General features: G+C 46.1%; 7 protein-coding genes across 17 annotated transcripts; 3 read left to right on the top strand and 4 right to left on the bottom strand.

The window, feature by feature from the left end:
- The first annotated feature begins 4,200 nt into the window (after nt 1–4,200).
- TLX2 (T cell leukemia homeobox 2) lies at nt 4,201–6,761 on the top strand. The gene is made up of 3 exons (XM_047779203.1): nt 4,201–4,967; nt 5,405–5,642; nt 5,742–6,761. Exons 1-3 carry the CDS (start codon nt 4,568–4,570, stop codon nt 5,956–5,958), a joined length of 855 nt encoding a protein of 284 aa, XP_047635159.1. The 5' UTR covers nt 4,201–4,567; the 3' UTR covers nt 5,959–6,761.
- Nucleotides 6,762–8,197: 1,436 nt separating this feature from the next.
- DQX1 (DEAQ-box RNA dependent ATPase 1) lies at nt 8,198–14,939 on the bottom strand. The gene is made up of 11 exons (XM_047781694.1): nt 14,227–14,939; nt 13,773–13,966; nt 13,004–13,388; nt 12,437–12,670; nt 12,245–12,344; nt 11,981–12,139; nt 11,704–11,895; nt 9,873–9,992; nt 9,505–9,695; nt 8,720–8,910; nt 8,198–8,501 (listed from the first exon to the last, which is right to left on the bottom strand). Exons 1-11 carry the CDS (start codon nt 14,458–14,460, stop codon nt 8,345–8,347), a joined length of 2,157 nt encoding a protein of 718 aa, XP_047637650.1. The 5' UTR covers nt 14,461–14,939; the 3' UTR covers nt 8,198–8,344.
- An 867-nt stretch (nt 14,940–15,806) lies between these two features.
- Nucleotides 15,807–18,866, bottom strand: AUP1 (AUP1 lipid droplet regulating VLDL assembly factor). Of its 5 annotated transcripts, XM_047781688.1 has the most exons (12): nt 18,707–18,804; nt 18,489–18,626; nt 18,259–18,409; nt 17,860–18,044; nt 17,523–17,595; nt 17,356–17,429; nt 17,067–17,133; nt 16,871–16,973; nt 16,619–16,735; nt 16,387–16,502; nt 16,082–16,200; nt 15,807–15,984 (listed from the first exon to the last, which is right to left on the bottom strand). In XM_047781688.1, exons 1-12 carry the CDS (start codon nt 18,754–18,756, stop codon nt 15,948–15,950), a joined length of 1,230 nt encoding a protein of 409 aa, XP_047637644.1. In that variant the 5' UTR covers nt 18,757–18,804; the 3' UTR covers nt 15,807–15,947. The 5 variants fall into 5 exon arrangements, with proteins under 5 accessions (XP_047637644.1, XP_047637643.1, XP_047637646.1 ...); XM_047781687.1 differs by having other exon boundaries at nt 18,259–18,626; nt 18,707–18,866; XM_047781690.1 differs by lacking the exon at nt 16,619–16,735.
- Nucleotides 18,816–22,258, top strand: HTRA2 (HtrA serine peptidase 2). The gene is made up of 8 exons (XM_047781692.1): nt 18,816–19,625; nt 19,750–19,954; nt 20,044–20,238; nt 20,481–20,513; nt 20,733–20,838; nt 20,980–21,049; nt 21,699–21,794; nt 21,902–22,258. The coding sequence occupies exons 1-8, from the start codon at nt 19,138–19,140 to the stop codon at nt 22,065–22,067; spliced, it is 1,359 nt and encodes a 452-aa protein (XP_047637648.1). The 5' UTR covers nt 18,816–19,137; the 3' UTR covers nt 22,068–22,258.
- LOXL3 (lysyl oxidase like 3) lies at nt 22,213–40,877 on the bottom strand. Of its 5 annotated transcripts, XM_047781680.1 has the most exons (16): nt 40,682–40,877; nt 38,713–39,037; nt 36,381–36,544; nt 35,534–35,751; nt 28,608–28,664; nt 27,921–27,980; nt 25,431–25,647; nt 25,004–25,184; nt 24,700–24,854; nt 24,295–24,462; nt 24,015–24,177; nt 23,587–23,830; nt 23,380–23,495; nt 23,166–23,302; nt 22,952–23,063; nt 22,213–22,768 (listed from the first exon to the last, which is right to left on the bottom strand). In XM_047781680.1, exons 2-16 carry the CDS (start codon nt 39,023–39,025, stop codon nt 22,695–22,697), a joined length of 2,379 nt encoding a protein of 792 aa, XP_047637636.1. In that variant the 5' UTR covers nt 39,026–39,037; nt 40,682–40,877; the 3' UTR covers nt 22,213–22,694. The 5 variants fall into 5 exon arrangements, with proteins under 5 accessions (XP_047637636.1, XP_047637635.1, XP_047637638.1 ...); XM_047781679.1 differs by lacking the exon at nt 40,682–40,877 and having other exon boundaries at nt 38,713–39,506; XM_047781682.1 differs by lacking the exons at nt 27,921–27,980; nt 28,608–28,664 and having other exon boundaries at nt 40,682–40,875.
- A 648-nt stretch (nt 40,878–41,525) lies between these two features.
- DOK1 (docking protein 1) lies at nt 41,526–44,420 on the top strand. 2 transcript variants are annotated; one of them, XM_047781686.1, is made up of 5 exons: nt 41,526–41,655; nt 42,039–42,338; nt 42,496–42,589; nt 42,774–42,958; nt 43,200–44,420. In XM_047781686.1, exons 1-5 carry the CDS (start codon nt 41,596–41,598, stop codon nt 44,010–44,012), a joined length of 1,452 nt encoding a protein of 483 aa, XP_047637642.1. In that variant the 5' UTR covers nt 41,526–41,595; the 3' UTR covers nt 44,013–44,420. The 2 variants fall into 2 exon arrangements, with proteins under 2 accessions (XP_047637642.1, XP_047637641.1); XM_047781685.1 differs by having other exon boundaries at nt 41,527–42,338.
- A 261-nt stretch (nt 44,421–44,681) lies between these two features.
- Nucleotides 44,682–118,457, bottom strand: M1AP (meiosis 1 associated protein). 2 transcript variants are annotated; one of them, XM_047781693.1, is made up of 9 exons: nt 118,174–118,457; nt 104,583–104,768; nt 103,390–103,558; nt 72,780–72,953; nt 67,338–67,509; nt 66,516–66,657; nt 47,736–47,942; nt 46,531–46,671; nt 44,682–45,549 (listed from the first exon to the last, which is right to left on the bottom strand). In XM_047781693.1, exons 1-9 carry the CDS (start codon nt 118,411–118,413, stop codon nt 45,379–45,381), a joined length of 1,602 nt encoding a protein of 533 aa, XP_047637649.1. In that variant the 5' UTR covers nt 118,414–118,457; the 3' UTR covers nt 44,682–45,378. The 2 variants fall into 2 exon arrangements, 1 of the variants encoding a protein (XP_047637649.1); XR_007135087.1 differs by lacking the exons at nt 47,736–47,942; nt 66,516–66,657; nt 67,338–67,509; ... (2 more) ...; nt 104,583–104,768; nt 118,174–118,457 and having other exon boundaries at nt 45,406–46,069; nt 46,531–46,593.
- Nucleotides 118,458–125,285: the final 6,828 nt, after the last annotated feature.

Raw genomic sequence — 125,285 nt, 5'->3', positions numbered from 1 at the left:
GCCTCCCTCACCAGAACATAAATGCTCAGTGGCAGGGATTTTTGTTCTTGTTATATCTGCATCTATTTCTCCGGTAGTAGGTGCCTAATCAAAATTTTCAGAATAGAGTTCCTCGTGGCTCAGTAGGGTAAGGATCTGAGATTGTCACTGCTGTGACTCTGGTTACTGCTGTGGCATAGGTTTGATCCCTGGCCTGGGAACTTCCACATGCCTTAGGCAAGGCAAAAACACATGAATGTAAGCGGCGGTGATAATGGCCTAGACAGGCATTTATCTGTAGACATAGGACTGGATATGAAACATTTCAAAGAATAGTAGGAAGAAGTGAATAAGGAGCTTGGGGATGGGGGCAGAGAAGTTTGTCCTCCAGTCTGTTGGATTTTTGCTACAGCAAAAGCAGGTAGAACTGGCCAGAAGACGAGAATGATGGAGTGGAGCACAGCAAGTGTCAGAACCAGGGGTAGAGGTTTCAGAATTTTCTGGGTAGCTGGAATAGATGAAATTATTGGGATGGATGAAACCTGAGCAGATGTAGAGATGGGTAAAGCCCAAGTCTGAGCTCATAGTCTTCAGTGGAAGAAGAAAATTCAGTGGAGGAAAAACATAAGCAGTGACCGTGGATGTCCAAATATGTAGGATTAGACAACATTATGGAAGTCAAAAGAAGGGAAATTTCAAATGATAGTTGAGGGTCAGCCAAAAAAACTTGTCAGAGTTCTGGATGATAGACACTGGACACTGGAGCTCTCTGAGGAAGGGTCCATGTAGTGAATGCGAGTTTGCAGTGGGTTAGAAAAATAAGTAATGAGGACATAGAGGCAGAGGGTATGGGCAGTAAAAGGGGAAAAGAAACACAGAATTTCTGGGAGTTCCCGTTGTAGTGCAGTGGTTAGCAAATCCAACTAGGAACCATGAGGTTGCGGGTTCGGTCCCAGGCCTTGCTCAGTGGGTTAAGGACCCGGCGTTGCCATGAGCTGTGGTGTAGGTTGCAGACTCGGCTCGGATCCCTCGTTGTTGTGGCTCTGGTGTAGGCTGGTGGCTACAGCTCCGATTCAACCCCTAGCCTGGGAACCTCCATATGCCGCGGAAGCGGCCCTAGAAAAGGCGAAAGGACAAAAAAAAAAAGAAAGAAAGAAAAAGAAAGAAACACAGAATTTCCCCTGAAGAGTCAGGCAGAGACTCTGTTCAGATAGTGGAGACTTAAGACAGTTGTGGGTAGGAGGGACTAAGCCAATGAGAAAAATGATGATACAGGAGTGGGGACCATCTCAAGTAAAGAACACTGCACCAGAGTTCTGTTGTGGCTCGGCAGGTTATGAACCTGACTAGTATCTATGAGGATGCAGGTTCAATCCCTGACCTTGCTCAATGGTTAAGGATCTGGTGTCAGGCATTGTCATGAGCTGTGGTGTAGGTCACAGACATGGCTTGTTTCCCACATTGCTGTGGCTGTGGTGTAGGCTGGCAGCTGAAGTTCCAATTTGCCTGGGAACTTCCATATACTGCAGGTGTGGCCTTAAAAAGAAAAAAAAAAAAAAAAAGGAACACTGTACCAACAGCAGGAAGGAAGAGAGGTGCAGGAGCACAGGCTGGGAATGTGGCCTCTCCCTGTGAAGCCACAGGTTTGAAGGCTTGAAAACTTGAAGAGTTGGGCAGCCACATGCTTGCAAGATATGGTGAGATGGATCCAAGGCAGTGTTTATGGGAGGTGGGAGTGCTGTCTCCTGAGCCTCCAACTTCAACATAAAGTAGCAGGAACCATCCTTGCCAGAGAATCAGGGAATCTGCAAGGTGGAGGCAAAGCAGAGAAATTCCTAGGACTGTGGCTGACAGAGCTGGATGTCTTTTGTTCTTGAAGTGGAGTACCGAAATCTATTATTTTAAATCCCCAGATGTGTATGAACTACCGGGTTTGTGACCCATCTCCTCTAAAGATCAGTTGGGCAATCTCTGGGTGGCAGTGCCATCTCTGCTGATCTCAAAAGGCAGGATGTAAGCAGGTATACAGGTCTGCAGCATGCTGCCTTTTTCACCTGCATTAATTCACTCATTAATTCATTCAAGAAAGATTTATTCGGCTTGATTGGAGGCACACTAATACCTTTTGTCTCCTCAGAGGCCCACCCCTGGAGTGGGAAAAGGGACTGACCAACTCCTAATCTCCAGGCCAGTCCCCTTCAGAAACTTTATTTACTTGGCTGTCTCCCTAGGCTCTCTGTTCTTATTCAGGGAACCCATCCCATGCTGTCTCTGAAAGGTTTGCCTGAGCAGCAGGGGATTCGTGCTCCCTAGAAGCCCCAACTCCTCTACTGCTGAGATAAGATGCCTGGAGCTCTGTGAAGGCTTAGGGGAGGTGGCAATATCTGTCTTCTTCCCCAAGACAAAGACAACTGCCAAAGTGGCAGGACACCCTCCTACCCCCTAATTCAGAAGTGGCTGTTGGGAGGGTCAGGGAAGGGCTGGAGAAATTGGAGGATGGAGGTGGACAAGATTGGGGGAGGATGTGATATTATTAATGCCGGTCACCTCCCCCCCTCATCGTTTACTCCCTTCAGAATGGAGCTTCTGAGAATACTGAGAGGCTGGTAGTTTTGTGTGGGGAGAAGGCCCACTCCCGTCTTTCTTTTATCTTCCTGCCCAAATGCCCAAATACCATTTCTAGTTCCCTGGAGAGAAAAGACCCCTTACACTGCCCTAGGCGCCAGCCTGCCAGCCCATCTGCTAGGGAGAAAGGAGGGGCAGAGTTTTTCCCAGGAGATCTTGGAGAATCAACTGGAAGATCCATGCTCCCAGGGAAACTCATCTACTAGACTTAGAAGGCATTTCGGCTCACAAAGTGAACCAACCGGCAGCCTGGAGCGGAGCACAGGAGCGGGCTGCTGTGGAAGGGCCAGAGCTGGCACAGCGGGGCGGAGTCCCTTGGCCACCAAATGTCGGAGTCAGGCCAAGCTGTTCATGGTGCCCACCCTCGGAGCGGTGGTAAGAACATCCCCCTCCAGGCGCCCAGTCTCACCGGCTCGGAGGCGCCAGGGCCCCCGCCCGGGGGCCGGGGTGGGCCAGGGAAGGTAATGTAATTCCGATCCAGCTAACCCGATTATGGCGGCCTGCACCGGGCCGGGTGGCGGCGGGGGCGGGTCTAAAGCGTAGGGGCCCGGCCGGCCCGGGGTCCCATCCCGGGGAAGGATGCAGAGTTCACACACTCCCAGCTCCTGGGTCCGCGGCCAGAGGTCACAAGGCCACAAAGCGACTTCAGTCTTTCCCCACCTCCATTCTCTGACACGCTCCAGGCGCGGTTTCCCGGGCTTGGGTGGGGTGAGGCGTCTATGCCAATGAGGCAGTTGGGGTCCTCAGAGACTTCAGCGAGGTCCCAAGCGTCGCTTGTGGAGATTTCGACCTCCCGCCTTGGGCGGGGGGGTGGGGGGGGGCGGGAGTGCGTGAGAATAGACTCCCTAGACGCAGGGTGGAGGGGTAGAGTCCCGCGTTGGCCGTCCCCTGATGCAGGCAGAACGCCAGCCCCAAGTCCCCATCGACCTGAATTGGCTCGGGTTGAGCCACGGATCCGCTTTACACCTATTTCAGAAAATCGAAATTCTAAGAAACACTGGACGCCCATTACAAGCGCTCCCGAAGGGAGCTAGGGGCCCTACGGGAGAGGCCGGGAGGAGCATGAGGATCACTGGCCTAGAGTAGTTGTTCCCCGCCTTAGCTCACCGGATGCCCTGCCACCGCCTTCCCACACCTGTCCTCTTCCCAGGCCTCCAACCCGCCGGTGCAGTTCCCCATCCGCTTCCCATCGCAGCCAGAAAGCCGCAACGAGATTTGGTCTTCGGGAGCACTTAGGCGGGGGCCACAACGAATCCAGGAGTCGTCAGGCAAGACTCATCGGGAGGCGAAGAGTGGGGGCTGTGGGAGGAGGCACCTGTAAGGAAGACGGTGAGGTCGGGGAAGCCCAAAGGTGAAGGCCGGCAAGGATGGCGTTGCCCTGCGCATCTCGGCTGACTCAGCGCGCCTCGGTCCAAGCTCTGGCCCCTCCCGCACATAGCCTGGTTCCTAACACCCTCGCCACCTTCCCCGCCCCAACACCCCCACCATTCCCGCGGGCCAGTCTTCCCCGAGCTTGGCGCAAACAGGCGTCTCTTCCCCTTTAACGGGCCCGGCCCCGCCCCTGCCCTACCCCCAGCCCCCACTGCCCACCCGAGGCTGATCTGTCAGTCACTGCCCCAGCTCGAGCCGGCCAACCCTCTCCACCCTGGACTCGAGCAGAGGGCCTGGCGGTCCAGCGTCCCTCTGCGCTTCAGAGCCAGCGAGGGCGCTCCTGGGGCCCGGGTCGGTCGCGTTCCCCCGGGATGCGAATCCCTGCGCCGACGCCCGGCAAAGGCCGGCACGGGGGCGGTTACTCCCAGGGCGCCGGAGTGAAGATGTCCTGGGGGTCCCGGCGCCTCTCAGCGGCCAGCTTGGCGGGCCCCTGAGGCCACCGCCCCAAACGCTCCGCTGTTGGGCTCCCAGAGCTGTTTGGGGCGCCCTCCCCAACCACCAAACCTCTTGCTGTCCTCCTTGACCCGGACCCATGGAGCCGGCGGTCCTGGCCTCGCACAACCTCCCGCACCACGAGCCAATCAGCTTCGGCATCGATCAGATCCTGAGCTGCCCGGAACCCCCCGGGAGCAGCCTAGGCCCGGGTCGCGCGGGCCAGGGCCATGGGGAGAGTGCGGCGTTCTCGGGTGGATTTCACGGAGCCTCAAGCTACGGCCCGGCGGGCTCGCTGGCCCCATTACCAGGCAGCTCTGGCGTGGGCCCGGGCGGTGTGATCCGCGTCCCCGCGCACCGCCCGCTGCCAGTGCAGCCGCCCGCGGGGGGCGCGCCTGCAGTTCCAGGACCCTCGGGCTTGGGCGGCGCCGGGGGCCTAACAGGACTGACCTTCCCTTGGATGGACAGCGGCCGCCGCTATGCCAAGGACCGGCTCACGGGTGAGGTTGCCCGATCCCTCCAGCGTCATGCCCCATACTGACCCGGTTTTCTCATTTGTGATCCTTCTTTCTGCTCCAACTCAAGGTCCCCTTTCATACCCTTCGCCCCTCTTCCCAGGGGATCCTCCCTCAACTTGTCTATCTCGGTCCCGCTGCTGAAAGGCGCTGCCGTCGATGCCCGCGCCCTCCTCTGCAGTCCACTGTTCACACCACGGGGAGGGCAGGGTGAAGTTGCGGGGACGTCTCTCCCACACCCAAGGGGGAGGGCCGTTTCTGAGGCCCTTTCTTGTCTAGAAGCTTCTATCGGTGCGGGGTTGAGCTTGGGGCACCGGTAGGGACCGGGCGCGGGAGCTCTGCTGCCTGGGTAGTCGCGCTCTTTTCTCAGCGACACCTCGGGCCGCCCCAAACCCTCTCTTGCTCTTTCTTCCTCCCTGTAGCCGCGCTCTCGCCCTTTTCCGGGACGCGCCGTATAGGTCACCCCTACCAAAACCGGACCCCCCCGAAACGGAAGAAGCCGCGCACGTCCTTCTCCCGCTCGCAGGTGCTGGAGTTGGAGCGGCGCTTCCTGCGCCAGAAGTACCTGGCCTCGGCCGAGAGGGCGGCGCTGGCCAAGGCCCTGCGCATGACCGACGCGCAGGTCAAGACGTGGTTCCAGAACCGGCGCACCAAGTGGCGGTGAGGCGCGGGGCGGGCGAGGGACCAGACCCGGCCAAGTTGGGGCGGGCGGGGCGGGCGAGGGCCGGCCTCGCTGATCCCTCGTCTCTACCCGTCCAGGCGCCAGACTGCAGAGGAGCGCGAGGCGGAGCGGCACCGCGCGGGCAGGCTGCTTCTGCACCTGCAGCAGGACGCGCTACCGCGGCCCCTGCGGCCGCCGCTGCCCCCGGACCCGCTTTGCCTGCACAACTCGTCACTCTTCGCGCTGCAGAACCTGCAGCCCTGGGCCGAGGACAACAAAGTGGCTTCCGTGTCCGGGCTGGCCTCGGTGGTGTGAGCGACGCCTGCACTCTCTTCCGAACCAAGGCGCCGCGTGGAGCGCACGGCCGCCCTCGCCGTGATCGCGTGACAGTGGAGCATGTGAGGAGAAGCTGGCCTTGAGGCTATCGTCGAGGTCTCCTCGGCCGCCACCGGCTCCCAGGCCAGCGTCGCGCTGTTGTCCTGCGCGCTAAGGCGCGGCCTTTCCCGCCGTTTTTCGCTCGGATATTGCACCTGGGCCGTAACCAGAGGCGTTGAGGGGGCGGGACTTGAAGTACCGAAGCCAATAAGGTGTGGGGAGGAGGGGCGGGCTGGCCAATGGCTGCTCTCTTGAGGAACTCCGGATTCTTCATTGGGTGTGTCTGGAGCTGGGGTTCTGGGGTTTCCGCGCAGGTTACAGGCGGGGCTGGGATCGGGTGGCAGCCTGCACTGGCTGGGTCTATACCAAAGGTGTCGCCAGGGACAGGTGTAAAGGAGGAGGTGCTGGTGAGCGAGAGTCTGACAGGAGCCCGAGAGTTATCCACGCTGGGCATCTCATCCTTCAACGGTAAAATAATCGCTAAGGATTCCTTCCAGACTTTGAGCCTCATGTTGTCCGTGTGTGTTTAACCTGCTGATTACATCCTCCCTCTTGAGACTTACAACGCGCCTGGGTGGCAGGCTGGATGGAAGGGAAAAATCCAGGAACACTAACCTGGCTCTGGTGTCCCTAGAGGACTGAGAGGGAAGAGGAGGGAAGCAACGGACAAAGTTAACGGGCCGGTGAAGTTACGAGTGAGAAGAATTAGGAGTTCCCGTCATGGCTCAGTGGTTAACGAATCTGACTAGGAACCATGAGGTTGTAGGTTCAATCCCTGGCCTCGCTCAGAGGGTTGAGGATCTGGCGTTGCTGTCAGCTGTGGGGTAGGTCGCAGACGCGGCTCAGATCCTGCGTTGCTGTGGCTGTGGTGTAGGCTGGTGGCTACAGCTCTGATTCAACCCCTAGCCTGGGAACCTCCACATGCTGTGGGTGCAGCCCTAGAAAAGACAGAAAGACAAAAAAAAAAAAAGTGTGAGCAGAATTAGGCAAGTAATTAGGAAGTCATAGGTCTAAAAATAATCAAAGATAATTGGAAATGTAAAGAATCAAGAAGTCAGTGGTGCTTGGATGATGGTTGGAAATGTAAAGAATCAAGAAATTAATGGTGCTTGGATGATGAAGGGGAAATTGGGAATATAGGACCAAGATTAACTCTGCAGGCAAAACTAAATGCTAGATCTAGAGAGAATAAATTCTGGAAAAATGCCTTTCAAGGGAGGTCAGTTGACGTCCACATAGAGGTGAAGATGTACAGAAGGAGAACAGAGAGAATCTCCAAGGGAGGAAACTGAGGAGAAAAGCAGAGTTCTAAGGATTAAGTTTCTATAAACACATTTACAATGTGCAATATGATTGAGGATATCAAAGTTAATAGTCCAAAGGAAAAAAAGGGAAAGGAGTACCAGCTGGAAAGAGACAAGCATGATGTCCCTGAAGTTGTTAGGAAAACTTTAGCTTGTGTGTGGACCAGGGGCTGCTGGGCAGTTTGTTGATGGAAAGTTGAGAGTTTGGGTACGGCTGTGATAGCCTTGAAGTTCAGGAAGGAGCAGTCGTATAACACCCTCACCCCTCCATTCTTCCTGCCCTGGAGGCAAGAGCAGTGTGATAGAGGGAAGTGAGCTTGGGGCAGGACCAGAGGCCAACTGTCATCAAATTACTCGTGTTCCATGTTAGTGACAAAGACTTGACCAGAGGTGAGAACCAGGCAGGAGGGTATCACTGTTGGAGTTGACCCTGATTCCTTCATATTATGTCATCTCTAACTCATGGGTATTGTAAATGCTGCTGCAGAACCAAACTCAAATTTGGCACAGTAGAAAAATAAATTTTATAGATCAAAAGGGAGCACAAGAATGAGGCTGGGGTATGTGGGATATGTCAGTTCCTCTCCCAAAATAGAAAAAAGCAAAGGAAAAAGTCCTATCCTATATGGACTGTGGTTTATCAGATTCCCTCCACTCCTGGCCCACCATTTCTTTTCTTTTTTATTCTTTTTTTAGCCACCCTATGGCATATGGAGATCCCGGGCCAGGGATCAGATCCGAGCCATAGTTGCAACCTGAGCTACAGCCGTGGCAATGCTGGATCCTTAATCCACTGTGCTGGGCCAGGGATCGAACCTGCTGCATCCCAGTGCTCCAGAGGTGCTGCTGATCCCACTGCGCCACAGTGGGATCTCCCCAGCCCACCATTTCTTGGGACACAGGTTCCAGTATTTACATTTGACCCTCAACTTTGGGCTTTTAAATCTGGCTGGCTGCCTAGGTGCTAGCCTGAGGGAGGACCTAATGCGATGAGATGAGCTCAGCTTCACTCCATAGGCAGGTCACTGCAGGACACAGGCATGTCCAAGCTCTTGGGTGGAGGAAGAGTCACTCCCCGTTGAAGAATCTGCCATTTCTTTCCTTAGCTGGTTCAAGAGGTCTCTGCTCTCACTCGGGGGCAAGTTGCTCAGGAAGTATGGAGGGGCCAATTCCACCAGCCTGACAGAGAGAGTCATAATTAGATGATTTTTGTGTCCTCTTTTATAATGCACACTGATAAACTTCTTACTACCCCTTCCACAAACCCTGTCTCCTCAAATCATGTGACCACCAACAACCAAGACCCCTCCTCTTCTTAAGGCTCTCTGACTCCACAGCAGTAATTCTGATCCCAGGAAGAGGAACAGGCAATAGAGAAGGGGTGGTAGGGAACTCACATCTCTGGTTGGATCTCAGAAACAATGGAAAGGCAGTTGTCTTTGGAAATGGAGAAATTGTGGTAAAGCACCCATGGTGGGGGTCTGGCAGGAGCCCTGCGGTTTCTGTAGCAGCAGTATGGAGACAGCTGGGCCACGTGCTTATGGGTTAGAAGCAGGTAATTTCCAGTCCCGTCTGTGTCTCGGGCCACCTCATTGAAAGACAAAGATATTGAAGGAGTAAGTGAGAGTGAAGTGTCCATCAGTAGAAGAAAGAAAAGGGGATTGAGGAAGAATTAGCAAGGGTGGTGAGAGTATTAAACAAAGCATAACTCTAGGTGTTATACCTCTACTCTCCTACCGTACTCTAGGGCATTTCCAGAGCCTCTTGGGCCCTGAAACCTTAAAGAAATGTTTCTCCTACTTCTACAGAGTCCTTTTTTTAAAAATTTTTAAAAACTTTTTTAAAAGGGCCACACCCGTGGCATATGGAGGTTCCCAGGCTAGGGGTCAGATCAGAACTGCAGCTGCTGGCCTACACCACAGCCACAGCAACACCAGATCTGAGCTTCGTCTGCAATCTACACCACAGCTCATGGCAACACCAGATCCTTAACCCACTGAGCGAGGCCAGGGATGGAACCTGTGTCCTCGTGGATATTAGATTTGTTTCCTCTGAGCCAAGATGAGAACTCCTCTATAGAATCCTTTGAATGGCCACCTGGACCCCAATTTCAGAGGTGGCATATACCAATCTTTGTTACCTCTACCTTCTGCTCCTTTTATAACCCACATTTTCCCCTAACCTTAAGGAAATATCCCGACACCAGTGCTTTCTGAAGGTCTCTACGATTCTGCTCAGAGCCAAAGGCAGGTGGGGACAAGGGAAGCTCAATCCGTTGCATGAGTTCTAGGAGTTCTCCCCGAAGTTTACAGGCTTGGCACAATGCTGCCCAGTTTAGACCCCGAGCCTGGCACCAAGCCTCGTCTGCTCCACCTAGGAGAAAAAAGGAACCAGCTACAACTGAAGTCCCTGAGACCCCCAAGGCAACACCAACCCTTGGCCACAGGGCCTCATCTTCCTGGGAGTAGAGATCCGTCAGCTGGTGGCACACCATGTCCCCTCTTTGGAAAATCTGAGATTCTGTAAGAAGATGCAGAGCAGGCCACTCACTCTGTATAAAGGCTTCATACACCTGGATCAGAGAGCTGTGATCACCATCCACGTGTTCCAGAGCCCGACGCAGGGCAGCTTCTTCTGCACAGAGTGGAGGATGAGTAAACCCAGGGGCAGCTGGAGGCAGAGGAGAGGCCATTCGTTTTGGGGCATGAGAAAGGATAGCAGTACACCGAAAAGGCAGCAGTGTCACTTTGGCAACTTTATTCAAAAGACTTCTAGATGCTATGCATTTCATTAGACATTGAAGATAAATAAATGTAAAATAGTCTCTGCCCTCAAGAAGCTTACAGTCTGGCGGGAGAGACCAACAAGTAAGCAAACTCGGTAGGGATGATAGGTGTGTCGGCTGATACTTGAAGTTTGGGTAGGAATTAATTAGGTGGAGAAGGGGCAGAGCGAGTTTTCTAGACTGTGGGACTAGCCTGCTTGGAGAACTGCAGGCACCTAGTATTAGCGGGGGAGAGAAGGGCATGTGTGGCAGGAGATAAAGCCGGAGAGGTAGGTATGGGCCAGGATAAGAGAGGCTGAATGTGCTGTGTAAGTGAGTTTACATTCTGCTTGGAAGGAAAGAATAGCATTGAAGAAGAGTTTTTAAGTAAGAGAGTCCATGTGTTTGGAAGAAGTTCACATGACTCATTAGGAGGCTACTGAAGGAATCCAGCTGAGCAGTGATGTGGTGCTAAAATTGGCACCAATGGTTGAATATGGAGAAGAACAGATGCATTTTTTAAAAATTTAGGAGAAAAAATGAAAACCTAGAGAAAGATTAGTCTAGAATGAGGATAGTAGAGTTAGAGATGATGGTATGATTTTGTGGTGGTGGCATGAGGGGGAAGTTTGAATTCAGTTCTAGGTTGAAATACCACGGACAATTCTGATAGAAACGCCTAGGAGGGGTCAGATGTGTAATTCTAAGATTCAGAAGAATGACACTGTGGCATTTCAGACCATGGGTGCGAATGAACTTGCTCAGAGAGTTCAGGGAATGAGAAGACAAAAGGGGCAAAGATAGACCCCTGAGGTCCAACTTACAGTGGACAAGCAGAGGGGGAAGAGCTCAAGGAAGAGACTAAGGGGATGGCCAGTGAAGAAGGATGAAAAACACAGAGGGTTTGGAGTTCCGGTCATGGCTCAGTGGTTAACGAATCCAACTGGGAACCATGAGGTTGCGGGTTCAATCCCTGCCCTTGCTCAGTGGGTTAGGGATCCGGCGTTGCCGTGAGCTGTGGTATAGGTTGCAGGTGCAGCTCAGATCCCCAAGTTGCTGTGGCGTAGGCCGGTGGCTACAGCTCTGATTGGACCCCTAGCCTGGGGACCTCCATATGCCACGGGAGCAGCCCAAGAAATGGCAAAAAGACAAAAATTTTTAAAATAAATAAAAGAAAAGAAAAACACAGAGGCTTAGTGAGGGTGCAGTGTCAAGGAGGGAGTGGTTGGCATTCTCAAATGTCAAGGTCATGAATAAAGGCTTGAAAGTGCTCCCTGGATTAGGTCTCTGGGGGGTCCCTCAGAAGGCTGTGTCAGTGTTGGAGTGGGCCTGAAGCCGGAAAGCAGTGGCCGAGGCACACCTAGATTGAACAAGACAGAGGCTGTTCTGATAGCTGAAGGGGAATATAGGATTGAGGAAGAGGGGTGTAGAGTTTAGTAATAACAGGTAAGAGAGACTTAAGCATGTTAAGGAGCAAGAACCAACAGAGAGAAAGGAGAGGGGTAAGTGATGGAGCCTAGTTCTTAGGCAATGAGGGCTGGGAACTGGAGCAAAGGGGAACGGCCCAGCTTTAGGAGCACCAAACACCAAAGGGAAGAAGAGGGAAGTGATTTATACCAGTGAGCATGGCGGCCAAGGTCAGCATTTCATCCACACAGTCAAACTCGCATGAGGCCAGGAGGGCTTTGGCCAGCTCGGGGGCCAAGGGGAATTCTGATAGGATGATTCCCAGGTCTGACAGGTCTCCATCATCATCCAGGGCGGCCAGATAGTCTAAGTCTTCCAGGGCCTGCATAAGCGCTTCTGGAGCTGGAGGGGGACCAAGGCTTACAAGATAGGGGGTCTCAGAGCCTGGTGGTCAGACAGCAGGACTTGGGGCAGGAGGGGTGCTCACCAGGCCGGTCCAGGAAGTCACACTTCCCAGGCTCTGCAATCTGTCTCCTCTTTAGTAGTAATACCAGGGGGCTCAGATTCTCCTCACACACTCTGGGTTGGGGCAGTGGGGGAGCCTCTAGTTCGAGGAAGGACTTAGGATACAGGCAGAGGCAGGATCCTGAGGGGAGAAAGACCTGGGAAAGAAGACCACTGTAGATTTCTCAGGGCTCACGGGTCAGTGACTCTTGTTGTGTTTGATCTCGTTGAGGGCAAAGGCTCTTACCTGGAGGGACCCCTGTTGCCCTCAGTCGTCTTGCCTCTGCCTGACACTTGCTGATTGGTCTCAATACTTGGGATTCTGCTCGGATCTGAGGGTTGTAAACCTGTCACCGCCCCCCAACCAAGGCCAAGACAGATGAGAGTGGGCTATTTCTGTCTTTAGCCCCCATAGCCCTTCAACCCTTCTTTCACTCACACTTCGAAGCTCCAGTCCGGAGTCAATGACGTGTCGGACAGAAGGGAGGGAGAAAGAGAAGTCAGCCAGCCAGTGAGTGACCACAACTTTTCGGGCGCCCGAGTCTGTGTCCTCATATACAGCCTGAACAGCTTGTCCACGGCCCGGGTGAAGGGGCAGCACCCGTGGTGGAGGCCCTTGGTTCTCCAAGGACCCCACCTCTCTGGACAAGGACTCACAGCAGAGGGAAATTTCCTGAGGAGGGGGGTGGGATGTTAGGGCAGGTCTCACCTTTTGGAGTCACAGACCCCTTTGAAAAACTGATGAAAGCTATGGCTCTTAACTCTGAAAATATGCACATAAAGTTGGGATGTTATCATTTCAGGAGTTCACTGGATTGTATGGAATCAAAAAGAGGGTGGTAAACCTCTTTGTCCTGAAACCCTGTAGGTTTTCCTCAGGCCCCTCCCCCAGTGGAGAGTAAACACTAGAACTCCAATATTCCTAATAAGCATTACTCCCATTCCCCTGAGACAGGAAGGGGCAGGCATAAGATGAGAATGCCTCCTTTTGCACCCAATTTTTTACCTCCTCACTGGGAAGGTACACTAGCACATCTCCTGGAGCCTCCTTCTGGCACAATTTAAGCACAGCTTGACAGGCAGCTTCCACTCGATCAGTAGGGACAGTGTCCCTGTAGACGGGAATGGGCCACCTGCCGGGCTCTCTGGGTACATGCACAATAGGAGGATTGCCCCAGAAGGCCTGGAGCTTAGGTTCAAAGGCTGGGTCAGTAACCACAACCACTCTGGCATCCCCTGGAAGGTTTCCCAGCCTGGCATCACGCAGGAGCCCCTGGAGCAAATCCGAGGCCACTGACCGCTCCTGAGCCTCATCCAGCACCAGCACACCCCAGGCTCCAGTGCCCCGAGTCGAGGCCACCTCCTGCAGAAGCAGCCTGTCCCAGCAGAACCTGTTGACATTGGCAGCGGGCAGAGGAGTCAGTGTGGACACTGACCGGCCCCAGAAGTCCAGAGGAGCATCTCCCCAGGAGGCCTAGATTTTGATAGTGAAGATCAGAAAAGGAGCCTGTGACTGACTTCCTGAGCCCATGGACCGGTAACTGTGACCCACGACCCCACTGATGACACTTTATTCACTGGCTGGACTCCAATTAGGAGAGTGAGACTTTCAGAATGAGGGGAAGGTTGAGGTCCTTGGCTTAATTCAGTGGTTGCATCATGCATGATTTAAAGGGTGAGCTGAGATGAGGGAGGGTACAGGAAGATGTCAGAAGATCAGGCTTCTTTCTACCGGGTGAGGGGGATGAGACTCGAGTCAGGCCTAGAGGCCACACCTGAGCAGGGTGTCGGGCCCAGTGCAGTCCTCCTGGGGAATGCTGTAGCCAACCTCATGACCCAGGGTCAGGTCCATCTCATCAGCAACTCGCAGGGCCAAGCTCCGGGCTGCCAGAGGGTAGGGCTGAGTCACCGTTACACGGCCCTTCTGGAACCCCCTGGCCAGCACAAACTCTGCACACCATTGTGGGATCTGGGGCAGGGTAAGGAAGGACAACCAGGCAGTGAGACGTAGACCTCCAGGCAAAAGTGCTAGAGGAGTTGTGGCCAGTTTAGTCTCTCCTTATCTGGGGAGTCCCCTGGTCCTTCACCAGCCACCCTGGGGCCCTCTTACCCTGCCTCCCTTTGCCCACCTTCCCTATTGCTCCACACAGCCCTTCCCACCCCCACCCGTCCTGGGAAGGGCAGGTTCCCTAGCCCCTTCCTTTTCCCACTCCCACAGTCTCCCCGCACCTGAGTGCTCTTGCCAGAGCCAGGCTCTCCAGACACCAGCACCACGCCACTGGGGCTACTCTCCAACTGCTCCAAGAAGATAAAGCGAGCAGCCCAGACAGGCAAGGCTCGGCGCTGCTCAAGCAGCTCATAGTAGCGGGAGGAGAAGGGGAGCCCGTCAAAGGGGTTCCCTGCCAGTTCAGACTCCCCAGGGTTTGGCCCAGACTCTTCCAGCCTGAGAAGCTGAGAGGCCATGGCGGCTGTCCAGCAGGATCTACAGAAAGCAGGGCAGCCATTAAAGCCTCTTATTTGGTGACTGACATCACCTTCCTGCCTCAGCCCTGATCCCTAACCGGTACCCTCAGAGAATAATGCACTGAGGGCCATCCTTCCCAGCACTTCCTGCCTTCCAGGAAACAGTGGAGAGCTGAGGCTCCCAAGTGACGGACTTTCAAAGTGGACTATTACCCTGCAGTCAGGTAGTAAAATCCTGTGACGACGAACACAGGGGCCCTCAGGGGCAGCAGGAATTATATGAGACCCCATAACAACTGGGCATGTACCCAGGGGAAAAGAATAAAGGATAGAGGAGGGGGGCAGGAACTGGGGAGCAGGGCCATAAGGATCTTGGATTCAAACCTGCTTGCAGCTCTGAGACGTGTCAGGATGGCAGCCAGCTCCAGACCCACCCAGCCAGTCACCACTAACCCTGACCTATACGAAGTACAAAGGTAAATTCCAGCTCCACCCTGGGGTGTGGCTCAAACAGAATCTTAAAGACTAGCTTTGGGGTGGGGATTTTTTTTTTTTTTTTTTTTAGTGGTTCCACCTGTGGCACTTGGACGTGGCTTCTTGGGCAGGGGACTAAATCCTGGCTGCAAGCTGCAGCTGTGGCAACCTTGGGTGCTTTAACTGCCCCAGGCTATGGATCAAACCCGCACCTTCACAGCAACCTGAGCCACTGTAGTCTGATTCTTAACTCACTGTGCCTTGCGGGAACTCCTGCTCCACCTTTTTTTTTTTTTTTAATCTTTTTGCCTTTTCTTGAGCCGCTCCCGAGGCACGTGGAGGTTCCCAGGCTAGGGGTCCAATCGGAGCTGTAGCCACTGGCCTATGCCAGAGCCACAGCAATGCAGGATCCTAGCCGCGTCTGCAACACCGGATCCTTAACCCACTGAGCGAGGCCAGGGATCAAACTTGCAATCCCATGGTTCATTAACCACTGCACTAGCCGCGAGGGGAACTCCTCCAACTGCTCCACCTTTTTTAACCTTGTAAGAAGCCTGTGTTTTGCATGAGTGAACTCTACAGCCTGGGTACTTGCTCCTTGATGAAAGGCATTCTGGGACTTGTAGTCCTGCAGCTGTTTCCTCACATACCTGGGCTGAACACTCAAGTGAGGATCCAGGTGCTGTGGACCTTCAGCTCAGTTACCTTCCTCAACACCCCTCATCTCCTGACATGAGAAGGTGACCACAGACAGTTCCATTCTGACCACCCCCCACAAACCCACAAGGAGGTCCTCATTCCCCCGACCCCTGCAACCAAGGGAAAAGGAACTTGCTACGGGACTTTTAAAACCCAGAGAGACAACAGAGATCTTGAGTGAAAACCCTGAATTTAATGAGATATTGGGGGGAGCCCCATCCCTCCCCTTTTACCACCCACCCCTCCGGCCTGTAGTGAGTTGGGTGAGGGCTGCCCCCAGTCTCCGTCCTGCGGCTCTGGGTGCCATCCTGTACTCAGTCAGCCTCCTGGGCCTGCTTCTCTGTGAATCTCCTGTGGGACATAAAGAGAAGGCATTGTTTGGGCTTTCCCGTATTACTTTCTTCCTCCAACCTGCCCCTTCTCTCCTGCTGCTCTCTAGGCTTCTCACCTTCTTGCGTATTCATACAGCGCCTGCTTGCGCTCCTGTAGACTCTCCTGCCGGGCCCAGGAGGACTTGGCAAATGTTAGGGCTGTGGGCTGAGGAGTCGCCGGGCCAGAGCTGGGGAACTGAGGTGATCACAATATCAGAGGGCTTGCGAAGTCATCATCATTAAACACGCATCGAATGCCTACTTTGCAAGAGAGGTACTGTGCTAGGGTCTCAGGATCAAAAAAGAGACATCAGGGAGAGGGAATACGCAGAGTGCCCCATCCCACCCTAAGTCGTGGACTTGCCCATTTCCTGAGTCTCACCTTGGGGGTGGAGGCTGTGGGAAGGGGCTGTGTCCCCTCAGTGATGTCTTCAGGCATGAAAGCTACGGCTCCCTCAAGCAGATTAGTGATGGTCAAGTCTACACAGCCAGTCCTGGCTGGGGAGAAGGGAAGGGAGGACTGGAGAGTCTGTTTCTGTCTTCACCTTCTCCCTTTACCACCCACTTTCCCTCTCTGCGCTTGTCTTGTTGTGTGAGGCTACCCTTTCCCATACCCAGGTCTCTCTGGATGACGCCCAGTGGCACATGGGGCAAAACCTCCTTGACTCTCTGAGCCAGAGTTGCCAGCTGTGCTTCAGAAGGGCCCGGGGAGGGAGGGAAGGAAGACTGGGCTGCAAAAAAGAAATCCGAAATACCGTGAGTGGAGACCTAGAAGGAGGGAAAGGATGACTAGGACAGGTATAGGGAGGAAATCACAACAGGCTAAAAATAAAAAGCTAATAAGCTTTGGTACCGAAACCACACACCTGACTGGGGGCGCAATCTGGGGTGTCTCTGTCGCTTCATGTGCTCTGCTTTGTCTGCTGGAGTGAGTCGTGTCCCCGTCTGGCCCAATTCTTTGGCCAACAGCTAAGGAGAAGTGGAAGATTGGAAGTTTCTCAAGCCTTCCTCTCCTTCCCCAAGGAAAGACCCCCGCCTCCACCTTCCTGTGTCCCCTACCACCTGTTGCACACGGAGGGCAAACTCCTCATTCCCCTCCCCCAGCTGGCGATGAACAGGACGGAGCCACCTGCAAAAAACAACCCAGGACCATGTTGGGGGCACCATCTCTCCACTCTGATACCTCTTTTCTTGGAATAATGGTATGAGGGTGGGGAGATGGTAAATACTTTATATTGCCTCTGTGGTAGAACCTTGATGTTAAAAGATCTGCCAAAGGACAGGGCAGAGGCAGCTACTTCCTTGACACTGAGGTTCCTCCCAGCCACCAAAAAGCGAGGACAGTTAATACCTTACTTGATACACTGTGAAAGGGACGAAAAGTGACCACAGCAGTTCTGAGACCCAGGAGGCGTCTGACACCGTCTGAGGAAAGGACATGAGCCTGGTCTAAGCCAGGGCCAAGAGTAGGAATCTTCCCCTCCAAGCCCAGAGATTTCCTATCCAACACACACTCACCACAGAGACGAGGGGTCTCTGGACTCTCAGGGTGAGAGGCTGTACCACATCCTGGATAGAAAATGGCCAGGAACTAAGAGAGTGAAGAGAGAGAAAGAGGATGGGATTCTAGCCAGCCCAGTCAGCAGCTCATACCTGACTTAAAACAGGAAACTGTAAAACTGTACCAGTAGAAAAATGAGAAATAAAACGATTCGAGGGAAATAACTAAAAGTGAACAAAAACAAACAGACAAAAAACTAGGAATGGAAAGGGTAGGGCTGAAGAAGGTGAAAACCCAAGGGCCCCCAAGCCTGACCACCTACCCAACTGGAGACAGATACCTGTGCTGACCCACCTGAAGCGCAGGAGCCCCTCCCGGCCATTGGTGGCCTCTTCCTCGGGGAATAGCAGCAGAGGGGTGGGGGGAAGCCTCGTGGAAGCACAGAATCTCTTGAGTGACTCCACCAACTCCCCTCGCCCATCCATCTCCATGAAGCCCCGAGACCAGCACACAAAGCTGGGGGGACTATTGAGTAGAGGCTGGGAACGGGGAGGAAAGGAAGCAAGACGAACGTTGCGAAGTGAAAAAAAACCTGACGTGTGGGGTAGAGAAGCGGAGTCAGGGGTAAGGGTTAGTATTTTGTGGTTCTCAGGGGAAACTCGGACTTGGAGAGGGGAGTCCTGAATTGGGCCCCAGGGAACCGCTCCGCTGCGCTGCCGGCCTGTTGCGCTCTCTGCTACATCCCCAACTCACAGTGCTACAGCTGGTGAGCAGGTTGACTATGTTGTGGTCAAAAGGTGTCACGTGGTTGGAAATGAGGACCCTGACACGGTGATCCCGGAGTCCGGAATCCTCCTGCCGGGCCACGAGCCCCAGTACTGCACACATGGTCCGCACCACGAACCTGGGGAGGCAGGTAGCGGTGATTGCGCGGCTTCGGGTCAGGCCCGTCCCTGATCCAGCCCGAACGCCCGGGTCGAAACCTGCGAAGGACACTGTCTGGGAGCGCGCAGCTGACCAAGAAGACGTGGATCCCAAGAAAGAGGCGCAGGACGAGGAGGCAGAACCCGACTGGAGCGTAGAGGAGCAGCGCGAGGAGCAGGAAGCCGTCACCCGGGAGCCTGGGGGCGAGAGGCGAGGTGATCGGGCGCCGAAGGCCAAGTGGTTGCGGGAGACGGCCTCTCCCCGCCGGGGCTCTTACCGGTGCGAGTCAAAGAGCCGCTCCGGCCCCGGTGCGGGGGAAGGCTCCATAGCTGCTGCTTTAGAGGCGTCCGGCCGCCGCCGCCGCAGCCGCCATCTTCGCGCCCTGCCGCAGGGGCTCCTGGGAAGGCGGAGTCTTTGGGCATCCGCCCAGGGTGCCAGGACCCGAAATCCTGTGGCGCCCCGGAAGGGCTAGAGGTCCCAGCATGCCTCGCGGGCCCTTGGGCCACCTCAGAGCTCGTGTCTCGCGGGGACCACAACTCCCGGCATTCGCGGGGCGGGGGCGGAGTCGGCCTCCGGGAATCCTGGGTCCCGGCGTGCACTTCTGGAGACTTCAGGTACCAGCGTGCCCAGCGTCCCGCCGTCCCCCCGCTGGCGTCCGGGGCGCCGCCTCTGTGTAGGGCGGGCGAGGAGGCAGTCGAGGCGGAGCGGATGGCTGCACTGAGGGCGGGGCGGGGTGCAGGCTGGAGCCTTCGTGGATGGCGGGCTTTGGCGGGGGTTCGCTGGGGAAAGGGACCCCTGTTGACCCCTGACCTCCGAGCCCTGCTGACGTCAGGAACTCCTGACCCGCGGGCCGGAGTGACTTATGGGACCCCTGGCTTCAGGGCCCGCTTGTCTGTGGGGGTCCCCGAATCACGAACGTGTCTGACGTCGGGGACTTCGGATCCTCGAGTAGGGGATCCCCGGACCCGGGAAGACTCAGGGACCCCTGGAAACCGTCCGCGCCTGTGGCTGGCGGTGGCGCTAGGCGCTGGAGGGGCAGTGCTGTTGTTGTTGTGGGGCGGGGGGCGGGGGCCCCCGGCCGTCCTCGCCGCAGTCCTTAGCTCGCCGCCCACGTCTCCCAGGAGCCAGTACAACTTCATCGCGGACGTGGTGGAGAAGACGGCCCCTGCCGTGGTTTATATCGAGATCTTGGGCCGGTAACGGTGGGGTAGACCGTGAGGCACCCAAGTCGCGGGCTGGCGGTGGGGGAGGGGGGCGGCGAGAAGGAGGGGTCCGAACCTCCTCACATCCGTGCTTCCTCCCCCAACCTCCCAATCCCAGGCACCCTTTCTCGGGCCGCGAAGTCCCTATCTCCAATGGCTCAGGATTCGTGGTGGCTAGTGACGGGCTCATTGTTACCAACGCTCATGTGGTGGCTGATCGGCGCCGAGTTCGGGTGAGGCTGCCCAGTGGCGACACGTATGAGGCCGTGGTCACAGCTGTGGATCCCGTGGCAGACATTGCCACGCTGAGGATTCAGACCAAGGTGGGGGTCGTGGCAGACGGTGCCTGGCTGGGGCTGTGAATTTGCTCATATCTCCAGATGACAGGTCTCTTGTACCCATTCTTCTTCAGGAGCCTCTCCCCACACTACCCCTGGGACGCTCAGCCGACGTCCGGCAAGGGGAGTTTGTTGTTGCCATGGGAAGTCCCTTTGCGCTGCAGAACACGATCACATCTGGCATTGTCAGCTCTGCTCAGCGTCCAGCCAAAGACCTGGGCCTTCCCCAAACCAATGTGGAATACATCCAGACTGATGCAGCTATTGATGTGCGTCCTGATATGAGAGAAGTGACAGACTAGGTTGGGGGAGGGGGTAGAGGCTGGGTGGTGCGGGGCACCACCTGTGATAGATGGTGGATGAACCTCTACACGGAGCTGGGGCTGCAAAAATGGGGCTACTCCTTGATGGGCTGGGAAGAGAGAGTTTGGAAAAAGTGCCTACATCCTGGTTATGCCCCCCCAGGCATAGAGTCCCTGGATCTCTTCCATATTCTCTCCTTGTCCTGCAGTTTGGAAACTCTGGAGGTCCCCTGGTTAACCTGGTGAGTGGGACATCCTTCTTTCCAAGAGTCCCCTGTCCCAGGTTAGTGTGGGAAGGGGTGGGTTTTGCCTAATTCAATGAGGTTTGGTTCAGTTTCTGAGCAGTTCCTGGTTTCCCAGAATCCAATCAGTTCTCCCAACACTCCGTGCTAGTCTTACTCACGTACCCCCATCTCCTACTATATATTTGGGCTAGAGAATAGTGAGCTCTGTCCCTGCAGGATGGGGAGGTGATTGGGGTGAATACCATGAAGGTCACAGCTGGCATCTCCTTTGCCATCCCTTCTGATCGTCTTCGAGAGTTTCTGCGACGTGGAGAAAAGAAGAGTAAGCCTGGCTTGGGGGGAGTTTCCTTTAAGTAGTGGGAGGGGCATACACTGGGCCTTGCTGGAGAAGAGTCTTTTGGGAGGAGAGGGAAGGGAGAGAAGGGTTGGGCTGGGTGGGGGCTCATTTGTCCCTCTGTCACAGATTCCTGGTTTGGGAACAGTGGGTCCCAGCGCCGCTACATTGGGGTGATGATGCTGACCCTGACTCCCAGGTATGAGCTTTAAGTGACATGTAGGAGCATCTGCATAACTAGTGGTGGGCAGCTGGCACCTCTGTTGGGCTTTGTTCTCAGTCCTATCTTTATTTAAGCTGAGGTGCCTCACACTTGGAGCTATCAGAAGAGCTGTCCTCTTTCATCATCTTGATTTTCTCATGCTACTCCTACTATATTGATTTCATCCCGATATTGCTTTGATTTACAACCTCCAATCCATTAGCCTGGTGTTTAGGGGCCATTTTCCATTTGTCTTCGACTCAGCCTTCCAGCCTCGGCTACCCTATGAGTATATTCTGTTTCAGATAGACTGATTTCCTAATCCCGTGTTTTTATTTCTGTTGTTCTTGTTTTATGTAGTTAAATATTACACCGATCTTTTTAGGTTCAACTTAAGTTATACTTCCTCCTTAAAGCTTAGAATGACATCAGTGCTACTGATTTAACACTGTGCATCATTTGGAATTTTAATTACTTTTTATCTACATGCCTAACTGCTAGATGGCAGAAAGTGAAATTGTTTTGTTTCTGGAGTATGTAGTGCATGCCCTGTCCATACAGTTGTGTGTCGATGAGAGATCTGAGGTGAACTCACAATGCGGAGAGTGCCTTGGTGTGGTTAACAGGGTGATCTGTGTCCTTTCAGCATCCTTGCTGAACTACAGCTTCGAGAACCAAGCTTTCCTGATGTTCAGCATGGTGTGCTCATCCATAAAGTCATCCTGGACTCCCCTGCACACCGGTGAGGAAAAGACTGCCCTGGGAGGTGTAGATGGATGAGGTGTGCATGTGCCCTTGAACTGGGCTGTCTGTTCCCTCCTTTATCTTTCTGTCCGTCTTTTGCCACAGGGCTGGTCTACGGCCAGGCGATGTGATCTTAGCCATTGGGGAGCAGCTGGTACAAAACGCTGAAGATATTTATGAAGCTGTTCGAACCCAATCCCAGCTGGCAGTGCGGATCCGGCGGGGACCGGAAACATTGACCTTATATGTGACCCCTGAAGTTACAGAATGAATGGATCAGCAAGAGTAGGAGGCATCTGCTCTGATTTCCACCTTGTTTTCCTGGCTTGGGCTCTGAGGGCACCTGGACAGAGGATTAAATGAACTAGTTGGGGGCAGGTCCCTCCAACCACCAGCACCAATCCCTGGGCTCTGAGGAATCACAAAAACACTTTTTATATAAAATAAAATTATACCTAGCAACATGTTATACTAAAAAATGGGGGCGTGGGGTGGCGCACTGCTCTGTCCCCCCACAAAAGAGGCTAGAGGTAAAGCTGTATCTCCTGAACTGAGGGGAGATACTGGTGTAGACCATTCTGACCTCCTTTTTTAAGAAAACAAGCCGCTGCCGCCTGTTGTTCGGTCAGTTAATCATGTGTGCTTCTTTGTGGCGTGCTCGGCTTGGTGCTGGGCCTGAGCGAAGATTCCCCATGCCTAGCCACAGGTCTGACAGCTGGCCTAGGGAAGAGGGCAGTAACTTCTGCCTCTTGACAGTTCCACATCCATAGCGCGCACTGGTTGAGTGCTGTGGGCCTGCTGACATCAAGGATTCCTTGGTAAGCTCCTGAGGTAATGGCAGCCTCAGACCCCTAATGGCATTAGGGGCCAGTGGTGGTTTGCAGAGGATGGTGGCACCTTAGATGATCTGGTTGCTGGTCTGGCCAGGATAGCGTTCAAACTTCCTGTTGGCCTCTTCACTAAAGGCATCACCTGCAAGGTGAAGAGGGGGTTTGGGCAGGAAGACAGACCCACTGTGGGGAATGGTGGGTGGAAGGGGAGGGACCAAGAGATCCTGAAGTGGGTGGGAAGGCACAGAAACAGTTGAGGGAGAAGAAAATGAAGGCCTTTCCCTCCCATGCCCCTGTCTTTCTGGCTTCTCTTCCCACCAAGTACCAATGTGGCAGTTGTGCACCCAGATGCGATGGCCGTCATATTTGCAGTTACATTTCATTGCATTGTTGGTGAAGTCACTCTCTGCTACTTCAAAATTGGGGTTGATGACCACCTGTGAGTGGGAGAAAGGCAATTTAACCAGTTCTTAAGTCCCCAAGTGTCTTGAATAAACACACCTCCCACTTGACAGCTGGAAATCTCAGACCCCAGGCACCTGCAGAATGTAGTTTCCTGGTTTCACATCTGTGATGTCGATCCATTGACAGTCAATGTCATGCCGGTAGAGATCCCAGCAACCCACAGTGATGCCTTGCTCGCCAAAGTTGGCGCATTCATACCTCTTCGAGACATCTGAAGACATGGGCCTACGTCAGTGTGAGGCAAGACTGGGGGGTGGCTACTGCAGTCTACTCTAGTCCCCAACTCACCCTCCTGACACTCAGTATCTTCTAGACAGAAACTAGCTTTGTGGCCCTCAGCCACCTTGGTGCCGTTGGGGGTCAGGATATCGTAGTGAGTGAAGATGTCCATACTGTGATAATGCCTGTGGGGACAAGGGAACCCCTGTGTCCTTCCCTGCCCCCCAGCCAGCTTGCCCCACCCCCTTGGCCTTGGCCCTTCTACCTGACACTCACCCATGGCACTCATGCCACACCCAGGAGTGGCGTCCAGCCTTGGGCCGGAAGTCAGCACGTCCCAGGTTGTGGATCTGGGAGGAGAATCGGAGCAGACGCCGGTGGCCGTAAGGCCAGTTGGCGGAGCGGGCGGAGCTGGCCAGGCAGTTCTCCTCAGCAGCACAGTACAGCATGTGCAGGGGCCGGTCCTCGATGTAAGCGGTCTCCTGCACCAGCGCTGAGTGCAGCAGCAGGTCTGATGCGGCTGCACCAGGAAGGAGAGTAAGACGTCACTGCTGAGAGGAGGCCACAGATGCCAGTGCTTCCAGCCCGCAGCCCCCCCCAGAGTTGTGTGAGACTAGTTTTCCACAGGGAAGGCGGACCCCTCCAGGTTACAGCCTTCTCTCCCAACAAAGGGTCTGGCTTGTGTCACCCTACCCTTCACTCACTCTCAGAACAGATGACTCCAGCAGTGAATCGGGTTCCTGTCCTCTTGCAGGCGACATGGGTGCCATGATGAGCACACTGGTCCAGAGACAGCTCAGTCCCCGTGCAGCGCACTCCGCTCATCACCACCTCTGTCACATTCCCCGAGTCCCAATACCAAGTCTCCTGGGGACATACAGAGGTGCTGCTGTGAGGCCCCACCATCCAGCCTCCTGGGCCAAGTTTCCATAGTCCTTGGTTCCAAACATGGCCCTGGGTTCCCCTCTCCTCCTTCCCACTCACCTGCAAGCCGTGGTTGGCGTAGCCCAGTCCGAGTTGCCTGCAGACCACCATGGCTTCCAGTGTCCCCCAGTCATCCCCACAGATGAGGCCCCAGCGAAGGGATCCAGGTCCCCCTATTTGCACCTCGACTCGCCCTTCATGTCGGCTGCGGCCCCCGCTCAGTCGGATCTGTAGTGACAATGGAAGTGCTGGAAGCTTTGGGGGTGAAGCAGTGGAGTGTGTAGCAGGCCTGTGGCTGAACAGTGACGAGGAGGCTCTTAAAGGGCTAGCAAGCAGTGGCATCAGGTGGGAGCTGCAGGATGGTAGGGCCCTGGGGCCATGGGCAGGAGGGCCATCAGACTGCAGACATGACCAGGACGGGGCAGGATGTGAGACACCTGAACCAAGGTGGAAAGGATGACTGACCTTGGCCTCTACCCCAGTGTAGGGCAGATTGCATCGGACTCCAGCATCCTGGCTATGGGAACAGTCCTCGGCTGTGATGTTCTTGTGGGGGCACTTCCAGAGGGAGGGTTCCTGTCCAGAGCATCGAACTTCACTCAAGTGAATGGCACCCATGCCTAAGGTCAGAGGTCGAGGATTGCAAAGTTGTAACTGGAACTTCATTGTCTGCCCAGCAGTCTCCTTCACAGGGACTGTCCACCGACCCCCCCCAAGAGGGGAGGCATGTTTATCTTCTCCGCCCCTCCTCCACCGGTACCCTCCTCACCCTGCCCCATGCGGGCGCCAGTCAGAGCCTCGCGCGCACTCCCGAAGCCCAGCTCCCGACACACCACGCTGGCCGCCTGCAGGTCCCACTTGCGGTCACAGACTGTGCCCCACGTGCCAGCCTTTAGGACTTCTACCCGGCCCTCTCCTGGGTGGGCGCCGCCCTTTAGACGCACTCGGGCCTGTAGAGGAGAGAGGGGTGCCCAAGAGCAGTGAGTGGGAGCATCAGCACAGACAGGGCTGAGCAGACCTGGGAGATGAGAGATTCTGGTGGGAGGGAGCGGGGGGGGGGGTGTCTTGGGTCTGTGGCCCACCCCCTGGAAGGTTCCTCTCTGTCTTCAAAGGTCAGGGCTGTGCTGAGTTGGGGCGGTCAGGCTAGGGGGGTCTCCACCTGGGGTGGGGAAGGTCATAGGCGCTGTCTCACACACCTCCCCCTGAGGCTTCGACTGTTGCTTCTTCTGGCCACTGGACGCTGCGTAGAGAGGGCTTGGCACACAGCTCACCACCGCAGGGGCCCCCCCAGGGCACCTGGTGGTGTCATTGGCACGATAGAACTCCAGGGAGCAGAGGGAGAGGTGGGCCTCCGTGCCCACGCACGCCACCCCATGCAGACCAAAGGAGTGTTGCTGCCGCTGGGCCAGCAGCCTAGGGGGACAGGAGTGGGTGCAGTAGGGTAAAACACGCTCCTGCCTCTCTGCCCACAACCCTCCTCCCGCTCCATGCCGCCACCGTCCCCACCACCTTCCACGACCACTTCAGCCCTTCTTCTCTTCTCTGCAAAAAAGACAGAGACAGGAGTTTTCGTCATGGCTCAGTGGTTAATGAATCCGACTAGGAACCATGAGGCTGCGGGTTCGATCCCTGACCTTGCTCAGTGGATTAAGGATCAGGCGTTGCCGTGAGTGGTGGTGTAGGTCGCAGATGTGGCTCGGATCCCGCGTTGTTGTGGCTCTGGCGTAGGCTGGCGGCTACAGCTCTGGTTAGACCCCTAGCCTGGGAACCTCCATATGCCTCAGGAGCAGCCCTAGAAAAGGCAAAAAGACAAAAAAAAAAAAAAAAGACAGCGACAAAGAGACAAAAGTAATGGTGAGTGTCCAGGCTAAAAGATGACCCCCCCACACACCGATGAGGGAATAGTTGGGGACCTGTAGCAGAAGAACGCTATGGGAAGGAAGGCTGGTCTCCACTGGCCTGACAGCAGCCCTGTTCCGTATGGTTTCAGGGTGCTGGCCCGAATGGAGACGGAGGCTGAGGCGGCTGTGCAAAGAGAACAGGAAGCCAGGGCTGCTCAGCTGGAAGAGATGGACAGGAGTGAGGGGCTGCCACAAACAGGAAGCCCGAACGGCCAGAGGGAGCAGATCCTTCTATCACTGTGACTGAAAAAACTGAATGAGTCAGGATACAGAAGAGTGAGTCAGTCTTGGGTCTACACAGCTTCTTCGAGGCCAGAGGGGCTTCCAGGCCAGCGGATGATGGGCAGTTATGGGAAGAACAGACTAGATGGTGGACGTAGAACAGACTGGCACTGGCATACGTAGAAATGAAGATGTGCAGGTGAAAGACAGACAAACGTTAGAGGGCCCACCTGACCGGAGAAGAGAATGACGATGAAGAAGAGAAGGGCAAAGCTGTCCAATGGGACGCAATGTTGCAGTGAGGGGTGTGATGAAAAACTTTCTTTCCAGAACAGCTTGTTTGACCCCAGAGGGGAAAGGAACCAGACGAGATCTGGTGTTGGTGGAGTGAGCCTGTGAGACTGGTTTGGCAGTGAATTATTGCCAAAAAGTGCTCCATTCCTTGATGTCAGAGGAAGGAATATGACGATTTGAAGCACTGGCTGGGAAGACACACAGAGATGGAAAAGTTAGAAACAAATCAGATAAAGGAGACCTGGAGACGCTGCAGAATACCTTTGGAAGCTCAAGATAAGTGGATTCTGAAGATCAAAGAAACCAGGTTTTCTCCCCAAGTCCTGTCTTGCTGAAAAGAAAAGGCAAAGAGGCCATCACAGGAAAATCCCCTCCTCCCCTTTCTCCAGAACTGATAAGGTGAAAATGACAGTGTGCCCTTTAATGTGGGGGTCGGGGAAGGCCAGAGGGTGGCCATGCTGGGCAAGATGACCCTAAGCTAGAAGGGCACTGCAAGGGTACCCCCAAATTCCAAGCCATTCAGAGGGCATCCGGGGGAGGAGCTGGGGAAGGAGGGGAACCAGGGTGACACGGGGTGATGCCAGGATGCTCTGAAGAGATGAGGAGACGACGGAACAGGCTGAATTCGCTCTACCTTGGCCACTGCTGGAAAGGCTATCAGGGAGCCTTTTCATGCCCAAACTGCCTTTGGAGGCCAAGTGAGATGTAATCCCTTTCTACTCCCCAGGGTGCTGAAGGAACCCAGGAGAAAACTCAGGGTAGCTGGAAGCCTAATTGCATAGACTGGGCCAGGGAGGCAGGACTGTCATCTGACTCCATCCCTGAAAGTTCCAGAGGGGATCTCACCTCCAAGCCTGGAGCACTTACTTTTAAAAAACTGATCAAATAAAGATAAAGTGACAGCCTGATTCCTTAGGCCAACTTAACTGCTTGGGGAAGAGGCAAGCCTGGCATCTGAAGGACAAAGGTTCCAGAGTACCTACTAAAATCCGCTGGGGGAAGATATATAAGCATGTGAGGCCAGGGTAGTCAGTAGTAACTGTCTAGCGAGATTATCAAAAATCGTGTGATGAAGCCTCATTCCTCTGAGAATAGTATAAGGGCCCATCTTGCTTTATATTTCCGTGAAGCATCTGGAAGGTGGCTTGTAGCAGTTGCTGCGCTCCTGGTGGAGGCGTCTCTCAGACCCCTTCCTGACCACAGCCCAACACCCCCCGACTCATCACTCGGCACTCCCTCTCCTCTCCACCCAGCCTGGACTTTATTTACCTCTGGATTGGCCCCCTGCCCACTCGGGGTTTGGGTTGGGCTTTAAGTTTTGTGATTGGTCTGAAAAAATGAGACAGAAGTTAGTGGAGAGAGCGATCAGGTCCATTGCCTGGTAAAGGTAAAAGTTATTTTTTTTTTTTCTCGGTTCTAGGCAGGACCCTTCATGCAGAGCAAGGGAAGGGGCAGAGTGAAGGCAGTCAGATTCCCCACATACACTGCGTGCTGTGTTGTAGGAATGCATGCTGCTCTCTGGATTCAGCCACAGTGATGGGAAATCTAGTTATGCCAATGCAGGTGGTGAAGGCAGAGGGGGTGAGAGGAATGGTAAAGGGAGGAGAGAACGGGAATGTGGGTGAATAAAGGGAGGTTAGGGGTGCGGGGAGAGGAGGAAGCATGCAGATGGCTGAGGCTGCAGTGGAAGCAATTTGGGGCAAGTATAAGATGCAGAGGCGTCTCCTCAGCCATTCCTACATTATTTCCTCCTTGTGCTTCCTGAGATCAAAGCTGACCCATCCCCATGCCTGCCTTCCCTGCCCACCCCTCCCCCCCTGCAATAGCCATTTTCCAGGCATATCCCTAGTTCATCAGCTTGGGTTCTGGGATGGACATGGATAGGCTGCCTTCCATCCATCCACCTCCTGGGGCCACAGGAATGAGCAGGAGGTCCCGGGGCTCTTGCCCCATTACCTTCCAAGGGGCTTGGAGCGTCGGGCCGAGGCTTTGGCCGCTCGCTTCCTCAACTTTCTGTGAGGATAAGACAACAGCAGAGTCAGGATCAGTCTAGAACCACGTGGGAAAATCTGGTGTAACTGGGACCAGGGGCAAGATTCCTTTTCCAGCAGACAGAGGGATTTGTGGGGGGAGGATAGTGTAACATCAGAAACCACCAGGGTTCTACCTTTTACGGCTGTCTGGCCTCATAAGCACATGGCCAGGTGGGTAAGCAGCAGTGAAGGTCATGGACTCAGGGCTGATTAAGACTCTATACCATACAAATTCGGCTAGGGCAGATGAGGAATAAGGACTTGGGGTGAAGTTCAGGTTGATCTAAACCTGAGGGGAGAGCTAGGGGGATGGGTGTTAGGACTGTCGTTAGGATTGCTGGACCAAGCGAGGAGAGAGAGGTGACCTGATCATGCCTAGGGAGGCTGTGTGTCTTCTTTTCTTGGATGATCTCTGGCTTCTGGTATGTCCAGGACTGAGGCCAAGGAGCCAGGACCAAGGACCAAGGCTGGAGAGCAAGGGACGTTCACTTGGTCTGGCTGGGGAGCATGAGGCCAGGCTGCTTAGGATGACAACACCCTTCCTGTCTAAGTTCAATCCCAGATGCTTTAGTCATTCACAAACTGAGTTCATCTCCCAAACATCCAGGGAAGTAAGTTCTAAAAATCTTCTTGCCTTTTCTTGGGTCATTTTTAGGGCCGCACCCTCGGCATATGGAAATTCTTGAGCTGGAGCTGTGGCTGCTGGCCTGCACCACAGCCACAGCAATGCCATATCTGAGGCTCATCTGTGACCTATGCCACAGCTCATGGCAACACCGGATCCTTAAACCACTGAGCAAGGCCAGGGATCGAACCCACATCCTCATGGATACTAGTTGGGTTCTTAACCCACTGAGCCACAACTGGAACACGTCTTATTTCTTTTTAATTGGCTTAAATACCCGGCTTGTTTTACTTTTCAAGAGGTTGTCTTAAGTCTCATGTATGGAAACTAGGTCTGTTTCTCTTCTTCTTCTCTCTTTGATTTTTGCCCTTTGTCCTGTCCACCTACATATAGATGAATGCAGGTCTTCTCTGTGTGTCCTTATAAATTTATGGAATTCTCGGTTATCCTCTTAGTTATCTTTTCTTTGAACATATTCCTGCTCTGCTGGTTCTCGTGAGGGGTCATATTAGGACGTAGTACACTCTGTGCAGATGCTAGGATTTTAATACATATATTTTTAAACAGGTCCCAGATGCTGGTATTTCCTGCCCTGGCTTCTTCCTGAGGATGTACTTGGTTGGTCTTTTTTGCCAAAACTTTCAACATGTCTAACATTCCTAGTAAAAAGTCTGCAGTAACACTCCGGTCCCTTTCCTGAGGCACTACGAAGAGTTTACAACCTTTCGTCATAGAAGCCTAGTGTGAAACTTTTCTCCAGATGTATTTTTCTTAAACATGTCTAAAAGGAAATATACTTGGCACTTTCTTTTACTAGTAACCCAGAGAGATCATCTTGATCTCCAGAGTATTCACTCAGAAAATGCAGTAGTACTGAGAAATTTAGAAGTACTTCTAAGTTAGGTAAGGACTATACAAGATCTTTATATATTATATGGTCTATATTACAACATATATTATAAGGCGTAATACAGGTTATGTTAAGGACCTGGTACTTATTTAGGGCCAGTACTGATATTTGCCTTTTTTTTTTTTTTTTTGCTATTTGTAGGGCTGCTCCTGGGGCATATGGAGGTTCCCAGGCTAGGGGTCTGATCGGAGCTGTAGCCGCCGGCCTACGCCAGAGCCACAGCAACGTGGGATCCGAGCCGCGTCTGCAACCTACACCACAGCTCACGGCAACGCCGGATCCTTAACCCACTGAGCAAGGGCGGGGATCGAACCTGCAACCTCATGGTTCCTAGTCGGATTCGTTAACCACTGAGCCACGACAGGAACTCCGATATTTGTCTTGATTTACATTTCTTCATTCACAAATGTGCTTGTTTTCCCTAGCATTTGTTCCTTCAACCATCAAACATAAAAACCTCCCCACATCTGCACATCCTCCTCTCATACCAACTGTCTCTTTTCTCTAAGGCCACTGCCCCCAAATGTTTCTGAATTCCTTCCCCTATGACCCTTTGTCTCCTTCTCAATTGAATCCTTTTATTTATTTTTTTTATTTTTAATGTTTAATTTTTTTAGGGCCGCCCGTATGCCATATGGAAATTCCCAGGCTAGGGATCCAATTGGAGTCACATCTGTGACCTATGCCAAAGGCTTGCGGCAACACTGGATCCTTAACCCACCAAGCAAGGCCAGGGATCGAACCCACATGCTCATGGATACTAGTTGGGTTCTTAACCTATTGAGCCACAACGGCAACTCCCTCAGTTGAATCCTTTTACATATGTTCAAATACCTCTCCCTCTTTCTCACACGCCCCCCTCCACCCCATATCTTTCTTCTTCTTCATAGAAAAACTTTTCAATGGTTGTCAACACTTATCATCTTTATATCCTCTTTTTCCACTCATTCCTCAGCCCACTCCTTTCTGGATTTCCCCACCTGTCATTCTGTGATAATAAATCCAGAAGACTTTTTTTTAGTCTCACTGACTCTTAGTAGCATTTGACACTGCTATTCTCTTTCTTTCTCTCCCTCCTGTTGTTTGATTAGCTCTCATCACCTCTGTATTCTCAGCACTTTGCACAGTGCTTGGCAAATAGTAGAAGTTCAAAAAATATCTGCTAAACTGATATGAACTAGAGGAGTGACTTTATTCTTTTTTTTGCCTTGCCTGCAGCATGTGGAAATTCCCGGGCCAGAGATTGAACCCGTGCCACAGCAGCGACCCAAGCCAATGCCATGACAATGCTGGATCCTTAACCCACTGCACCACAAGAGGAGTCCAAAGACTGACTTCTTAAAGAGCACTTAAGCTCTTAGAACCTTAACTTCTTTGCCTGCAAAGGGCAGTAAAGCAAATGGTTCAATTTTCTATACATTCTTTTCCTCTCCTAAAATTCTGCAACTTTCACATGTGCTGGGGCAGAACTACCAAACCAAATTTAAAAATGACACAGACATCATGTTCTGATTTTCTTATTCCCTAAATCTTACTGATTTTCTCTACAAGCTAGCCGATGGATCTTCTTTCTCTAAGGAAAGCAGAGTTGTTTAGAGCTTCTTGCTGATCCTTTATAATTCTGTTACCTATGAGGAGTCTCCCTCTGTCTGTCTGACCTGTAAGAGGGTATCTATATCATATCCTCAAAACAAACTCTCCCGGGACTCCTGTAATCACTCTCCCCACTAAGAATGACCTTTGTACTTGGTATACCTCCTTTTCAGCCTTCATATCCTAGACTCAGTAAGAGATTCCAATATGTACACAAATATTCCTTTTTTTTTTTTTTGCTTTTTGCCTTTTCTAGGGCCGATCCTGTGGCATATGGAGGTTCCCAGGCTAGGGGTCCAATCGGAGCTGTAGCCACTGGCCTACGCCAGAGCCACAGCAAAGCGGGATCCGAGCTGTGTCTGAACCTACACCACAGCTCATGGCAACGCCAAATCCTTAACCCACTGAGCAAGGCCAGGGATCGAACCTGCAACATCATGGTTCCTAGTCGGATTCTTAAACCACTGCACCACAATGGGAACTCCATACACAAATATTCTGGATTTCTGAAAAGTACTTGAGGCTGTGCATACTTAGGGACAATTCCTGGGCCTCAAAATTCCAGGGATGGCCCATGTCTAAAGCTAGTTCAGGAGTTCCCGTCGTGGCGCAGTGGTTAACGAATCCGACTAGGAACCATGAGGTTGCGGGTTCGGTCCCTGCCCTTGTTCAGTGGGTTAACGATCCGGCGTTGTCGTGAGCTGTGGTGTAGGTTGCAGACGCGGCTCGGATCCCGCGTTGCTGTGGCTCTGGCGTAGGCCGGTGGCTGCAGCTCCGATTCGACCCCTAGCCTGGGAACCTCCATATGCCGCGGGAGTGGCCCAAGAAATAGCAACAACAACAACAACAAAAAGACAAAAGACAAAAAAAAAAAAAAAAGCTAGTTCATATTAACATGAAGCCCAGAGAGGCCTTGATGGCACCATCCTTCTCTTGAGCAGCTTCAGAATCCTTTAGTTATTTTTTCTCTTATTTTCTATCTTCTATAGTCATCCTATATCTATTCGTTCCCCTCTCTCCTTGTTGTCACCTCCTAATCAGCTTCATTTTTATAACTCCTAACTAGCCTTACTGCATCTAGAACCTTCTCTTCCAATTCACGACTATCAGCAAACTTTTAAAAACACTGGCCTTATGTGATCACTGTCCCATACAAGTACTTTTATTTTTAATTTTCAGTAAGATAAAGGTAAAACTCTCCAATTTGGCATTACAAGTGTTCCATTTTCTAGCCTTGTTTTAGCCATTCAGAGCTTCCTTCTACTATTTCTCAGTATAAGCCTTTGACTCTAGTCCACTGTCTTTCAAAATATCCTATTCATTCTCATCCCCGTCCAGGTCAGCAGTGACTTCCATGTTGCTAAATTTAGCATTTGTTTCTCAGTCCTCTTGTTTTTAGACCTGCCGGCTATTTAAATCGTATTAACCCTTCAGAACCTGGTGTTTGGATTAGGAAAGAGAATGAACAAGCACAGGAAAAGGAATATAGCCTCAAGGAAGGTAATAACAAAGAAGCACAGCACATAGATGTTTTAAGGCATATGAGTCTCTATACCAGATAAAGCATATTCTTTGGGGCTGAAAGAACTTTCAGATGCATCTCAGAGCCAAGACGAGGAAAATGTGAGCAAGTATGGAAAAGACTGGAATTTGGATAATGTACAGACTTTTACAAAGAAGGAAAAGGATTCCTCAATCTAGAGATAATATTTCAGAGTAAGTTATTAAATAGAAAGTTTGTGAGCATTGAGGAAAAAAAAAAAGGTGATCCTTAGAAATCTTAAAAAGGATTTCGGTAAAAATTCACTCCGTTAAACCATCATGATTTCCTTTCTTGATAGGATTACTAAATTGGAAGGCTGCGTAGTGGCTGTGAACATTGTACATCTGGATTTTAGCAAAGACTAACAAAATTTCCCCTATTTCATTATAGATAAGATGGTGAAAGAGGGCTACCTCATTGCAGTGTTCAGTTGGTTCCCAACTGGTTGAAAAAACATTTCACAACTAATGATTAAAGGTTTGATGTAAATCTGGAGGATTCATAAGCAGAGTTAGACTGGTTTTAAATATTTCAACAATTTTAACAGTCACTTTGATGAAGTCAGAAGGCATGGCTATCTATTGAACAGAGGAGGCTGGGAGGGATGACAAGTGGAAACTAATGTCAAGATTCAAGATAATCTCCATACTAAGTGAAGTACATCAGGCAGAGAAAGACAAAGATCATATGATATCACTTACGTGTGGAATCTAAAAAAAAAAAGATATAAATGAACTTATTCACAAAACAGAAACAGACTCACAGACATAGAAAACTTACCATTACCAAGGGGAGGAGATAAATTAGGAGTTTGGGATTAACATTTACACACTACTACTGCATGTAAAAGAGATAAACAACAAGGACCTACTGTACAGCACAGGGAACTGTTTAATATCTTGCAATAACCTATAAAGGAGAAGAATCTGAAAATTACATATATATAAATAAATACATGTGATCACTTGGTTGTACAGCTGAAGCTAATACCATGTTGTAAATTAACTATATTTCAGTTAAAAGTGGTTGAAAAAACATGCGAGATAATCTCATGGGATCATCATGGCTTTTTAATGATGTATCAAACTAATTTAATGGGTAAACTCAATAGATTTAGGTTCAAACAGGTTGCTCTGTCCGTGTCAAGGATGAATTTAGGTGATTACAAGGTCAATACGAGCAGTGGGAGGCTGCCTTCACAGAAGGGCAATGAGAAATCTGGAAGTGCTTAAATTAAAGATAAGCATTTCTGCTATACCCTGCCCTGATCAGACCACATCCGAAGTAGAATGCCCAATGGAAAGTCACCTAGACGTTAAGAGGTCTGCCTGCAACACTGATCTAAGGAAGAGCTGAAAAAAAAAAAAACCAAAAAACAAAAAACAAAAACAAGCCCAATCATCTGAATTAACGGAAAGGAAAATGGCCAGAGGAGATGCTCCAGGGAAGCCAGACGCTGTAAGCACAGAGCCATTCATTCACCAGTAGGATTCGCACCTCGGGAAGAGAGACGGAGCGTTACACCAGGGCTCCAGGGCAGATGGAGGGGGCCCGCGTCTGGGCCGGAGGACATGCCAGAAAACTCCTAGGAGTCCCCAGGGCTCCGGCGCTCCCTGACGCGCCTCGCGGGCCGCTTGGACCCAGGGTGGGGCGGGCCTCTCCCGGCCGCCCCCCCACCCCCGGCCTTCAGGGATTGGCGCTCTGGCCTGGACACGCAGCCCACCGGCGCCCAGGGCGCGTCACCGTCGGACGCCCGGCGCCCCGCCCCGCGCTGGCCGTGCCCGGGTGCGGCCGCACCCCACCCCACCTCGGACCCCCGGCCCCCGGGCCGCCCTGGCGCGGTGACGGTAACCTCAGCTGCCCGCTGGCCGGCGGGCCACTGGGAGTGGCCTCACGAGGCCAGGGACTCGCCTGGGGCGTGGACACGCCGCCTGCCGACCGATGGCGTCCAGGCCAGACGCTCGCCCCGCCCCGGCTCCGGCCACTGGACAGCTGGAGCCTCGCGGCCCCGCAAGACTTCTCGGCTCCCCGGTTTCGCAGAGGCCTAGATATTTGCCACCGTTCCGGAGCCCCCGGCTCCCCCAGGGCCCCGAACCTTCTCGGAAGTCTCCCAACATTTTTTAAAATATAAGCACCCCTCAACTCCACTCCGCTGCACTAGCGCCCGCGCCCCTTCACCTGTAGAAAGCCACGTTGACCCTCTTTTCGCTGGGGAAGCCCAGCATCCCGCAGACCACGTGGCTGTTGTGGGCGCTCCAGCCTTTGTCACACACTTGCGACCAGCCTTCCGGAAGCCTGACTTCGACCAGTCCCTCGGTCACGGGCAGGGGCCGCCGGCCCCGCCCGACGACGGCTGGTCGAAGGCGCACCTCCTCCACTTGCAGGTGATGGTCTACCTGCAGATGGGATCACAAGCAGAGGAAGGAATCCCAGGGGCGCCTTTCATATGTCCCGCCATCCTTATGGAACCCCGACTGAGCGAGCTGGCTGTATCCCCAATGGGCTGAGAGGCAGGCCTGCTCTCCAGGAGGTAGCGACTGGGGTGTTCGGGTGTGCTGACTCTCCTGCAGCCGTGTGAGTGGAAGGACATGCTGTCCTCTGAGAAGTGATGAAGGGTCCTGGAGAAGCTGAGGAAGGAGCACCTCACTGCCTGCAGCCTGAGAGAGCACTTCATAGGGGAAATGGCGTGGAAGGAGGAGGACAAACTAGGAAGGGAGCTGTCCCAGGAGAGCAGGAACCTCTGAGGTGAGGGAGAGCACACGATGCCCTGGGGACCAGGGATGAAGTTGGGATGGCTCATGCCAGGCTTAGTAACTTGAATGCTAATGCCAAACCTGGACTCTACAGTGTCTCAAACTCTATCATTTTTTTTGCACACACACCGCCCAAGCCTCCCATCAACCCAAATGATCCCATTGGGCATGTGGGATCCCCTATCTTCTCGTTTCTCCTCTAACCACATATAACCACCCCACAGCCCTCTCTGTCTGCCATCTTGGGTGGTATGTGCATCTGACCTACAGACCTCGATGACATTGGAATCTGAGAAGCCAGGGAGGCGCTCGTCCTTGCAGATGACCCCAGCATCCTCATCGTGGGTACAGTCACTGTTCCCCCAGCCCCGGGAGGCACATTCAGTCACACTCTGCTCAGTCCCTCTGCAGTTCAGGTTGTCCAGCCAGATACGGCCTGTGGAGTGGCAGAGATAAGAGGAAAGAGAGGTTGGGGGAAGTTTGGGGGGAGTGATGGGAATGTGGGTGAGAGTAAGCATGGAAGCCTCACACCTGGCCAGTGTTATCCCATTTTTCCTGGTAAGACAATGAATGGGGAATGGAGAGGGGACCCTGGAAAGGAATAGGAAAGGGAGTGTCAGATTGATGGAGGGTTGGTAGTGATCTGGGGATACTCAAGAATTTGGGGGGAGTTCCCGTTGTGGCGCAGTGGAATCGAATTCGACTAGGAAGTATGAGGTTGCAGGTTTGATCCCTGGCCTTGCTCAGTGGGTTAAGGATCCAGTGTTGCTGTGAGCTGTGGTGTAGGTTGCAGACGTGCCTCAGATCTGGCATTGCTGTGGCTGTGGTGTAGGCTGGTGGCTACAGCTCTGATTAGACTCCTAGCCTGGGAACCTCCATATGCCGCGGATGCGGCCCTAAAAAGACAAAAGGTGAAAAAAAAAAAAAAGAATTTGGTAGGGTGAATGAAAAACTAAGAGTCAACACTGAAGTTCTGATCAATCCTTTCCCATTCAATGATAGCTACAACTAATCCAGCATGTATTGTGTATGAGGCACTCTGCCAAGGTATGTACATAAGTGATCATTCTTAGAACAGAGTTACCACCATTTTGTCTAAAGAAATCGGGGTTCAGAGAAGTTAAGTAACTTGCCTAAGGCCACGCAGCCAATACTCAGGTCTTAGGGATTTGAGCCATTTGTGAGACTTGGAAATCTAAGATCCTTTCACCTCAGCCTTACCTTTTCCCACGTGCCCACCCTGCCTGTGCTGCCATGTTGCCCTGTCTTCTCTGCCTGGACCAAATGGACATGAGTATCACTGACTTCCTCTCAGAATGGGGTATCGTCTCAAAGGTTGGTTCCAGCCAATGTGCAGGGACCCCTCATGCATATCCTGACAGGACTCACCCAGCTTCTGCTGGAATATCTACCTTCTGCCCCACCAGGCTGCTGGAACCATCATGAAGTCCTTATGACTCTATGACTTTTCCCCACCAGGTCTGATTCAGTCCTCTGATGCTATCTAGAAAAATCCTTCCGCCAAAGGACTTTCTCACATTTGAAGACAACTATCACATAATTGTTACTCAAGCCTTGTCTTTTCATCCCAGATATTCCTCCTTGAAACCTGATTTCCAATTTTTCACATCTGGGCAGCTCTCCTTTGAAAGTATTTTCACTTTCTGCTGTCTCTTTTTAAATGTGGCATGTAAAGTGACATTTTATTCCAGAAGTGGTCTGGCCAGTGGGAATTGGGGGGTCAGCTGCAGACCACACCAGCTTCTGCCTATCTGTCCCACTATGAGCTCACGCAGTGCAAGCACCCCCAGGTCTCAGCGGGAATTGCTCCTAAGCCCCTACCACCCACATTCCTACTTGTCCTAGAGTTTACACTTGCCTTTGGTAAGTTCTAGCTTGTTGGTTTCAGCTCTGGCCTGTAATCTGATTTTTGTTGGCTGTAGTATCTGTGATTCTTTCTGGCTTTGGGACATTCAGACATCATTTATCTACTTTCAGCTTCCCATGAAACCAGCAGTACTTTAATCAGACAGGGCTCATCTGTGTCAGGGCTGTCCTTGTATGTAGCTTTATAGAATCATATATATATATATATATTTTTTTTTTTTGGGAGAAAGGAACTTAGAGATCAGTCATTTTATTTATTTATTTATTTTTAAGGCCTCACCTGCGGCATATGGAGGTTCCCAGGCTAGGGTAACCGGAGCTGTAGCCACTGGCCTATACCACAGCCACAGCAATGCCAGATCTGAGCCACTGGCCTACACCACAGCTCATGGCAACTCTGGATACTTAACCCATTGAATGAGGCCAGGGATTGAACTTGTGTCCTTATGGATGCTAGTCAGATTTGTTTCCACCGAGCCATGACAGGAACGCCCATCCAGTCATTTTAAACATGGGGCATCTGAGCCTCAGAGAAGGCACTGACCAGCCTAAGTTCACACAGCTCTGAGAAGTGGCTGTTGGTTGGTTTGTCCCATGACGAGTTTATTACTTGACACTGGCTATTCTTGGTGGTCCGTATCCCTGTGACTGTGCCATCCTGGTGTGCTCTCTCCCTATACTTAGGCAATACCTGGGCTGTGTCTGAGCACTGCTCACCTGTTCCGGGGCCATATTTGGCACTGTGGGTCCAGCCTGTGGCCTCTGTGAAGCCCAGCTCCCGGCATAAGACATGGGCAGCCTGCAGCGTGAAGTCGTCATCGCAGATGGTGCCCCATTCGCCTGCTCGCTGTATCTCCACGCGGCCCTCGAAGGGCTTTCTGGGGAAGCCGGCCAGCCGGAACCGCAGGTCCTGGCTCCCGGCCCTCGTCTCAGGGGCCGTGGATGGGGATGGAGATCCGAGGCACAAGTTGCACAGCAGGCACAGCAGCAGCCCCTGTGGGCTCCACTGCCAGACACTGACTGGTTGCATGGCAGGGAAGGCCTGGGTACCCCAGAGAAAGAGCATGTGAGAGAAGCTGAAACTGAGCCAGAGCTAGGTCTGAGAGGTCATAAGAGGAAAAGGGACACTGGTTAAGACCAGAGACAGGGAGACAGGGAGACAGCACCAGAGAACGAGCGGGACCCAGGGAGTGAGAGAGACAGTGAGAAAGAAACACACACTAAATAAAAGCAGACACAGAGTCAAAGAGGCACCGACTGGAAGACCCAGATAGGAGAGGTGAGAGACAGACATAGAGACAGAGAAAGAGGTTCTCCCTCCCTTTTGTAAAGAATAAGACTCTCAGCATTACTTGTTATGTCTCACAGTGTCCTTCCCTCTTTGGGCCATCATCACCTCCATACCCCGACTCAGGGGCCTGGGAGACACAGTGATCACAAGACAGAGACTAGAGGAGTTCCTGTCATGGCACAGTGGTTAACGAATCCGACTAGGAACCATGCGGTTGCGGGTTTGATCCCTGGCTTCGCTCAGTGGGTTAAGGATCCAGCGTTGCTGTGAGCTGTGGTGTAGGTCGCAGATGCGGCTCAGATCTGGTGTTGCTGTGGCTGTGGTGTAGGCTGGTGGCTACAGCTCTGATTAGACCCCCAGCCTGGGAACCTCCATATGCTGTGGGAGCGGCCCTCAAAAGGCAAAAGGACAAAAAAGAAAAGAAAGAAGAAGACAGAGATTAGAGACCAAGATCAGAGACGGGTCAAAATAAAGAGAGACTGAGCAAGAGACACTGAGAGGAAGACCCAGACAGACAGGATGTGAGAAGGGAAACAGAATGAAAGGGGACCAAACCGACAGTGGAAAGAGACCCTGTTGAAGACGGCCAGAAGGGGCTCAGTAGAGCACCTGGGACCCAGAGAGCAGCTGAGAAAAGGAGGCAGTAGGTGAGGAGGAGGGGGACTGACAGGTGCCAATTGCAGAGACAGGAGGGACCCAGATGACCCCACTCAGCCGGTCAGACAGAGGCAGGCAAGGAGGGGCTTAGGAGACCCTCCATCCCCTGAATGGCAGCCAGGCAGAGAGTCTGTTCTGGGCAGATTCCAGGCTGTGCAGGCAGAGACCAGAATGCATCAGAGAACTCGCTGCACACCCTACATGCTCTGCAGGGTCAAGAGGCCCAGGAGGGCCAGGCCTCAAGTTGCGGGGGATGGGGTGGGGTTGTCCAAGCCTCTGGCCAACACCGCCACCGCCATCACCGGGCAACCGGAGGCGAGGGCACCAATCAGTTTCTCAGCCAAGGCCTTTCCTTCCGTGTGGAGTGGAGAACAGCCCCTCTACAGGGAGCTCCCCCCACCCCCAACATGCTTCCCCCAACTCAGACAAACAACCCAACAAGACAGCTTTGTTCGGGCACATCTTGGCTTGGGGACCCAGGGATGGGGCCTCACAGAGGAGCCCCCAGCCTCAGGGCCCTCCCGGCTGCCCTATTTGGAACACCCTGTACCCCACCCCCCAATACCTGCTTCCTTTCTCCACTCTCCTCCTGCCTTCCTCTTCTTTGACAAAAATAGAGCCCTCAATAGGTTGGCTTCCCTTTGATTCTATCCCACATCACGCCTTTCCCCTGCTCCTTCCACCATCCTCTCCATCCGCAACTCCCCTTCATTCTGCCGGCAGCCTGACTCCCCCTACCTTGGCCTGAGCGGGGCTCTAGCGGCTGGGAGAAGAGTCCTGGTCCTGGAGATCAGTCCTAGGACTTCCAAAAAAAGTGCTCTGCCAGGGGAGACTGGATCCCCCCCTTTCCTTTCGTTCCTCCCAAGTCCCCCTGGGCCCTCCCACATTCCGCCTTCTCCCTTGATCCCTCGCAAGCCAGTTCCCTCCTCTTCTCTCCCCCTCCTCCTTGGAGCTGGCCGCTGCTGTTGCTCCACCTCCCTCCCGCCCTCCTCCCCGCCCCTCCCAGTCTGTTTAATAAAGCTTTCTTTTCCCGGGGGTTGGATGCTGGGCAGCTGCGGCCGGGAGAGCTGGGCACATGAGGGGCCGCCGGGCCGCAGGCCGTCGCGGGCTGAGTGTCGTGCGGGGATCTCCGCTCCGGGAAGTCTTCCAGTCCCCAGCCCTTCCCCACATCCCCAGCTCTGCCGGTCGTAAACAGCACATCTCCGACCTAGCTGGAGATGGGTCCCATCGGAGGAATTTTGGCCACGAGGGCCCACGTGGTTACTCCGGTGCCCCAGTGTGCCCTTTGGCATTTTTCGAGGTGATTTCACGGCCTTCATTCCGAAGTCAAGTTGAGCATCTGATGTCGCACAGTCCCCAAGCCCAGGTGCCAGAAGTTTCTGATCGAAACCACGAGTTTTCTCTTGAGAGAGCCACTTGGTAGAGCCACCCAGGAATAGGGGTACGGGCCTGGAGGTGGTGCACCGTGCAGCTTCTCTGGTACCCCCTCCCCTTCCTTCTTGCTCCTCTCCTTCCTCCCCTTTCGCGGTCCTAGGAGGTCGGGGAGGAGCGGGAACGCCTCCCGCGGGCCCCGCCCCGCCCCGCCCCGCCCTCCGCCCGGCCCCGCCTGGGGCCCGCGGGGCCAGGAAGCGCCGAAGGAACCGCCGGGGGCCATGGACGGGGCCGTGATGGAAGGGCCGCTGTTTTTGCAGAGTCAGCGTTTCGGTACCAAGGTAGTCTGGGCAGGGGTTGTCGAACCCCCCCATCAGAGTTAGGGGTGGGCGACTGAGCCCAGGAGGGAGAAGGTGGGCAGCGGGATAGAGCGGGGCGCCGGGAGCCAGAGATCCTGTGACGGTCCTGCTGAAATGTTTTGCACACACTCGGGAGAAGCGTCTGCCGGCCTCCGGGTACGCCGCCTCTGGTCCTGGGGAGACAGAGCGGCATCCTCCTTAGGGAACCTCGCCCGCCGTCGGGAAGCCACAGACCTGAAATGGGCCTGCGCGGGTCCTTCCTTCCCCGTCTGGGCTCGGGTCGCGTCCTTCCTTCCCCGTCGGGCCCGGGCCGCGGGTACTTGGCGGGTCCCTGCCCAGCGTCCCTCGGCTCTCTGTCTCCCCAGAGATGGAGGAAGACCTGGGCGGTGCTCTACCCGGCCAGCCCCCACGGCGTCGCGCGGCTCGAGTTCTTTGACCACAAGGGGCCAAGCTCTGGAGGGGGCCGAGGGGGCTCGCGCCGCCTGGACTGCAAGGTGATCCGTCTGGCAGAGTGTGTGAGCGTGGCCCCGGTGGCCGTGGAGAGCCCCCCTGAGCCTGGCGCCGCAGCCTTCCGCCTGGACACCGCACAGCGCTCCCACCTGCTGGCGGCGGACGCGCCGTCTAGCGTCGCCTGGGTGCAAACGCTGTGCCGAAACGCCTTTCCGGTGAGGGGGCCGGGGTGTTGGTGAGGGGCTGGGGCGAGCTGCCCGGGGCCCAGGAGGCGATGTGGGGTGGGAGCAGTTACAGCTGCAGAGGAACTGGGCGGCCCCGAGCCTGGGAACGGTGTCGAAGGGAATTACAGCCTCTCTCTCTCTACCCCAGAAAGGCAGCTGGGCTCTGGCGCCTGCTGAGAACCCACCCAAGCTTTCTGCCCTGGAGATGCTGGAGAACTCGCTGTATAGCCCTGCCTGGGAAGGTAGTTGCCCAAGAAGCCCCAGCAGGGATGGGGTGGAAAGAAAGAATGTCCTTGGGAAGGGAGTGGTTCCTACAAAGGCAAGGAGGAAGCTCCTGAGAGCCGGCTTTCAAACGTGTGCTTGGACAACCTGCCCCTTCCCCGCAAGCCACTCCTGCAGGTGCTAGTCTAACTGTATCCCTTCCAGGATCCCAGTTCTGGGTAACTGCGCAGAGGACTGAAGCTGCCGAGCGCTGTGGCCTGCATGGCTCCTATGTGCTGAGAGTGGAGGCTGAGAAGCTGACTCTCCTGGCCGTGGTGGCCCAGAGTCAGATATTGGAGCCACTCCTTTCCTGGCCCTACACTCTGTTGCGTCGCTATGGCCGCGACAAGGTGCGCTGCCGTCAGGGAGGGCTGGTTCCCTGGGTAGGGCAGCTGTGGGACGGGTGAGGCAGGACAGGAATGTGGGAAGTTCTGCCCTCTGGATAACCCTTTCTGGCCTAGCCCTTGACTCCACCTCCCTTCCCAGGTGGTCTCCTCTCTGTGGGTCCCCTAACTAGTTAGGGCCCTGTGACCCACCTCCCCTGAGGGCTCTGGGTAATGATTCCCTGATTCCCTCCCCACCCCCCTTCAGGTCATGTTCTCTTTTGAGGCTGGTCGCCGCTGCCCCTCCGGCCCTGGAACCTTCACCTTTCAGACGGCACAGGGCAATGACATCTTTCAGGCAGTAGAGAATGCTATCCACCGGCAGAAGGCCCAGGGAAAGGCTGTCCAGGGGCAGGATGTTCTCAGAGCTGATTCCCATGAAGGAGAAGTGGCGGAGGGGACGTTGACTTCTCCCCCCGGCCCCCAGGAACTGCCAGGCAACCCTCCAGCTGTGTACGCTGAACCCTTAGACTCCCTGCGCGTTCCTCCACGCCCTTCCCGAGATTCCCTCTACTCAGACCCCCTGGACAGCACTCCTGCTCGGGCAGGGGAGGGGGCACAGTTGAAGAAACCGCTCTATTGGGACTTGTATGAGCATGTGCAGCAGCAGCTGCTGAAGACCAACTTGACAGATCCCAAAGAAGACCCCATCTACGATGAACCTGAAGGCCTGGCCCCCGCTGCTCTCCGGGGCCTCTACGATCTGCCTCAGGAGCCCAAGGATGCATGGTGGTGCCAGGCTCGGGTGAAGGAGGAGGGCTATGAGCTCCCCTACAATCCCGCCACTGATGACTACGCTGTGCCACCCCCTCGGAACACAAAGCCCTTCCCAGCTCCCAAGCCCCAGGGCCCGGCCTTCTCTGAAGCTCGGGCTGCAACTGGCAGTGGCAGCAAAGGCCACAGCTCAGACACTGCCCTGTACAGCCAGGTCCAGAAGAGTGGAGCCTCGGGGAGCTGGGACTGTGGGCTCTCTGGAGTGGGGACTGACAAGACGGGGGTCAAGTCAGAGGACTCCACATGAGAAGGAGGGCGAGGCTGGGGGTGCTGCCAGGAGGTGGCACTGGGGGTCAAAGAAACTTATTAAAACCAGCAGGAACCAGAGGGGCCTGCGTGAGACCAGGGGACAAAGGGAGTCAAGGGAAAGATCTGTCCCACGAAGTCATGGATGGAAGTGGGACAGGTGGCAGGGCCTCGGGGATGGGATCTGGGGGAGGCCAGCACCTCTAAGTCATCCCCACCAAAGGAAGGCATAGCTGGTGGGCCAAGTCTCTGGAAAGGGGTGTTTGGTCCGAGTAGATGCAGTTTGAGGGGCCTGGATGGGCTACAGGGAGACACTGGGCTGTGTCTGGAGCCTTCCCCCTGCGTTGTTCTTTGCCAGAGATATATTTTTTAAAAAGTTTTGTTCTCATTAAAGTTAGTGTGGGTTTCAGAGGTCTCTGTGTGTGAACAGACACAGAGGGGACCGAGTGGCAGGATGTGCTGGGTGGGTGTGGCAGGGATCACGAGGAGAACCAGGGCTGTGTCAGGAGGTCACTGAAGGGCCCAGGGAGGGGAGCCAAGCAGTGTGGTCTTCAGAGCCTGGGTGGTCCAGTCAGGCCCACCTGGGCTCCACCCCATATCTATAACCCTGTTTCCCCCGCTGCCCCTCCGTAGAATGGGAAAACTTAACTAGAGGCTCGACCTCAAAGGATTGTTTATATGAGAGTTGCATTTCTCAAGTATTTAATGCAGTCTGAAGTACAGAGCAAGCATTTTATAAACAGTAGTTATTCCATGGCTGGAGAGGGTTGGCTGGGCAGGTGCGAGGACAGGGGAACAGGTGTTTCTCACACCTCCCTCTCCCCTGTTCTCAGCTATAGGATGCACCACCCCCTGCTGCCCCCACACACCTCGCGTGTAGGTACCCAGCACCAGCTCTTCTGTTTGGAGGCTGAAGGGAACTGCAGTGTAGTGGGTGTAATGGAAGGGGCACGGCCTTCAGAATGAGGCTAGATTTCTATCCAACTTGTTTTTCACGAGCTCTGAAAACCTCATCCTTGTCTCCTGAGATCCCATTTCTGGGAGGTGACCTGACTTCATCCACCCGCTTACACAGAGCTACCAGGAGAAATTCAGGCCTGGGACTGTTCCTAACAATGGGGGAGGCTTACTGGGTATTTAATCTTCATTCGTGTTGACGGTATCAAATGATCCAAAAGAAAAAAGAAGGAAAAGGCTTGGGCGTGTCTCTTCCCAGCCTGAGGAGTGGGGTCGAGGTGGCACTGAGGGTCAGGGAGGGGAAGGCTCTGTTTCTCAGTCAGCTGGAGCTCTCTGAGGCTCAGGTGACAGGAGGTAAGTCTGGTCACAGAAAGCCACTGGTGAGCCTGAAGGGCTCTAGCACTGGAGACTTAGGGCCCTGAGGGCCACTCCTCCTTGTCCTCCTCCTCCAGGGAAGGCTGGAAGAAGACTTCTGGGGAAACTTTTCGGGCTGCAGGCATCCTGGGAGCTCTGCCAGGGGCTGGAGTCACAGGCAGGGGGGCCACTGTGGCTCGAACTCGACTCGTCTGCAACTGCCCAGCCTGTAAAGAAAGCAAGTGGAGCTGCCTCTGAAGACCAGATGGTTCCTGATCTCCTGTCCCATTCCCTGCTGGGCCTCCTGTCCTAACTCCTTCCTGTGTCCCATCCCTGGAGTGACAGCCTCAAGGCCCAGGGTAGTGGAGTGTCCTCGGCTCCAGCCCCCCAGAGCCTGTCTCCCGGCTGAGCATCCTCCTGTTTGCTTGCCCACCAGCTAACTGGTGGTGGGCTCTGCTCCCACCTCTAGATTGACGGTAGTTTGAAACATCTTTCTCTTGTAACTTCAGCTAAGACAAAGTGAGAGGTTTTTCTATAGGCTCTGTTACTGAGAAGGAAAAGATTCAAAAGGGTGCAAAAGGAAGCCCAAATACTAGGAACATGGGTTTCATAAAAACAAATTCCCCCATGCAATTACTCTTCTCTCTCGAACCCTTGTCACTAGAGCCCTGTCTCTGAGCTGCTGACCTTGGCCAGCCTCCCTTTCCTCAGCTGTAAAGTGAGCATAACACTTACCTTGCGGGGAGGCTGTGAGGATTAAATGAGAAAGGTACACATGAGAGCACACGTCATAAAACCTGGCCCATGACTGCTGCTCAGGAAATGCCCACTTCCCTTCCCTCGGGCACGTCTTTCCCCATCTTCCCTTCAGCCTTCTCTTTCCACAGAGGCCTGCGGTTGTAGTTCCAGTGCAGCCAGTTTGCTTAGTGGGACAATGGTCCATAAGCGACTAATGAGCTATCATAAACACTGCAATTAGATACCTAAACATTATCCTATGTAAAAACCCAAGCAACACAAAGCCCTCTTACAGGGTAGAGGGAGTAATTTCCTTTGTCAAGGGCAAAGGGCGGCTCTTTCTCTTCCTCCCCTGAAGGCCTCATTCTTCTTCCCTCTCTGCCAGAGGAGGTCCCAGGAGGCTACTTGGTGGGGGTGGTGACAGGGGGAGGACTCTGGGATTCTGGCATAGAGGGCAGGGGGGAAAGTACCTTTCTCAGGGCCCAGCTCTCCCAGCTTGGCTGCAGCCGGCCCTGAGGCTTGGCAAAGTTGCTGCTCAGGTGTGAGTACAGGTGGCTCCAAACCTGCAAGGGGTTGTAGATGGAATCTAGCTCCAGGTCATCCAGCATCCTCTGAGGAAGAAAGAGGAGAAGCCTCACCCCAGGGACCTGAAGTAACAGGCATCAGGGCATCAGACCCTGGAGGGTGAGAAGCTGGAGGAGATGCGTGACCCAGGGCTTCACTGAAGGATGCGAAATAGATGTGGGTCCTGCTAGGTGTTCTGGGAGGTACGTGTCAGGCAAGAGGTAGCAGCAACTGCGAGTGGTTAGGGACACTGAACACTCTGCCCTAAGAACTGTGTCAGGAGATTCTGGGAGAGACCAGAGCGCCATGAGGGTTACAAGGGCTCCAGTGTGTGAGGGAGGGCATGGGGGGCTGGGGCGGTCAAAGTCGGCAAAGTGGGTACACTGAGTTCTCCCTGGCCTGCGAGGTGAGCACAACCGGAGGACATACGAGCACAGCATTCCTGAGCAGTCAGGTTTTCCGGCCACAACATCCTGTGCCAGGAACCACTGGCCCTGAAGTGAGACGCTGAGTGAGCCACGGCCACTCGTGCCCACCTCTCTCCACATCCCCGGGGCCTGCCAAGCCAAGAGCACAATCCCAGGCTCTGTCCTCTGCACGGAAGCCAGCAATCCAGCAGCGACGGTGTGGTTCCACTTCTCTGTGCCCAGACCCCCTGCTCTCCCACCCTCAGTCTGGGGAGGCTGGCAGAGGAAATCCAGACTCTAGATCCAAGATGAAAGGAGGAGGAGGAGGAGAAAATGGCCTTCAGAGCTGTCCGCTCCTTGGCCCCGGAGTCTCCTTTTAAAGCCCTTCCTATTCTCGGTGTCTCCATTGGCTGCCTTTTCCTTTCTCTGAAAAGCACACAAACACAGGGACGCACCCGTGCATATACGTACTGCAGAGCAGCAGAGCAAGACCCGTGAGAACACGCTGTCACACCGATGCGTGCTTCCTTCCTTCCGTCCAGCCTCAGTTCCTTGCTTGCTTCTTGGCCCCTCTTATCACACCCTTGGAACCACTCTTCCCTCTGCCCTTCTGTCCTGTCCTTGGCGGGCTCGCCCTCTCTCATCCCTTTCTCCCCCCCCCCCCCACCCCACCGTGTACTCCATGGGCTCTGGGCTCCGCTTGCCTCCACAGTCTTCAGGTTGTCATCAGGCATGTCCTCAGGGAGCAGGGGGAAAGGGCTGGGCAGCATCAGTTCCCGAGTGGCCACCGCCTTCACCAGCAGGGTGGGAGAGCGCGAGGGCACAATCATGTAGAAGGTGCTGGCCGGCTCTCTCAGGCTGGATCCAGGACTCAGGGGCTCCCCTTTGGCCAACAGCAGCCATTCTCTTTTCTGAAACAAAGACACATATGAGCGCTGGGTTATCTTCAGTCTTTGGCACGTGTTGAAGATTAGTCCCATTGGGGCTTCCCCGAGTCCCTCCTGGGGGTGTCAGGGAGGGCTGAGCCATTTTACCCTGGCCCTGGGGAGGGAGGGACTTTCTGCCCAAATCACCAGTACTGCTCTTTCTCTCTGGTTTCGGATACACACAAAAGGGTTAACAGTGCGGACACAAATTAAGAGATGAAGTGGGTGTTTTGCCCCAAAGGGGGCTGATATATTACTCTTGGAGTTCCCACTGTGGCACTGAGTTAAGAACCCAACTGCAGCGGCTTGAGTCACTGTGGAGGCACAGATTCGATCCTGAGGCTGGCCTGGCGCAGTGGGTTAAAGGATCCAGCATTACCGCAGCTGCGGCTCAGAGTCAATCTCTGGCCCAGGAACTTTCCGTATGCCTCGGGTGCAGCCATAAAGAGCTGTAATTCTTAAAAACAGAGTCTTGAAACAGAGACTTTGGTGGTGTTGTGAAAATCCAGGTCTTATTTTGAGGGTGATAAATTCTGGTTGTGTTGTATAACTGGGATTAGAGTGGGCTGACCGGGGAATGACTCTGGACAGGCCAGAGAGGGCTTAAGAAGAGGGGGTCAAAGTCACCTGGGGAGAGAGAGAGGAGGAGCAGAGAGCAGGGAGAGGAAAACTTTGGTACAAGGGGGCGGCTGGGGATGGGGCCCTTGAGATCAGCTCAGGCAGCCGCAGGATGGAAAGAAGGGTCAGCACTCTGGGACCGGCAACTCTTTGAGTGACCCTCTGCCATGTACCATGGAGGGTATAGAGGTTGGCACACAGGTAAGAAGAGACAAGCAGACCTTTGAGCAGCTTTCTACCTGCACCCTTTTAAACCAAGCATGGAAATGAGGCAATTTTCTGTGGTAGTTTTTCTTTCCTTTTTTTGTCTAGTTAGGGCTGCACTTGCAGCATATGGAGGTTCCCAGACCAGGGGTCTAATCAGAGCTACAGCCGCAGGCCTATGCTACAGTCACAGCAACTCTGGATCCAAGCCGAGTCTTCCAGCTACACCACAGCTCACGGCAATGCCGGATCTTTAACCCACTGCGTGAGGTCAGGGATCGAACTTACCTCCTCATGGATACTAGTCGGGTTTGTTAACCACTGAGCCACAACAAGAGCTCCATGTGGTAATTTTTCAAGGAGTCACAAAACTCCAGGAACTATGGAGTCAGGAGCGTTAAAATCATCTTTGAGTTGTGTCCTCCTGCTTGAGGTGATCATCACCTGGTACCTAACACTCTCCTTGCTACATGAGATGGAAGCAGGCACAGCAGCTCTACCTGCTCTACTTATGTGAGAGGTTGGAAGGAATGATACAAGAGGAAAAGCAAAAAGGAAGAAAAAAAAGATCTTAAGGGGATAGAGGAATTATCAGTGTCTTGTGGAAGATAAGTGGAAAGTGACACAGTGAAGCAGGCAGAACCTACTGCAGCATTACAATCACCCCCGGAGCGAATGTGTTGGGATGGAGGCAGGGGTGGGTGGGGATGTCCTAGACACTAAATCAGCATCATCATTCTGTGCAGCGCAGACTCTGAGGAGGTCTGAAGGTGGCAGGTGCCTTCAGAAGTTCATGCTTTTTTTTTTTTCCTATTTTCTTGGGCCGCTCCCTCGGCATATGGAGGTTCCCAGGCCAGGGGTCAAATCGGAGCTGTAGCCACCAGCCTACACCACAGCCACAACAACGCGGGATCCGAGCCACGTCTGCAACCTACACCACAGCTCACGGCAATGCTGGATCCTTAACCCTCTGAGCAAGGCCAGGGATCAAACCCGAAACCTCATGGTTCCTAGTCAGATTCGTTAACCACTGAGCCACGATGGGAACTCCAGAAGTTCATGCTTTCTTGTATGTTGCCTGTATCTGGAGGTGGGCTGTCTTCCTGAAGAACAGATCTAAAACGTATGGCAAGTCTATCTGATGCTTCCCCAGTCCATCAAATTGGAAATAAATGACATAGAAATCGTGGTATGTGGTATGTGTGCATGGGAAGAATCCACGCCCTACTCAGAGGAGGTGGCCTCTTTGAGCCTGGAAGGGCTGTTGTCTGGAAGGGCTATTAGGAAGCTGCAGGGCATTCTGTTTTCTTTGCTCAAGTAACTTCTGATGTGGCTCAGGCTTTCAATTATTAACATTATTTTAAAGATCCTTTTTTTTTTCTTTGAATTTTTTTCATGAATGTTGGTTCATGCATTTGCTTTAAATTAGTTTGTTTATTTACTACTAATTTATGGGATGCCTGCCTCTTATGTCCCATGTACAAGGCATGGGTGTATAGAAATTCCTTAGACATGTTCCTTGCCCTCTCAGGGCTCATAACATAATAAGCATAAGGCTTGTAAACTAATGTCTGCCCAAGGTTTAGGATGACCAGCTATTCCAGTTTGCCCATTTTTTAGCCCTGAAAGTCCTGCATCCCAGAAACACTGTGGTCCTGAGAACACTGGCATGGTTGGTTACTTTTCCAAGACTCTGTGTAGAATATCTTGCCACTGTGACAAGTCCTTAGGGGCTATAAAACAATGGCAGTGTGACTTTTCTTGCATCTCAGTGTTATGGAACAACTGCTTTATCCTGGGCTTATCAAGAAATGCTGAATGGCATGCCACACTTCAAGCTCACCCTGATTAGTCTTCCTCCCCAACTTCTAATTACTAAGGCTGTGAAGGAAGGTGTGGCAACCACTTCTGGTTTACTGGCTACTGCTCCACTGCCCCCCTGCCCTTCTCCCTTCCTTCTACCCATTTTTCAATCTTTCAGTGACTGGTGTGGGGTGATATGTGATTTAGACTTAACAAGACAGCAGCCAGAAGTTGCTGGGTGGGGCTTCTAGAAGAGCTCTGTAATATGTTGGCAGGTTTTTTGCCTCTGCACCCTAACTTTTCTTTCTCCCTAGGACAAGACTTGGTCTTGAGATGCAGCAGCCACCTTGTGACCATGAGGCAGCGGGCATAAGGATGAAGTACATCAGCTGTGGATGCTGCAGTGGGAAAATGGAGGTAGCCTGGGTCTTTGATGGTGTCATTGACCAACAACATCGGCCCAGAACTGTCTGTCCCCACACTTCTTGTTACATGAGAAAAATAAACTCGTTTTAAGAGATTTTTTTTTTTTTGTCTTTTTGCCTTTTGAGGGCTGCTCCTTCGGCATATGGAAGTTCCCAGGCCAGGGGTTTAATTGGAGCTGTAGCCACTAAGCTACGCCAGAGCCACAGCAACGCAGAATCCGAGCCTCGTCGGTGACCTACACCACAGCTCACGGCAACGCCGGATCCTTAACCCACTGAGCAAGGCCAGGGACCAAACCTGCAACCTCATGGTTCCTAGTGGGATTCATTAACCACTGAGCCATGACGGGAACTCCGTTAAGAGATAATTTGAAGAGCAGTTTTAGATTTACAACAAAATTGAGAGGCAGATACAGAGATTTCTCATATACTCCCTTCCCCACACATGCATAGCCTCCCCTATTATCAACAGCACTCACCAGAATGGGTCCTTTTTTTTTTTTTTTCTTCTCAAACCAAGGATGAACCTACATGGTCATATTACAATCACCCAAAGTCCACAGTTTAATTTAGTATGCTTGGTGTTGTACACCCTGTGTGCTTGGACGCATGTGTAATGTATGTATAATGTACAATGACAAATATTCACCATTAAAATCATATAGGGTGTGAGAAAAACAAACTCTGAATTACTCAAAGTAGAAGTAGGTTGGTGTTCTGTTCGTTACAGCCAAATGGATCCTTTACAGATTTCAAAGAAAAGGAAGAGGATGTGGTTACTCACTTCCGGGTACATGGGGAAACAGGAGTAGAAGGGACAATTTTAATGGCACTGGTGTAGGCTTTGCCAGAAGGGCAGCTGGGGTTTGTGAAATCAAGTAAAAGCTCTAATCTCACCAAAATAGCACTCCCTTGGTTTACCATCAGTATGATGACCTGGGACTAAACTCATCCATTAAAGAAGCACTGAGCAATTCTCGAGTGGGAGTGTTCCTGAGGCAGCCTCAGAGTATGGAAGGGCAAGAGCCTCATTTTGCTTTGCTTGTGGGAAGAGAGATTTCATTGTCATAATGCACCTAGGAAGAGAAATCACAGCTAGGTGTGGAAAAACCAAACATACCTGGGAGTTTGGGAATCTGGAAGGACATGAGGGAGAAATTATATTAATTTGTCATTACTTGCCTATTCTCACTCCAGAAGGCGAGACCCAGGAGGGGACGAAGAAAGACACGGCAATATCCACTATCCTCACACTGGCTCCCACAACAGAGACCAGGGAAAAATGCTAACAGAGATTTCAAACACCCAAACACCAGATTAGACATTCTTGTCAAGTGAGCATGGAATATTCTCCAGAATAGACTATGTGATAGGCCATAAATAAAATACATTTAAAAAGATTAAAGTCATCCAAAGTATCTTCTCTGCCCACAATGGAATGAAATCAGAAGTTAATAATTTAAAAAAAAATTGGGGAAATTGATAAATATGTGAAAATTAAATAACATATTCCTAGATAATCAACAGATCAAAGAAGAAATCACCAGGGAAATTAGAAAATAATTGAAATAAGTGTAAATAGCAATGAGATCCTGCTGTATAACACTGGGAACTATATCTAGTCACTTATGATGGAGCATGATAATGTGAGAAAAAAAATATATATGTATGTGTCTGGGTCACCTTGCTGTACAGTAGAAAATTGACAGAACACTGTAAACCAGCTATAATGGAAAAAATAAAAATTATTAAATTAAAAAGAGAAATAAGTTTAAATAAAAACACAACATATAGAAACTTACGAAATACAGCTAAAGCAGTGCTTATAGGGAAATTTATAGCTAATAACTCCTTCATGAAAATAGAAAGAACAATCTCTCTCTCTTTTTTTTTTAGGGCCATACTTGCAGCATATGGAGGTTCCCAGGCTAGTGGTACAATCGGAGATATAGCTGCCGGCCTACACCACAGCCACAGCAATGCACGATACGAGCCATGTCTGTGACCTACACCACAGCTTATGTCAGTGCCAGATCCTTTACCCGCTGAGCAAAGCCAGGGATCAAACCTGCAACCTCATGGTTGCCAGTCAGATTTGTTTCCACTGGAAACAAATCAATAACTTAACCTTCCAACTTAAGAAACTAGAAAAAGAAGGACAAACTAAACCTAAAGCAAGCAGAAAGAAGGAAATAAAAAAATGTTGGAGTAGAAAGATATAGAGACTAGAAAAATAATAGAGAAAATCCATGGAATTAAAAGGTCCCTGAAAAGATGAATAAAAATCAAAAAAACTTTTAATTATATTGATTAAGGAAAAAAGGGAAAAGGAATTCCCTTCGTGGCTCGGTGGTTAATGAACCCGACTAGTATCAATGAGGATTTGGGTTTGATTCCTGGCCTTGATCAGTGGGTTAAGGATCCAGCATTGCCGTGAGCTGTGGTGTAGGTTGCAGACACAGCTGGGATCTTGAGTTGCTATGGCTTTGGCTGTGGTGTCTGCAGGCAGCTGCAACTCCGATTTGACCCATAGTTGGGAACCTCCATATGCCATGGGTGTGGCCCTATAAAAACAAAAACAAACAAACAAACAAACAAACAAAAAAGGTTGGGGGGAATATCCAAGTTATTAAAATATGAAATAAAAGAGGGGGCATCACTACTGACCTTATAGAAATGAAAAGGATTACAATGGAATGTTATAAGCAATTATATGACAACAGATTAGACAACTTATACAAAATGGACATATTCTTAGAAAGACACAGCTGCTGAGACTGACCCAAAAGGAAATAGAAAATATTAATAAATATGTGTCAGGGGTCCCCAAGACCACTCCCAGGTTCAGTGATTCACTAAGAGGACTCACAGGACTTAGCATATAGTCATACTCATAGACATGACTTATTACAGCAAAAGGATACAAAGGAAAATCAGCATGGGGAAAAAGCTTATGAAATGAAGTTTGGAGGAAACCTTAGGTACAGCTGCTAAGAGTCCTCTACCAATGGAGTCACACAGAATGTACAATTCAGTACTCTTCTTGTATTGAATTGTGATGAGTGTAAAATGTTGGCTATCAAGGGAAGTCATTAGAGACTCAGGGCCCAACATTTTTGGGGGCTGGCTGGTCACATAGGCACCCTGTATCTAGCACATACCAAAATTTTAGACTTCCAGAGGGAGAGCAGATGTCAGCATATATTTTTGTACAGTTTAGGCACAGTGAGGCACTCTTATTATGTAGGGGATGTGGGAATACTCCCTAAATGCAGGTTCCCAGAGGCAAGCCAAGGGTCAATCTTTCAAGCAGGACTTTCTAAGGAAAGGAATCTCAGGCCTGTAATATTAACTTTTTTTTTTGCACAATCTATAACAAGTATTAGTAATCAGAAAATTTTCCACACAAAAAGTCAAGGCCCAGATGGCTTCACTGGCGAATTCTACCAAGCCTTTAAAGAAATAACATTAATCCTTCAGAAATTCTTCAAAAAAAAAAAAAAAACCCCAGAATATGGAACACTTTGCAACTCATCTAAGAGGTCAGTATTACCCTGATACTAAAAACAAAGACATCACGAGAAAATGATAAACCAATATCCCTTATGAGTATAGATGTAAAAATCCTCAACAGCATACCAGCCAACCAGGCCTAGCAACATATAAAAAGGTTTATACACTACAAGTGGAATTTATTTTAGGAATACAAGGTTGGCCTAATATCCAAAAATCAAACAGTGTCATACAGCATGTTAATAGAATAAATGACAAAACTACATATTCATCTCAATAGATGAAGAAAAAGTATAAGATAAAATTCATGATAAAAACATTCCACAAACTAGGATTAGAATAGAATTTCTTCAAGCTAACAAAACCTCTACAAAAAAACCCCTACAGTTAACATCATAGTGGTGAAAAATGGGTTCCTTGATCCTAACATTAGGAGCAAGACAAAGATGCCTGCCCTTGTCACTTCTATTTAACAATGTACTGGAGGAGCATTCAAGATCACGAGGCTGCTTCCCACATTTTCTGGACCATTAGTCCCCCTAGGATTCTGAGTATGACCGGAAGGAGGGGGAGAGACACTCATAAAGAGTTTGACTGGGTCAACAGCCTAGCACTTGGGGACTAATATTTTTAACATTTTATTTAGAAAAATACAATAATGTGACCCTTCTCACATCAGAGAGCTAAGGTGCATGTCATACCATTTCATTTCTCAGTCCTGTGAAGGTCAAAATAGATGTGCAATAGGTACATGGGTGAGGAAGGGACAAAAAGGATGAATGGGGCAGGCTGTGGTAGGGGCAGGAAGAACTTCATAGGGCAGGTATTTAAACAGAATTTGGAAAAAAAGCTTAAAAATCTGTCAGAAGGATGGAGGCAAGGGGAAAGGAGCAACATGAAAAAGGGTGTGGAGGTGTGAAACTGTTTAGCGTATTTGGAGAACATTTAGTAATTTATTAGCGTGGCTAGAGTGGAGGATAGAAAAGGGATGTGGTGAAAGATGCAGCAAGAGAAACAAACAAGGCTAGGTCACAAAAAGCCCCCTGATGCTGTGCTATCCTGCTGTCCCAGCCCCTGTATGGATCCTCTGCAGGCTGTACACGCCAAGTACATTCTAATCCTTTTTTCTTTTTTCTTTTTTTTTTCAAATGGCTCCTGACCTGCCATCACCCCACTCCCAGCTTGGATTCTTGCTCTTGACTCTCCGCCTAGTATAACCAAGGACTTTCCATTTCCCCACCCATTTACAGCCCAACGAGGGCATTGCCTATGTACCTAGACTCCTGCTGAACACATCTTGGCTTGAGTTCTCTCACTTCTGTGGCCAATTAGGGCAGACATGGCCTGTAAAGCTCTGGAATGTGTCTCCAGAAACTCTGACATTTTAAATAGGAAACTGAAAGATGTAGGTGGTATTTTCATTTCTTTTTCTAGTTCACACAGACATGACTTTGTAAGAGAAATGAGGATGTGGAAAATGAGTCACCAGATATATTACTAGGACTCTGCAGTAGGATTTGGTAATTGAAATGTTATTCTGGTGATGAATAAATTCATCTAATAAATACTTGGAAAAAAATATGATTCCCTGCCACATTCCACGAAGTAGTTATCCAAGTTTAGAAAAAGGCGACAACAAAAAATATATGAAATAAACAGCTAGAGGGATTGGGCAAAGGAAAAATAAGGGCAGGGCAATAATAGAGCCAGGATTAGATGAGATCATAAAAATGCGATACAGTCACTGGAGCCCCAGAACTTTTCCAGATAAAAGTCTGGGAAAAGCTATCTCGTGGATCTTTATTGATCAGTGAATGTATGTCAGAGAACTGTGCTATCCTGCTGTCCCAGCCCCTGGGACAATCAATACGACTGGGAATTTCATATGGCTATAGAGTGGTTAAGAGTTGCTCCTAGAGTCAAACTTTGTGGGTTAAATATTGACTCTACTATCACTGTGTGATCCTGGGAAAGATCTTAACTTCTCTGGGCCTCATTTTCCTCATCTGCAAAACAGGGATAACAATTCTCACCTCATGGGATGGTTATGGAAATAATATAAATTAATATTAGTGGAATGTTTAGAACTGTTTCAGGAACACAGTAAGCACCAGGAAGTGCTTTTTTTTTTTTTTTTTTAAGGGTTGCACCAATGGCATATGGAAATTTCCAGGCTAGGGGTTAAATCGGAGCTGTAGCTGCCAGCCACAGCCACAGCAACGTGGGATTCGAGCTGTGTGTGTGACCTACACCACAGCTCTGGCAATGCCAGGTCCTTAACCCACTGAGCGAGGCCAGGGATCGAACCCGCAACCTCATAAATCCTAGTCAGGTTCGTTAACTGCAGAGCCATGAAGGGAACTCCCTAATTTTTTTTAATTTAGTCATTATTAGATAATGTTTATTAACTTTTGTTAAATTAAAAATAATAATTCTTAGATATAAGTCTATAAAAGCTCTGAAAAATGCAGTTAAAACACAGGGCTCTCTTGTGATCTGGATTGACTTAAAAGTGAAATTTATGGGACTGTGTGGATGGCACATATCTTTCAGGAGAGACTGGGATAATGGGATATCAAGAGCCTTGCCTATCTGCTGCAGTGCTGTTATTCTGAGGAAAAGGAACTAAAATACTCAGATAAAACAAAATAATCTGTGAGGAGGACATAAAGATAGAACATTCAATTCTCAAGTAAAAAAAAATCAGGGAATGGAATGACATTTAAGGCTGTAGTTGTTTAAAATTCATTTTGAGATTTCCCTTCCTGGCTCAGCAGTTAATGACCCTGACTTGGATTCACAAGGATGAGGGTTTGATCCCTGGCCTCACTCAGTCAGTTAAAGATCTGGCATCGTGTAGGTTGCAGATGCAGCTGGGATCCCATGTTGCTGTGGCTGTGGCTATGGCTGGCAGCTACAGATCTGATTTGACCCCTAGCCTGGGAACTTCCATATGCTGAGGGTGTGGCCCGAAAAAGAAAAAAAATTCATTTTGAGAAGTTACACAACATTTACAGTTGATGAGGCCTGGTGGGGGGGGGGGCAGCTGTCGCTAATGATTAGCATTTAATTATGGCAGTGTGGACTTTGTTCAGAAGAACCACTCTAAAAGAAGGGGAGGAAGAAGAGACAGCATTGAATGAGCTGAGCTGTGCTTATACTTGTAAGAAAACCCAGGAACCTGAAAATGAAAACATGCTGGAGCCAGCCAACTACCTGAGAGTAAACCAGAAAATGTATTATAGATGTCTAGCCATATAAGAAATGCAAAAGGGAATAAATGAACATGTATAAGCATCTGCCTCTACATCTGAGTGGGTTGGAATGGCCAGAGGCACATTGATTCTCCTGCCTAGGACAACTAGAAAAGCTGAATTTAAAATATACAGAAACCATTTTCTGAAGGCAGTGAGAAGGTATTGAGACAAGGAAAATGAGAGGTAGCTAAGTCTCTGGAGGAGGAAGAATTTGGAGGGATAAGGGAGTTATTGCAATTGATTTTATCCTAAGGGCATATGTTAATTCTGAGTTGGAGGGAGTTGGGGTGGGAACTGAGAACCTAGGAGTTGCACCTGCTGAGGCATTTTCAAGGGAACAGAGAAACTAGCAGATCTTTTGGTGGAGACTTGGCAGGCATGGGGTGGGTGCTCAAGCCAATTTCTCACCTGGCACATTTGTCAAATACTAAGGCTGCAAGGAGCAGGGGACAAGAACTACCCAAGGAGAAAACCTCTGGAGGTAGAGCATTTTAGCAGACTTGGGACAGGGTGATTAGAGTGGGGATTGTCCAGGGGGAAAGGATGCATATTATATATCAGGTTTTCAGTGGAAAATCCTAGAGAGCCAGGAGCAAACTGGGGGTAGGGATTGAGCCTTAGCAGGACAATAGACCAGCCTTGACTCAGCACAGTTCCAGAGTGGAAAAGGATGAACTAGCAACACTCTATCTACTTAGTGCAGGGCAGGATAAACCCTCTAGAGAGGAAGCCAACACTAACTGGAGCCTCTGCAATTTATTTAGACATGATGAGCATCTTTCATTAAAATATTACCAGGTGCACCAAAAGACAGGACCACATGTCTGAAAACCAAACAAAAGAAAGTGACAACAGACTCAAGGCCACAGGTAACCCAGGTGTTGAGGTTAGCAGATAAGTACCTTAAAATAACTATGATTAGTTATGGGTGAAAAGATGGAGAATTTCTCCAGAGAATGAGAATCCATAAAAAGAAACAAATGGAATTTGTAGAACTTCATATACAAAGCATATGCTAGGTGCATGCAGTATTTCTTAATCATCTTAAAAAGCATGTTATTGTTTTTGTTTTACAGGGAGGGGAGTGGGATAAGGGTTAAGGGATAAGGGTATGTGTCTGTCATGCTCCTTCTCCCTTTAGTTCCCTCTCCCAACTAGAAGGAGAAGCGCTGTGAGTTATATTCCCGGATACTTTAAATAGGTAGAGAAAGACAGGACTTAAGAGGGAGAGGACTAAGTCAGAGAGGCTAAGTCAATCTATAGAATATATATATATATATACACACATATATATATATATATATGGCTGAGAAAGGCAGAAGATAGAGGAACAGGGACTGGGGATGTAGACAGAGTTTTAGGTTTTGGGTGCATGTGTGTGTGAAAGGCTCCTAGAACATCTCCAAGTTAGATATAACTGACGAGTAGAGGAAGAAATTTTGAAAAATGTCATTGTGGGTACTAAACTATTTCCTTTTTGGTGTTCTTTGAAAGCACAAGTAATTTAATTTAATTTAATCTAATTTAATTTTTAAATATTTGGCTGCACCTGTGGCATAAGGAAGTTCCCAGGCCAGGGACCGAATTGGAGCCATAGCTGCGACCTATGCCACAGTGTGGCAACTTGGGGTCCTTTAACCCACTGCACTGGGCTAGGGATTGAACCCGAGCCTCCGTAGTGACCCGAGCCACTGCAGTCGGATTCTTAACCCACTGTGCCATGATGGGAACTCCAGTTTTTTGTATTTTTTTTGTCTTTTTACTATTTTTTGGGCCGCTCCCGTGGTGTATGGAGGTTCCCAGGCTAGGGGTCGAATCGGAGCTGTAGCTGCCAGCCTACGCCAGAGCCACAGCAACTTGGGACCAGAGCCGCATCTGCAACCTACACCATAGCTCACGGCAACGCCGGATTGTTAACCCACTGAGCAAGGGCAGGGACCAAACCTGCAACCTCATGGTTCCTAGTCGGATTCGTTAACCACTGCGCCACGACGGGAACTCCAGAACTCCAGTTTTAAAATTACTTTTTCAATGGGATCCTACTATACAGCACAGGGAAATGTGTGTGATGGGGTCACTTTGTTGTAAAATAGAACTTGGCGAAACATTGTAAATCAACTGTACTTTAATAATAATAATAAAACAAAAAAAATGAAAAAATTACTCTTTCTCCTCTGGGTAGTGCTTCTTCATATACCATTTATACAGAGGCTAAACCACATGGGGCTGCTAGGTTTGTTAGGGTTATAAATAGATAAATACACGGATGAGAGGCTAAGTATATTGCCTAAGTTCACACAGTTGGGAAATAATAGTAGGACCATCTGAGCCCAAAGCCAATGCTTTTTTTCATGGACAATACAAATTAAACTTTACCACCATAGTTTAGAAACTTGTCTTGCCTTGATGCTCAAAAAAGAGAGAATTTCTACTGTAAACCTAAATTTGACTAAGGCTGAGGAATTAGTTCGTCAAATGGGGAAGTGGTAGAAATTTCAGGAGAAGGTAACCATGTTATCTTGGAGTGTGGGTAGTCAAATTATAACACAGACTTTGACCCCAATCATAGGATCATATATCTAAAAAAAGAATTGAAATATGCTTTCCTCTGAAAAGAAACAGAACACGCAGATGTCTAGTGATAAATATAGACATCCAGAAAGGCTTCACTGCTGAAGCACCATTTGACCCAAGTCTTTCAGAATGAGGTAGGACTTGAACAGACGCAGATAGGAGAAGGGACAATATGAACAGAAGTTCAAAGGTAGGGTGATTAGAAGTCTGTATATGGGGGAGTTCCCAATATACTCGTGGCTCAGCAGTAACAAACCCAACTAGTATCCATGAGGATTCCGGTTCAATCCCTGGCCTCGCTCAGCGGGTTAGGGATCCGGTGTTGCCATGAGCTGTGGTGTAGTTTGCAGATGCACTTGGATCTGGCATCACTGTGGCTGTGGTGATGCCAGCAGCTGCAGCTCTGATTCAACCCCTAGCCTGGGAAAGAACTTCCATGTGCTACAGATGTGGCACGAAAAAAAAAAAAAGAGAAAAAAAGTTTGTATATTGGGAGTTCTCACTTGGTGCAGTGGGTTAATGATCTGGCTTGTCTCTGCGGAGGCACTGGACCAGTTCCATCCCCGGCACGACACAACAGGTTAAGAATCCAGGGTTTCTGAAAGCTTTAGTGTAGGTCACAGATGCTGCTGGGATTCAGAGTTGCTGTGGCTGTGGTATAGGCCATATGCCGCAGGTGCTGCCCTGAAAAAAAAAAAAAAAAGAATGGAGAGGAGAAACTACATTAATAGATGCTATGGGGTTAGAGCAGACAAGACTTAAGTCCCTGGGTACTGGCACCACAGAACAACATGTGATAGAAGATTAATCTGGTCTAATGAACAGGGAAAATTAGGAGAGAGAGATTGGAGGTAAGGAAGTTAGGATTCACTGAAGAAGTCTTGGTAAGAACAAACAATGGGACTGGGACGGAAAAGACAGCTATAACCTATGTTATGAGAAAAAATCTGATATGACTTAGTGATGAAGTGGGTGTGAAGGGTGAGAAGACTGAAAGTGACTGAGGTTTCAAGCCTGAGTGAGTAGACAATGGTGCTGCTGCTATTAACGGAAAGACAGAAGTTAGAATGAGAAGTAAGCTGGAGGGGAAACATCACAACGAGAAATAGAAGTCAAGATTTACATGGGCAGCTGATGACACCAGATTTTGAAAGAGCAAATGAAAAAGATGTAAGAAAGAATCCCAAATCAAGGATAAAGAAGTCCTGAAAAATTGGATCAGGAAGGTTAAAACTCTAAATAAAGTCTTGTCGCTTAGTAGGGACTCCAAATTTTGCTGCTGAATGAATGAGCAGAAGCTTGTGAAGAATTCTTCCCTCCATTACACACAGCCTTTCAGGCTTTTTGTTGCTTGTAGATGTCGTGTGAGAGGCAAGAAGAACGAGCCATTCAAATACTTTTTTTTTTAATTTTTTTACTTGTTTTTCTAGAGTGGTCTTCAATCTGGATGAGGTGAAATAAACACAGAGCAGAAAGAACACAAGAAACACAAGCTGGGTAAGGAGCTAATACAAGTATCTGGTACTTGTCTAAGTGAAGTCAAGGCCAGGAAGCACAGAAGCATGAGGTTGTCAAGTGAAGGCAGAAGAATTAGCCTCAGTGTTGTAGTCTGTGTTTATCTGGCTACACCTGGAGTAGGAATTGGCCCGGAGTTAAAGGCATTAGCTATAGAGTCAACAGAACTACATTCAAATTCTGACTTGGCCACTTCAGTACCTGTGGGACCTTTGGTGAGTCACTTAATCTCTTTAGCCTTCAGTCATCTCCATCTGTAAAAATGGGGACAACAATCGCCATCCTGCCAAGCTACTGTGAGAATTAAATGAAGTAAAGTATGCAAAGCAGGTTAAGTGCTTAAGTCAGTAAGTGCTACAAAATGGGTATTTATTAGTGATGGGTCAACTATATACGAGTGAGTTTCCCCGAGTGATAAAAGGAGTGATAAAAGAAGTCTCTGGAGTTCCTGCTGTGGCTCAGTGGATTAAGAACCCAATATAGTGTCCATGAGCATGTGGGTTTGATCCCCAGCCTTGCTCGGTGGGTTAAGGATCCAGTGGATGTTGCTGGGCTGTGGAGTAGGCAGCTTCAGACCCCCTAGCCCAGAACTTCCACATGCTGCAGGTACGGTGGAAAAAGAAAAAAAAAAAGTTTAAAAGAGAGGTCTCTTTGGCTCCTAGAACAGTACCTGGCACATAGTGCTCAATAAATATTTACTGAATAAATAAATAAATTTAGATTTTCAAACCCTGAGTTTAGAGGCGGAGAGACTGACCTTATATAATGTAAATCAGGATGAAAGAGAACACCCTTTCCCATCCTTGTTATAAACTATTATGGCTACATAATAGTTCATTGTTTGGTTGAATCATGGTTCCTTTAATCTTTCACCTATTTCAATCTAACGATTCCTCTATTTAGGAATTTAACTTGTTTCCAGTTTTTTTTTTTTTTAACTGTTGTAAATAACCCTGAGATAAACATGCTGGTACATACATCTTTGCTCCCTTTTCTGATTGTTTTCTTGGGCTATGTTCCCAGCAGTGGAACTGAAGTGTTGAAGGGTACCACTTTCCAGAAAATTTCTACTCCCTCTAGCGCTGTATTAAAATGCAAGTGACTGTTTAAATACCATGTACTATAAGAATGTATTGAAGCCCCTCGAGAGAAATTTCTCCTGAGTTGATCTCCCAGATCCTAAGGATCTGGGTAGAGTACAGTGAATGGAGCTCTTGGGCTGTCTGCATAGTCAGTCTGCTCTGCACAGACAGGCGATGGATGTTCTTCAGATGGGAAACAGGAACTCAGTGGGTGGACCTGAAAGGGAGTGTGGGCTTTGAAACAGGAAAACAGAAGTCAGCGTCTGATAGTGAAACAGACACATTACTGAGCTGCCTGACCTCCCATATCCAACTGGGTCAAATTGTTATTCTGCATCCACTTAGCACTTATACCGCTCCTGGGATTGTATTTGTGGTTGTTTTATTTTTGTTGTATTACTCTTTCATGTATGTACTCTCTTAGTTTTTTTCATTTCAGGAAATGGTAAATCAGAAACCAGGCAATTATTTGATATTTTCTTCCTCCTCACTCCCCAGATCCTATCCTTCACCAACGATACATAAACTTTCTCTTAAAACACTTTAATTGGTTTACTTGTCTCATCTTGACATTCAAGTCCAAGCCACGACCATCTCTTGCCTTGACTACTGCAGTGCCCTCCTACCTCAATCTTCTTGTTTTCATTCTTGCTTTCGAAATTTCATTTCCAAATTTTGGCACAATTAATTGTTTAAAAACTTAAACAGATGATGTCATTTCTTTTTTTTTTTGTCTTTTGTTGTTATTTCTTGGGCCACTCCCGCGGCATATGGAGGTTCCCAGGCTAGGGGTTGAATCAGAGCTGTAGCCACCGGCCTACGCCAGAGCCACAGCAACACGGGATCCGAGCCGAGTCTGCAACCCACACCACAGCTCATGGCAACGCCGGATCGTTAACCCACTGAGCAAGGGCAGGGACCGAACCGGCAACCTCATGGTTCCTAGTCGGATTCGTTAACCACTGCGCCACAACGGGAACTCCTGATGTCATTTCTAATGATTTCTTACTCCCTCCCTCCTTCCTTCCCTTCTCTCTCTCTTTCTTTCTTTTTTGCAGCACCCGAACATGTGGAAATTCCCAGGCCAGGGGTCCAGGGATTCAACCTGCACCATAGCAGTGACCCAAGCCACAGAGGTAACTATGCCAGATCCTCTACCACTAGGCCACCAGGGAACTCCCAATGATTTTTTTTTTTTTGTACCTAAAGCCCAAAGTCCTTAATTTAGCCTACAAAGCTTTGAATGATTTGACCCCTGCTCACTTTTGGCTCCTCATCTTTTGACTTTCTCTCCTTGCTCTTTTTGTTTCAGTCTTTCCATTCTTTTTTCTTTTTTTTTTGCTTTTTAGGGCCGCACCCATGGCATATGGAGGTTTCCAGGCTAGGGGTCGGATTGGAGCTGCAGCTGCCGGCCTACACCACAGCCACAGCAACACCAGATCCTAACCCACTGAGTGAGGCCAGGGATTGAACGTGCAACCTCGTGGTTCCTAGTCAGATTCATTTCTGCTGCGCCACGCACGATGGGAACTATGGTCTTTCCATTCTTGATTTGAGGGTCAGCTCTTTCTGGCCTTGAGGTCTTTGTACATGCATTTCCCTGCACTTGGAATGCTCTTCCTGCCAGTCTTCACCTGCCTAATTCCCATTTATCTGGCAGATCTCAGTTTAATTGTCACTTTCACAGAGAGGCTCTCTTATAGCAACCTCTTCTTTTCCCTCGTAGACTTCTTACAATAAGAATATAAATATTTCAGGAGTTCCCATTGTGGCTCAGTGGTTAAACAAAAAAAGAATATAAATATTTCAGATGGCCAGTAGGCACATGAAAAATGCTCAGCATCACTAATTGTTAGAGAAATGCAAATCAAAACTACAATGAGGTACCACCTCACACTGGTCAGAATGGCCATCATTAATAAGTCTACAAATAACAAATGCTGGAGTGGGTGTGGAGAAAAGGGAACCCTGCTTCACTGTTGGTGGGAATGTAAATTGGTTCAACCACTATGGAAAACAGTATGGAGGTTCCTCAGAAAACTAAATATAGAACCACTATATGATCCAGCAATCCACTCCTGGGCATATATCTAGACACAACTTTCATTCAAAAAAGATGCACGCACCCCTATGTTCACAGCACTATTCACAATGGCCAAGACATGGAAACAACATAAATGTCCATTGATAGATGAATGAATTAAGAGGATGTAGTACAAATACACAATGGAATACTACTCAGCCATAAAAAAGAACTAATAATGCCATTTGCAGCAACATGGATGGAACTAGAGATTCTCATACTAGGTGAGGTAAATCAGAAAGAGAAAGACGAATACCATATGATATCACTTATATGTAGAATCTAAAATATGGCACAGATGAACCTATCTACTGAACTGAAACAGATTCACAGACATGGACAGCAGACTTGTGGTTGCCAAGGGAGAGGGAGAGGGAGAGGGAGAGGGACAGACTGGGAGCTTGGGATTAGTAAATGCAAACTATTACATTTAGAATGGATAAGCAATGAGGTCCTTCCTGCTGTATAGCACAGGGAACTATGTCCAATCACTTCTGACAGAACATGATAGAAGATTATATGAGAAAAAGAATGTATATATATGTATAGCTGGGTCATTTTGCTGTACAGCAGGAATTGACAGAACCATTAAAAATCAACTATAATAAAAAAAATTTAAAAAAAGAGAATGGATAAGCAACGAGGTCCTACTGCATAGCACAGATAACTACATCCAGTCTGTTGGGATAGGCCATGATGGAAGATAACAGAAAAAAGGGTCACTTTTCTGTACAGCAGAAATTAGCACAACATTGTAAATCAGCTATAATTTACAAGAGGAATATACATATTTAATTCTGTCTCTTCCATTAGAAAGCAAGTTTATTGAGACCATAAATAATGTCTATCATAATAGACTGAATATCCATGACTTAACACAAGGTCTGGCACAGACTCAGTGCTCTCCATTGAAATAAACTATAATGTCCACCACAGTGATAGAAGAAAACAGGGTTTAAAATACAGTTACTATGGAAGATCCCCTGTTGCCATTTAGATGTACAAAATCAGGGATTTTTTTTTCTTTTGTCTTTTCAGGGCTGCACCCTCAGCATATGGAGGTTCCCAGGCTAGGGGTCTCATTGGAGTTATTGCTGCTGGCCTATGCCAGAGCCATAGCAACGTCAGATTCGAGCTGTGTCTGAACCTACACTACAGCTCACCACAATGCTAGATCCTTAACCCACTGAGTGAGGCCAGGGATTGAACACACAACCTCATGGTTCCTAGTTGGATTCGCTTCCACTGAGCCAAGATGGGAACTCCAAAATCAGGGATTTTTAAGTTTAGTGCCATATAACTGAATTCAGGAGTTATTCTCTATAGCATGAAACCAACAAAGGCGAGTCATATTTAACCCACATTTTGGAGTGTGTCCAGTTTGGGTTCAGGTTTGGGTTCAGGGCAGGATTAAGTTGGCTGCTTTTCTGTGGTTGGTACTTTAACCCTCTTCCTCCTCTTCACCTGGTGATATGGGTACTCACCAGGAGGCTGTGACACAGAGCATGGAAATGCTGCTGATTTGTTTCTAGCTCATCCCAGTCCAGCTGCCAACAGCTTGTGGGTCTGAGGATGAATGGGAGTCCGTATGTCAATGATTCACAGACGCCCCCGGATTTTAGAGCCCTGGGAAGAGACAATGGCAGTGCAAGTCTCCTCAGTGATACCCAGAACCTCAACGCAGATCTGTTTAAATTCAGCTTAAGTCTAAGACCCTGTTGTGAAGTAAGTCCTTTAAGTGAGGACCTGTGATTTATTCTCCTACTACGACCATCACCTAGCAAGGTACGTGGCACACGGCAGTCTCAAAGCCTATTAAACAATGAATGGTACAGCCATTATGAGGCCTCAAGACTCTGATGGGTACTTCCTCTCCTAAACTCATCCTATTCCATTCATTTCTGCTGCAGCAACCATATTACACAATAGTAGGTTAACCATCTGATCCCAGGTCTGAGTCTTCTGTGGCAAGGCACAGACAGAAAATGCATTTAAGAAGAGGTAGCATTCGGAGTTCCTGTCGTGGCTCAGTGGTTAATGACTCTGACTAGCATCTATGAGGATGCAGGTTTGATCCCTGGCCTTGCTCAGTGGATTAAGGATCTGGTGTTGCCGTGACCAGTGGTGTAGGTCACAGACATGGCTCAGATCCGGCGTTGCTGTGGTCTATCATTCCCATACCTGTGGTTGTTGCTTTGGAACTAACTGCCCGCTGCCTGACCCTTGGGGCTGCCCTCTACCTCTGGTCTGTGGAACCAACAGGAATACGTGTTTGCATGGGCTGGGGAGGTTCTCTTGGACCATACTTGATCACCCGGAGCTTGATGACTGGGTAACGACAGGCTGATGGCTGGGAAACCATCTGGTAGAGTGTGCTGAAGTCTCCTTTGGGGTCATCCATTCTCGAGCAGCCATCAGCTGTGCCAGGGAGTAGGGACGGGCTGAGAAATCGCTCTTGGAGATCGCATTTCAGGCACACTACGATAAAAACACAGCATGGGGGGAGGTTCGTTACCAGCTACCTCAGGCTATGTGGTTCAGAGAGAACATCTGCCACCCCTTCCACCTCCACCGGGAGAGGCAGAGCTGGGAGGAGGCAGGGGGTGGCAAGAGGAAACAGCGACAAGTTTGGGAAAGCAGAGCAGTCCAGCGACGGCATGGCTCCACACAAACTGGTAACTTATTTTCTGGGTCTGACATGATTTTTTTTTTTCTTGTTTTACTGCTGGGCTGGCTGAGTGGTTGCCTCAGAGTGAGAGATCCGGCTTGTGATGGAAGCTGAGAGGAACATGTCTCCCCTGTGGAGGAGGCAGCTAACAGTGCAATATGCAGGGCCTTTGGCAATCACAGAAGGAAAACCTGCCCCTGCTGCTTCCCTATGGCTAAGCTTTGGCAAGATGGCAGGTCGGATGAAGGAAGAGCAGGAAAGCAGAAGTTAGGCAGTCAGCTGACAGCTGCTGCTTCTCTGAGGGTTCTTCTGGGGACATTCGGGGAAGGGGGAGGAATAAGTTCCTGAAATAGTTTACTTCTTAATTCCCTAAATGAATAGAACCTTCTGGGCCTTGGAGCATCACTGTGGCACTAGACACCAGTTCTGAGGGGGCTTCAACTATGGATGGGTTATTCATGGAGGTTTTTTTTTTTTTTTTCTCTTTCTAGAGCCACACCCACAACATATGGAGGGTCCCAGGCTAGGGGTCAAATTGGAACTGTAGCCGCTGGCCTATACCACAGCCACAGAAACACAGGGTCCTTAACCCACTGAGTGAGGCCAGGGATCGAACCCAAAACCTCATGGTTCCTAGTTTGGTTCGTTAACTACTGAGCCACGACGGGAACTCCCATAGAAGTTTTATACTCTTTTGTGTTAAGCTTCTGCTCCAGTAGGTATGTTCACATGCCACAGGGTACAATGCTCTGTTGCACTAGATTTGAATTCTTGATATTACAAAGATCTTCAATAAAATGTATATCAGGTCTGAAAGGGAGGGACTGTCAATAAAAAAAATGTGGCCTACCATATCAGTAAACAAAAGATGTTGCACCCATCAAGCCACTACAGACACCTGCATGGTGGGCCTGAGGGAACTCAGGATGGAGACAAAGGGCTGCTTGCCGCCAAGCCCTCAGACACTGCAGTCACCCCCTAATTGTGGACCCTGAGGGGTTTCCAGGGTGGATAAAAGCAGAAAACTGGCCCCAGATAGCTGAGGTGCATATCAAAGGAATGATTTCAGTGAGCCCAGACTCCTGCATCTTCCTATACAAAGAAAAGCGCTAAATTCCTTGAGATGTCTGGTTTTCTTTAAATAGTAGTGATCTTTCTTTCTTTCTTTTTTTTTTCTTTCCTTTTCAGCTGCACTCACAGCATATGGAAGTTTCAAGGCCAGGGATCGAATCTGAGCTTCAGCTGTGGCAATGCTGGATCTTTAACCCATTGCGCTGGGCCCAGGGATCGAACCAGCAATGCCACAGAGATAAGCCAGATCATCAACCCACTGTGCCACAACGGGAACTCCAACAGTAATCTTTTGATGCTCCAACTACCTGGTCTTTATTGCAAAAACTCCTATATACCCTGGCTCCTTCCTTACTTCTTTGGAGTAGTCCCTTATAGCTATCTGAGAGGCTGAGTCCCTTGCTTAAGTCCTCAGTTTTGTCCACCAAAAAAAAACATAACTCTTGGAGTTCCCGTCATGGCTCAGTGGTTAACGAACCCAACAAGTATCCATGAGGATGCGTGGTTCGATCCCTGGGCCTTGCTCAGCAGGTTAAGGATCCAGCATTGCCATGAGCTGTGGTGTAGGTCACAGACTTGGCTTGAATCCCTCGTTGCTGTGGCTGTGGCTGGCAGCTGGAACTTTGATTTGACTCCTAGCCTGGGAACCTCCATATTCCATGGGCGTGGCCCTAAAAAGACAAAACAAAACAAAACAAAAAACTCTCAACTTTTAGGTTGTGCATTTTTTTCAAGCATCACTGTTAACAAACTATGCATATATGCATGTTTGTGTACTTGTAAGAAGGTGAGTAGTTGATGTTAGTGATTTATGAAATGACTGTAGTAACTGCAACATGAGATAAAAACTAAAGTAGAAATAACGTAGAAAAAAATAGGATGCTAGAATAGATGTCAGATCTGGCCAGTTCTTCTGGGCCCAGCATAGACATCAATTCTGGGTGAGAGAGCTGTTGGCCATGCATGTCCTGGAGTCCAGGAAGTCAGAAGGAACTTTGCCTAGGACTCCAGCCTCCTCATTTCTTCTGTGTCTGACTCCTCCACTGTTGGGTCCCTAGGTTTCAGGACTAGACAGCTGTGCTCATCTGCCTGAGGATCTCAACTCTGGTTGTCATAAGAATCACCTAGTGCACTCCTAAAAGGTACCGATATCTGGTCCCTACCTCATACCAGTAAAACTGAGGTCTCTGGGGATGGAGCTGATACTAGGGGTTTTTGGTTTGTTTTTTGAAGGCAGCACCAGAAGCAACACCAGATCCAAGCCGTATCTGTGACCTACACCACAGCTTGTGGCAACCTCGTATCCTTAACCCACTGAATGAGGCCAGGGATCGAACCACATCCTCATGGATACTAGTTGCATTTTTAATTCACTGAGCCATAATGGGAACTCCTGCATCAGTTTTTAAAACAGTGGATAACTATAATATGGTCTTTATTGTGCTTGTATAAACCCTTGTGTGGGTCACACCCACTCCAGAGGAGGCCTGCTTTCTTTGGACCTCATTCCAGTTGTGCCTGAGCACCTGGATTCTAGTGACCTCCTCGGCCAAAGAGGATCTAAGTTTTACTACCTACCCCGAAGACCTGTGGATTTCCAAAAAAAGATTGCAAATGGAGATAAGCATTCTGGCTCTGACCCTGGTGCTGAAAGCCATGGAAAAACAGAGGGCAAAGTAGAGAAATTCTCAAAGCAACCATGGACAAATGCCATGCAATAGTAGAAAAAAAGGCTGTTTGCTGGCTTTGGATGGCCCCAGCCCTCCTAATGAAAGCAGTGCCCAGCACAAGACAGCCCTATGGCTCACAATTGCCCAGCATGAGTCAGGTTGCATAGCGAGTAAGGGCCTAGGCTCTGGAGGCCATAGACCCAAGTTTGATGAGTTGTTCTCTGGGCTGAGAGAAGTCAATTGTACAAAATACGGATTTCTTTTTTTGTTTGTTTTGTCTTTCTAGGGCTGCACCCGTGGCACGTGGAGGTTCCCAGGCTAGGGATCCATTCGGAGCTGTAGCTGCTGGCCTCTGCCACAACCACAGCAATGCGGGATCAGAGCCATGTCTGTGACCTACACCACGGCTAACAGCAATGCCAGATCTTTAACCCACTGAGCGAGGCCAGGGATCTCATGGATGCTAGTCAGATTTCCACTGAGCCATGACGGGAACTCCCAAAATACAGATTTCTAATCCTAAGGGTTAATAATAGGCCATGGAGTTGCCTCGTTTCAAATTCTGGCTTGGCTATTAATTTTCTGTGTAGCCCTGGAGGAAATGTTAAATTTCTCTAAGTCTCTGTTTTCTCATTTGTCAAAAAGGGGTAATATTATAGTTACTAATTTTAAGATACATTTTTTTCCCACTTACTACCATCTCTACATGTGTCTTATAGTTAACATTGACCAGGCAGACACTCTTAACCCTTATTCACTATTCTAACCTAAAAGAACTCTCTCAGTAAGAATAAAATAATACTTCTAATGGTAAAAAAGCACTGTGTCACATTTAATAGGCACAGTTTTTCTCTTAGGTACATAAAATAATGGTGTTCTCTTATAATTGACTGCATCTTAGACTCAATGATATATGGAAACAGTACTTACATCATGTTGTTGGTATGAAGATGAAACGGGATAATGCAAGGAAAGGAGTTAACACAGTGCTTGGGGGGGAAATAGACAAGAAGAAAATTCCAGAGGATGGGACCCAGAGCCATTGGTACTATTAACCTTGGACAAAGGGTGGAAAGGAGGTCCTAGGAAGAAGAATTTTCACACCAAAAAAAGACAGTGAAATCAAGGTAAGTTGTTAAAGCATCTCAGGCCCTAGACTGAGGTGTGGGAGGGGTAGGGAGGTTAAGAACCTGAATGCTGGGAGTTCCCGTTGTGATGCAGGGGAAATGAATCCGACTAGTATCCATGAGGATAAGGGTTTGATCCCTGGCCTCACTCAGTGGGTTGGAGACCTGGTGTTGCCATGAGCTGTGGTGTAGGTTGCTGACGCAGCTTGGACCTAAGTTGCGGAGGCTGTGGCTGTGGCTGGAGCTTTGATTTGACTCCTAGCCTGGGAACTTCCATATGCTGTGGGTGCGACCCTAAAAAAAGGCACAAAAAAAAAAAAAAAAAGAACCTGACTGCTATCCTCAGAAAGAAAGGACTGAGATGTGTCTTTCCCTTTGGGGGTGGAAGTCTGTACCCATATTCCTCATTAAGCTCCCACCCCTAAAGGAGAAGACGCAATTTAGCCTCTTCCCTTTGCAGCTGTGGCTGACGACTGATGGGTCCATTTGCAGGTCCTGCCGTCCAGGTCCCAAGCCAACCTTCAAAGGGGATGGAGACTAGAAATGGCTGTATCCCTACAATCCAGTGGGACCTGAATTAGGTATCGCTGCCAGCCAGAACAATATCCAGGACCTTGTTGGAACGCCTGGGATGCCAGATTGATCTCGTGGTTCCCACAACCTCCAAAACATACTTTGTGAACACAGCCTAGGGCTACTCTTTGTCTCCGCCCTGGGGCTTTCTCTGTAGCTGCTTTGGTTCCTTTCAATTTGGTATCTCCAATCAAGAAGACTTCTATTTAATCTTTATTTAATTGTGAGTCTTTTCCTCTCCTCACAGACCCTATTGCTATTGTTAAAGTACCAGCTTACCTCAAAGTATAATGTCAGTAACATCTGCCACATCAAAAAGGAAAACTTGAGAAATATATGACTCATTGTGTTCTTATGGAGTGTAGCTGATGCCTTATTATATTTAAGGGTGTGTCTTCAGGCTGAAACTAACTGGGCTAACCATGCTGTCTGGGCTCAATTAGGTTCGGTTTTCCAACTGTGGTTATTTTTTAGAAATTCTTTTCTTACTCCTCCTACTTAACACTGAACAGCCTCATCCGATCCTCCTCTGATCCTAAACCTCAGCTACTGTGTATTCTGATGATTTACCAGTCTAGAGTCCTAATCCTAGACTAGGATAATCACAGTCTATATACTATGTCTTTGGGGGATGTGTACTTGGATTATCTCTGGCTCTGGAAATGTTGCTGAAACTCCGCGAAGGAAGAAGAAGGTGGACATGTTCTCGGTCTGTTCCACTGTTTTGCAGCCAGGCTTTGAAGAAAATCTCCATGCTGACAATATCATTGTCTATAGTCTGAAGGTCAATGTCAGTTCCCAGGATAGCGCTCTCTGCAGAAGAAAGGGAAACGGTGGTTCACGTGTTTAATTATTTAATTGCAAATTTTGAAAAATACCAAATTTTAAATAGACCCATAAATTCTACCTCTAGCTAGCTAGCCTAGAGATATTCTTGGATAATATGCAAAGATGTTCAGTTTAGCATTGTTGGGATAACAAATATTCAAAACCCCAAACAGGAAGCAATTCCATGCCCATCTACAGGGGAGTGTTTAAATAAACTGTGGCACAGACTACAGAGTATTTTGCAGCTATTAACAAACAAAGTAGAGCTAAGTGTACTGACATGGAAAGCTAGGAGGTAGTAAGTGAATAAAGAAAGTTCTAGAACAGATGTATGGTTTAAACCCATTTATAGATAAACAAGACTGTTAGCCTCAGGACACACATATGTATGGAAATGCCTTTTACAAGTCTCTGGAAGGCTACCATCAAACTGTTAATAGTGGACAGGAGTGGAAATGGGATGGAGTTCTGAGATATACTCCATTTTTACTATTCATACTCCTACAGTGTTTGAATTTTATTGTATTTATGTATTTCTTGTACTTCAGAAACATCCTCGAATATGAAAACAGCCAAAAACTAACAGGGCAATACAAGTTAAATATTTAGTAATAAGGGGGACTTCAAGTTTATGCTGTCATTTCATAGTGAAAAATGTATTCATTTATTACCTCTGTCATAAAAAATAAATTTTAGAGCTCTTTTCTCTTTCTTTCCTTCTTTTTTCTTTTCTTTTTTTTTGTCTTTTTGCCTTTTCTAAGGCCACACCTGCAGCATATGGAGGTTCCCAGGCTAGGGGTCGAATTGGAGCTGTAGCTGCCAGCCTACGCTACAGCCACAGCATTGCGGGACCAGAGCCACATCTCCCACCTACACCACAGCTCATGGCAATGACAGATCCTTAACCCACTGAGCAAGGCCAGGGATCGAACCTGCAACCTCATGGTTCCTAGTCAGATTCGTTAACCACTGCGTCACGATGGGAACTCCAAAAATAAATTTTAAAAAGAAAAAAAAAAAGATGAATTCCTGAGCTCCACCTCTGACACAGATTATACAAGTTTGCCATGGACATACTATATCTCACAAGTGTGATTAGCGGCCAAGAAGACAGGGATGGTCTGGGGAAGTGGATCTGACTCCAAATCGGAAGGAACGGAACTAGGTAGGTGGGGAAATGAGACTTTGCTGGTCTACTTCCTTCTTCAGGCAACACTAACTCAGGAATTGGGGTCTGGGTCTGGAGTTCAAGTTTGTCAGTAAAAGCCAAATATAAGGCAGTGGAGGAAGCATCAAGAGAGGAAATGAGACAAGAGCTGGAAAGAAACTGAAGAGGAACCCGACTTTTTTTTTTTCTGCCTCCCCATGAGGGACTCCCTGAAATACTTTTACAAAGGGCCTAAGAAAAGCCCGTTGCTCCAATGAATTAACTTCTATGTATGACTCAGAGACCCCAGGGAGAAAGCTGGTTTATTTCTAGAACGACATTCCTGAGGACAAGTCGGCAGAGGTGGCGGACTCTCCACAGCAACAAAGGGCTTCAGTCCAACGTGTTGGCACCCACACAGGGAAAGTGTGGTGAGACTTAGATGACTTCACGTCATATTTAACAACTTCTTCTGTGGCTGCAAAGGGGCACTGAATGCATTTCTCTTTGAAATTGAGATTCCGATTGAAATTCTACCATTGGCCCCTCTCGCCTTCAAAGACGGACTGCATTCTGCATATGGAATGTGTATTTCTCTAAATAAACTTGCTTTCCCTAAAAAACACACAGACACACACACATAAAAAAAAAACTGCAACTCTGTCATCTTCTGTGAATAGTTAGGATTCATTAGCTAAATAGTTATTTTATTCATTCCATCAAGCAGTAATATTAATTTTGTATTACACAGAAGATGAAATACCACACAAAGATATATGATACTCTTTGCTCTTAAGGGTTTTATAAAGCAACATGATTCTTTTTATTTTTTTGGCTGGACCCATAGCATATGGAAGTTACCTGGCCAGGGACTGAACCTGAACCTGAGTCATAGCAGTGACCCAAACCACAGCAGTGACAACACCGGATCCTTAACCCACTGTGCCACAAGGGAATACCAAGAAACATCATTCTTTCTTTTTTTTTTCTTTTTAGTACCATACCCGTGCATATGGCTAGGGGTTGAATTGGAGCTACTGCTGCTGGCCTATGCCACAGCCACAGCAACTTGGCATCTGAGCTGCATTTGTGACCTGCACCACAGATCCTGGCAACACCAGATCCCTGACCCACTGAATGAGGCCAGGGATCGAACCCTTATCCTCATGGATACTAGTCGGATTCGTTTCGGCTGCGCCACAATGGAAACTCAAGCAACATTATCCCTGAGCATTTCTCCTTAACTCTCATCTGCCTCACTATGTTTTCGGGTACTACAGTGATAAATATGAAGTCATTGTCAAATAAACATTCCTTGTAGGTGAGCTGTAGTGTAGGTGGCAGACACGGCTTGGATCCTGCATTGTTGTGGCTGTGGTGTAGGCCAGCAGCTGTAGCTCCGATTTGACCCCTAGCCTGGGAACCTCCATATGGTGCTGGTGCGACCCTAAGATGCAAAAACAAAAGGAAAAGAAAATAATCTGGAAATAAAAAAATAAAAATAGGGGTTTCCTCTGATAGTTAAAGGACAAAATCAATAGAGTGATGAGGACAATGAAAAAAGGTCACCTTAAGAAAGGAGGCTAGGAGTCGATTTGAAAGCAGTAGCCTCTGGCCTACACCACAGCCACAGCAATAATGCCAGATCCAAGCCACATCTGTAACCTACACAAAGCTCACGGCAATGACGGATCCTTAACCCACTGAGTGAGGCCAGGGATTGAACCTGTGTCCTCATGGATACTAGTCAGATTTGTTTCCCCTGAGCCACGATGGGAACTCTGAGTTTGTTTGTTTTTGAAGTATAAATGACCTTCCACACCATGTTAGTTTCTGGGACACAATGCAGTGATTTGGTGTTTCTGCACATCTCAAAATGAACATCATGACAAGTCTAGTAACCCTCTGCTACCATACAAAGAGATTACATAACCATGGACTGCCTTCCCTGCAGTCACTGCATCCCTGCGACTCAGGTATTTTATAACTGAAAGTTTGCATTTCTGACCCTCCCTCACCTACTTCTCTGCTCTCCCTCCTCCCCCCGCCTCTGGCAACCACCTGTTTGTTCTCTATATCTGTGACTCTGTTTCTGCTTAGTTATGTTTGGTCATTTGTTTGGTTTTTCAGATTCCACATATAAGTGAACTCTGAGAGTATTTGTCTTTGACTTATTTCCCTTGGACCCTCTAGGTCCAGGCATGTAGTTGCAAATGGCAATATTTCATTCTTTTTTCCTGTATGGCTGAGTAATATTCTGTTGTGTATATATACATATACACACATATATTGTTGTATATATATCTATGTATGTACGTGCATGTATACACACACACACACACCCCACCTCTTTTTTATCCATTCATCTGTTAATGGGCACTTAGGTTTCTTCCATATATTGACGGCTGTAAATAATGCTACAATGAACACAGGGGTGCATATATTTTTATTTTTTAATTTAGAAAAAAGCATAGTTGATTTACAACGTTGTGCCTATCTTTTTAAAGCAGTGTTTTCGTCTTCTTCGAACAAACACCCAGGAATAGAGTTGCTAGATCATGTGATAGCTCTAATTTTTAATTTTTTGAGGAACTTCCATATTGTTCTCCATTGTGGCTGCAGCAATTTACATCCGAGCAACAGAGCCCAAGGGTTTCCTTTTCTCCACACCCTTGCTGACACTTATGAGTGGTCCTTTTGACAGTAGCCTTTCTGACAGGTGTGAAGTGATCGTGGTTTTGATTTGCATTTCCCAGATGATCAGTGATGTTAAAGATGAGAGCCTCTTTTCATATGTTGACTCTTTGTATGTTTCTTTGGAAAAACGTCTATTTAGGCCCTCTGCCTATTTTTAATGGTTTCCTTTTTTTTTTAAAAAAAATATTGAGTTGTATAGGTCCTTTGGCTATTTTGGATATTAACCCCCTTTCAGATATATCATCTGAAAATCACTTGCAAATATCTTCTCCTGTTCAGTAGCCTGCCTTTTCATTTTGACAGTTTCCTTCACTGTGCAAAAGCTTTTCAGTTTGATGTAGTTTCATTTGTTTATTTTTGCTTTTGCTTCCCTTGACTGAGGAGACCTATTCAAAAAAAAATATTGCTAAAACTGATGTCAAAGAGCGCACTATGTTTTTCTCCTAGAAGTTTTATGGTTTCGGGTCTTACACTTAAGTCTTTAATCCATTTGGAGTTTATTTTTGTATATAGTGTTCTTTCCAACTTCTTAATCTACAGGTTCTTGGGAGAGCCATGGAGCAGAGCTCCTTCCTTTGCAAAAGTTCTCAAGCAATCGCCGTAGAGGAGCTGTGCTTCAGATTTGAGTTGTCTGTTTTTGCAGGGACCTTCTCAAGGACAGTCACATTACCCAAGCTAAAGACTAGTGTGTAAACTGGAACATTTTGTTTGTTTGTTTGTTTGTCTTTTAGGGCTTCACCCGCAGCATATTGAGGTTCCCAGACTAGGGGTCCAGTCGGAGCTGCTACAGCTGCCAGCCTACACCACAGCCACAGCAATGCCAGATCTGAGCCGCATCTTCCGTCTACCCCACAGCTCATGGCAACACCGGATCCTTAACCCACTGAGTGAGGCCAGGGATGGAACCCGCAACCTCATGGGTCCTAGTCGGATTCGTTTCCGCTGGGCCACGACAGGAACTCCTAAACTGGAACACTTTGAAGGGAGAACTTCTTTTCCATTTTCTCTGTCACTGGTCCAGGCATTCATTTCCTTGTGCCTGGATTATGGCAGTAGCCTCTCAGCTATTTCATCAAACTCCATCCCTTCCTCTCTGGTACTTCTTACTACCAGCTAATGTTTCTAAAGCATGGTTTCTTCAGATCCTTCCTTTGCTAAAGAGCACATAGTGCCTTCCTGCTGTCAGCTTCTTTACTCCCTTTACTCATCCTGTACCACTTGTTACTATTCATTATTCCTCAGATACTCCCATTCTTCCTGTATTCGGTGATGGCTCAGACACCCTCCTCTTCTCTTCCTGCTGAGACCCTACATCCCCAGCCCTCCCCCCCCCCCGCCCCGCCCCAGTAGCTTGTGCAGAGCTGAGGCTTAGCAAATGCCTGCTGAGTTTAACAACTGCTCCCTCCTCCTCAGCTCTCATTGCTTTTTCCTGAAACTCTTCTGTTTCAACTAAGTTGGTCTCCTTGCCACGTGACTTCCTTCCTTCCTTAATGCTTTTATTACTCTTGTCAATCTACGGCCTGCACCTCCTCCAGAATTCAACTCAGAACTAACTTTGTCCAGGAAGTTATGCTTATTTATTTATATCCTCCCTATTTGGCTGTAACCAGCACCCCCTGGATATCTGTGGGCTCCATTTGGGCAATATTAATTTACTTGTTACTTTGTTTCTTCTAAAGGGTTTTCTTTTCCTGAGTTTATGAAAGGTGGTGGAATATAGCAGAAAGACCCAGGGTTTGAATCGCAGCTTGAAAGCTGTTAGCTATGTGACTTTGGGAAAAGTGGGGATAGTATAAAATATTTCATAGTTATAAGAGGCATAAGAAATTAGGAGTTTTCTTTGCGGCTCAGTGGTTAACAAACCCAACTAGGATCCATGAGGATGGGGCTTTGATCCCTGGTCTCGCTCAGTGGGTTAAGGATCCAGTGTTGCTGAGAACTGTGGTGTAGGTGGCAGACCTGGCTCAGATCCCACGTTGCTGTAGCTGTGGTGTAGGCTGGCAACTGTAGCTCTGCTTTTATCCCTAGCCTGGGAACTTCCATATGCCATGGCTGTGGCCCTAAAAAGCAAAAAAAAAAAAAAAAAAAAAAAAAAAGCAAAAAGAAAAAAAGGTAAGATGATACCTATGTAATCAGTAGGCCCAACAAAAAATGGTATTTTCTTCCTTTTCTCTCGTCAACAAAGTGATTTGCTATTGTAAGAAAAGAATGTGCTTTCCTTTTTTCAAACTCTTTTTTTTCCCCCATCACTTGTCTTGGTGACTTTCTTCCTACCACAACATGCATAATACCAACTCTGTACTGTGTTCCTCACAAATTCAACTAAATGTGCCAGACCTGAGGCATGGGGAGGAGACTTCTCACTCCTCGGGGGTTGAAGAAGAGCTTCCGTGCTGACTGGTGAGCAGGGCAGTCAGTGAGACTGGTCACACTGAGGTTATGAATGAGAAAAGTTATGGGAGTGACGATGCAGCTCTGAGTGTCTGGGTGTTTATGACAAATGAGAAAGGGCCTGGTCCACTGCAGTTTAGCTGCAGCCAGCATTCCCATTCTGTTTTTGGACCTACTCTGCCCCCTTGTGGCCACAAGCAGTGACATTCACCACTGAGCTCTTTTTTAGGCTTTTCTGGAAGGGCCGCAGTAATGCGAAAGACTAAGAAAGCCGCATGATTGAAAATAACGTAATGCCTAAGCAATCCTTCTCAGAAATCAACCCTGAAACAGGGTTACACAATTGGAATATGTTTAAAATGGGAGAATTTGGAGTTTCCGTCGTGGCGCAGCAGAAACCAATCCCACTAGGAACCATGAGGACGTGGGTTCTATCCCTGGCCTCACTTGGTGGGTCAAGGATCTGGCGTTGCAGCGAGCTTCAACGTAGGTCACAGATGTGGCTCAAATCCCAAGTTGCTGTGGCTGTGGTGTAGGCTGGTGGCCACAGCTCCAATTTGACCCCCAGCCTGGGAACCTCCATATGCCGCGGGAGCAGCCTTGAAAACATAAAAAGACCAAAAAAGAAAAGGGGAGAATTTAACACTTTAAAACATATAATATAACACATAGAAATATAATAGCTATATTTCTCTCTTGACATAGAAAGTCTAAAGGAAAATGGTGCTCTTGGCCAGTCTTACACATCCTCCCTGGTCCCATAAAGGTCTTGACCTGTAGGCCAGACCTCTTCCTTCCTTCCTCTCTACCTCCCCCACCTCTTCCCTCCCTCTCTCACTTCCTACCTTCCTTCCTTCCTCTGTCTCTCTGCCTGTCTGTCTCTCCCGGTGCCTGTGGCATACGGAAGTTCCTGCGCCAGGGATCAAACCTGAGTCACAGGAGCAACCCAAGCCACTGCAGTAACAATGTTGGGTCCTTAACCAACTGAATCACACAGGAACTCCAGATCAATTTCTCTCTCTCTCTTCCTTCTTTCTTTTTTCTTTTCTTCCTTCCTTTCTCTCTCTCTTTTTCTTTCTTTCTTTCTTCCTTCCTTTCCCTCCCTTCCCTCCTTCCTTTCCTTTCTCTTCCTTCCTTCCTTTTGTTCTTTCTTTCCTTCTTTCTTTTTTGTCTTTTTAGGGCCACACCTGTGGCATATGGAAGTTCCCAGGCTAGGGGTCCAATCGGAGCTGCAGCTGCCAACCTATACCACAGCCACAGCAACACCGGATCCTTAACCCACTGAGCAAGGCCAGGGATCGAACCCGCATCCTCACGGATCCTAGTTGGATTCTTAACCCACTGAGCCACAACAGCAAGTCCCAGACAAATTTCTTTCTAAATGACCACCATGTCACCTGTCCGTGAGTGTCACAGATGGACTTCAGGGTTCTGGGAACCCCTGAAATTGTAGATAATTTTGTCTGTAGGTGTATAAGTATATTTTGCTGGGCTGGAGGAGGGAGGCACTTAGCTTTTATCAGATTCTAAGAAGAGCTCGGTGACCCCCAAAATGTCAAGAACCGCTGCAGAAACTCCAAAATTATGGTATCTTAGCCTCCCTGGTTCAGTTTACACTCAGAACTGTCTGCTCTGAATACAGGAGTACCTTCAGGATGCTAACAGCTAAGATAAGTGATCAGAGCAGACGAAGTTTTCTCAGGAACAACTGTGCACAGTCATTCAACCACTGTTTTTAAGTCAATGACTCCAACAGCTCACAATGTTGGAGACAGTCTAGCTTGTCTTTCTGAGCTCATTTGCTTCATTTGTGGTGGTAACTATTGGACCCTGGAAAAAAGGAGAAGCCCCTGGAAACAAGGTGGCAGGGGCAGTGGGAGTTAAGGCAGTGTGTCCTCCTCAGAGAGGGCAGGACTGACCAAGTGGTGACCATCTTCCTAGGTCCCTCTCTACAAGAGGGGTTACAGCTTCAGTAGAAGTGTAATGAGATAGAGAAAGTTTACTGTTCTTTGTCATTCATTCACTTATTCATTCTTTTTTTTTTTTTTGGGGCTGCACCTGAGGCATATGGAAGTTCCCAGGCCAGGGAATGAATCTGAGCCACAGCTGAGACCTATGCCGCAGCTTTGGCAACACTGGATCCTTAACTCACTGAGTGGGGCTGGGGATTGCACCCTTACCTTGGCAGTGACCCGAGCCATTGCAGAGACAATGCCAGGCCCTTAACCCACTGGGCCACAGTGGGAACTCCATTCATTTATTCATTCATTTGTCATTCAAATAATTATTTAGTGCCTTCAATGAGCTAGGCACTGCTCAGTGTCAACAATGAAAGAGACAAATTCTCTGCTTTCTTGGCTTACCATTCTAATGGGAGAATGGATGACAAACAAATAAAACAGAAAATAGGAGTTCCTGTTGCGGCTTAGTGGGTTAAGAACCTGACATAGTGTCTGTGAGGATTCAAGTTTTTTGATTACTGGCCTCGTTCAGGGGATTAAGGATCTGGCTTGCTGCAAGCTGTGGTGTAGGTCACAGATGCAGCTTGGATCTGGCATTGCTGTGGCTGTGATGTAGGCTGGCAGCTGTACCTCTGATTCGACCCCTAGCCCGGGAACTTCCATATACTGCGGGTAAGGCCATTAAAAGAAAAAAAAAAAAAACCTGGAAGACAACTATGGATGATAGGTAACTATGAAGAAAAATCAGGATGTGTGTGTGTGTGTGTGTGTGTGTGTGTATTTTTATCTTGGCTGGCCAGGGAAGAAGTAGGCTCTAAGAAGGTGATAATTGAGCAGAGACTTGAACTAAGTGAAGAAGTGAGTCATGAAAATATTTGTGGGAAGATTGTTCCTTATAGAGGAATCAGCAAGTTCAAAGGTCTTGAGATGAGAATGACCTTGGTGTGTTGAAGGAACAGCAAGAAGCCTGAAACAGAATAAGGGAGAAGTGAGCACTGGCAGGTAACCTGCTGGAGTGAAGGATGAGATCCCCAAAGGAACACACTCAGGTAACGACAGGTAGTCACCACACCTATTTCTAAGATGGGTAGGTTCCATTATTGCAAGGCTTTGGCTCTGCTTCAGGAGGCATGCAAGGCTGGGGAAGAGCAGAGCGAGTATTCCTTTCTTTTTTCTTTCTCTTTGTAGCTCTTGGCTCCTAAACAATTGTTGAATTAGTATTTTAAAAATATTTGTTTTGAGAGTTCTCTTGTGGCACACAGGGTTAAGGACCCAGCATTGTCACTGTGGTGCCTTGGGTCACTGCTGTGGTAAAGGCTCAATCCCTGGTCTGGGAATTTTCATGTGCCGCAGGTGCAGCCAAAAAAATATATTTGTTTGAAGACGTGCCGAAGTACCAGCTTGTGTGGGATGCCCATGTCTCAGCCTAGGCCTCCCACACATGCTGCCTTGCTCTGTGGTGGCAGTAGTGGGGAGTGGTGGAAAGACAAGAGGAGTTCCTGCTGTGGTTCAGTGGTAACAAACCTGACTAGTACCCATGAGGATGAGGGTTTGATTCCTGGACTCACTCAATGGGCTAAGGATCTGGCGTTGCTGTGGCCTGTGGTGTAGGTCATAGATGTGGCTGGGATCCAGTGTCGCTGTGGCTGTGGTATAGGCTGACAGCTATGGCTCCGATTCAACCACCAGCCTGGGAACTTCCATATGCCACAGATGTGGCCCTAAAAGAAATTAAAAAAAAAAAAAAAAGAAAGGAAAAGAAAGACAAGAGGAGAATCTGGGAGTCCCATGAGCAGAACCCGAGCAGAGACCCCTCAGCTTGTGGCGGATGTGCCTCTTCTAGCCCTAGTCAGCTACTAGAGTTCTAGGGTGGATGGTCAAGCTGGTGCCGCCAATGAGGGGCTTAAAAAAAAAAAAAAAGGCTTGACTCTTAACTAAAAAATGAAATACTGGAGTTCTCTTGTGGTGCAATGGATTGAGGATCTGGCGTTGTCATTGCAGTGGCGTGGGTTCGATTCCTGGCCTGGGAAATTCCATATGCCATGGGTGAAGCCAAAAAAAATCCCCAAACCAAACCCAAACCAAAATCCAATGACAAAGAATGAAAAACTAATGATTCACTATGGATGATTTACATTGTTAGAGACTAGGGACCTGTGGGCATCGCTAGCTCTGAGACATATCCTAAACTGACTTTTTTTTTTTTTTTGGTCTTTTTAGGGCTGCACCTGTGGCATATGGAGGTTCCCAGGCTAGGGGTTGAATCGGAGCTGTAGCCGCCAGCCTACGCCACAGCCACAGCAACGTGGGATCCGAGCCGCGTCTGCGACCTACACCACAGCTCACGGCAACGCCGGATCGTTAACCCACTGAGCAAGGGCGGGGACTGAACCCGCAACCTCGTGGTTCCTAGTCAGATTCGTTAACCACTGAGCCACAACGGGAACTCCTATCCTAAACTGATTTTAAATGTAACATTTTAGCCCTTAGTGAGCAGATGAATTAGGAAAGAAGTTTCCAGAGCAATTTACTCGGCTGGGAGAATAATCTGTTCAGGATTGCTTTCTCAGGCCTGTGTTTCTAAGGAGGCAGAAGCCTGTAATTCGACTTCCCTTGGAAGAAGCCACACATTTGAAGCCACAGGAGCCACATCCCATGACAAGGAGTTGACAATATTCTCTGCCATCCAATCCTGCTTTGAGATGCCTGGCTGGCCCTGCTTGGCCAGCCCATGAAGACCCGAGATCCTGTAGGTGCTGTAAAGAGGGTCCTGATTAGGGAAGGGTGTATGGATGCCTGTGGATGCCAGATGTAGCACCCTATCCACGTCTGCACCCCCAGCACTAGCACAGTGTCTGGAATAAAACAGGAGCTCAGTGAACGCTGCATAGCATGGAATAAACTAATCCTAGCCAATCTGCTGCTCACTTCTATCTGACTTGAGACTAGTCACTTATCTCTCTAAGATCGATTTCTCCATCTGTGAGGTGGGAATGATGATAATATTTAGGGCTCAGGGGGTCATTTGAGTATAAAATGATGACACCTGAAAGCACTTTGCAGACTTTGAAGCATCAATCAAGTCAAGTATAAGGGCTGAGAGATCAGAAAGCTGCCTCCCAGACAGATGTCCACTCAAGAACATTTTGGTTACTAAATGCCAGTGTCGTTTCTTTCCTTCCTCTTTTTTTGGTGCCATTTTTCTCTTCAATAAAGTATATGACTCAAGCTGTGAAAAAAATATATTTTAGGAGTTCCCATCTTGGTGCAGCAGAAAGGAATCTGACTAGGAACCATGAGGTTGCCGGTTCGGTCCCTGCCCTTGCTCATGGGTTAACAATCTGACATTGCCGTGAGCTGTGGTGTAGGTTGCAGATGTGGCTCAGATCCCACGTTGCTGTGGTTGTGGCGTAGGCTGGCGGCTACAGTCTGATTAGACAGCTAGCCTAGAAACCTCCATATGCCACGGGGACCAAAAAAAAAAAAAAAAAATTGTCTCTGCGTCTCAATTAGCTCTATTTTCATTTTACTAACAAAAAGAAATACAACCCACATGCAAAAGGGGTCCATTGCTAGACTGAGATACACTAAAATCTAGAGCATAGTTTGACTTGGGAAACACTAGACTTAGAAGGTATTTTAAAAGTCGTCTTTTTTTAAAAAAAAGTCTTCTTTTTTTGCACAAACTAATTTACATATGCTATAAACAAAAGATAAATTGCAGCGCAAATTAGAAAAGCAGATTGGTGTTCGTAGGCACTGTGGTGGGTGAGGAGAAGAGCAGGGAAACGGTTATTTAGGAAAAGAAGGAAGTAGGGCTAGGAAGGCATTAAATCTATTGGTGTGGCCCTGAGAACTAGGCTGAGGAACTTTGCCTTCTTAATGCCCAAGTGAGCTGAGAGAAAGATCTATTCCGAGGTGAAAACAAAAGTAGGAGAAACCAAGAAAGAATCTAAGACTTACTGGGAAGCTAGTTAGAGTAAGGAAATGTTAAAAAAAAAAAAGAATAAAAAAAGACACAGAACTAAAGAAAGTCCTAAAACATACCCTAAACAACAACAACAAAAATCTAGATAGACTATACTGTATATCCAGCTTTGTGACCCTGTATATTTGTATGCATTTTTATATTATTGGAGGTGTATCTTCAGGGTATTGTGTTCTTAGAAGTGAGAGTGGTGAGTCAAAAGCAAATGCATAAGGCGAGTTCCCTGGTGGTCTAGTGGTTAGGACTTGGCACTTTCACCCGTGTGGCCGAAGTGAGATTCCAGGTAAAGCTGCAGCCCACTGTGGCCAAAAAAAAAAAAAAAGAAAAAAAAAAGAAATAAAATAAAATAAAATAAAATGCCTAAGTAGTTTTGTTAGAACTGCTAAATTCCCCTCCAAAAGCATACCATTGTGCATTCTACCAGTAAGGAATGGAAAGGTAGCCTCACCAATAGAAGGCGTTGTCATATTTTTTAACATTTGCCAATTTAAAGGTGGGAAATTGAATGTCTGTATAGTCTTAGTTTTCATTTCTATAATTATGGGTGAAGTCTAGCATATTTTTATATGTTTAAGGACATATATTTTATATAAATATGTTTTTATTTTTTTGGCCACACCTGTGGCATGCAGAGGTTCCCAGGCCAGGGATTGAATCTGAGCCACAACAGTGACAATGCCAATCCTTAACCTGTTGGGCCACCAGGGAATTCCGAGGACCACTTAAAAATATTTTTGAGGGAGTTCCAGTTGTGGCTCGGTGGTTTACATTATAAAGAGGGGAAGGTCAAAGGACTTAAAGGAAATTAAGTTTTCGATACCTCATTAAAAATGGTAAAATACTGACGCCAGTATACTGTGATAAGTATGTATATATAATGTAACACTTAAAACTACCACTAAAAGGAGTTCCACTGTGGTGCAGCAGACAAGAATCCAACTAGTATCCATGAGGATGCAAGTATGATCCCTGGACTCGCTCAGTGGGTTAAGGATCGGTGTTGCATGAGCTGTGGCATAGGTTGCAGACACAGCTCAGATCCTGCATTGCTGTGGCTGTGATGTATGCTGGCAGCTGCAGCTCCAATTCAACCCCTAATGTGGGAACTTCCATATGCCACAGGTATGGCCCTAAAAAGCAAACAAACAAGCAAAAAACCAAAACAACTCTATCCAGGCACCTAAGCTGACCCTAAGTGGGATAAATTGAAAGCAGCTCACGGTTGAGGATTAAAAAACAGAACTGGGAGTTCCCATTGTGGCTCAGTGGTTAACGAATCTGACTAGGAATGATGAGGTTGCAGGTTTGATCCCTGGCCTTGCTCAGTGGGTTAAGGATCCAGTGTTGCTGTGAGCTGTGGTGTAGGTTGCAGACGCAGCTTGGATCCTGTGTTGCTGTGGCTGTGGTGTAGGCTGGGGGCTACAGCTCTGATTGGACTCCTAGCCTGGGAACCTCCATATGCCATGGGTATGGCTCTGTAAAAGACAAAAAGACAACCCCCCCAAAAAAAGAAAACAGAACTGGAAAAAATAATCTTATAGGGGGTTCCCTGGTGGCTCAGTGGGTTAAGGACCTGGCATTGTCACTGCTGTAGCTCTGGTTACTGCTATGGTGAATTTTGATCTCTGGCCTGGGAACTTCCACATGCCTCAGGTGTAGCAAAAAAAAAAAAAAAAAAATCAGAAAAAGCAGAGCTGAGATTTGAGTGAGAGGTCTACTTCAGGCCATGAAATGTAGTTTGAGTCTAACAAAGTTAACTGTCTGCTAAAACAAACACTTTTCAAAAACAATATAACAGATTCAAGAGTCTATAGAACATAATATTCACAAAATACAATCCAAATATTTTTGGCACACAAAGAATTGGAAGATATGTCCCAGTTTCAGAGGAAAATACAATCAATAGTTGTAAACCTCATGATGACAAAGATGTTAGAGTTATCAGACAAGGACTTTTTTTGGGAGGAGGAGCAGGGATCAAACCCGTGCCACAGCAGTGACAGTGCTGGATCTTTAACCCACTGAACCACCAGGGAACTCCTAGACCAGGACTTTAAAGGAGCATAATTAAAATCATGCTCAATAAGGAATGGAAAATATGTCCATAATGAATGAAAAGATAGGAAGCATCAACAGAGAAATAGAAAATATTAAGAAGAACCAAATGGAAAGTTTAGAACTGAAAACTATAGCATCTGAGCAAAAACTTCACCATGTGGGCTTAATAACAAAACGGAAATCAGAGATGAGAGTCAGTGAATTTAAAGGTAGATCAATAGTGATAATCTAATCTGAAGAAGAGAAAGAAAAAAGTTTGGACAAAATAAAACAAACAGAAAACTATAGAGAGTTGGGGGAACTGTGGAAAAGTTTCAAAAGGTTTAACATGTGGGTGATTGCCGTCCCAGAGGAGTGGAGAGAGGGAAGGAGACAGAAAAAAATATTTTAATAAAAGCAGAAACTTTCCCAAATTAGGTTAAGGATATAAATTTACAGATTAAAGAAGCTCAGTGAACTCCCAAACAAGAAATCTGTGCCTAGTCACATCATTGTAAAGCTGCTGAAAAACCAAAGTAAAGAGAAAATTCTTGAAAGCAGCCACAAAAAGGATCCTTTACATAAAGGGGAAAGTGATTTAAGGACTGTGACTTTTACTGAGCAACCATGGAAGGCAGTGGAGCAACATCTGTAATGTGCTGAAAGGAAAAAGAATTCTTGTCAATCCCTAAGTCTATATATAAGAAAAACACCCTTAAAGGATGAAATATTTGCTGTATAGCTGAAATTAATATAACATCGTAAATCAACATATCTCAAGAATTTTTTTTTTTTTTTTGCTTTTTAGGGCCGTACTCTTGGCATATGGTGATTCCCAGGCTAGGGGTTGAATCCAAGCTATAGCTGCCGGCCTACACCACAGCCACAGCAACACGGGGTCCAAGCTGTGTCTGCGACCTAAACCACAGCTCGTGACAATGCCAGATCCTTGACCTACTGAGCAGGGCCAGGGATCAAACCTGCAACCTCATGGGTTTGTTAGCCACAGAGCCACGATGGGAACTCCGATAATTTTTTTCAAAAAGTAAGTGAAATATACATTTTCAGATAAATAACTGTTAAGAAAATTTGTCATTACCAGAACCATGCTATAAGAAATGCTAGAGTCCTCTGACTTGAAGGAAATGATAGCGAAGGGAAAGCTGGATCTTTAGAAATGAATGAAGAACACTGGAAGTAGTAAATATAAAACACTATTTTTCTCTTAGTTTCTTTAAAATACAAATGTTTGTTTAAAGCAAAAATTTATAATATTGCCTTGTGAAGTTTATAATGTAGATGTAATACACATGACAACTACAATAAAAAGACAATGTGTATGTGTTCTGTGTGTGTGTGTGGGGGGGGAGGATTAATGGATCTACATAGTTCCAAAGTGTATATTTTACATGATATGGTACTACATTAATTCTAAGTGGGCTATAAACAAATTAAAATATATATTTTAATCCCTACAAGATTTCTGTATTTTATGTGAACTAGTATAATCTTGAGATTTACAATATTGACTCTAATTAGACTTTGAATCTTCTAATTTGTTTTCGTTTTTTTGTTTCTGTCTTTTCTGCCATTTCTTGGGCCGCCCCCGTGGCATATGGAGGTTCCCAGGCTAGGGGTCAAATCAGAGCTATAGCCACCGGCCTGTGCCAGAGCCACAGCAACACGGGATCTGAGCCCTGTCTGCAACCTACACCACAGCTCACAGCAATGCCGGATAGTTAACCCACTGAGCAAGGCCAGGGATCAAACCCTCAACCTCATGGTTCCTAGTTGGATTCGTTAACCACTGATCCACGACGGGAACTCCTGAATCTTCTAATCTGTAGGCAATTATCCATTGTGCCATTGGCCCCTGCCGTCTAAGTAGATTTTGAAAAGTTAAGAATGTATAATGTAATCCCTAGAGAAGTCACTAAAAATAATGCAAGGAAATATAGTTAAAGGACAATAGACAAAATAGCATTCTAGAAATGTTTAATAATCCAAAGGAAGCAGGAAAGCAGGGGAAAGATGAACAAAAACCAGAGAGGACAAACAAACAAACAAAAAAAAAATGATAGACCTAAATCCAACAATATCAATACTACGGTAAATGTTAATGGAGCATACAATCAAAAAAAAAAAAAAAAAAAAGCAGAGATTAGCATAGCGGATAAAAACCAAGCCCCAGTAATATGCTGTCTATAAGAGATACACTTTAAGTAGAAAGACACAAATGGGTTGAAAGTAAGTGGATGGGAAAAGATTAACCATAAACACACTTAAGAACCACCAGAAATAAAAACTTATGTCTATAGAAAGATTTGTGTACATATACTTGTAGCAACTTTAGTCATGTGACAGCGGAAAACTGGAAACTGAAACATCTATTAACAGAAGAATGGTTAAACAATATGTGGCATATTCACACCATACAATACTCCTCAGAAATAAAAAGAAACTAAAAATGACTTGATATAAACAATATGCATGAATCTCGATTTCTAAATGAAAAAAGTCAGATGCAGAAGAAATATATACCATTTATATGATCCTGTTTATATAAAATGCAAACCAATCTACAGACAAAAAGCAGATCGTGGTATATGCCAAGCATGGAGGGAGGGATGGCGTGTAAAGGGGCAGGAGGAATCTTTCAGGGTTGATGGAAGGGTTCTGTGTCTTGATGGTGGTGATGATCTGAGGGTATATACAACTGTCGAAACTCATTGAATTGTACACTTTGAATGCAACTTACAGTATGCAAATTATTTCTCAAAAGAGGTGAAGAAAAAATTCAGAAGAACTTATTTTCAAATAACTTTAGATTTTCTATTGAACACTGAAAAATTCTTTAATTCAATTTTCAAAAAAGGGAAGAGTTACCATTTTTCTGAGGCCATGTCTCTGTTAATAAAATAAATGCTGCTCTCTGTTAAAAATCTTCAGGTAGTAAACGAAATCGTGGTTCTAATTTAGTCTTACTGCCACAGGGAAACGACATTAATGCAGTTTTCAAAGACAAACTCAACCAAGAGCTGTGTTTTCTGGTCTATTTTTGAAAACACTGAAAGGGGAAAAAAAAATCAATAAGTGGAGTCTGACAACTGCACTGAGACAAGAATCATAGAAAAGCTTTTTGTTTTTTTTTTTTCTGGAATCCTTTAGGAAGCAATGAATCTTTATCTTCTATGTTTGGGTTGTTAACATTTGGTGTTTCCTGAGAACACATATGGATAAAATACCTTTCCAAAAGAGCTTGACATCGATCCCTGGCAAAGACTTGGAGGAAATATTAAACAGATGGTTTGTGAGCACTTAGAAAGGGAACCCGATATCCTTGTGTACAAGGCTAAGAGATGGAGGCTAGTTGACAGCATCATTAGGATGATTTGTAACTGGCTGAAAGACTAACATACCCAATGAGTGCAGATCGCTGTCAACCTGGACAGATGCCCTCTGGATGCCAAAGTGCATTGATCACAGAGGTCGTTTTAGTTTTGGCATATTTATCACTTGGCCGTTCTTTGGAAAGCTATTATAAAATTTTTATTATATACAAATGAACACATGCAGCATATGCAAGCTATGAAACATAACAGCAAAATGAACACCCCAAATCCTTTATTCAACTTAAGATGTGGATCATCAATGCTACATGCTTTGCCCTGATCTTCTCTAAGGAAAATCCTGATACACTGAATTTTAAAAAATCATTCATTTCCCTTTAAAACTAGCTTTATTACTTTAAACAAACACTATTATTTTAGTTTTGCTTGGATTTTATAAAGTGGTATCTTATTGAATATATCCTTGGTTATCTGCTTTTTCTCAATGTTGAAAAGATTCAATTACATTGTTGGTTGTAGCTGTGGTTCATTCTTTTTCATAACTCTATGGTATTCCACTTTGTGAATATACTTTGTTATATTTATTCATACCTCATTCAATGGACATTTGAGTAGTCCATCTAATTTTAGGCTTTTTGAATAATGTCAACATTCACATTCTTGTACATGTCTTCAAGTGCATATTTGTAAAAGTTTTTCTGGAGACTTTCTCCTAGGACTGGAACTGTTGGGCTGTAGGGTATTGTGTATGTTACTTTGCAACAAAATGACAGATTGTGAACCAACTGCATTCTTTCTGTCAGTAAACAGGAGTTTCCATGCTTTGCACTGTTAACACCATAGTGAGACAATTTTTTGCAAACTAGTGGGCATAAAATGGGATATCATTGTTTTAATTTGAACTTCCTTGATTACTAATGAGGGTGAGAATTTTTCTTATGTTTATTTACCATAAGACATCCTCGTCTATGAAATTCTGTTCAGATCTTTTGTTTATTTAAAAACTAGGTTGTCTTTTTTTCTTAATTGAGTTTTAGGCATTCCTTATTCTGGATACCAACTCCTTATTAGTCATATGACTTGTAAATATAGTTATGATTTTTCATCACTTTCTTCAGAAATTCTTAATTTTGAAGTAATTACACTTATCAACTTTTTTTTTTTTCCTTTTTAGGGCTGCACCTGTGGCACACAGAAGTTCCTAGGCTAGGGGTCAAATCGGAGCTGCAGCTGCCAGCCTATGCCACAGCCAGAGCAACACAGGATCCGAGCCTCCTTTGTAACCTACACCACAGTTCACAGCAACACCAGATCCTTTCTTTGACCCACTGAGCAAGGCCAGGGATGAAACCCACATCCTCATGGACACTAGTTGGATTCGTTTCCATTGCACCACAACGGGAACGCCCTACATTTATCAACTTTCAATTTTGTGGTTAGCAAACTTTATTCCTTTTCCTCTCTACATTTCGTGATAAAATTTTCTCCTATATTTTATTGTAAAAGTTCTAAAGTTTTAACTTTCATATTTAAGTCTTTTTTTTTTTTTTTTGGTTGCACCCGTGGCATATGGAAGTTCCTGAACTAGGGACTGAATCAGAGCCACAGCTACGACCTATGCCACAGCTGCAGCAATGCCAGTTCCTTAACCCACTGTGCTGGGCCAGGGATCAAACCCACACTGCCACAAAGACAACATGGGATCTTTAACCCCCTGTGCCACAGTGAGAAATTCCCATATTTAAGTCTTTTTGTTTGTTTGTTTGTTTGTTTGTTTTTTGTCTTTTTTGCCGTTTCTTCGGCCGCTCCCACGGCATATGGAGATTCCCAGGCTAGGGTCCAATCGGAGCTGTAGCCACCGGCCTACACCAGAGCCACAGCAACCCGGGATCTGAGCCGTGTCTGCAACCTACACCACAGCTCACGGCAACACCGGATGCTTAACCCACTTAGCAAGGCCAGGGATTGAACCCGCAACCCCATGGTTCCTAGTTGGATTCATTAACCACTGAGCCACGACGGGAACTCCAGGTCTTTAATCCATTTAAAATATATTATTGTAAATGACATGCAGTAGGGATCAAATTGCATTTTTTCCTATGTGGAATAACGACAGTTCCAGTATGATTTAATGATTAGATCCGTTCTTTTCCCACTGCTTTGCCATGCCAACTCAGTGACATATCACTTACATAATGTAGCTGACTGTTTCTGGGTTCCTTCATCTGTCCTAGAATGGACAGTTTGTCTATCCCTGTGTCAATTCAACACTTTCTTAATTAGAATAGCCTTATAGTAATCTTAATATCAGACAAAGCAAAACTTTGGCTTTACTATCTCTAATACATATATTAGGATCAGTTTGTCAAGTTCATCAAAAACTCTGATAGTATTTTGATTGGAATTGCATTGACAGATCAATTTGGAGAGAAATGAATCCTTATAAAATTGAATGTTTCTATCCATTAACATATTCCACTAATGATATCTTCTTTAAGGTGCATCAGTTAAGTTGTGAGTTTTTTGGCTGTGCCCGTGGCATATAGAAGTTCCTGGGCCAGGGATCAAATCCACACCACAGAAGTGACCTGAGCCACAGTTACTATGCTGGATCCTTAACCACCGGCAACCAGGAAACTGCTCCTGTATCAGTTAAATTTTAAACATTTCTCATAACTATTCTATAAATCTTTTCTTAAAATTTATTTCTAAATACTTCTTATTAATTTAAATTAATTTATTTATGTTTTTTGCCTTTTAGGGCTGTACCTGTGGCATATGGAAGTTCCCAGTCTAGGGGTCAAATCAGAGCTGCAGCTGCTGGCCTACATCACAGCCACAGCAATGCAGGAGCCAAGCTGTGCCTGCGACCTACACCACAGCTCCTGGCAACACCAGATCCTTAACCTACTGAGCAAGACCAGGGATCGAACCCACTTCCTCATGGATACTGGTCAGATTAGCAAACTTCTGAGCAACAATGGGAACTCCTAAATACTTTACTTTCAAAAAACTATTGTGAAAGGTATTTCTTTTAAAAGTGGAAGTCTAAGAGTTTGTTTCTAATTATAGAGAAATGCTACTGACTTTTGTATCTTTATCTTATATCCAGCCCCCTTGTTAAACCCTTATTAATTGTAATAAATTTTTCCATAGAATCTTTTGGTTATTAATGTAGCCAATCAAATATGTCTCAAATAAAGATAGTTTTGTTTCTTTCTTTCCAATCTTCACACCTTTTAGTATTTTTCTTCTCTTACTAGACTAGGACAAGTATGTTGAATCAAAGTGGTAATTGGGCATCCATGTCTCATTCTTGATTTTTTGAAGGCAAATCTTTCTGAATATTCTTTGTTGTAGGTTTTCCCTTTTATCACTTTAAGTATATCATGCCATTCCCTTTAGGCGTAAAGAGTTTCTGCTGAAAAATCAGCTGATAGTACTGTGGGAGTTTCCTTATATGTTGTTTATTATTTGCCTTTTCCTTGTTGCTTTTAATATTCTCTGTATTTAATTTTTGTCTTTTAATTTTTGTCAGTTACAATGTGTCTTGGTGTGTTCCTCTTTGGGTTAATCCTATATTAGACTCTGTGCTTCCATGACTTGGTTGACTGTTTCCTTTCCCAGATTAGGGAAGTTCTCAGCTATTATCTTTTCAAATATGTTCTTGGTTCCATTCTCTCTCTCTCTTCCTTCTGGGACCCCTGTAATGCAAATATTAGTGTGCTTGATGTTGTCCCAGATGTCTCTTAAACTCTCATTTCTTTCTTTTTTTTTGTAGTTTATTTTATTTTTTATTTTTAAAATTGTAAAAAATCTCCCCAATACATTATTTTTTTCCCTGCTGTACAGCATGGTGACCCAGTTACACATACATACATACATTCTTTTTCTCACATTACCATGCTCCATCATAAGTGACTAGACATATTTCCCCGTGCTACACAGCAGGATCTCATTGCTTATCCAGTCCACAGGCAATAATCTGCATCTATTAACCCCAAGCTCCCAATCCATTCCACTCCCTCCCCCTCCCCCTTGACAACCACAAGTCTATTCTCCAAGTCCATGATTTTCTTTTCTGTGGAAAGGTTCACTTGTGCTGTATATTAGATTCCAAATATAAGTGATATCATACGGTATTTGTCTTTCTCTTTCTGACTTACCTCACTCAGTATGAGAGTCTCTAGTTCCATGCATGTTGTTGCAAACGGCATTATTTCATTCTTTTTTACGGCTTAGTAGTATTTCATTGTATATATATATACCACATTTTCCTTATCCAATCATCTGTTGATTCTCATTTCTTTCTTTTTTTTTGTTTTGTTTTGCTTTTTAGGGCCATACCCGCCCTAGGTTCCCAGTCAAGGGGTCTAATTGGAGCTACAGCTGCTGGCCTAGGCCAGAGCCACAGCAATGCCAGTTCTGAGCTGCATCTGTGACCGACACCATAGCTCATGGCAACACTGTATCCTTAACCCACTGAGTGAGGCCAGGGATCAAACCCACAACCTCATGGTTCCTAGTCGGATTTGTTTCTGTGGTACCACAACAGGAACTCCATCTCCTCATTTCTCTTCATTCTTTTTTTTTCTTTTCAGCAGTAGTGATTTCAATACCCTGTATTCCTCATTCCTCTGTATCATTTAGTCTACCATTGATTCCTTCCAGTGTATTTTTCTTTTCAGTTATTGTATTCTTCATCTCCGGGTGTTCTTTATATTTTCTAACTGTGTTAAAAACTCCTAACTTCTCGCTCTGTACATCCACTCTTCTCCTGAGTTCTTTGATCATCTTTACAATCATTGCTCTGAACTCTTTCTCATGTAGATTGTCTATCTCCTCTTCACTCAGTTCTTCTGTGGTTTTATCTTGTTCCTTTGGAACACACTCTTCTGTTGCCTCAATTTGTCTAGGTTGCTATTTGTATTTTTATGAATGTGGTAGGTTGGTTACTTTTCTTGACCTTGGAGAAGTGGCTTTCTGTAGGAGGTATCCTATGCATGCCCACAGCCCACACTCCTCTCATCACCCACGCTATACGCTCCAGGGATTCCCCCTATGAGGGCGATGTGGGTTCTTCTGTTATGGTGGGCTGACTATGTCAGTGGTTTGTTAGGCTTGGTGGCCCAACTGGTTAGTGGGGCCTGGTCACGAAGTGCTGACAGTAGAATCTCAGGGGCCCTGAGGCTAGTGCTTACTGACAGGGAGACTCAGGGTGCAGACGACTCCAGGGTTGTTACCTACCCAGTGGTGGGTGAAGCCAGGTCCTGGGGTTAGTTCCAGACTACTGGTTGGCAGAGCCAGGCCCTGCAGGGTCCAGGGATCCCAGAGCTAGTATCAAACTGCTGATGGAGGTTGGGGAGAGTGGTTCCTCACCCAGTTGGATATGGGGTCTGGCATGTCCTGAAGCTTGTGTTGGCCTGCTAGTGGGTAGGGCCAGAGCTCAGCTGGACTCAGGGTAGAGCCTGGCCTGCTGTGGGTGGGCTGGTTCTTCAGGCTGCAGGATTGTGGCTTTCTTGTGTCCAGTGTCTGCCCTCTAGTGAGTGAGGCTGGTCTAGAGGGTAGTACAATCTTCCTAGAGGGCAGAGCTGGTGCCTACCCACGGGTGGGTAGAGTTGGGTCTTGGCCCTCTAGTGGGCAGGGCTGTGTCTAGAGGTGTACCTATAGGCAGCTGTGTTATCCGGAAGTCTTTAGGCAGCCCGCCTCCTGATGACTGGGGCTGTGTCCCCATCCAATTAGTTGTTTGGTCCAAGGCATCCCAACACTGCTGCCTACAGGCTGTTGGGTAGGGCCAGGTCTTGGCACTAATGAGCCAGATGGAAGATTCTATATAGTACCTGCCTGTACCAGTGTTCACACAGTAAACATCTCTCAAATATGGCTACCACCAGTGCCTATGTCTCCAAGGTGAGCCGCAGCCATCCCCTCTTCTCCAGGAGATTTTCCAAGTCCAGTAGGTGGGTGTGGCTCAGTCTCCTATCAAATTACTGCTTTTGCCCTGGGTCTTGGTACATGTGAGATTTTGTGTGCACCCTTTAGGAATGAAGTCTCTATTTCCCCTAGTCCTTTGTGATTCCCAAAATTAAGGCCTGATGACCTTCAAAGCCAAATGCTCTGGGGCTCGTCTTTCTGCTGCAGGACCTCCAGGCTGGGGAGACTGATGTCGGGCTCGTGTGGGAGAACCTCTGCAATGTAATTATTCCACAGTTTGTAAGTTGCTAGGACAGGGGTATAGGACTTGATTATATTGCCAGTCTGCCCCTCTTACCCATCTCATTGTGGTTCTTCCTTTACGTCTTTAGTTGTAGAAGGTAGGTTCTAGTCTTTTTCATTGATGGTTATTCCGCACATAGTTAGTTGTGATTTTGGTGTGCTTGCAAAAGGAGGTGAGCTGAGAGTCTTTCTACTCTATCATCTTGGCTGCTCTCCTTTCCTTTCCCTCCCTCCCTCCCTTCCTTCCTCCCTCCCTCCCTCCCTTCCTTCCTTCCTTCCTTCCCTCCTTCCTTCCTCCCTCCCTCCCTCTCTTTCTTTCTTTCTCCCTTCCTTCCTCATCTCTTACTTTTCCTTCCTTCCTTTCTTATTTTTCCTTCCTTCCTACCTTCTTTTCTTTCTTTCTTTTTTTCTTTTTATGGCCACACATGCAGCATATGGAAATTCCTAGGCCAGGGGCTAATGTGGAGCTGTGGCCTATGCCACAGCCACAGCAACACCAGATTTGAGCCCATTTGCAACCTACTCGCAGCTTGTGGCAATGCCAGATCCTTAACTTATGGAGCAAGGCCTGGGATCAAAACTGCAACCTCACAAAGAAAACATCAGGTCCTTAACCCACCAAGCCACAACAGGAACTCCTCCCTTTAATTTCTAAGTTAACGTTTCTTCAGCAATTCTGGTCCTTGCAGTCTCCAAGTTATCTTTGTAATGATTAGTTCTCATTGTGTAGGGCTGTACTAAAGAAGGTAGAATTTAGAATGTTTGAAGGATATAATCTTATAGTCCTTTTAATTAATTAATTAACTTATTTAGGTTGCACACGAGGCATACATAAGTCCCCAGACTAGGGATCAAACCCAAGCCACGGCAGTGACAATGTTGGATCTTTAACCCACTGAGTCACCCGGGAATGCCTTAGAGTTCCTTTTAAAATTGATCTGTTATATCATTTCCTTGTAACCTGTTTCTCTCCTTGAAAAGTATAGTGTAGACAATTTGTATTTAACTGATGATCATGGTTACCATAGGTTAAGAAATTATATACAGATTCAAGAAGTGTTTGAGGAGTTCTCTAATGGTACGTGGGTTAAAGTTCCAGAGATGTCACTGCAGTGGCTTGGTTTGCTGCTGTGACTCAGGTTTGATCCCTGGCCCCAGATCTTCCACATGCCATGGGCATGGCCAATAAATAAATAAATAAATAAAAGGGTTTGAATGGGCTATAAAGGGAAGCTACAGGTGTTTGGGATGTGTCCCTAACTATACGAATTGATGTCAGAGAGTATGAACACCACCTCTCACAATTCATTTGTTTTTGTTTCCCAATCATTCATTTTATTTATTCAAGAAACATTTATTGAGAATCTACTATGTGTCAGGCAGAATAAAATATGTGAGTGATACAAAGATATGTAAGACCTAGTCTTATCTTCAGGTAACTTACAGTCTACTTGGGGCCTAGCCATTAAATTCAAACCTTAGACATAATAAACCATCCATATACATAAATTTTCAAAAATAACAAGAATGGCTATTTTTCACAGAACTAGAACAAAACATTTTAAAGTTTGTTTGGAAGCACAAAAGACCCAGAATAGCCAAAGCCATCCTGAAAAAGAAAAATGGAGCTGGAGGAATCAGGCTCCCTGAGTTCAGACTATGCTACAAAGCTACACTTATCAAAACAGTATGGTACTGGCACAAAGACAGAAATATAGATCAGTGGAACTGGATAGAAAGCCCAGAATTAAACCCATGCATGTACAGTCAACCTAATCTCTGACAAAGGAGGCAGGGATATACAATGGAGAAAAGACAGTCACTTCAATAAGTGGTACTGGGAAAACTGGACAGCTATATGTAAAAGAATGAAATTAGAACACTTCTTATCACCATACACAAAAATAAACTCAAAATGGATTAAAGACCTAAATATAAGACTGGACACCATAAAACTTTTAGAGGAAAACATAGGCCGAACACTCTCTGACATTAAACCACAGCACTCTCTTCTCAGAGCCACCTCCTAGAGTAATGACGATAAAAACAAAAATAAACAAATTGGACCTAATTAAACTTAAAAGTTTTTGCACAGCAAAGGAAACCATAAACAAAATGAAGAGACAACCCACAGAATGGGAGAAAATATTTGCAAATGAATCATCTGACAAGGGATTAATCTCCAAATTTTATAAACACCTCCTGCAGCTCAATACCAAAAAAACCCAAATAACCTCATCAAAAAATGGGAAGATCTAAACAGACAATTCTCCAAAGAAGATATTCACATGGCCAAAAAAAAAAAAAAAAAACACACACATGAAAAGATGTTCAACATAACAAATTATTAGAGAAATGCAAATCAAATTACTATGAGGTACCACCTTACACCAGCCAGAATGGCCATCATCAAAAAGTCTACAAACAATAAATGCTGAAGAGGGTGTGGAGAAAAGGGAACCCTCTTACCCTGTTGTTGGGAATGTAAACTGGTGCACCCACTATGGAAAAGAGTACGGAGATTCCTCAAAAAAACTAAAAATAGAATTACCATATGATCCAGCATTCTCACTCTTGGGCATCTATCTGGAGAAAACCATGACTTGAAAAGATACATGTACCTCAGTGCTCATTGCAGCACTATATACAATAGCCAAGACATGGAAGCAACCATCGACAGAGGAATGGATAAGGAAGATGTGGTATATATACACAATGGGATATTATTCAGTCATAAAAAAGAATGAAATAATGGCATTTGCAGCAACATGGGTTAGTGTCTCATACTGTGAGACACAAACATAATGTGCTATGACTGATATGTGGAATCTAAGAAAAGGATACATTAAACTTATTTGCAGAACAGATACTGACTCACAGAGTTTGAAAAACTTATGGTTTCCAAAGGAGACAGGTTTGGGGGGGGGAGGGATGGGCTGGGTGTTGTTTGGGATAGAAATGCTGTAAAATTGGGGTGTGATGATCATTGTGCAACTATAAATATAATAAAATTCATTGAGTTAAAAGCCAAAAAAAAAAAAGAATAGCTAACTTTCACTGAACATTATATACTAAGTAATTACCGTACATGATCTCATTTAATCCCTGTAACTATTGGATGGGGCAGGAATTAATAACCAAGGCTTAGACAGGCTAAGTATCCTCTCCAAAACTACACAGTTAGTAGGTAATAGAACTGGGGTTTAAACTCAGGCAACCTAACTTTGGAACCCTCATCCTTCTGAGAATAAGAGTAGTTGCTGTCACTAATCGCTTGATAAGGAATCAGATAAAGCAGAACATTAATGGAAAAAAGGAATTAACTATGGGGAAAGTACAGGCAAACTGGGAAGATTTCAGTTTTGAATTGTACATACACTTAACTCACAAGGAGGAATTACAAGCAGTTTATGTGATGATGTATTACTTATAAGCAAATAGGAAGTTATTAGAAGAATCATTATCAGTGGCACAAGGTAGAAAGCTGCCTTCCTGCATTTAAAAGCTCCTCTATACAACACTTGCCTCTAACCATTCTAAATGAAGGCATCAGGTACCCTGAGAGTACTGAGCTCCGTGCCATTAGAGATACAGTACTTTCTGCGTACAGGCACTGAAGGGAAAAAAGGATGTATAGTCCATGGCTGATCTGTCCATGGCCAAAGAGAAATAAAAAGAGTCTTTCTCTCACAGATTCAGTTTGAGAACCCATGGGACAGGACTCTGATTGGTGGCCTGGAGAACTAGGATTGCCTCACCTGTGACCAGGAAAGTCGAGGTGTTACTGAGAAAGAGGATGCAGGGGATGCCGGGCAGACCAAGGACAGACTCCACAGGTATCACTCTCATCAACTCATTCAACAAATAGCTACTGATAACCTGCTACACAGTGGGACACAGAAATGAGTAAGACAAATTTATAATCCGAAGGCTTAATGCTTAACATTTAATGCTGAGAGAAGAGATTTCAAGTAGTTTATAGTTTAAGTGAGAAGACAAAATTATCACACAATAAAGCAATGGTAAACAATTCTATATGGTACATAATTAAGCGCTAAATTGTGTGGTGCAGACCACCAGGTATGTGGTTTTTCCAAGGAGAGATAATCAGTACGGGAGTCACAAACCTGAATTAGGCCTTAAAGGATTGGGCTGGAAGAGGATAAGGGAAGGAATTCAGAGGAAAGAAGAGGGATGGAGATAGAAAGGACAGTCAGTGAGGAGACAGGCTTGAGAAAAGCAGAGAGTGCGTAGTAGGGAGAGCTTGTCCACCACATAGCAAGGCTGGTTTCCCTCCCTCCCCAGCCAGAACGACACTAGCGGCCCATGATGCTGGAAGGATCCACGTGTGTCACATTTCGATGGGAAACACATGCTTAGTTGTCAAACCCATGGCCTAGTGGGTGAAGGGAAGAGTGAGGTTATCTATTTTGAACAAGGAAGAGATCGATGGTATCAGAGCAGTGGGCGCCTCCACATGCGCTGACGTAGGATAAGCCAATACAGCCAGGGAGAACTGCCAGAGGATGAACTGCAACTCGAGTGTTGGATTAATTAAAACCAGTTAAAATCCTTTTTTCCCCTACCAGTTAAAACCCTTTTAAAAAGCCATAATTTGAGAATCTCTACTTGACTTCCTAATGAAAATATTTACCTAAGTTTCCATTGCTTTAGCATGAAATCCAAATGTCTTATAATGGATTTAGGGCGTATTTGGCCCTTTCTTTCTCTTCCTTCCTTCTTTCCTTTCTTTCTTTTCTCTCTCTCTCTCTCTCTTTTTTACCTTTTAGGGCCGCATTCACGGCACATGGAAGTTCCGAGGGTAGGGGTCAAATTAGAGCTACAGCTGCTGGCCTACACCACAGCCACAGCAGCTCGGGATCCCAGCCACGTTTGCCACCTGCATCACAGCTCATGGCTGGATTTTTAACCTACTGATTGAGGCCAGGGATCGAACCCGCGTCCCCTTGGATACTAGTTGGGCTTGTTACCACTAAACCACAAGGGGAACTTCCATTCTGGCTTTTCTTCATCTAACTCTTGCCTACCTTTCTAGCTTCACTCCTGCCTTTGCCTGATAGGCTCCTGTCATAAGGAACCATGGCTCCTCTCTGAAAACTGATTTATCTTGCTTTCTCTGGCCCCTGGGTTTCCTTTTTGGGTCCCTTTTCCTCTTCCTCTGTTTGGTTAATTCCCATTTGTCTTTTAAGACTCAATTTGACTATTTGTTCTTCTAGGAAGTGTAGGATTATTGGTGACTTATGGAGAATATATTGGCAGGGACCTAGGCACTCGTGGTCACTGTGTGGGGGTAGGCTTTCTAGGGACCTCAGGGCTGGGAAGCTGGTGACTGAGACCCTATTCTGGGGAGGTGGGCAGGACATGGGAGGCAGGGAACATATGAACCAAGACTTGTAATCCACTGGCAATGCTCCATTGTTCTATCAAGACTTGTAATCCACTGGCAATGCTCCATTGTTCTATCAACCTTCATTTACAAAACACAAATTCAAAGACAAAATTATTAAGAATTTCAGGACAGTAACCAAAAAGCATTAAATCCTAAGCATAAGGCCTTTCTGAATGCAGGGCCCTGTGTAACCACACTAGTCATAGGCCTATGAAGCCAGCTCTGCATTTAAGTCTCTTCATACAACACTGGTTATAACAGCAAAGTGTAATAAGCCAAATTATTCATTAGTAAGCAATTAAACAAATAAACCATGATCCAGCTATAAAGTAAAAAAAATTATGTATCTAGTGGATTATAGAATATTGTGTATGTCATGATCTCATTAAAATGTAAAGTATTTCTTTCTACCTATCTACCTAATGGAACTTTTTTTTTTTTTTTTTGGCCATACCCATGGCATATGGAAGTCCAGAATGAACCCACACTGATTCAGAGACAATGCTGGTTTCTTAACCTGCTGCACCAAAGCGGGAATACCTATCTAGTGGGACATTAAGAGGGACACCCCCATCTCTTAAAAGTGATTAGAGGAAGGAGGAATTTTTCCTTTTTTTTTTTTTTTTCTGGCTGTGGCATACAGAAGTTCCCAAACTAGGGTTCGAACCCAAGCTACAGCAGTAATAATGCTGAATCTTTAACCACTAGGGCCACCAGGGAACTCCTACTTTTTATACTTCTAATATTTCAGGTTTTACATTTACCTATATCATCTCTGAAATTTAAAATGCAATTTGAGGAGTTTCCCTTGTGGCTCAGTGGTTAATGAATCTGACTAGGAACCATGAGATTGCGTGTTCGATCCCTGGCCTCGCTCAGTGGGTTAAGGATCTGACGTTGCCGTGAGCTGTGGTGTAAGTCACACACGCGGCTCGGATCTGGCATTGCTGCGGCTGTGGTGTAGGCCAGTGGCTACAGCTCCGATTAGACTAGCCTGGGAACCTCCATATGCCACAGGTGTGGCCCTAGAAAAGACCAAAAAAAAAATGCAATTTGAAAAATTCAATTCTAATACCTAGAAATACCTGTCTGAACCACAGTGAAGTCTGTTGGCTTCATTTCATTTAAGAACTTAAAAAGACCATGGGAAATGATGTTCCTGACTGGAAAAGACTACTCCTTAAAATTTTTACCATTCTTTTAACCTTTTCCTTTAATCCTTACCTTCGTTGCTGGGCTCTTCTACAGGGGATGCTGAGTCCACACAGTCTAGGACTCCCTTTGTGATCTCAACCACCTGGAGCCTCCTGACCCTGACTAGGTCTGTATCTTTCAATCCTTCCTCTAATTGTTTGACCACCTCTTTTCCAGGCTGTGAAGTCAGAACAGTAATCTGGAAATAAACCAAGGAATCAATGTGTCTATTTGCCCTTGTGTAGACAAAGAATGTAACAGATGAGATCTGCTGGATAAACACCACAGAAATCTGTGGTAGTGGCCATGGTCTTTAGGGCAAAGAAGAGGATTTACGAGTGACTTGCAAATCCAATTACATTTGGCAGATTCTGGTGGGAGAGGTCTGCTGGGACAGATCATCACAGGACCCTTCCAAATAGGCTGAGTCTACCCCACAAAGGGGCCAGGGAGAAGCCATCCCTGGGTTTTAGTTTTTTAAGATTGCTTGAATCACGGGCAGTATCTCTCTTGCTTAAAGTGCTTTGATTTCATGAGGAAACAAAGGAAAAAGAATCCTTAAATTCCACTGGCTAAGTATGTACTAAATAGTGGAGAGCCTACATGCTCTTTTTTTTACAGGAGTACTTCCATGTAGATTTGTCTCCTTGCTCAACCTGAATCCAGGTTGCACTTGAAATTCTGGATGGCAAGTATTAAATACATACAACTCTCTTTTGTACCTAGACATTTTAAATTTAAATTAATGAATAAGGATGCAGATGAAAGAATAATTATTTTTTAAACTGATTTGTTTGATGCCTGATGTTACCAGAGGCAGAATTTTTTTTTCTGTTTTTCTTTTTGTAGCCACACTATATGGCATATGGTTCCTGGGCTAGGGGTTGAATAGCCACAGTCATAGTAACACTGTATCTAGGCTGCATCTGTGATATACACCACAATTTATGGCAATGCCGGATCCTTAACCCACTGAACCAGGCCAGGGACTGAACTCGCATCCTAACAGAGACAACATCGGGTCCTTAATCTGCTAAGCCACAGTGGGAACTACCAGAGGCTGAATGTATTTTAACTCAGTCATTCATGCACCCTGTAGAGTAACTAGTCATGATCTTCAATGTGAACCAAGCAGAGAACAATATAAAGATGACAAGTAATGAAGGATCTAGATGCACTGAAATGCTAAGATGGCTTAGAGTCCCAAGGCCAGCGTCTCTTACCTCCAGGGAAGTGTAGGTCAGAGCTGCACCTGTGGTCACGTGCCTGCTGTACTGTTTGAACTGCTGGATCCCATCCTCTACCGCCAGCTGCAGAGAAGTGCCTTGTGGTCTGAAACAACCTTCTCTGTGTAATATGCGGAGTTCTGAGATACAGGCCTGCAGCCTAGCAAAGTTCCCTTTCACCTGCTGCAGAGAAAAATGAATCAAAGATGCAAGTGTTTAGTGACCCAGATTTCAGATTAATTGGCAATCTAATTTTCTTTGGGCAGGGATTGAACCCGCAACCTCATGGTTCCTTGGATTCATTAACCACTGTGCCACGACGGGAACTCCGAATTGGCAATCTAATTTTCTTATCAATTACTCCTCAGGAGTACTTTTCCCTTCCTGAAAATCTATTTGACCAACATCTATGGAATGCCTATTATGTTGTAGGTACTGCACGAAAATCTTCCCCAGACCAGAGGAAGGAAAATCTGCAGCCAAAGGGCTTTGATGATGTGGAGTTACTAGAAACAGGAAGGAAGTGTTTTAACTCATTCACTCACCCCAAAGCAGGTTCAGTTGTGACTGCTTAGTTTTACTTTGGGGTGGTCTGCAAATTGGAGACCACCACTCTTAAATATTATCTCCATTTCTCAGTCAATCTAGGCACTGGGAACTTCTCTATTCAAGAGTGATGTTTTAGAGTTCCCTTTTTGGCTCAGAGGGTTAAGGACCCAATGTTGCCTCTGTGAGGATGAGAGTTCAATCCCTGGCCTCGCTCAGTGGGTTAAGGATCTGGTGTTCGGTGAGCTGTGGCATAGGTCGCGGATGTGCCTTGTATCTGGTGTTGCTGTGACTGTGCTGCAGGCCTCAATTGCAGCTCTGATTCAACTTCTGGCCCATATGGAGCCTCCATATGCTGCTGCAAGTGTGACTATAAAAAAAAAAGTGTGATATTTTACCAGAAAAGAGGATTTGGATGTGGTTGATCATTTTGGAACTGATAAGGTCCTACGTAATCTGCTCCTTGGGATAACTTCAGTAAAGAGATGCTTGGCTTAGTCTGCAGTCAGGTCAAGGAGTCAACATGTAAACCTCCTGACTCCTCTCACTCTCCTTCAGAAAGTCTTGTTCTTAGGAAGTAAACTAATCTAATTTGACTCTAGATCAATGTTACTACTCTTAAAAATAAATACATTTTGAATGAACGTGGAATTAAAACTTGTGACCCTATTAAGGAGTTCTCTTGTGGCAAAGTGGGTTAAGGATCTGATGTCACTGCAGTGGTTTAGATCACTGCTATGGTGTGGGTTCCATCCCTGGCCTGGGAGCTTTGACATGGGCAGGTACAGCCAATAAAAAAGAAAATTGTGACATTATTTGAAGGAATTCCAAGAAAAAATAGCAGGTGGGGTGGGAAAGAATTATATTTGGGATGAGGAAATTTTCCTGATCAAAGAGCAGAATTGAGCAGTTTTTTCAAAATGCACATAAACTTCATGAATATGTTACATTGCTTACATGCTCTTCTCCATGAATCTCTGGGAAAAATTTAAGTAGGATGCAGTTCTTAAAAAAAGAGAATTTGTAATCTAGATTAGGAAGATAGTAAGCCTACTCAAGAAAGAAATAAGAACAAATGAGGCCACAGGTATAGACCAGTAGACTCTGAGCATTTCTTTTCATGTATCCCCTAAAAATAGGAAAAATGATAAACTCCTTTAGACATTTTAAGTTGATATTTAGATTTGAAAAAACTTCCAGCATATTTTTCCTTTTTAAAAATTATAGTTGATTTACAATATTATGCCAACATCTGCTGTACAGCAAAGTGACTCAGTCATATTTGTGTGTGTACATATACATACATTCTTTTTAAAATATTATTTTCCATTATGGCCTATCCCAGGAGACTGGATATAGTTCCCTGTGCCATACAGTAGGAACTTGCTGTTTATCACTTTCAGCATATTTTAAATATTAATATTTAAAAGAAAAACTATAACACCAGTCTTCAGAACATAATCCAATAGGATCTGAATATCATAGAGATTTGATACTCACCATTATTCAATTTAAAAAGTACATGAACAAGCTCTTTTTCTTTTTTAACAGATGGAAATAAATATTATTCCTTTTTATCCTTAAACTCATATTTCCATTTCACTTTTCCCACAGAGTTAAATCATAATGTAACAATTTTTTGGTTGGCAATCTTTTTTTTTTTTTTTCTTTTTTAGGATCGCACCTGTGGCATATGGAAGTTCTCAGGCTACAGCTGCTGGCCTATGCCAGCCACAGCCACAGCCACAGCCACACGGGATCCAAGATACCACCTACCACCTACACCACAGCTCACGACAATGCTGGATCCTTAACCCACTCCCACTCACTGAGTGAGGCTAGGGATCAAACCCTCATCCTCACGGGTAATAGTCAGGCTTGTTACCACTGAGCCACAATGGGAACTTCCTTGGTTGGCAATCTTTTATTGACCATCTTATCACACTTCTCTGCATCAAAAATATTTACATGTTCTAAGGTTTAAAAATTTCCTATGACCACAGGCTGTAATGAATAATCTAGATTGATTATTATTAAAATTATTGTTTACAGCAATTGATCAAAACAACATATATATTACTGAGCCTGATAAATTATTGGTGTTAGGCATAATCTTTAATTAGAAATACATCTCTTAATGGCGTGAACATGCTGGGTTCTTTTTTCAATTAGTTCATGTATGTGTGAATAAATATATTACTGCTTGAATGGTGTTCAGTGACAATCCTATTTCTATTTTTTTTTATTATTATAGTGCTGAGAAACCTCTCCTCATGAATATGAGATGTCAATCAAACTGTCATATTCATTCTCAGTTATAGGACGAAAATTATATAAAGATATACCCCAAAATTTTTTAATGATCTATCATCTACTACTCAGTGTGGTCTTCCCTCAATTTTGGTAAAATTGGAATTACCTGGTTGCAAAAGATTTTTAACCCAATCATAAGTCATTTATTTTCTTACACTGATACCAATATTTGGAATTGTTCATTTGTTCGGTGTTCTTGGAAGTGTTAGAACCACATGACAAGTCATCACAGTAAAACTTACACTGGGAGTTCCCACTGTGGCTCAGTGGGTTAAGAACCTGACTAGTATCCATGAAAATGGGGGATGGTCCCTGGCCCCGCTCCAGTGGGTTAAAGGATCTGGTGTTGCTACAAGCTGCAGTTCAGATGTGGCATTGCTGTGGCTGTGGGGTAGGCCAGCAGCTACAGCTCTGATTTAACCCCTAGCCTGGGAACTTCCATAAGCCATGGGTGTGGCCCTAAAAAAACAAAAGACAAAAAATAGTAGTGGGTATTTTAAAGAAGAACTAGGTTTTGGTTCAGGCTTTAGATCCAAATAGACTTGAGTTCCAAATCTATCTCTTCCTCTTATTGGCTATGAGTCCTTAAGCCAAAATTTCTTCAACTAGAAATTGGGGACAATGGAAATACTTAGCTTAAAGAGTAAGTATTAAATAAGTTAATTCATGGCACACAATATGTACTCAGTGTTATCTGTGATTATTATATTTATGACTATCAAACCCTAAAAGCACTTAGGACATTGCTAATTAAACAAAAGGGTATTGGCTTAATGGTTCTATTCTACAACTAACAAAATAAGTGAAAAAAAAATAGTATCTAGGTGAATGACATAGCTCCATTCACTCATCCACTTAAAAAACATTTATTACTATGTGCATATGATATACTGGGTACCTATAAAAAGACATAATTCCTGTTCTCTACTAACTTTACAAACGAGTAAGATAAATAGCCTCAGAATACAAAGGGATAAGAGCCACACTAGAATGACATTTTCCAAAGTATGCTGACCAATTATTGTGTCTATTTCACCAGAATGTAAGCTCAGTATAATAATATATTAAAGGAGGCACCTGATCTGTTTCTCCATTGCCCTGTTTGCAGGGCTTTGGGCTGTACAGTACCTGGAACACAGCTGTATTAAACAAATTATTCTGGAATAAATGGTAAATGGATGCTTTATAGCAAATTTCAGGGGGATAAAAAATATGTTAGGAAATATAGGGGTCCTCTGTACTGTCTTCATAACTTTTTAAGAATCTAAATGATTCAATAGTGAGAAATGGAAAAACTAAACCAGGAAAATAGTTGGGGAAAAAAGGGTAGTATCTTCTGGTAGAGAAGACCTTCACAAACACAACAACCCTCAGCATCCTCACGGCATGCCTGAGGCCTCCTGCCTGCTTCCCTTTGCTTTCCTGCCCCTTTCCTCAGAGGTTTCCTCCTGTGGTCCTCCCAGTGCTGCTGCTTTTCAGACATGGACACTATTTACAACCCACATCAGAATCTCCATTGTCTCTGCATGCTTGTGCATCAGCCACTGTGCCTACACCCGGAGGGGTGCTTCCTGCTTTCCCAGTAGCTATGGACCAGCTCTGGCTTGAGCAAATCAGCGAACTTTGCATCCACTAAGCTGAAACTCTAAGTCCTCCAACTGGGTCTAAACCCCAGCCTTGGGAAAGGGGTCTCATCCCTAAGTTTCCCTTTATTGGAACTCTCTCCCTCAGCCCTCTGGTACCACAGAAAGTTCTCTTATACCTTGTTGCTATATTATCATAGTTTAATACGTTATACTATGGTAAAATACTCTATACAGATTTTCCTTGTTTAAATCACTGTAGTTTCTGTCTCCTAATTGGACCCAGGCTGATAGTCTGTTCTAATATTTACATTGTTTTAATTTTTACATTTAAATCATTGATTCATCTGGAATTTATGTTGGTGTAAGCTGTATGAATCTAACTTAATTTTCTCCCACATGACTATCCGGTTTGTTGAATAATTTTTCCAATAATGTTAAACAGCATCTTTATTATACACTAAATCCCCCCATGTGTTTGGGTCTGTTTCTGGACCTTAAATTGTATTTGATTGCTCTGTTTCTTCAAACTCCAGTATCACACTGTTTGAATATCTAATATTTGACAGGAAGAATCTCCAGCTATTCTTGTTTGTTTGTTTTTTTGATTCTAATTTTAACTTTATTATCAGGATGTCTAGTTCCTCTGTTAGAAATTTTACTGGGAATTGCATTATGTTTATAGATTAATTTATAAATAACTGACATCTTTCCGGTCTGAGTCTTCCCAAGAACAAAGTTTCTCAATAGAATTTTAATTAATATAAATCTTGCATATTTATTATTATTTTCATTCATAGGCATTTATTTAATCATTTTGGTTATTGTGGTGAGATCTTTTCTACCATTTTAACTTTTAATTTGTCATTCAGGGATAATATAAATGGTATCAATATTTGTATTAATTTTTGTACCTGGTGTCATAAGTTCCTTTGTTGTTTGAAATAATTTTCTGGTTGATTCTTTTGGGTTTTCTAGGTACATTATCTTTTTTTTTTTTCTTTTTAGGGGTGCACATGCGGCATATGGAGGTTCCCAGGCTAGGGGTTGAATCGAAGCTACAGTTAACCAGCCTACACCAGAGCCATAGCAACACCAGAGCTGAGCCGTGTCTGTGACCACAGCTCACGGCAATGCTGGATCCTTAACCCACTGAGTGAGGCCAGGGATGGAACCTGCATCCTCATGGACACTAGTCAGGTTTGCTTCCACTGCGCCACAACGGAAACGCCTAGATACATTATCATTGATCTGCAAATAACAATAATTTTATCTCCTCTTTCCCTATTTTTATATTCTAATTTCTTTTGTGTGTGTGCAATTAAAACAGTGAAAATCTCCAGAATACTGTTAAATAATAGTCATGAAAGTAAACTTATTTGTTTTACAAAGGAATATATTCAGTGTCTTTTCATTGAGTAAGATCTGATTTTTTTTTTTTTTTTTTAGTGCTATACCTGTGGCATATGGAGGATCCCAGGCTAGGGGCTGAATTAGAACTACAGCTGCCGGCCTATGCCATAGACACAGCAATGCCAGAGCTGAGCCGTGTCTGCAGCCTACACCACAGCTCACAGCAACACTGGATCCTTAACCCACCGAGTGAGGCCAGGGATCAAACCCGCAACCTCATGGATCCTAGTTGGATTTTTAACTGCTGAGCCACTGAAGGGACTCCAAGATTTGATTTTTGAGTTATCATAGACAAACACTATGGAAATAGCCAACCGTTTCTACTTTTTAAGTTTTTTTTTTTTTAAGATTGGATATATTTTATTAAGCACATTTTTCAGTATCTTGGAAATAAACATGATTTTATTTTTTCTTAGATATATTAACACAGTAAACAATATTAATAGATTTCCCAATACTGTACCATCTCTTCATTACTGTAGGTGACTTTTAATTTTAAATGATTTTTATTTTTTCCATTACTGCTGGTTTACAATGTTCTGTCAATTTTCTACTGTATGGCAAGGTGACCCAGTCACACATACACATATACATTCTTTTTCTTACATTATCTTCCATCATGCTCTATCATAAGTGACTAGACATAGTTCCCAGTGCTATACAGCAGGATCTCATTGCTTATCCATTCCAAAGGTATCAGTTTGCATCTATTAACCCCCAATTCCCAGTCTATCCCACTCCCTCTCCCTTGGCCACAAGTCTGTTCTCCAGGTCCATGGTTTTCTTTTCTGTGGAAAGGTTCATTTGTGGCATATATTAGATTCCAGATATGTGATATCGTATGGTATTTGTCTTTCTCTTTCTGACTTATTTCACTTAACACGAGAGTTTTTAGTTCCATCCATGTTGCTGCAAATGGCATTACTTTGTTCTTCTTTATGGCTGAGTAGTATTCCATTATATATATATATATATATATATATATATATATATATACACACACACACATATATATATGATTCTGATATTATATATATTAAGATGTGATATATATAATTCATCTATAATTAATTCTGATATTATATATATCAAGATGTGATCTATCTATCTATCACATCTTCTTAATCCAATCATCTGTTGATGGACTTTTAGATTGTTCCATGTCTTGGCTATTGTGAATAGCGCTGCAATGAACATATGGGTGCATATGTCTATTTTAAGGAAATTTTTGTCTGGATATATGCCCAAGAGTGGGATTGTTGGGTCATATGGTAGTTCTGTATTCAGTTTTCTGAGATACCTCCATACTGTTTCCCATAGTGGTTGTACCAATTTACATTCCCACCAACAGTGTAGGAGGGTTCCCTTTTCTCCATAGCCTCTCCAGCATTTGTTATTTGTGGACTTATTAATGATGGCCATTCTGACTGGTATGAGGTGGTACCTCATAGTATTTTTGATTTGCATTTCTTTAATCATCAGTAATGTTGAGCATTTCTTCATGTGCTTGTTGGCCATCTATATACCTTATTTGAAGAAATGTCTATTCAGGTCTTTTGCCAATTTTTCCATTGGGTTGTGGCTTTTTTACTGTTGGGTTGTTAGATGATGTTTTAAACATGAACTGGGTTCTATGGCTAATACTTTACTTGGGATTTTGAATAAGACTGGTCTGTAAGTTTTTTTGTTTGTTTTTTTTAATGGCTGCGCTCATGGCATATGGAGGTTCCCAGGCCAGAGACTGAATCTGAGCTGCAGTTATGAACTATGCCACAGCTGTGGCAACACCAGATCCTTTAACACACTGTGCCAGGCTGGGAATCGAATCCAGGCTCCACAGCAATCGAGATGCTGCAGTTGGATTGTTAACCCACTGCACCACAATAGGAACTGCTGTACTTCTTTTTGCACAATATTTGTTGGATTTTAGGATCAATATTAATTATATTCATAAAAATAATTTGGAAGGATTTCTTTCTGTATATAAAATGGTTTAAATATAATGATGTATTAAGTTTGATGTTATTCACCTGTAAAATCATTTGGTTCCAGTTCTTTATTTTGGGTGAGGGTAGCTCTTGGAAAACTTTCCCTATTCCTTGTATGTTAATGGAGAATTTCTATCTCTTCTGAATTTACTTTTGGTTACTTTCATGGAGAATTATGCATCCTTAACCAACCCAATGAGGGAGACCAGGGGTCAAACCCGCAACCTCATGTTTCCTAGTCAGATTTGTTTCCGCTGTGCCATGATGGGAACTCCTACTTTCTTATTTTATATGTGCCTTCTTTCCAGTGCCCTTTTCCTGAAACTAAGTTAACTAATGGTTGTTCTATTTCCTATTTTTCACCCAAAGAACAAAACTGGATTTATTCATTTCTTCTACCATTCTCCATTTTCATGTTCATTACATTTTGTTTTTATTGGTTCCTTCCTTCAGTTTTTCTTAGGCTTGTTTTTTCTTTTTGTTTTGAGTTGCTTGCTTCATTTCATTTCTTTTTTTCTTTTTTCTTTTTGCATCCCCTAGTGGGCCTGAATCAGCTTCATTTATTTTCATTTTTCTTGTTTCCTAACATATTTTTAAAGAATGAAATTAATGTAGTTTAAAGCTATGAATTTTTCTCTTAGCTGTGCCTTTTTTTGTATCCTATAGGTTCTGATATGTACTGTTTCATTACTGTTATTTTCTAGATACACTGCTGTAATTTTTGCTTGAATTTCCTCTTTGACTCAAAGGCGTTTTGTTTTTTTGTTTTGGGATTTTTTTTTTTTTGGCCACACTGGCAGTAAGCAGAAGTTCCTGGGCCAGGGATTGAACATGGGCCACAGTAGTGACCTGAACTGCTGCAGTGAAATGCTACATCCTAAATCCACTGCACCACAGGGGAACTCCCTCAAAAGTTTTTTAACAGCTTGAAAATTTCCAAGTGGTAGAGAATTTTTGTTTTCTGTTTCTGCTATTTATCTTTAGTTTTATCGCAATATATTCAGGGAATGTTGACTGAACTATTTGCACTTTTTGGAATTCCTCAAGGTTTGGGTTTATTTGTGGCTTACATATGGTCAACTTTTGTGAATATTCCATGAACACTTCAAAGAGATGCAAATTTCTTTTATACATATAATCATATTTCTTTTACAAATGTTGATACTATGTTATTTGGTACACTGGTATTCAAAACTGATATATTTTCAATAGATTCCCCCTCCAACAAGCTCTCTGTACTGAATATATTCCATATGCTCCTCTTGATAATTCTCAACTTTTCTCTACTTTGTGCTCTAGCATTAAAGTGCTAATCTTAATTTTTTTTTTTTTTTGGTCTTTTTGTCTCTTTCCAGGGCCGCACCCACCTAGGAGGTTCCTAGGCTAGGGGTCTAATTGGAGCTGCCGACCTATTGCCACAGCCACAGCAATGCAGGATCCGAGCTGCGTTTGTGACCTATACCACAGCTCACAGCAACACCAGATCCTTAACCCACTGAGTGAGGCCAGGGATGGAACCCACAAACTCATGGTTCCTAGTCAGATTCGTTAACCACTGAGCCACTACAGGAACTCCTATTCTTAGTCTTGTTTAGTGATTTTTGTTCCAAATTCAGTGATGTCAGATATTGCAATCATGCTCTTTTTGGAATCTAAAATATGACACAAATGAACTTACCTATGAAACAAAAACAGACTCACAGATATAGGTTCCCAAAGGGGAGGGGTGTAGGGGATGGATGGATTGGGAGTTCGGTACTAGCAGAGGCAAACTAGTATATATAGGATGGATAAACAACAGTGTCCTACTGTATAGCACTGGGAACTAATTCCATATCCTGTGATACACCATAATGGAAAAAGAATGTGCATGTGTATATATATGTATATATGTGTGTGTGTATATATATATGCATATATATGTATATGTGTATATATATATGGCTGAATCACTTTGCTGTATAGCAGAAATTAACATATTGTAAATCAACTACAATTTAATAAAATAAAATTAAAAATCATGTGCTTTTTTTTTTTTAACTGGGGGGGCCTTGCATTTGCCTTCTATACCTTTGCCCTTCCTTTTATTTTCAACCTTTCAGAACCTTTGCTGCAGCTGTGTCTCTAAATACAGCAGAGCTGTGCTTTGCAATCAAATATGTTTTTAAAGTTTTTAATATGTCACATTTATTAATATGACAGGTAAAATTATTTAATTATATTAAGGTACACACTTTTTTCAGAGCTTTTGCAAGCTATGTAAATTTGTTCTATATGTTTTTCTTATCATAATTAGAAAGGGTTGTATTTGTTTTAGTGGTTATCCTTGTAATTCCATTTTTATATAATTCCCCTAAGTTATTTATTTAGCAATATCCATTAATGAGCAATGAAAATCTCCACAAACATTGCTTTGGCAATTCTGGGTCTTTTGTGGTTCCACATAAATTTTTTACTTATTCTAGTTCTGCGACTCTTTTATCACGATGCCTACTTTATTTGATATATTAATACTGCCACTTCTGCTTTGATTATTATCTTTTCCCATCCTTTTACTTTCAACCTACTTTTATTGTAATTTGAAGTTAGTCTCTTGTAGCGAGGATATAGTTGGGTCATACACACTCACCCCCACTCTGCCAATCTCTTTCTTTTAATTGGTGAATTAAAACCATTTGCATTTAATATAATTATTAGTAAGTCAACCCGCCAATTTATTTGTTGTGTTCTGTTTGTTCCCTCAGTTTTTCATTTCTCTCTTTCCTTTTACCTATTAATCTATGGGTTACTTGAATATTTTCTTAGAATTCCATTTTTTACCATTTTGACTAGAGTATAGAAAACTTAATTTCCTTTAAATCCTTTTACCCTCCCCGGTTTATAATTAACCTAAATACTTCCTCTCTATATATTAACACCATACCAATGTTTTAGTTTTTGCTTTAATTGTCAAATATAATTTAGAAGACTCAATAGAAAGTCTTTTGATTATGATTTTTATTCTGATTATACTTATCCATATTTTATTCTTTCCATTCTTCTTTCTTCCTTCTGATATTCTTTTACCATTTTCTGTTTCAAGAACTTCCTTTGGCCATTCTGCTAATGTAGTTGTTGGTGATAAATTCTCTTAGTTTCCCTTCATCTGAGAATATATTGATTTCTGATTCATTCCTTAAGGATACTTTTACTGGATACAGTGTTCTTTTACAGGTTAACAGTTCTGTTCTTTCAGCATTTGAAAAAGTTACACTTTCTCAGGTCTTCATGGTTTCAGATGAAAAAACTTATCATTGCTTGATTGTTTCTCTCTTACAGGTAAGGTATGTTTAGGTTTTAGAATTTTGATTACGATGTGTCTTAGAATGGATTTCTTTGCGTTTATCCTGTTTGGGCTTGCCAGCCTCTGAAATCTTTAGGCTAATAACTTTTGCCAAATTTGGGAAATTTTTTCAATGATTATTTCTTAAATATTTTTCCATCCCCAGTGATGATTTCTTAAATATTTTTCCTTTCCCTTTCCTCTTGGACTCTGATCACATAAATGTTACCTCTCTGTTATAATCTCACAGGTCCCTTGGCTTTGCTAATTGAAAAAAACAAAACAAAACAAAACAAAACACAGTTTTTTTCTTTTTACAGCCACACCTAAGGCATATGGAAGTTCCTGGGCTGGGGTCAAACTGGAGCTTCAGTTGGGGCCTACACCACAGCCACAGCAACACCTGATCCAAGCCTCATCTGTGACCTACACTGTAGCCTATGACAACGCTGCCCACTGAGTGAGGCCAGGGATTGAACCTGCATCCTCACAGGCATTGCGATGAGCTCTTAACCTGCTGAGCCACAATGGGAACTCCTTTGTTAATTTTTTTGAAAGTCTCTTTTCTCTCTGTTGCTTAGATTGGGCAATTTCTATTCTATTTTCAAGTTCCTTTGTCCTCTCCATTTTGCTGTTGAGCCCACCCATGGTAGATTTTTGTTTCTAAAATTATGGGTATTGCATTTTTCGGTTCTATTTTTTTTTTTTCTTTTAGGGCCACATCCACAGCATATGGAGGTTCCCAGGCTAGGGGTCTAACCAGAGCTACAGCTGCCAGCCCACGACACAGCCACAGCAACGAGGGATCCGAGTCTTGTCTGTGACCTACACCACAGCTCACGGCAATGCTGGATCCTTAACCCAGTAAGAGGGGCTAGGGGACCAAACCTGCAACCTCACGGTTCCTAGTTGGATTTGTTTCTGCTGCGCCACAACGGGAACTCCCAGTTGGCTTTTCCTTATATTTTTTTTTCTTTGGTGAGAAAGAAATATTTTCCATTTCTTCCAAACATATTCATAACTGCTTGCTGAAGTTATGACTTCTTATGATGACTACTTTGAAATCTTTTTCAGATAATTCTAACATGTGTCATCTCAGTGCTGGTGTTTATTGCCTTCTCATTCAAGCTGAGATTTCCCTGGTTCTTGATAATCATGAGTGATTTTTAAAATTGTATTCTGGATATTTGGAGATCTTGTTTAAATCTTCAGCTTTGGCAGACCTACTCTGACCCTGCGCCAATGTGGGAAGTGAGGCTTCCATATAATTATTGCTAGGCTGGGGTATGACTCTATTTGGCTTCTGATTACAACCTGGAAGGGAAGGTGCCTTGTTACCTCTGTGTAGGGGTTGGAGTTCAGGTTCCTTGCACGTCCCCTACTGACACCCTGGGGGTGAGGAAGCTTCATTACAAGCAAGCTTTTCACTAGGAAAATGGTCCCAAAAGTGCTGGCTTCCCACTAGGCCTTCACTAACACCACCCTGCCTTGGAGGTAAAATGATTCCTCACTGCCATACCCCACATGGCCTTCACTCTGACTCCTCCATACCACCCCAGTAGGAAGTGAAGGGGGGACAGATGCCTTGTTAATGTTAGTGGGACTAGGGGGAGTCCAAGCTCCTGCATGACTTCCATGGACACTCTGAGGGAGGTCTTATTCACACCAGGTAGGAATCAAACTCCTAACTCTCCATTAGGTCTTTTCTGACTGTCCCAGAAGCAAGGCTGCCTCAGGAAGAGGATGTACTAGAATCTGCAGTCTTTCTGTTCCCCAAGATTCTGAATTTTATAAAGGGGAGAAAGTGAAGATTTGAATTTGGGGAAGAAAAGAGATGGTTGTCTATGTGTGAGGGGGCTTTTGTAAAAGCACTGCCTGAAGCCCAGCCTTTGCTTTCTGAAACCCTACGAGGAGTTTCATGTGAGTCCTATGTGGAACTCCAGAGAAAATATTCTCATGTTTCTGCAGAGTTGGGGCATTTTGAGCAAAAACCCCCTGGAACCTGGGTTAAAGGACAAGTCTTGGAAGTTAAAGAGATAAAGTAGCCAGACACCACTGAAGAAATTTAGATTTCTCTCCCTGTGTTTACATTTCAAAGGGGCTTGAGAGAGATGGATTTCTTACATTCCAAAGGGCTGTAAGTGCCAAGCTTTCTCTCCCTCTCTCAGGAGCGGAGGTGTGGGGGGAAGATGTGGACTATTTATACTCCAACATTAATAATTTGGGGGTTCCTCTTCTTAAGTACCCACCCCCCCATGTATAGGATGACAATCTGGCTCTCATTGTGTTGCCTGTGGGGTGTTGGGTATTGGGTATGGGCAATGGGCACAGTTATTGCTGTAAATAATAATAACTGTGATCTCTGCTCCAGAAATATCACATCTGCATTCAGGATAAAAATGAACAAATCTCGATATACTCACCACAAAGGGGAGGATGCACTCATGTTGATTTTGTACAATGTATAAGCTGAAGAGGGACATGCGGCTGGGACCCATCAAGCTGCAGGCTAGAGAGAAAAAGTTTTGCAGAGCCTCACAGAGGTTGGAGCAGATGTCGGCCCAGGATGGCAGAGCGATATGCACAATGAGAAGCCTTGGAGGTTGCTGATAAATCTGTTTGGGACTAGAGGGCCCTTTGCTAGTAGTTGGCACATGATACATGGCAGCTGGACCAGACTTGGAACTGCAGACACTGCTTAGATATTCTCTACACCTGTAGGAAAGAACAGAGAAATCACTGGCTTTCATAAAAATGAATTTATATGGGAGTTCCCGTCGTGGCTCAGTGGTTAACGAATCCAACTAGGAACCATGAGGTTGCAGGTTCGATCCCTGGCCTTGCTCAATGGGTTAAGGATCTGGCATTGCCGTGAGCTGTGGTGTAGGTTGCAGACGCGGCTCGGATCCCGCATTGCTGTGGCTCTGGTGTAGGCTGGCGGCTACAGCTCCGATTCAACCCCTAGCCTGGGAACCTCCATATGCCATGGGAGTGGCCCAAAAAATGGCTAAAAGACAAAAAAAAAAAAAAGAATTTATATGTTCTATTGAAACAATGAACATAGGTCTAGGGGACTAGTGCAGAAAGGAGTTAGACTAGGTACTAGTACTAGGTACTAGCTTCTTTAGGCTATCCCATTGTAATAGCTGCCAAGGGACCTAGATGTTTGCCTATAATGTAAGCCTGAGAATGCTTAGAGATGTTAAATGGAATAAATCAAAAAGTCAGACTTCAGTCTCAAAGTAAGCTATCCGCCCTCAGAAACTTTGTTTCTTTACTGGCATTTATTGCATTGTGTTGTAATTTTTTTCTATGACTGCCTCTCCCACTATATTGTGAGCTTCCCAAGGATGGAGAACCTGTCTTGTAAACTCTATTTATCAGAGCTTAGCACAATGTTTATTTGGTACATAGAGAATCTTAAAAAGGAAAATATAACCACATTTTCCCCTTCAAGGCCCATTCAAGATCCTTTATGACTTGATCCTTCAACTTTATTGGAGGCTATTCTTCACCTCATGCTTTTCACTGAAATAAAACCAAATATAGCATTCACTCCAGTGCATTTGCTCATGCTGTTGTCTCTACCTCCAACACCCTTGTCTTCTTTCTTTATTGGCTACTTACACTTATCCCCAGGGCTCAGATTTGGAAAGAACAAATGAGAACTTAGAACAAACATCAGGAATGAAAAGGTGACATCATTACAAATGCTCAGACATGGAAAGAGTTGCAAGAAGATGTAATGAAAAACTTTTTACCAGTAAGTTTAATAAAATTGACAAATTCCTAGAAAACAATTTTTTTTTTTTTTTTTTTGCTTCTTAGGACTGTACCTGCAGCATATGGAAGTTCCCAGGCTAGGGGTCAAAAATCAGAGGTGCTGCTGGCCTATACCAAAGCCATAGCAATGCAGAATCTGAGCTGCATCTGCGACTTGCACCTTAGCTCACACCAGTGCCGGATCCTTAAACCATGGAGTGAGGCCAGGTATTGAACCCACATCCTCATGGATACTATTCCAGTTCATAACCTGCTAAGTAAGCCACAATGGGAACTCCCTAGAAAATCATAATTAACCAACGCTAAATCCGTAAGAAAATTTAAAAAACTCTAAAGAGTTGATAACTATTGAAAAAATTTAATTTGTAGTCAAAGTAAACTACATGGCCACCTGTATTCTCAAAGATCAAGAATTTCAATCATAAACAAATTCTTACAGAGAACCGGAGAGGGAATACAACTCATTTAATTTTACGAGGTTAGCATAACCTTTGATACCAAAATCAGATAATGTTTTTTTTTGGCCACATGCCTGGCATACGGAGGTTCCTGGGCCAGGGATCAGACCCACCTCACAGCAGCTACCTAAGCTGCTGCAGTGACAACACCAGATACTTAACTTGGTGTGCCACACGGGAACTCCAAAATCAGATAATTTTTATAAGAAAAAAATTAGAGGACAATCTCATCCACAAACTTAGATGTAACAATCCTAAACAAAATACAAGAAAACTGGAAAACAGCAATATAAATTAAAAAAACCACATCATGACCAAGTTGGGTTTATCTCAAGAACATAAGATTGACATAGCATTAGAAAAACTCACTCTAATTCATCACATTAAAAGAGTAAATGAAAGAAGTTCCTGTTTGATGCAGCAGGTTAAGGATTGGGCATTGCTGCAGCTATGGTGCTGGTCACAACTGGGGCATGGGTTCAATCCCTGGCCTAGGAACTGTCACATGCAAGGTGGGGCAAAAAAGAAAATTAAATGAGAAAAATTACATGATCATCTCAATATATGCCAAAAAACAACAATCATGCGTGATAAGGAATTAATCTTAGTAAACTCTGGATAGATGATAGTAATAATCTCATAAAATATGTTTACAAAAATCTAGAACAAATATCATTCTTAATGGTGATGTTGAAAGTTTTCCATCCAAAGCAAGGAGCCTGCTCTCATGACTTCTACTCAACACAATAGCGAAGGTAGCAATAAGGCACACAGATAAACAAAAGCAAGTTAGGCAATAAAACTCTCATTGTTTGCCGTTTACCTGAATATTGATGTAGAAAGCAAGCTACAGTTTTATAATTTTTCCCCAAATCTTGTCATCTCTTATTAACTTTTATTTCTGGGCCAGAGATCAAATCTGAGCCTGAGCTGTGACCTATGCCACATCTGCATCAACGCTGGATCCTTTACCCACTCTGTGCCACAGTGGGAACTTCTACATGACATCTTTTTAAATTTCATTTTTAGTATGGTGATAATTATAGAAATAAAATTGATTTTTGTATAATAATTTTCCATTTAACAACACTGCTGCACTCTCTTATTAATTATAATAATTTATCTATAGATCCTTGTGGACTTTTTGTTCACAGTCATTAGTCTGTGGATAAGGACATGCACCAGAGACACAGGAACAAAGCCTTCCTGTCGTGGCTCAGCAGAAACAAATCCAACTAGGAACCATGAGATTGCGGGTTTGATCCCTGGTCTTGCTCAGCGGGTTAAGGATCCAGCGTTGCTGTGAGCTGCAGTGTAGGTTGCAGACAAGGCTCAAATCTGGCATTGCTGTGGCTGTGGTGCAGGCCGGCAGCTACAGCTCCAATTAGACCCTTAGCCTGGGAACCTCCATATGCTGTGGGTGTGGCCCTAAAAAGACAAAAAGACAAAAAACAACAACGACAACAGCAACAACAACAACAAAAAAACCAAAGCCAGATCATAGCATCAAAAAGACTATTCATAATACCCCAGGTTGCAAACAACACAAATTTCAGTCAATATTAGAAAAGATAAATTCTACTATATTCACACTTAAAAGTTACATGCAATGACATGAATGACTCTAAAAAACATAATATTGAATAAAAGACAAAAGACACAAAGAATGGGTATAGTATGATTCCATCAACATAGATTTTAAAGATAAGTAAAAATAATTATATTGTTTAGGGATGAGTACATTATGCTAAAACTATTTTTAAAGAGCAAAGAAATGATTATCAAAAAATTAGGGTGGTGATTTTCTCTAGAAAGGAAGGAGGGCATGATTAGAAGGGACAAAAGGAGATCCTGGAGTGTTGGTGATGTTCTATTTTATAAGATTTTTCTCTGTCTATATTTAACAATAAACATATTTCAAAAACAATACTAGGACAATCATAAAAGAATATATATATATTTTTTGTCTTTTTGCTATTTCCTTGGGCTGCTCCCGCGGCATATGGAGGTTCCCAGGCCAGGGGTCGAATCGGAGCAGTACCACCGGCCTACGCCAGAGCCACAGCAACGCGGGATCCGAGCCGCATCTGCAACCTACACCACAGCTCACGGCAACGCTGGATCGTCAACCCACTGAGCAAGGGCAGGGACCGAACCCGCAACCTCATGGTTCCTAGTCGGATTCGTTAACCACTGTGCCACGACGGGAACTCCAAAAGGATATATTTTTTAGATTAAAAAAATGTCCCCACCTCTGGGAACTGAGAACATTCTATATAATTGTTTTTTAGCTAAAGAATGCAAGAAAAATAAAAACTTCTTTGATTGTCCTTGGGTCCAAGAGAAAGATATTTATGATAATTTTCATTAATACTTGAGTTTAGGATTTTTTTTGGGGGGGGGGCTGCACCGACAATATACAGAAGTTCCTGGGCAGGGAATGAACCCAAACCACCCTGGTGACAACACAGGATCCTTAACTGCCAGGCCACCAGGGAACTCCAAGGATTTTTAAAAATGATCTAAGTCTGCAAAGATAAACGTGTTTCTCAAAATGAATCTGTGAAGTTATTCCTCTTCAAACTTTTCCTTTTGGATAGTGGAAGTCAGCATTTGCCATTGAACATTTTTTTTTTTTTTGTCCACACCTGTGGCATGTGGAAGTTCCTGGGCCACAGCAGTGACCCGAGCCGCAGCAGTGACAGTGCTGGATCCTTAACCCACTGAGCCACAAGGGAACTCCAAAATTTTTTTATTGAGCTCCAATTGTGTGCTGTGTACAGTGAACACATAAATAAAAGAATATGCTAATATGTTGAAAGTAATCTTGACCCAGAAATCCAAATCAATGTGTAACATTTACCAAGAAAACACATATCATAAATATCTTTTTTTTTTGTCTTTTGCCATTTCTTGGGCCACTCCAGCGGCATATGGAGGTTCCCAGGCTAGGGGTCGAATCGGAGCTGTAGCTGCTGGCCTACACCAGAGCCACAGCAACGCGGGATCTGAGCCGCGTCTGCGACCTACACCACAGCTCACGGCAACGCCAGATCCTTAACCCACTGAGCAAGGGCAGGGACTGAACCCGCAACCTCATGGTTCCTAGTCGGATTCATTAACCACTGCACCACGACGGGAACTCCATCATAAATATCTTTGACCTTCTTTTTGTTTGGCTGTGCCTGTGACATAGGAAGTTTCTGGGGCCAGAGATTGAATGCACACCACGGCAGCAACCCAGACCACTGCAGTGACAATGCTGGATCCTTAACTTACTGTGCCACAAGAGAACTCCTCTTTAACTGTACTTTTAAATTAAGTGCATGAGACCAATGTAATGCTGAATTTCAGCCTAGCACAGATTGACACACACAAATAAGCATGCAGACAGAGCCTTATTCTCCCTGCCTACCTTCTCTCACATCCGAAACTTTTGTCATTTTAGAGTATAGGCAGTGCTGATTTTGCATGGTTCCAAAATATACAAATATTGCTTACACTTAATTAACATCAGTCCTCCGTCAACACAATTGCCATAGAATGTTAACTATAATTACATAAAGTACAAACCACAGCTGGCTCTTCAGCCCACAAATCACTACATAAATAAGAGGTGCATGTCATGATCAGTAATCAATTATGCCACTTCTTTCAAAGTCTGCTGGTGTGGAGTCACTGTGGATCTCTTACTCAGGTTAAGTACAGACAGCCAAGGGCACCTGTTTTACCTCGTTTCCTAGTGATAAACCCACTTTTTATTTTTGTTGACATCTTACAAAAATAGATAACTGAGAGAGGAAATTGGCCAAGAAAGATGAAGTTGTAGCAAAGAAATGATAAGTGGTCATACTGAAAATGAGAGTTGAACATAAATGGAGTTGCGGAAGAAAGAATTGAGTGTAAGAATATTGATAATGCTGCTATTTAATAGACTCTAGACAAGCAGACAGAAGAATTTAGTGAAGGTGAACTTATCAACATAAATGAGGAAGGCAGTCATGACAAAAAGTATGAACATGTTCCAGAAAAAGTAACCCTGGAAAAAAATTTCATATTAAAGGAACTCTTGGAGACATTTCACAAAATCAAAACTCAAAGGATAAAATGTTGGAAGCTGATCCAAACTTAGAAAGGACTATAACAACTTGGTAAGGCATAGAGAACCGCTTGCTCTACAAGTTATACTGAGAAGAAGACATGCACAAACACTGTTCAAACCATTCTTGATAATGGTGTGGTGCAAACAGGTACTAATGTTACTATTTTTCATTTTCCTGTACACTTAAAACTGACAGACAATTTTGAGAGATCTCAGAGCAACGTAATTTTTCTCATTGATTATTAAGATCACTTTGAATGGTTGCAGCTTCCCGGGTCATTTTTAGATCCCTTCTTTTTGTGCAATTCCAAGACTTTTTTGAATGAGGTAAGAGGCAACTCTCTTCATTATACCCTCAAACATGCATCTTGATGTGTTTGGGCATAGTACTAAGTCTAAGTAGCATCTATTTCTGACCCCATACTCTCCACTTTTGACAAGAACTGTCCACTTACTGGTGTTCCTCTGCAATCTGTTTAATCTGGGCCTTGAACCAAAAGTAATCAAATACTCCCTTACCAAAAACTCTTCAATGGCTTCCAATCACACTTGAACAAAATCTGAAACTCTTACCTCGCTCTGAAAATTCTTCCCATGTCCTCTTCCCACTTTCCATCCTCATGCACCCCCGCCGCTCGTGGCCAATTCCCCTCTCATCCTCCATCTTCTCCTAACCCCTGGTGCGCCTTTCAGCTCAGCACAGGTGGTTAGCCTCTTGCTGTCCTCAGATATTATTTTTTTTTTTTTGTCTTTTAAGGGCTGCTCCTGTGGCAAATGGAGGTTCCCAGGCTAGGGGTCCAATCGGAGCTGCAGCCACCGGCCTGCGCCACAACCACAGCAACTTGGGATCCAAGCTGCATCTGCGACCTACACCGCAGCTCACAGCAATGCTGGATCCTCAACCCACTGAGCGAGGCCAGGTATCGAACCCACAACCTCATGGTTCCTAGTCAGATTCATTTCTGCTGTGCCATGATGGGAACTCCTGTCCTCAGATATTCTTTTCTGAGTATCCCCTCCTTAACCCTACTCATCCTTTAGGTCTGAATAGCTTAGGGACCCTTTATATACCCCCATAAAAGTGCCTATACCCTTTTACAGCTCTCAGGACACTCTATGTGTGACAAGTAACTCAATGGTTCTCCTTTCCCGCAGGGCATTAAAAATTTCGTGGATCCAGGGAGTTCTTGTG

This window comes from Phacochoerus africanus, chromosome 5 (genome assembly GCF_016906955.1).
Source record: "Phacochoerus africanus isolate WHEZ1 chromosome 5, ROS_Pafr_v1, whole genome shotgun sequence".
Lineage (NCBI taxonomy): Eukaryota > Metazoa > Chordata > Mammalia > Artiodactyla > Suidae > Phacochoerus > Phacochoerus africanus.
This window is presented reverse-complemented; position numbering and strand designations above follow the sequence as displayed.

Coding starts and splice junctions, on each gene's coding strand:
- TLX2 (XM_047779203.1), top strand. CDS start 4,568: ATGGAGCCGGCGGTCCTGGCCTCGCACAACCTCCCGCACCACGAGCCA. Junction 4,968..5,404: donor TGCCAAGGACCGGCTCACGG/GTGAGGTTGCCC, acceptor TCCTCCCTGTAG/CCGCGCTCTCGCCCTTTTCC. Junction 5,643..5,741: donor AACCGGCGCACCAAGTGGCG/GTGAGGCGCGGG, acceptor CTACCCGTCCAG/GCGCCAGACTGCAGAGGAGC.
- DQX1 (XM_047781694.1), bottom strand. CDS start 14,460: ATGGCCTCTCAGCTTCTCAGGCTGGAAGAGTCTGGGCCAAACCCTGGG. Junction 9,696..9,872: donor GTATGAAGCCTTTATACAGA/GTGAGTGGCCTG, acceptor TTTTTCTCCTAG/GTGGAGCAGACGAGGCTTGG. Junction 8,502..8,719: donor TCTGAGATCCAACCAGAGAT/GTGAGTTCCCTA, acceptor TCTCTCTGTCAG/GCTGGTGGAATTGGCCCCTC.
- AUP1 (XM_047781687.1), bottom strand. CDS start 18,851: ATGCCCAAAGACTCCGCCTTCCCAGGAGCCCCTGCGGCAGGGCGCGAA. Junction 17,134..17,355: donor TTCACAGTGTATCAAGTAAG/GTATTAACTGTC, acceptor TGTTTTTTGCAG/GTGGCTCCGTCCTGTTCATC. Junction 16,974..17,066: donor TTGCCCTCCGTGTGCAACAG/GTGGTAGGGGAC, acceptor ACTTCTCCTTAG/CTGTTGGCCAAAGAATTGGG.
- HTRA2 (XM_047781692.1), top strand. CDS start 19,138: ATGGCTGCACTGAGGGCGGGGCGGGGTGCAGGCTGGAGCCTTCGTGGA. Junction 21,050..21,698: donor ATGCTGACCCTGACTCCCAG/GTATGAGCTTTA, acceptor GTGTCCTTTCAG/CATCCTTGCTGAACTACAGC. Junction 21,795..21,901: donor CTGGACTCCCCTGCACACCG/GTGAGGAAAAGA, acceptor CTTTTGCCACAG/GGCTGGTCTACGGCCAGGCG.
- LOXL3 (XM_047781679.1), bottom strand. CDS start 39,061: ATGCTCTTTCTCTGGGGTACCCAGGCCTTCCCTGCCATGCAACCAGTC. Junction 27,981..28,607: donor CGCTCCAAGCCCCTTGGAAG/GTAATGGGGCAA, acceptor TCATTTTTTCAG/ACCAATCACAAAACTTAAAG. Junction 23,496..23,586: donor GTGTGGCATGAGTGCCATGG/GTGAGTGTCAGG, acceptor TTGTCCCCACAG/GCATTATCACAGTATGGACA.
- DOK1 (XM_047781685.1), top strand. CDS start 41,913: ATGGGCCTGCGCGGGTCCTTCCTTCCCCGTCTGGGCTCGGGTCGCGTC. Junction 42,339..42,495: donor TGTGCCGAAACGCCTTTCCG/GTGAGGGGGCCG, acceptor TCTCTACCCCAG/AAAGGCAGCTGGGCTCTGGC. Junction 42,590..42,773: donor GTATAGCCCTGCCTGGGAAG/GTAGTTGCCCAA, acceptor TATCCCTTCCAG/GATCCCAGTTCTGGGTAACT.
- M1AP (XM_047781693.1), bottom strand. CDS start 118,413: ATGTATCATGTGCCAACTACTAGCAAAGGGCCCTCTAGTCCCAAACAG. Junction 104,769..118,173: donor AGTGCATCCTCCCCTTTGTG/GTGAGTATATCG, acceptor TTTTCTCTGCAG/CAGGTGAAAGGGAACTTTGC. Junction 46,672..47,735: donor ACAACCTGAAGACTGTGGAG/GCAAGCGGAGCC, acceptor TTTCTTCCTCAG/AGGATGCTGGATGACCTGGA.